This window comes from Diplotaxodon limnothrissa, linkage group LG20, assembly GCF_057381915.1.
Source record: "Diplotaxodon limnothrissa isolate DT_005_m linkage group LG20, D_limnothrissa_male_GT1.1, whole genome shotgun sequence".
Taxonomy (NCBI): Eukaryota; Metazoa; Chordata; class Actinopteri; order Cichliformes; family Cichlidae; genus Diplotaxodon; species Diplotaxodon limnothrissa.
In genome coordinates this window covers 2,305,688-2,407,073 of record NC_140615.1, presented here as the reverse complement: position 1 = coordinate 2,407,073, position 101,386 = coordinate 2,305,688, and the positions used below count along the sequence as shown (strand labels likewise).

General features: G+C 42.5%; 6 protein-coding genes across 9 annotated transcripts; 3 read left to right on the top strand and 3 right to left on the bottom strand.

Annotated features, from left to right (window-relative positions):
- The first annotated feature begins 2,065 nt into the window (after positions 1-2,065).
- Positions 2,066-40,302, top strand: lgr6 (leucine-rich repeat containing G protein-coupled receptor 6). Its single transcript, XM_085344343.1, has 18 exons — positions 2,066-2,310; positions 17,967-18,038; positions 24,865-24,936; positions 26,639-26,710; positions 29,723-29,938; positions 30,070-30,141; positions 33,113-33,181; positions 33,671-33,742; positions 33,871-33,942; positions 34,349-34,417; positions 35,013-35,084; positions 35,326-35,391; positions 35,509-35,580; positions 36,642-36,713; positions 37,214-37,339; positions 38,289-38,443; positions 39,002-39,082; positions 39,164-40,302. Exons 1-18 carry the CDS (start codon positions 2,066-2,068, stop codon positions 40,300-40,302), a joined length of 2,814 nt encoding a protein of 937 aa, XP_085200469.1.
- Positions 40,303-41,647: 1,345 nt separating this feature from the next.
- Positions 41,648-45,789, bottom strand: ube2t (ubiquitin-conjugating enzyme E2T (putative)). The gene is made up of 7 exons (XM_085344765.1): positions 45,737-45,789; positions 45,357-45,466; positions 44,569-44,638; positions 44,362-44,467; positions 44,127-44,225; positions 43,306-43,389; positions 41,648-41,764 (listed from the first exon to the last, which is right to left on the bottom strand). Exons 2-7 carry the CDS (start codon positions 45,463-45,465, stop codon positions 41,648-41,650), a joined length of 585 nt encoding a protein of 194 aa, XP_085200891.1. The 5' UTR covers position 45,466; positions 45,737-45,789.
- Positions 45,790-47,103: 1,314 nt separating this feature from the next.
- LOC146610211 (uncharacterized) lies at positions 47,104-58,379 on the bottom strand. 3 transcript variants are annotated; one of them, XM_085345183.1, is made up of 5 exons: positions 58,341-58,379; positions 49,638-49,657; positions 48,975-49,231; positions 47,765-47,945; positions 47,104-47,657 (listed from the first exon to the last, which is right to left on the bottom strand). In XM_085345183.1, exons 3-5 carry the CDS (start codon positions 49,227-49,229, stop codon positions 47,461-47,463), a joined length of 633 nt encoding a protein of 210 aa, XP_085201309.1. In that variant the 5' UTR covers positions 49,230-49,231; positions 49,638-49,657; positions 58,341-58,379; the 3' UTR covers positions 47,104-47,460. The 3 variants fall into 3 exon arrangements, with proteins under 3 accessions (XP_085201309.1, XP_085201310.1, XP_085201308.1); XM_085345184.1 differs by having other exon boundaries at positions 49,642-49,657; positions 58,341-58,373; XM_085345182.1 differs by lacking the exons at positions 49,638-49,657; positions 58,341-58,379 and having other exon boundaries at positions 48,975-49,291.
- Positions 58,380-60,072: 1,693 nt separating this feature from the next.
- etv7 (ETS variant transcription factor 7) lies at positions 60,073-64,716 on the top strand. 2 transcript variants are annotated; one of them, XM_085344967.1, is made up of 9 exons: positions 60,073-60,195; positions 60,387-60,525; positions 60,653-60,817; positions 60,895-61,071; positions 62,234-62,338; positions 62,434-62,577; positions 63,772-63,914; positions 64,069-64,169; positions 64,267-64,716. In XM_085344967.1, exons 1-9 carry the CDS (start codon positions 60,163-60,165, stop codon positions 64,454-64,456), a joined length of 1,197 nt encoding a protein of 398 aa, XP_085201093.1. In that variant the 5' UTR covers positions 60,073-60,162; the 3' UTR covers positions 64,457-64,716. The 2 variants fall into 2 exon arrangements, with proteins under 2 accessions (XP_085201093.1, XP_085201092.1); XM_085344966.1 differs by having other exon boundaries at positions 62,210-62,338.
- Positions 64,717-68,651: 3,935 nt separating this feature from the next.
- Positions 68,652-70,324, top strand: pnpla1 (patatin-like phospholipase domain containing 1). Its single transcript, XM_085345343.1, has 6 exons — positions 68,652-68,859; positions 68,945-69,177; positions 69,276-69,341; positions 69,433-69,642; positions 69,851-69,911; positions 70,119-70,324. Exons 1-6 carry the CDS (start codon positions 68,652-68,654, stop codon positions 70,322-70,324), a joined length of 984 nt encoding a protein of 327 aa, XP_085201469.1.
- A 19,037-nt stretch (positions 70,325-89,361) lies between these two features.
- Positions 89,362-91,077, bottom strand: kcna10a (potassium voltage-gated channel, shaker-related subfamily, member 10a). The gene has a single exon (XM_085345517.1). It carries the CDS (start codon positions 91,075-91,077, stop codon positions 89,362-89,364), a length of 1,716 nt encoding a protein of 571 aa, XP_085201643.1.
- Between the last annotated feature and the right edge of the window lie 10,309 nt (positions 91,078-101,386).

Here is a 101,386-nt window from a genome sequence, read left to right as displayed (position 1 = left end):
CTCTTGGATGACCATGTGATCCCTCCAGTAAAACATGAAAATAGCTAAAAGTAGAGCTATTAGGGATAATCAGTACAGTGTTTTATTGTGCTATTTTTGCCTACTGGAATAAGCTTCTTACAGATTAGCTCAAGACTATCACTAGATTGATACCGGGAGATAGGTTTGAATGATGATAATGTATACCTTATAGATCCCCATGGGGAAATGACTCTCTCTGCACTCAGTGAAGCAGTGGGCACCCAGGGAGCAGTGTGTAGGGACGGTACCTTGCTCAGGGGTACCTCAGGGTAGCTGTTCAGTGGACTTTCCGATCATGGGGCCACCACTCTACCTACTGAGCTATCCCTGGCCCCAAATGACAGAACAAAATCTGTGCTGCTTTTAATACCAAGTCAGTTTTTCATGAGCTGTTATAATTATAAATTGCATAATTAGGCTCTTATGTAACATTCGGTACTTACAGGCACAAAGCATGTAAAGCTCAGTTGTGTAACAAGGAGATTTATGCATTATAATAAAACAAAGTGAGGTTGGATGAGACTATTGTCAAGATTCTGTGGAAAAACTGTGAGTGAGCACAGATAGGCTGCCACGAACTTCTTCAACAATTCCAAACTCTCCTCTCTATAGACTGGAGTGTGTGTGTGTGTGTGTGTGTGTGTGTGTGTGTGTGTGTGTGTGTGTGTGTGTGTGTGTGTGTGTGTGTGTGTGTGTGTGTGAGTGTGAGACGGATATGTGAGATCCTTTGGACCGGTCACTCATGATCTGTAATTTATCTATGGGCATCCATGTGCATGTGTGCATGCTTGCATGCTTGCATGCGAGCATTTTTGAGTGTGTGCAATTGCAACATTCCAGCAGGCAGAAATCTGAGAAGGTGGGACTTACGAGACGCTCGATTCTGCTCTTTCTGGGTACTGAGGGGTGCTGAAGAGTCAGAATTCCAATTTCCTTCAATCACTTGCAAGCCATGGAAAACAACAGAAACAGGAACCTCTCATTGCATCCAAGAAAATGTTTGTATTGTAAGACATATTTGTCACAATATAGTTTACACATGTAAGTGTCTGCTTTCATATGCTTTCATGTTATAGGCATGAATTCATGAAAAATTCTTATATGTTCACTTGATGTACACTTAAGTTGCACGTGGAAAAAAGATAAGTGGCACATCTGAGTTCCCTTATTATGACACATGTGAGCTTTATGAAACATACTACATAAAACATAGACATTCACTTTAGTTTTTACCATGTATATTATGGGCCGTCACAACACTCTGACCCTTTGTATCACTCTCATACATCCACACACACTCTTTTCATTCTGATTCTCCAGAGTTTGCTTTAACTTATATCAACTGAAAACAATACCTCATTTTTCCCAAGTTTCCCTCACAGGGGCTTTATAAGGCCTCACAATCAATCTTGTCGCACACCACTGTACTGCACTGTACTGCACCGTACTGCACTGTACTGCACCGTACTGCACCGTACTGCAGTTACCTTGTTCTCCCCTTTTCCCTTCTTCAAACTGCACGCTCACCCTTTCTCTTCAGCCTGAGTAAAGAATGGGAAAGGGAAGAGAGGGAGAACGAGAGGGAAGAGTTTGAGAATCGCGGGTCCCTCCCACTAAATTGTGGGCCAATGAGTGTAGCTCATTCACAACTCATGCGCTCCTTCTACAATAGGTAAGGAGAGAGAGACCGAGAGAGCAAGAGATACATACAAGGAGAGAAAGAGAGAGGGAGAGACATATATACAAGGAGAGAAAGACAGTGAAAAGGCAAGGCCAGAGTCAGAGGAGACAGACAAGAGGGAAGAGGAGCTAGATAAAGTTGAGCCAATGGGACTGAAGTAGTGACAGAGAGGTAAATAAACAGAGATGAATAGGTCAGTGTCTTGACAGGACAGATTTACAGTGCGGACAACCTGCAGTGAAGAAAAGGATAGGAAGGGGCATTAGAAGAGCGACGGAGTACTTAGAAGGGAAGAAACTCCTCATTTATCAGCGCTGCATCTTAGAAAAGAGTGAGACAAGTCGGGAAACTCCACAGGTGCAGATGCAGACAGGTGGTCAGCCAGACATGCCTCTTGTGCTTCTGTTTCTCTGTGTGGCCGGAGGAGTCTGGGGGTCCGCCCCCGGAGCGTGGGGGTACGGACGGATCCAGGACAGACAGGGTACAGCGGCAACAATGTGCCCATCTCCGTGCCACTGTGAAGAAGACGGGATCTTTATCATGGTTGACTGCTCAGAGATGGGACTATCATCTGTGCCAGCCAACCTCAGCCCGCTGACCACATACCTGTGAGTAACACATCACTGTTGGAACAACAAAGGACTCTCTGGTTGTTTTATTAAGTTTTTCACCCTGTGTTTCCTTTACCTCACTAATCATCTTCCTCGTGTTTTGAGTCCTAACCTTGATCTTCAATCCTCCTCTCACTCACCTCGGTCTGGTACCCATTTGTTTCAGTGTTGTTTGAAAAATGAATTAATGCTGCTGAGATGTGGCTGGTATTCCATCATTTTGTAAAAATAGAGCAGTGGGCAACAGCTGGCTGGATGTGAAGCACTGGCAAAGCCCACATGCAGATAAAAATGGACAGGCGGGAACATGTGTATGCACGGGAGCGAGAGAGCGTGTGTGCTGGCCACTATGGCAAAATAACTGGACCACTTTCAGTGTCAGGTTTCTGAGCTCCAACTGGAGGCATGCCACGAGAGAGACTGTGTGTTTGTGTGCACACGTGTATGCTGCGCCTTTTGTGTTTGTGCGTACACATGCATGTGTGTGAGCTGCAAGCACTTGACACAAGCATGTTTTTGTGTGCGCGTGAATCAAGAAGGGTTTGAACACAGATGTCCAAACGTGTAAAAGGCTGAGCATTCAGCTTTGCCGCTACTCTGTGTCACACTGTGTTGCAATAAAAGCACAGTGGCAAAGAAAAGAGCAGAAACATGTGCAGGAAAGGCTCATTTAATTATGTTTTTTCAAACAAATATCTTGATGAAATAACTCCTTTGTGACACTTCATTTCCAAACACCGAAGAACAGTAGCATTTTTTCATTTCATTCGTATACGTTGGCTAGAGCGCACGGCAGATGCTGTAAATACAATGAAAAATGTAATTCCAGCCACTTTAAGGGTAATAAGAAGCTCTAGACATAATATTATGTAAAAGATAGTTTCATACACCACCCTGTCGTGGCTTAAAGCCAGATCTTTAACTGCTTTACTGCGTAAGACCTCAGAGGACAGATTACAGACACTTTGTGATAACTGATACTAAAGTCATAGAAGTCAAATCCAGGAAACAGGGCGTGATAGAGAAGCTCTCACTAGGGGCTCTGCAAGTATTTCGAGAGCAGAGGAGCAGAATTCGGGAGGAGGGGAGAAAGATCAAGAGTTTATGTAGCAAACGACTTTAAGAGAGGTGCATAAAAGAACTCCGCTTGAATGATGCTCGCCTCTTGTGCTGTCATGGGAGCCTGTGATGGCCAAATCTCACTGTGCTCTTTTGAAAGTTAAAACACATTTATGGTGGTGAAATATGGTCTCTTACTGCGTCCAGGAATCGCTCTACCTATGAGAACATCAGGCTTTTGGCCTAACAATGCTTGCATGTCACACAGCTAAGTCAGCACACGTACACACCCAAGGCAGGCTTGATCTTAAAGGGAGCGCGTTGAGCCCCTCAGTCCTCCTCTAGAGCAAAAACAATGATGACATGAGACTCCCTCAGTGGAGATCTGCGCTCATCTTAAGTGCTGCGCCCAAGCCACACACAAACATACAGATCTACACACAAACACACATCATTTCCTACAAACACAAGCTTAATTGTTCATTTCCCCTCGTTCCCTAACGGTGGAACTGCACCAATTAGTGAGTTTGAGGGCTGATTTAGAATAAGATAAATAAACTCAGTGACCAACCGCACACGCCCACACACAGTCAACACATTAGTTGTAGAGGAGAGAGAAGATGGAATGTGGGACGGCAGGAGAGATGCCACAACGAATCAGGAGAGTGCACACGAAATGTTTCCTTCTTCAAACACAAACAAAACAACAAGCTTCTCCCAAACTCAGACACTGCATGAAAACAACTGCAGCCAGCACAGCAGGCTGGAGTTTCTCATTTCATCCTCGAGCATAAAAGGTTACAACAGCGGCGAGCCGGTCCAATCCCCATCAGGATCTGCAGAACTGTCCAGCACGCCCCGCTGCGACGTGTACTCTGGATTAGCCTCCAAGCACATACTGTAGGCTGTGGAGGTCACAGGGATTTGCTTGGGAACAGTCCACATTATAAACCACATCCACACAACTCTGTGAAAGTATATGACATCATTCGGCCATGTCATCGGAGAGCTCTTCAAAGTGAGCCGAAATGCACATGCTAGCGACTTGAGAGGAGAAACCAGGCGATGCATGATTCACTCGATTTTCAAGTGTTTATTTGCACACTTGGACGACCCCACTGCATATAGGCATAAACATAATTAAGTCGTAATCAGGGAAATTTTTCTCTCTTTTTCTGAATCATAACACCGAGGCGACTACAGGTTGACTCTGCAAGAGAATGTTGCCACTGGGAGGCAAAGGTGCTTGGAGCTGCTAGCAGCGGAGTGGGTAGAGATTTATGGCAATAATTGTTTCCGTGGGCAATGCTTGAAATGAGCTGTCATGTGAGATCATTTGAAAGACCTTCTCTTTGATATCGCATTAGGAAGGAAAGGCAGTGCCCCAGGGTGCTTGTCTCTGTGAGTGTGTGTGGATGTGTGTTGAGTGCGAGAACACCGTGTACGGTAGTTTGGAGACCTGTGTGGTTTAAAGTGTAGCAGCAAACAAGTCAAACGCCATAAAGGATGGTGAGTAGTGTGACTACCACAAATCTTAGTTAGGAGCAAGTGAATTAGTTGGCTTTCCACCTATAGACTTATACATAGTTAAAGCAATGTTTTTTAATGCCCTCGTTATCTGTTTAATATGATATCCGGTAATATTTCTATACTCTCTGTTTCTACGGTTGTCAGGTGCGCATGTTTACACGTCTTCCACTTACTTGAACAGTGTGAGCGTAAGTGGAAAAGAGTGTATTTGGGTCTGGGGTTGGACCGGAGTTGAGAAGCATTTAGGTGATGCCTAGTGGTAGCGGTAAGTGCGGTGAACTTCTAACAGTGTTTTGGCTGGGGCCAGGAAACCACAGCTAGCGCATTACCAGACAGAGGAAAACTGAGGAGTGTGTGAGCACGCCTGCATGTGCACACGCGTTTGTGTGTGTGTGTGTGTGTGTGTGTGAGTTTGTGTGTGAAGACCACCCAGATTGCAAAGGGGATTTTTTTCTAGCCAGTGGAGGTGAAGCAAGAATCTAAGAATAATGGAGAGATAAAAATATGATTAAAAGGGAACCAATTGGTGCCACAGAAATAAATGTGCATTGGACAGCTTTGAACACTCTGCTTTAGCAGGGGCAAAAAGATAAATAAATAAAAATCACACAGACACATTCTATATATACGCATGCAGGGGACAACATCCTGCCCTGTGTGGTGACCGTGGCAGTAGCAGTCGTGTGCGTGTCATTTAGCCATTATGTTGATGGAATGATTCCTATCGTGAGTGACCGGAGCTCACACTGTAAACATCATGTCTGCAAGAAACAGAGAGAAAACAGAAAATGTATTTGACAGAGAGCAGAAATAAGTGCATAGAAGAAAAAAGAGAACAGTGTGTGTGCGTGCTTGAGTGTGTGCTCGAGTGTGTGTGAGTGTGTGTGTGTGCTCAAGTGTGTGTACAAAGAGTGGAGGGTCCTCACAGAGAAGATATCAGCGCCAGCATCAGTGTCCTGGCTCCAGACATCTACGGTAGCACCCTGCCTCAACTACACTCCCCTCCTACCTCATTTAGGCCATTCTCCTGCCCCCCCCCCCCCCCCCCCCCCACCTCGCCTATTCATCTACAGAACAGGTGTTGGTCTGCTCACGCAGTGCAAATGTGTGATCCCTGTGCAGTGATTGATTGAAAAAACCTAGCAATGGCTACACCTTCGGGCGGCGGAATAAGAACAGCACAGGGTGTGTACTCAGATGGTGTCACTTCATTGTTTTTCTTCAAGGTGTTAATGTGCATGTCAGTTGGGGAGGAGCTGTTTAGACTACAAGCCAAACAGCTGTCAATGGTGATCAGAGAGTTGTACAGAGGAAGAAATCAACTGCACCATAGTTTCCTTCTTTTCATGCTCTTCATCCTTCATTAACTCCTTTGTCCTCTCCTCAACTCAAACCCTCAAAGTGTTAACTCAGCGCTCTCCTACAGTAGATTCCCTGGAGCTCATGCAACGAACACTGGCTGAAAAAAGCCACTTCCGATTGCTAAGTGATATTTATGCCAGAAGGGTGAAGGAACTGCACTGGTTTGTGGTTTCCTGAGAACGACCTGGGAGGCTTTTAAACGCTGCTCAGGGACAGACGGTAGGTAGGCAGGTACAGAAAAACAATGGAAACAATGGTAATTCCCTCAGGAACAGCAACCAAAGAAGACACAGAGGCCATAGTGTACTCTACCGCTCCACATCCTGTCCTTTAGAAAAAAGTAGAAAGCAATCATGACACAAGATCTTGAAAGGAACTAGGGTGGAGGAGGCAGAGAGCAGAAAAGCAAAGTGGTTTTTGTAGTTTATGTGTACAAGAGCCTGCACATGATGGGCTTATGGGGACTGAATTAAACTGTTTGGCCCTTGTTGGCCCACTGACTGAATATGTAAATCTGTGTTTTTCGTGTGATGGCAGTGTGACGCAAGTATGACACGGGGCGCTAGGAATGTTCTCCCTGTGATGTGCGGTCGTGGGGTGAAGGCCTGCTTCTGACTGAGAGAATTCAGATTGGCTGCATGGCCCAGATTCCTATTCTTTCCAGCTCAGGGAATCCATGGGAATATTTGTTTGTGTGCATGTGCACGTGTGTGTGTGTGTGTGTGTGTGTGTGTGTGTGTGTGTGAGCGTCTGTCTGTACTGTATGTGCATGAAACTGTGCAAGTGCACGTGTGTGTGTGTGTGTGTGTGTGTGTGTGTGTGTGTGTGTGTGTGTGTGTGTGTTTGCGTGAGCGTCTGTCTGTACTGTATGTGCATGAAACTGTGCAAGTGCACGTGTGTGTGTGTGTGTGTGTGTGTGTGTGTGTGTGTGTGTGTGTGTGTGTGTGTGTGTGTGTGTGTGTTTGCATGAGCGTCTGTCTGTACTGTATGTGCATGAAACTGTGCAAGTGCACTAGCCCTCTCTTTTCCACTACAGAGGAAGGCATTGTCCTGTCCTGGGACGGGGCACGCCGAATGTCACCAACTGTCCAAGTGCATGTCCATGCATATGTGGATCTATGTGTCTGAATGTGGCATATGTGCATTTGATGAGACATTTTGAAACTGTTTATTGCCTAAAAATACAAGAATTTCAAACAGGATTTTATACTTCTGCAAGAAGATGCAGTTACAACAGCTCAGGAAAGGCCCACTTTTTAGATGAGCCTATCACAAACTACAAATGTAATGGCTATTTGAAGAAGCAAAAACTGTGTTTTTCTGATTAAAACATCTAAGATAACCTGATTATGTCCTAGAGTAAAAAATGCTCAGATGGATTGTGCAGAAAGTTGGATTTAATTTTATTTTTTACAGTTTTCTTTTTTAAATTTTAAACCCCCATAAAAAAAGTTTGTAACTTTGTTTTTTTATTTAATAGGAAACTAAAATAATAGATCCTGTGATGAGACATGGGGGAGAATGTTTACATGAGTGATGACAGCAGAGTGTGCATGACATATCTCTCAAAGTCTGTCTGCCTATCTTTGTGATCGTTGGCCAGACCTGCAGAGCAAAGTGGCTCATGTGGGGCTGGCACTGTGCAGGTGATGACTAGTAAGAGCTAATGATACTTAATGCCCTTTCAAACAACACACACACACATACACACACACACACACACTTGCACGTACTCACAAGACCCTCCACCCACATAGTAAGCAGGTCTGGCCCGGATCTGGTATCAAGCCGGCACTGCTGGTTGACTTCTGGCATGATAAGACGTATGTCATCCAGATATGGGCCAGGCCTGGCAATGATGCCACTGTTCATGCAATGGCATACCACATCTGGCCCGATTGTGGTTTGGGTTATGTGGCCTGGGCCCATAGAAAACAGGACTGGCCCGGATCTGGCATCAAGCTGGCGCTTCTGACTGACCGGTGTAATGGCAGAGTGTATGTCAACCAGATGTGTGCCAGGTCTGGCAATGACACCACTATTTATGTGATGGCATGCCACATCTGGCCCAATTGTGGTTTGGTGTATGTGGCCTGGGCCCATAGAAAACAGGTCTTCCCTGGATCTGGCATCAAGCTAGCACTGCTGACAGACTGGTGTCATGGCAGGGTGTATGTCAACCAGATGTGGGCCAGGTCTGGCAATGATGGCAGTATTTATGTTTTTATTTTCCTATTTTAGTTAGAAGACCCAAATGCCATGTTGTGATACTATACTGCTATGGTAGCCAACGTTTCAAATGCAGATTTGACATGTTTGTGAGTGCACACTTTATCCAAAACCTAGTGACGGTTTACTCATCATTACCAGCGGGTGGCTGTAGCTCAGGAGGTAGAGCAGGTCACCTATTGATTGGAAGGTTAGTGGTTCGATCCCTGGCTCCTCCAGTTTGCCAGTCTGTGTATGAATGTAGTTAGGAAGCACTTGGTGTAGAGAAAGTGTGTGATTGGGTGAATGCGGCATGTTGGATAGAGCACTTTGAGTAATCCGGGAGAGAAGAAAAGCGCTATATAAGAATCAGTCCATTCACAATCTGAACAGTTTCGTCATGTTACTTTGGCACTATTATGTTCCGGCACATGTTATTACATGGCTTGATTAAGCTGACATCTAGGGCCAGCACAGGGCCAGCAGTGTGCTTGAAACTGGTCCGTGGCTGCACACAACTTACACATGGCCCACATACCGTAAAGAATGACGGCCCTTTGGTGGCCCAGATCAGGTTGGCCAGAGGTGGCCCACATGTGGGCCAGCACAGGACCACCAGTGTGTTTGCAACTGGCCCATGTGTGAGCCATCTCTAGCAAACCAGATCTGTGCCACCAAAGAGCCGTCATTCTTTGCGGTATGTGGGCCATGTGTAAGCATATTGTGTGGGCCAGATCGGGGCCATAACAATTCTGCTATGTGGGCATTGCACACAAGGAAACACACAGGCAGCAATAGTGGCGCACACGCACATACTCACTTAATGATGGTTAATGCATCAAAGAATCTCACAGAGCAGAGATGTCACTACAGTGCTAGTTGGGATAAGGTTGAATGGTAGACTGGAGTATTAACTAAAGGGAACAAAGCAGCTTTTACAGACACATGTAAATGTGCGCACACACACACAGACGCTCACAAACACAAATACAGTAGCATAGCCAAAGGGGGATATTGCACAAGAAATTAAAGCAGGGATGTAGAAAACAGAAGTTTGAGAGATTAATGATGGGGGGGGATAAAGAACGACGAAATCTTTTCTCAGGACGTCTAATATTTGAGGGTTAGTTTGACTGATCTGAATGCAGAAACAGCAGTGAGCTCAGCAGGATTGCATAATTATTGGTAAGACTACATCATTATTCTTCCTAAGCCTGGACTTCACAGGTGAATTTTCCATCTGCTGTGAAGAGGGGAGGGGGGAATTCTGTCAGGCTTACTCAAGTCTCGATTACATATCTGAGAAGGAGCAAAAGAGGAAATCTGGACTTTTTACATGAATGGCAAGACGCCAAACTAAATCTCTTTAAACCAACAGCAGCCACATGTCTTCAGCAGTGTGGGGTAAGATTTCATCACGCGCTGATCTAAGTTGAGTTCTAGATGTTATCCGTGGGTACTCTTTAATATATGGAGCAGATGACCTGATCGTGGATCTGTGAGCGCTTTTTGGGCCAGCAGTGGATTTGAGCAGCCTTCTAACTAGATCCAGTGTCCTCCTGTTTCTGCCATTCAACCAAATGAAGTCATAATAGAGCCTGACACTAATACTCATCGGGTTTCATTTACTGTTGTGTCCACTGCTGCGAATCTGCCTTGAATCAGAATGCAGAAGGGGGGGAGGACACCTCTGTAAGAGATACCCATTCAGGAAGCGATAAAATTTGCTACCCTTTTCCACACGTTTACTATTTTTTAAAGAGTTCATTGGCATGCTATTAACTTTTAATGCTGCAAAAACTCATAGCTTTGATTAAAAAAAGTACATCATGTGACAAACGCGCATGAAAACTAGACAAAATATACATGTCAAAACAACACATTAGTGGAGTGGGGGGGGGGGGGGGGGCTGTGAATGCCTTCCTGCCTTCCAAAGCTTTGGCCTACACAACAGCTGCCTGTCATTCCTGTCCACATGTTGGAGGCAGTTGTATGTTGTGTAGCGCCGACTGTTCCAACACTTCCTGTTCCATTACTGAAGTGCTTGACCTTACACCCCCCCCCCCCCCCCCCCCCCCCCCCGCCCCCAATCTCATGACAGGGTGTGTGTGTGTGTGAGGGCAGGCAGCGCACATGAAGTGTGTATGCGCACGTGTTTATGTGCGTGTGCAGTATACCAGGGGTTGAATGAAGTCCCAGAGGGCACGAGTATGTTTCCCATGACATGGCCTCAGACTAAACAGCTACTCTCTCCACCCAGACATCCGCCTGTCATTCTCCTCTTAACCGCAGCAAGCAGAAAAGAGCACAACACACTGAAGCATCTCCCTTTTCTGTTTCATTATCTCCTCTTTTCTCTTCATCCCTCCTTCTCTGTTTCTCTGCACTTTTGTTGCAGAGTCCTCCCCATGGCCCTCCTCATCCAGGTGAAAAACTTCTCCTCGCCCTCTTGCTCTTTGTCCCCCGTGAATGAGAGAATAAGAGAGGGAAAGATAAAAAGAGAGTGCCTTCGGACACAAAGGGCAGTGTACCCCTCCCAGGAAGTCTGGGAGAGAGGGAGAAAAAACACATCTTTAGAGAAAGGAGGAGGGGAGGACAGCATTGTGCCCTCCTTCCTGACTCTTGGGTGTGTGTGTGTGTGTGTGTGTGTGTGCGCGTGTGTGTGTGTGTGTGTGTGTGTGTGTGTGCGTGTGTGCGTGTGTGTGTGTGTGTGTGTGTGTGTGTGTGTGTGTGTGCGTGCGTGTGTGCAACCTCATGTGTGACCGGGAGAGAAACTGAATGCCAAAGCAGTCAGTCTATTCAGACAGAAAAAAAGCAAACACACTTAGACCTCACCCTTGCATACAATACACACATGCACACACACTCACACACTAATGCACACAACTATTTAGACCCTCTTTAAGGCGGCGCCCAAGCACTGACTACCAGTTGCATTGTGTGGAATAAAAGATCCTCTTTCATCGTGCCTTAACTGTTTCAAAGAACTAAGTGGAGAGGATCAGACTGAATCTAACTGAAGACATTACAGTTCTAATCGCTGTGAAAGACAGCCAAGGTGTGGCTCAAGCAGCCCTAATGCACAACTCCTGCCCTCAGGGCAGAACTCTAGGTTGTTGATTTCCACTAAGGTTCTGTTACTCTAATGTTCCTCACATATAAGCCACCTTCAAAGGTGCAGCGCTTACTGCCATTATTGGCTGTTTGTTTGCTAAGAACTTCCACCTGAGCGAGGGAGATTGGGATTGGCAGGGAGGCAAAAAAGAAAGAGAGACAGACTAGAAAAGGAAGCGAGAGCGAAACAAACACCACAGAGTGTAAGTTGGTAAAATGTATTTATAAAGCACGGTTCACAGATAAAAATCACAAAGTGCTTCACAATAAAACAAGAGGCAAAACTATATGAAAACAACGTAAAACAATCAAATACAACGTAAAACAAGAAACTAATTAAAAGCTTGACTTCAGCCGCTTTTTAAGAGTCGGTGGACTCTGTAAAGTGCAAAGAGATTTACACAACCTTGGTGCCACTGCCTGAATAACCTGATCCCCACGAGTTTTGAACTGAGCACATGGGACCAGTAGCGACCTCTGACCTGAAGAACCAAGAGCTCAGGAAGAAGAATGAGGTTTCAGCAGGTCAGCGATATCCTGGGGAACTTTACCATGTAGGGTCATAAAAGTTAAAAATACATTTTAAAGTGAAACCTAAAATTTCCTGGCAACCATTGAAGAGAAGGCAAAACTGGAGTGATATGCGATCTTCTGTTGCTGCAGCCTGAAGGCGATCCAAAGCTGCTTTGTTGTAACAAGTAAAAAGACTGTTACAATGATTCAAACGGGAAGAGATGAAAGCACAAATAATGATGGTGTGGCTCTGATTAAACTGATTTTTTGGGAGGTGAAAGATCTCTCAATATTTTGTATGCAATTGTAAGGTTTAGTAGCAGCAGCAAGTCTTTTCATACAGGTTTCCCTTTCTTTTTTTTGTTTGAGGTTGGGGCAGGGGGAGCTATGGCCTCAATGTGAAATGCATCATATCATATCACCCCCCTGCTTACGCTCTCTTTCTCTCACTGACACATTTTAGCAATGTTTCCAGAAACAGGCACCTGACTACTGATCATATCTGCCCTGGTCTCAGGGTATATTCAGTCACCAGGGTGGTCCATCACCCTCCTCACAAAAACAGCAACAACAAAAAACCCACACCTGGAGTATGTGTGAGTGCCTGTGGCTGTAGCGTGGGTGTCTATGTTCCTAAAAATAAACAACGGCATTTTCATATGATGTGGCGAGTTGTTTTGCTGCGCTAAATCACCAGCTTTTTGTCAGAAATGCATCCAGTTTGAAATTGGTTACAGTGGGGCTAGGGGCACATTCACCCCCCCCACACACGCCGCCTTTGATCACAGAGCCGATAACATACTTCAGTAGTTCTGTTGACGGGGAAGTGGAAATATGATAAATCACATTATTCTAGCTACAGGACAGTGTAACCTCATGCTCGAGTTGAAATCTGAAACAGCGATGGGGAGAGAAAGAGCGAGTGTGAGGGATAGAGCAGCATAAGAGAGAAAGAGAGAGTGAGGGAGGGACTGAAAAGGCCACGGCCGATGAATGGAAATGTACCCCTGCTTCTTCATGCTTCCGTTCCTCCCTTAAGACATGCGACTTGCCATGGTTACTCTATCAATCACTGCACAAAGCAGTCAGATAGTGCTTTACCTTTCTTCCGATGCCAATTCCTCCTCCCTTACAGTCACACACAGACGAGCCTACACGTACACACATCAGTCGGAGAACATTGTGTGTCTGCAAACTGCGGAACGATGGAGAAATAGAAATGGAAAATGTATCAGTTTCTTTTCCCTTCTCAGTTCCACACGTTACCGTGCTTAAACACGCAAAAATGCACACATCTGTGCACATGAAGATCCACGTCTGTTCCGTTCCCACCCCGGGGGAAGACAGGAAGAGCTCACAGGCTTTGTCAGAGAAAAAGGAGATAAAAAGAAATGTTATGGGTGTGTTTGCGGATGAGCGCCGGATGAGCGCCGGATGAGCGCGCGTCTCCGCGCGTCCGCTTTCCTGCATGCGTCCCAGCGCCGCTGAGGAATCTTTAGTTCGTCAGTCAGCAACAGGAGTTCTAAGGAAAGGCAATGGCCTGTGCGCCTCTGTCAGCTGAAAGATGTGTTTTCCTGCGAGCAATATCAGGCTGTTTCTCTGACGCCGTGATGGCCAAGATAGGGCAGAACGTTTCCCTGCTGAATACTCACATGAAAAATGAAGAAAAGAAACCTCCACGCTATCCCCCCCAACACACACACACACTCACAGCAATCCCTTTCCAGGTCCCAGCAGAGTCCATGTATGATGTGGTGAAAGTGCAACCAGGGCCTGCACCCACCACATGTGCAGGCTGAATGGGAAACAATAGGGGTGTGAAAATGAGCGACAGACATCTCACCACACACACCGCAGCCACCTATAAATGGAAATAATATTGTCCTGCGCACATAGATACTGATACACAGACTTCTCCCTCTCTTTCACAGAGCACACACACGCACACACACACATTAGAGATGCCAGTAAAACGGGGACAGTTCTAATTGTGAAACTCCCACAGCCTGCAAAATCTTCTGAGCGCTGTCTTTCTCATTACTTTTGCGGCCGTTTACTTGCGCTGAAAATATCTGCACGTCACAGCGCCAGCCGACACAATGCACATGTGGTAGTCATCAATCATAATTATCATGGTTTAAAAAAGCCACAGCTGTTATTTGATTTTAAAAACAAGCCATAGCACAGTGCCTTCCAACGATACGTCAAGTTGTCAGCGGAGGCCTTGGCCTGCACTGCAGAAACGTCTCTCTCTCGCTCTTTCTCCGGCTTCCCAAACGAGCTTGTTGGAGAGCGCAGGCGAGCCGAGCTGCATTCAACCTTTTCCCCATGACTCACCGGTGTGTGTGTCTTTATTTTTAAACATTTTCTCTCTCCGTTGCTGTGTGTTTATTCTGTCTGAGCGAGGCCGCTGTTATGGACTTCACACAACGTTTGTTTATGGCTTCTTTAATCAGGACCAGATAACGGAGAGTTGTCTCCATCTGTGGGCGCATCCCCAGAAGCTGGGTGTGTATGTCTGCGTGTCTGCGTGTTGCTCCCCTTTAACAATCCCTCCACAGTGTCCCAATAAATATTCTCCCTCTGCAGAAAATTAGCGCCCAGAAGATGAATCGGATTAAAGTGTGCACGTGTCTTGTTCACGCGCCCCCTCCCCTGCGCTTCCTGTGTCATACGTGATGTCACCCAGTCTTGATTACTGCGTTACTGCTTGCTTGCTGCGTCATCTCCATGGCAACTTTGTTGTCACTTATATTGACCTCAGACTCTAATCAAGCAGTAATGTATTATAGTTGTATTTATTTCAGAATTATTGAGCAGATACTGTGCCAAAGATGGAAACTGTTGGCTTTTCTGAAATACCCTGAAAAGCTAAAGTCTGACATTGAAATTTGGCATATTTGGAAAACACTGATAGGAAAATGAACTTTTAAAAATGTTTCCTGACAAAACGATCAACAGTTTAGCTGTAGACCAGTGGAAACGATCTTTTATTGTGTCAAGCTAAACATCACCTATATGCCACGTCTCTGAGGTATGGATCTCTTACTTCTCCTTATCACTCAGATTCTCAGTCACTCTTTTAGTGGCGTATCTCAACTCTGAGTCCCCTTCTTTGCGCAGCAGCCACGCACAAACAAAAACACAAGACTAACAAAAGCATATGTTCATGAAGGGAAATGAACATGACTGAAAAGTTTGAGTGAGGGAGCAAAAGTTGTCTCAAAATTCTTGCATGTCTTTTGCACAACGGTCAGCCTGTCGGTGCAAAATTCCTTCATTTTCAACATCTTTGAAGTTTTTTTGCGTAGTGGATATTTAGAACTCCTTCTCTGCAACATTTTAATGACTCTTACACCTAAGCTTTGACTAAACTATTCTCTAACCCTTCTTTTCTTGGTTTGTATTTTTTTGGGTGGGTTTGCTGTCGGGCTTAGGATTACTAACCTTTTCACAAACCTTCTTCCAGTTCACTTTTCAAGAACTGTTTATATGACTTATAGCTAAATCAGTGATTGAAAGTTGGTTGATCCCTAAGGAAGAGCACAGCTACTCTAAGCCACAAGATTTGTAAGACCATCATCTCGCTCATCATCACAGTTGGTATGATCTGTCTTGGTCTACTGATAACACTGTGATCAAGGAGCCCAGGACTGGATTACAGACAACCTGTGTTATATTAAAACCTCACTGGCACTCACACACTGTGTTTACTGTATGCAGTAATTTGTTTGCTCATTTCTTTAGTCTGTTATTTGTTATTCTGACTTTTTTAATAAAAATTGAAGATTGAATAAGTGATCCAATAAACATGAAATGGCACCATATTTACCCCGTCCCTCCTACCACGGAGGTTATGTGACGGGTTTAGTTTGTCAGTCTGTTTATCAACAGGATTACTCAAAATGTTACGGATGGATTTGCATTTGGCTCAGCTCGTAATGATCAACTTTTGGAGTTGATCTGAAGTCTAAATCTGGATCCAGGACATGTTTGGAAGGCTAATATACTACTAAGAAACAAGAGTTCATCTTTATATCCATCTTTACAAATAGATAAGAAAAAATCTGGAAACATAGTGACATAGTGTGTCATATATATACATATTTGTGATATAGTTCTGGATCCGTGATGGGGGAAATTCTCACTCTTGCTGGAGGTATGCAGCCTTGGACTAGCCTTGTATTTACAGGTGCCCGGTTTTCATTATAAGCAAACACAGTTTAGATTACACAAACATGAATAAATATCACATTCCTCTGTAAACATTTGACAAACCATTATTGAATGTTTTCATACCCGCTTTAGCTTGAAGTCTCCTTCTTATCCTCCTTTATAGGCCGAGTGCTACCTTAGGCTATTACTTTGAGCTGTCAGTATGCATTACCAAGCATACCAAACAAGCAGTAAAACAACAACACAGGCCTTGCTCATTATTTTATAAGCATGAAAGACAAGTAACTACTAAGAGTAGGTCAGTAACATCAATGCAACAGTGAAACCAAAATATCGAAATCCCTACAGAATGTCACACTGGAAGGTCCTTGAATAACACCTTGAACACCTCTCTCTGCTGTCAGACCCCCCAAGAGTTTACATTCGTGCCTTTATTATACTTTCTTAGGAAAATATTAATTGTCAGCAGATGCTGTAGAAAAGGCTCTGCAATGATCTGCTAACGTTGCAAGCTCATCGCTTGGTAAGAACACACCCCCTCATTACACGTGACACATGGAGCTTATGCTGTGTGTTATCCTTGACGGTGTACCAGATTTTTGTTATACTGAATTTGACTCGTCTGCTAATTATGACAGGCTACTCAAATACCCACATTTTTTGAACCAAGCACAGTTTTTTTCCATATCTCCCTGAAGTTGGATATAGATCACGCCTGAGGACAGATCTGTCCAGCCCCCTGTCAGCTTGGCTGACTTGACAAACAAACAGGCAGTGTGTCAAAACTCCCAACTGCAAAGGGCTTCTGAGAACAGAGTTTACACTCGCTAGCCTGGTGGTCTGGCTTTATGAGCAATGTTAGTGTCATACACACACAGAGACACGCAAATTCAAGTCTCACTCCTGAAGGCTCATGCAAGACCCCAAGGGCTGTGAAAGCAAAGCAGAGGTGATGTAAAACCTTCTTGCTTTCCCCGTGCTAATCAAAGAGATGACCTTACATGACCGAGTTAAAAGGTTATATATGTTTTCTACCAGAGGCTGACACATAGGCTGTCCCCGAGTGTTAAAAAAAGATGTGAAAAAGTGTGTGTGTTTAATGTGTGTGTGTGTGTGCACGCATGAGTCTGAGCATCCTTCACCTCTCCCTCTTTCACCACAACGCAGCTGCGTCAACACTCACCCCTCAACACACCCTCTCACGTCAGAGTGTGTGTCAAAGAATCAAAGAAATGGAGTGTGCCTGTGTTAAAGCAATGAACAAAGGGGGAAGGAGGTGGTCTCAGGAGAAACCTGAGGAAGAAGAAAGAAGCCAAGAGACTGAGAACGGGAAGGAGAACGAGATAGATAGGAAGGGGGGACCGAGGGGTCAGATCTGAGAGAAAGCAGAGTGAGACATCTGGAAAAGAGAAAGAGTCACTGGGACGAGGAGGAAATTACAGCTGCCCAACAATGATTCATTGGGGAAAATTCTCCTCTGCATCTCCCTCTCCTCCCTTCAGTTCTCCAACCTCTCTACCTAACCCTGTAACCTCTCTCTGTGTACTACTCCCTGCTCGCGAGGATGGATTTCCATATGAAAAAGGCATCCGAAACATTTATAATTTTACGTCTCTGAGCGTTTTCAAAGAACATTAAAAAGGCACGCATTGACTGACTCTTTGATTTTCCCCGTTTCTCTCTCTCTCTAGGGATCTGAGCATGAACAACATCAGCGAGATCCAGCCCAGGGCCTTCCACCGACTGCACCTGCTATCAGAACTGTGAGTGCACAATCATTCAACTCACGCTCACTTAATGAACCTGCACTGTCACAACTCGTGCATGACGAGAACCAGTAATTCCTTGAACTGCTGATACCCACAGACGCCAGAGATGAGGTTGATGATTCTGGCCCGCCTCTGATCTCCCCTACCAAGAAAGTGCCTGAAGCAATATGCTAGTATATCCTGGGATGGCTGCACAAAAGGGAGAGCTGAGGCGAACCTGATATTCACTCAGAGATCAAATATATGGTCTTTAAAGCGCAGGTTCTGTGCTCGGCATCCAAGCCTCTGCTTTCTTGCCCTCCTTGAATTCGGTTCAGCTGGACAGATCAGCAGAAACAGTTCGCTCGTAGACAAGTGTCCTCGCCAAGATAAACACACACGATGGGAGACTTTTAGGATAGCCCTGGGACAACAAATAATGCAAATAGAATTAAGTATGGATTCATTGGAATATCTTTCACATACGTCTCTTGGCTGGTAATAAATAAAGCTTTATTTGATCAAATGAAACTAAACAAACAATATGTTAGACTATAAGAAGTCTAAATGTTTTCGACTACCATAGCATATGCTACAGAGGAAATCTGGCCGGCGCTTTCAAGGTAAAAAAGAAGTAGTATTGGTTTCAGTCTCACAGGGCTGTTAAAAGAATACAAGGCGCAGCAAGTTTGCAAAACTTTTTTGAACACGTTCTCAGTCAACCTCGCCGATATCGGATCTGACTACTCCAACCACCCAGCAGAATTCCGTCTCCGTTTGACAAAAGCTGCCTACAGACTTGCCCTCAGGGCGTGAATGTGCGTAAGAGTGTAGTGTGTTTGAGTTCGAGGGGGCTTATGCTTGTATGTCAGCGTTCACGTGATTATTTCACCTCTGAATCCTGCAAACTTTGTGTGTGCGCATGTGTGTGTCTTCATCGGGTGTTTGGACAGTCTGCTGTTTTCTTTGCTAATTTGCGCAGCTGCAGCCTGTGAGGCATGAGCTAACGATGATGAAAGCAACAAGGTTAGCCGGGTGGCCGCTACATTTCCTTTGAGTTGCCGTCCAACTGTGTCCGAAGAGCAGAACGAAGGGAAATTATGTGACACTTTAAAAGCCGGAATATCGAATCGACCACTTTGATTTATTGCAGCTTATTGCATTGCTGATCTGAACTTTTGCGGTTGTAAAACGTTACAGGTCAGATATTGCTGTTGGCGTAATAACGAAAACCACGCAGTTCAGGGTGGTGCTGAGCACTGAAGCTGACATTTGCCTGCATCGGGTGGGGGGAAATGGCAGGGGTGGGGGTTGAAGCGGGGCCTTGGACACAGCTCCATCTGTAGTGTTTGTCCAGGAACAGCCATCCCAGTGTTTTACAGGCCCATTGATCTTGCTTCGTCTGCATAGCTATCAAGTTCTGACACTTTATGGAGACTTTTTGTTGCTTTGTAATTCTTCCAAGGAGTATGTTCCTTCCCTGAAGCCAATTTTTTTTCCAGCCCTGTGACCATTTCAGGAGATGTTCTGAGATGATCGTGACATTTCAAGGGCAGGAAAAGTGCTTTTTAAAAATATTCATCTCTGCCTGAAATGGTTTAAAGAGACAAAGCGATAACAGGTTGTGCTACACTTAGAAAGCTCAGAAAAACAAATCAACGCTCTCAACACAAACATGATTGGTTTGAGAGAGACAGCTTTTGATGTGGGTCTCGAGAACTGTTTGGTAGCAGGGAGAGGCAAGGGGCAGGCGTGTTGTGACTGGCAGAGTGATAAATTGTTTGATGTTGGGCTCTGCTTCGCCGCCCGCCCTCCCTTACTCCGTCTCCCTCCCACTGAATTCATTTTCACAGTCCCCCCCATCTTCACTTCACTGCAGGCCGTGTAGTCTCTGCCTTTGACATTTTTTCTGCTCTCACGTCACATTTTCACAAACTAAAACAAATTTGCTGATGGCAAGAGTTTCAACATTTATCCTGTGCTACGCTACAGGAAGGTGAGGGTACAGATTATCTCTATTTGAACACAAACTGTGTCATCCCACCTCTTATCTCTTTGCTCAGTTCTCACCTCTGTAGCTTCAAAGTGAATAACAGCTAATCCCTTTGAACCTAAAACGAGGTGATCAAATTAACTCACAAAGGTAGCTAATCTTACTGGGCTAAACCTTCCTTTGATTCACTGCACCATTAATATTGATAATAAGATGTGAGCACAACCATCCCTCCCTCCAGCCCTTTCCCTGCCTGTAAGTCCTTATTTCTATTGATCTCAGATCCCTCTTATTAAGCCTTCATTCAGCACTTTGATCAGTGAATTTGGGTCTTAATTTAAACACAAAAACATGCACACAACTGTCAGCTGGCTTGATGTTCCAGGTGCAGCACCCAGCCAAGACTATCTAATATAGACCAATTCAAACTTTTCCTCTTAGTGTTGCCAGAATGGTTCATGTGCTGCCCACAAACAACCACATTCAAAGGCTGACGCTCCACGTGTCTGCATTTTACTCCCTCAATTTCAGAGGTTAATGGCAGGTTAAGTGGTTGACCTCGATGTCAAGTCAAAGGTCATGTGCTCACATTTCTTTTGACGGGCCAAGGTTGTAAAACATGCGCGTACTAAGCACTTACATAAAACACCCACGCACAATTCGCCCTCTCGCTGATAAGACCCGTTTATCTCCTCTGTCTCCCCTTTCATCATCAACTCCTATCACCTACCCTGGTCCTGCTACCACTATGACTATCACTACCCGAGATAGTGTGCCAAAATATGATGCCGTCTTTGTTCCCGAGGTCTTTAATCTGTCGTCTTGTTTATTATTTTGAGGCAATAGAACGAGATGATACATAGAACAATCAGCGGTGGATGTGCTTCAGCGAATCCCTCTCTGATCGGCCCAAATAGGAGGGTGGTCTCACCTCTGTTACCAGCAACACCCGTCTCCACTGCGCCGGCTACACTGGCTTCTGCTATGTTACCTATGAATCATTTTATAGTTGAGGTGGAATTTTTATCTGTGCAGCACAGAGGCCAAGAGCAATTGTAACAATCCTCAAATCAAATTAAAAGAACGAAAGAAGAAAGAAGAAACAGTTGGAGCCGCGGTTTGACATGAGCAAGGCGCCTTTCATTAGACGGAGATTGATGTGGAACGACTAGGAGGCAAAGTGTGGAACATTCACTCAAACGTACGATCATTTACACACACATAAATACACACTCTGATTTAATGGAAACAGTTGGTCAGCGGCTACTGCCGATGTTCTGCTGATGTCTATCAGGAACGTCTGAGCATTTCTTTCCCTTTTCAGCATTCAGCATCCATCCTCTTTTTTTTTTTTTTTTTTTAATAAATAGGACAGGGGGAATGAATGAGAGAAAGAGGGGGAGAGAAAGAAAGAAAACCAAAGGGGAGAAGAGACGGTGAGAAGGGGGGGGAAGAGAGAGAAAAAAAAAAAAAAAGAACTCCTGGGTCACCTGTATGGAGAAAAAAAAAAAACAAACAAACAAAAAAAACAAACAGAGGAGACAGCAAACAACAAAGAGCAACATAATAATAGAGAAAACAAAGCACCATCACAATAAACTAGCTAGCCATAGATATCAATATTTACTAAATAATAAACGATATTGTGCAGCACGCAAGATAGACAGCGCACAGTGTGCTTTGAGGCAGCAGCCAAGAAAGCTTTAGTCCGCGTCTGTGAATACCCATGTGTGCATACCTGTGTGGATCAGCATGCTTGCATTCCAAAGGTTTCTCCATGTAATGATCTGCTAGGGAGTGTGGGGGGGGCCACAGCCCCGTCCTCCAGGGTGTGAAGCGGGTATGGAGGAGATCAAAACTCCAGACATCCAGAGGCCCCCAGAACACAAGAGACCATGGAAGACCAACAGAGGGGCAGCCGCGCCACTATTCCAGTAAGAGCTGAGGAGAGTCCCAGATGAGGGCTCGCCCAGCAGCCGCGGAGCAGAAGTCAGGGGGAGTTGCAGTGACGCGCCCGTGAGCTCTGCCGGCCCCCAGCTGCGCCTGAGTGACCGAGCCCCAGGCCGAGAGGCCGGGGGCACCCCACCTCCAAAGGGGGCCCGAGCGAGCCCCAGGCCCCAGGCCCCGACAAGCGGCCGCCAAGGAGTGAGCCGGTGTGTACCCGGACGCCCACCCCCAGACACAAAGAACCACCAACACACCGACACCTGAGGGAGTCCGCCACCGGCAGGGGAAGTGGTGGTGGGTGGAGATAGGCCTCCAAACCTTGGAGGGCCTGAGATGTCCCCAGAGAGGTGGCGTCTGATACCCAACCTGACATATAGACACAGACATACAGGCACACACAGACACAAACATCCATTCCCACCCTCATGCTCTCATATGCACTCACTCCACACTCAACCAACGTGGAGACAGACATAAAGAGACGCTGTACACACAATCACACTCCCCAAGCGTACTCTACAAACCGGGTCTAGGTACCCTTGCCCCTGGAGGGGGGAATTGCACCCAGACCCAGGTGGTGTTACCCTTTTCCCTGCGGTGGGGAGAGGCAGACCACCCCGACTCCGCAGCAGCAGGGAGGCCCCACACCCCAGACCGCAGTCGGACGGCCAACTCCTCCTACTAGCCCTCCCGCTCCAGCAGGCCGCAGAGAATGGGGGTGGGAGAAGACTCCAAACCTCCCTCCACCCGCTCATTGTAGTGTTGATGCATGTGTGTTCTAAGGTGCAATTAAAACCCAGGAGGGCATGGAGCTACCTGCCATGGAGCAGCAGGTAAGCGCATAGTCCCTCCTGCTAGCCCTCAATGACTAAGTGTATTTAAAATTGAGAGGTGGGCAACGACGTCAGGGGTGAGGTATACACCCTGATGGTAAATTGGACTCCGTGATTGTGCCCACCCCCAAGATCCTATATGTATGTGTAATGAGAGTGTGAATAATGTGAATGTCTAAGTTGTGGGATAAAATTGAGGCAGAGGCAGCCAGAAGGGGACGGGGGGGGGGGGGGGGGGGGTAGCCTCCCCTGCACCCTGGTGACATACCCCCACTCCAAGGCCCTGCATGTGTGGGTGGTTGTGGTGGTTTCTTTCCCTTTTCAGCATCCATCCTCGCCATCGACGTAATTATTCATTTGATAAATGACGTCGGCAAGAAAAACACGATTCTGCTTTATTGCTGTGTTGGCTACAGTTGAATAGAGAATGGCTGCACTGGCAGTGGGACGTGCACAAAATACCCTAACTACAGTGTTTGTTTTCTAAAATGTAGAATCGCTGGCATCCGTCATCGTCCACATTGAAAAATCACTTATTTCTCTTGCTGCTGCATCAAAGCCTTTCAATGCATACATATATAAATAAGTATACTATATATTAAAGACTAGCCAAAACAAGGCACTGAAGGCGTTTTTATTTCAGAAACTTAAATGCATCTCTGGAAATCGACCTAAAAATATCCCTGTTGACCAGATTGTGCATCTGCGGAAACTCAGAATGGTATTTATTGTCCCTGGAGAGACATTAAAATTCAATCAAGGGGAAACTGAACCAGTTTTTCTTGAAATTACGGATAAATATTGGGAGTGTCATTGAGTTGAATGCTCAAAGAAATAACTGTCTGTCATACGTCTGTCATTTTTGGGAAATCTATATTGAGATTTCATACGGCACTGTTTATGTCTATGTGAATAAGTTTTGACTGTGGTTTGACTAAATGGCACCACAATAGCTTGGATAGTGATCGGCTCGCTTTGTGTTCTAGCGAGCCGATGTGTGTGTTTCTGTTGATAAATACGAGATCTGTAAAAGTTATAAACTGAGCCGAGTGTGAGATTTGGCAGGCGTGGGTGGAGCTGTGTGGTTTGCCACTGCACAGTAATACAACACAGACATGTTGACATGAGCGTCAGATGTCAGAGGGAGTTTGACGGGAGCCCTCGACCATTTACCATCTGGATGCTAGTGGCTTGGGAAGGCAGACAGCACACTCTATCAATAATTTAGCATCCTGGCACTGTTGGTACAGCTTTTCCAGAAGCAGGCTGCTTAGCATTAAGCTGAAATGTCAGGCAAACATCACCTGTAGAGCAATTGTGTGAGGTGGAGGAGGGCTCCAATGAGTAACATATAACGTCTTGTGTGTGTGTTTAATAAAAGTGGGTGGTCTTGAGTTGTGAAGCCCAAATCTGTGTTTAAACTGCGCTTCCAGCTTGTGACCTTGAGAGTTATTCTGCTGGACTGAATGTTATTTATTTGGACATCTTATACACACACTCACAAATGATCATTAGGTGCTGTGTTTGATAAACAAACTGATTGGATTGCTTGTGTGAATGCGTGTGGTTTCTCTCCCCGCTGTCCTCGAGGCCCCTTTAGAATAGGCCGATTTACCCTCAAGGACATGGAAATTAGCGCACGCAATGTCTCGCTGCACACATGTGTTTGTGCGCACACATATAGTATACACCTTACTATACAAACACGCACATAAACACACTCACATCCACACATATACTTATGCGGTGCACTTGTTGACCCAGTCTCATTCAATTCAGTCTTTACTCACTCATCGGCGCTCCCAGAATTGGTTAAGGTTTCAGGGTGTGCCTCGGGCCAATAGCAACCACACTGAAGGGAATAGAAAATTCTTATTTGCATACTGCCCCAACAATAACCCCAAAGCAGTCTGGGATGAAGTCACATCACAGCCTCATCCAAAAAGTATCGAATAAAATACGTAAATGAACGTAAAGAAAGCTCTTCTCTTGAGACTTGTAACTTTTTTTGTGTCTATGATTGTATTTCGATTTTTCACTTTTATAATTTTGCTTGTTTCTCTTTTAGGCGTATCTCAGGGAATCAGCTGAGGTATATCTCAGGCCTCGCCTTCCAAGGTCTACACAACCTGAAAGTTCTGTAAGTAACTTCCTCCACCCTCTCACCTATACCACAGCCCTGGTTTAATCCCCATGCCTAAACCGCCACTGTGGGTTTATCCCACTCTATCCTTTGAAAGGGAACTTGCCCTACCTTGAATGAAACACACAAGCCATGCATCATTAACTGCAGTTAAATTTTATGAGATTGGGGGAGACATGCACTGCTTGCAGCACCTTTATTTCTAAACAAGCACTGTTTCACTTGCGAGGACACACACACACACACACACACACACACACACACACACACACACACACACACACATACCCTTACAGGTGTATTGCAGGGACCTCCCAGTCACACCACCCACTGAGATTACAGAAAGTGACAAATAATTGACCAAGGACTCCATTCAAAGCTGTTCTCTTAACACCACACTTCTCAAACTGTGTTCATGGCCACCAACTGTTAGAGCTGCTGCAAAGTATTAAATCATAAAAAAAGTGCAAAGCAGCCACAAAACTCAGAGCACCTTTTGACTTGTGAGCGCAGGATCTAATGAGTTGCAGCCATATTTCTAGTTAGCGCAGGACAAGGATTTTAAGGAGATTTTCATGAGCTTTGCCAACCCCCTCAACTCCTTTTGGACCTTGGCTGAGAAAAGTCAGAGCGGCAGTTCCACAGAATATAAACTCAGCTAGCAAACTTGTGGTTTGTAATTTGAGGGAATCTAGAGAATTACCAGGCACACCAGTTGATCTTCTTTCACCTTGTGCCGTGAAACTCACCGAAACAGAACGAGCCAACCGCAATGAACGATAGTGGGAAATACACTGTGTCATATACACTCGACACTACAACGCAAAAGGAAAACTTTGGAGGATCTCTTTGACCTCACGGTAACTGAACTATCCATTTAATTTCTTAACATAACGGTGAAGGTCTCCCTGTGTTAGACATGAAAATACTGCTGACCTTGTCTAGGTTAACCACAAGATCCCTGCTGACTCTCACAGGCACACCACACTCGCAGAGGTTGAACAGGAATCCTCCCCATTGGGAAATTCTTTGAAACAGGAAAATATATAAAAACAGAAAAGTTATATAAATAAATGTGAAAACTATGCTATTACATGCGCTATGCTCCATCCTTCATTTACAGCTAAATAAATAAACACATGCGCAAGGAAATGTTTTAATTATACTTCATATTATACTGGCGGGGGAGGAAAAAAAGAAGCATTTCTCAACAGTGGAAATACGATATACGATTCCTATCACACAAGACACGAAGCATTCACAGAGACAGACTACCGTGGCACATTGACCCCCTGGGTCTATGTGACACACCGGAGGCTTTATGAGCCTGTTTAAGTGGACTTGTCACAATAAAACTGAAGAAATAGTGTGAGATAGATAGAAAAAGCAAGGGAGGGTGAGTAAAGAGAGAGGTCTATTGTTTGCTTCCCACTTCCTCCCCATTTTTGCTCCAATCTTTTGAGAATGACATCAGCAGCCCACCCAGGGAGGCTCTTTCTCTTTTGCTCTACCCTTCATTCTCTGCTTCTCTTCAAGCTTTCACTGGCCCTTTCCTTCTTGTGTCAGATTTCCCTCACTATGAAATTTTTGTCCTGCCCGTTGCACTCTCGCTCTCGCATGTGCACACACATCCAGTACGAAAACTTCATGAAGTATAGACATGATACATATAGCTGTGTAATGTGTGTGTGCCTTGTAGGATGCTACAGAACAACCAGCTGGAGAGACTTCCTGATGATGCTCCTTGGGACCTACCCAACCTCCTGTCCTTGTGAGTCTCCGTCTTATACACATTGCACTCATCTTCTCATCCAGCAGTGAATGAAACACTGGCCACCTACGCATTTCACTAATAACCACAATGCAGGTATAGGAGCACTGCTGACAAATGACAGACCATATCCAAATGGTGGCTGCAATAGTTGTGCGCTCAGTGCTGCTGTGCTGCTTAATGGAAGAAGTCACAGCCTGATTGTGTCAGTGCAGTGCATGGTAGCATCTGGAAGCCATGAGGGAAACAGCAGACACTGCAGGCCAGCGAGAGCATCTCCAATGAGCTGTGAAACAACCCCATTTTCCATCAGTTCCCCCTCTCTTCCTCCTCTACTCCTACTCCCCTGTTCTTCTCCCACCACCCACACTGCTATCCCCCTGGCTAATGAGAGTGTTTGGTGACCTAATTGTCTAATCTGCAGGGTCAGTGTATGTGTGTGTCAGTGTGCATGCGTGTGTGTGCATGTGTGGACCACCTCATCTGCAATTGCTCACCGGTACCCCACTCTTCGAACATTGCCCTCCACATGTACTCCACGTCTCCACTTTCCAAATTATTAATTCCTTGCAAATATCCATAAAGCCTTTTCCTTCATCGCAAAGACACACACACACACACACACACACACACACACACACACACACACACGTGCACACACCAAAATTGCTGGGGTTGTAACACAGGAGGGGCGTGCATGTCTAACTCCTCTACCACCTACAACGTTTCCCCTGTCTGGTATTAAGCAGGCCTGCACCCCTTCAGTACAGTCACCCAGCCAGCACACACACACACAGACACACACACACTTTGTTCTGGCAGACACATCAGTGCAGACTGCTCTTGTCTGAATTAACAAATTGCTGTCATGATGATGTCTGCGTGTCTTTGCGTACGAGCGTGTGGTCTTCACAGATCTTTTTCTTTTAGCGGATAGAAATTGTCACAAGTAATGAAAAACACACATGCACACACACTCGTGCGCACACACACACAGAGTACACAAACAGAGCCAGTGTATAGAGACGCACCTTGTCATTACAGTAATGATAAGCTGAGCACAGAAAGATTACTGGAAAGGCTTTGGAGAGTGAAGCTTGTCGGCGCCTCTCACTGACATAAAACACACCAGGTAAAAAGAAAGAGTCACATGGATTCAAATTGGTATGAATGTATTAAAGGAGGCTTTCATCCAAAATAAATCATGACTTAATCTCAAACAGCGATTCTGTTCTCAGCAGCGAGATTGATTCAAGAAATTTGCCTCTTGGAGCAGGATAATTACAGCACAGTGTGAGTGCTGTTGCTTGTGCCATCATAAGCAGACAGATGTGTTTTGGGTCCTTACCAAAGGGTTAAGTAGTGTAGCCTTATCAACACTCATGAGTTTCACAGGCAGATTTAGATCAGTGTAACCAGGTTTAGGGAAAATGGACTACATGGCAGTAAAACAGCCCCCCCCCCCCTTCACCAAAGATCCTGGTTGTATAAAATTTTGTCCATCTGGAGAATTGAACAAACAGAAGCAGTAACCCAGAGCTCCAGGATCATTTAAAGGATTTTTCTCTTTCTGCCTCTGCTTCTTACTCTGGTAATCATACGTCAGACTTTGATGTGATGGACAGGAAATGTCTGCTTTATTAGCCTTTGTGGAACATTCCTGGTTCTGTCTGGACCTTCACCAGACCTGGCAGGTCCACTCGAAAAGGAGGAATTATTATTTTACCCCGGAGAACAACCCAGAGAAAGCAGAAAGACCTTCTGTAGCTTTCATCCTGTGATTTGGTTCAGGGACAAACAATGTCCACAGTTGCAGGATACGGGGTGCACAAGGGCAAATGTTTAGCGCTGCAAAAAGAAAAAAAGAAACGTGCGCTGAAAACACATTCAGAAGTATTTACATATATGGTGCTAGGTGCCTCTGTGTGTGTGAGCATCTGCCAGTGTATGCAGTTGCTCTCCTGATGGAAACTTCCCCCAGGCAGACAAGCCCAGAGTTCAGAGTTCAAGTTCAGATTTCACTTTGAAGATGCTTTTTGTTTGGTAAAACCTCCGAGGGGGCGAGGAGAACTGGAGCGCAGGAATCAAAGAACCTCGGCAGAAGATTGATAAGGAGGGGATGTTTGAAAGATGAACAAGAATTAAGGACTGAGATGCAAAAGGGATTCAAAGCAGCTGGGGAGTGCGTCAATGAAGATATAAGAAACAAAACGCGAGTGCGAGAGAGGCCGGAGGGAGGGAAATGAATGAGTGAGTGTGACGGGCCAAAGAAAGAAGAATAGCAGGAGGAAGTGGTCTCTCTTGTCAACTCCGCCCTGAGGGGATCATTCATCATGATCGGCAGAGTGTGTGTGTGTGTGTGTGTGTAAATGTACACGGACGGCGTGTCCACACTCATGGCCTGTGGGTTCAGAGCACAGAGGGGAACAAAGGTTTGTTAGGTTTTTTTTTATAGTTGAAAAGATGAAAGTGCACATGTGGCAGTGTGTGTGTGTGTGTGTGTGTGTGTGTGTGTGTTTGCTGTCACTTCATTGGCTGTAAGAAGTCGCATTAGCGTTTGATTGGTGGAAATTTCAGAGACTAAACTGGGAAAAAGTAAAAAAGCTGAGAATGCTTCCTTCTGTCTTCTACCTTTTCCAGACACTCAGCGAGTGTCACAACAAAAAGAGCACAAATATAAAAGACTCACCACAATCATTTCCACATTTTTGCAACTGTCATTTTCTCATCTTACATTTCACACATGTCTGTGCTGGCGAAGCTTCTCGTGGCGTATTTAGCATGGGAATAAATCATAATGAGAAACTTCTAAGAAGCTGCAGTAAAGATGAAAGAAGCAGAATAAAGGACGTGTAATTCTCATAATAACCTTCCTGTAAGCCAAACCGTTTCAGTGCCGTGACACACAACCACTAATGCACACAGAAGCACAGATACGCATCCACATGAGCAAGAATACTGTACTCAGACTTGGTGATTATCTCGTTAAGCTCAGTTCCTCTCACCCTGCAGGCGTCTTGACGCGAACCTGTTGTCTGTGGTTCCGGCTGAGGCCTTCAGAGGCGTCCGCTCCCTTAGACACCTGTGGCTAGATGACAACTCCCTAACGGAGATCCCAGTGATGGCGCTTGACTCTCTGCCCTCCCTGCAGGCCATGACGCTGGCGCTCAACCAAATCACACACATCCCAGATTACGCATTTACCAACCTCTCTGCCCTTGTGGTACTGTAAGTTGCATTGTGCGTTATTTGTCCTCCGCTGAGCTGAAATAATGTTTCGACATACTGTGGCATTGTTTTTGTTTTTTTTCATGAAATTAATTTCAATTTTTTGAAAAATGTCTGTGTCGTTTTTCCAGGCATCTCCATAACAACCACATCAGGAGCATGGGCTCGAGATGTTTTGAAGGTTTAAACAGTCTGGAGACACTGTGAGTATCCAACATTCATGCATTCTCACTGAAACACACAGCCGTGCTCACACACACACTGTTGGACAGTATTAAAAATAACAAAGGACGTTTTAACAGTCTGACACGCACGCACGCATGCACGCACACTGAAGGGAATGCATTTCTTTGGCCTAAATGAGCACCTCCTTGTTTCCAAAATCACCACTGCAGGCTTTTTGATTACAAAGCATCAGCAAGTATCAACATTCATTTGCTATAGTAGTGTTTACAGCAATCACATTGCCTCAGTATAACCCAAGATATTTGAAAAACTCCCTAAATATAACCTGAAGGAGGTAACACAACCAAAAGACTCACATTATGTGCCTCACTAAAGCCCTGATTGTGTGTGAGTGTGTAGGTGTGCTTGTGTGTGTGTAAAGCTGGTTGGTGTTACTTGGAACACCTGAAAAAAAATTTGTTTTTACAAATCATATGAAACAAGTGCGCCAAAGAATAATGAAGTGTGGTGCTAAATTGTAAAGTCATAAAAATGATTAATGCCCCGATAATTTCATGAAGCGCCTGAACGTTTCTCAAAACCACAACCAACGAATGAGTGACGGGAATGTGAAGGTAAAAAAGTCGTCTTTGATTCCTTTAAAGCATCATCGCGGTGTTTTGAATGAGCAGTTGCTAGCCAGAGTTAGGGTCAAGTAAAGACTACAGGAGAGAGTTTTCGCGAGTACGTGCCGTCGCCTCAATTACTACCTCCTAACCACACACCAATATGGAAACCGCAGAAAACCGACACAGCTTCATGAAAGAGGTGGGGAGAGAAAAGAAATAGTGTCTCCTGCAAAATTCACGGTGGTCTGATGAAAACACTTTGTCTGGCATGCTGCTTAACAACCTGTTGAAGTGTTAAAAAAATTAAAAAAGCACTGCTTTCCTTTTTATGAGTGTCTGGGCACATGCACGTGCGTGCACATAAGCGAGTACTGTCTGCCTGTGCAATAATACAGCTTTACGCTCAAATTGAAAGTCATTATCAGTTCTGGGAACTGTGAGGAAACACGGCGTAAGGCGGAGGAGGAATGGTTAAGGGGATGAAGGGAAACTGGAGATTGTGAAAAAGAGGGATGGAGCTCTCTGGACCAGAATAGTGCGTGTTAAAGTGTTTGGACTGTCAGCGGTGGGGGAGAGATCGATGACTCGGCGGGATAAGATGACAGGTGTCATTGACGTGGGGATCGCACTGGTATGATGGGTTAATCTCTCACAGTGGCTTTGCTTATGAGAAATACGAGAGACCATCTGTATCGCCGCCACCCTCCCCAACCCCTAGTGTGTATTATAAAATCATTACTACGAGGAGCCGTCCAGAGGCCTGCAGGAAAATGCAACAGCATAAGCAAACAAGACAGAACAGACACCGGCAGACAAACATTTCACAACATTTGCTGGAAATACATACATATATCTCTCAAAGTTCTTCATCAAAGGTATTTGGCTACTTGAACAGAATAAAAACAAATCCAGTTGAATAGGACTTTAGGATATCCTTTGATCTTGATGGCTGGAAATCTTCAAAGGAGGCTCTTAAGTGCACACATGCCCTGGCATACATTTTAATACACCAAAGTACATACTCGTATACATGCAGTCACATGTACACTACATTTCTCCCATGCACAGAAGGGCTCTAATGTGCATACTTGTGTAAAGAATGGAAATACAGTCTAGGAACTGTGTCAGGTGTTTATCTTATTGAGTGTGAAAAACTGATGAGACAAAATCCTGAATAATCAAGACGGAGCAGTAAAAGGTCAAGGGTCACACCCAAATCGCAAACGACACTTCGCCAATGTTTGATACACTAATAGTCTGATATGCATCAAAGTGAAAGCACAGTTTTAAAGAATATAAAAATGCTTTGGGTAATTTAGGGATCTACTTCATCGCATAGTTAGGCCATTAATCTACTCTCAATCTGACACATGCCGCGGAGATGGTGGAGAACCAAGATAAGGTCTGCAAACTTGTTTGTGAGATCGATTGCTGGAATGTTAGATAATGGTCACATCTTTTCTCCATCTCACCAACACATTTTTCATACAGGTACATCTTAGAATTAGCGACAGAATTGGTTGAATTTTTTTACTCCCTAAGAAAGAGGTAATGGCGCTCAATTCAGTTCAGTTTTATCTACATGGTGCCAACTCACAATGAGAGTCACCTCAAGGTGCTTTATACCAGCGGTCCCCAACCCCCGGGCCTCGGACCGGTACCGGTCCGTGAGTCGTTTGGTACCGGGCCACGAGAGTAGAGGCTCAGGTGTGAAATGTATGGTTTTCAGGGTTTTTATCGGTGTTCAGCGTTATTTTGTTATCGTTTTTATCGTTAACTCGGTGTTCCTGGGTCTTTTCAGGTGTGTTATGAATAAATCTTCTTTTTTTCGGTACCGGTACTAGTTTTATTTTGTTGTATTTATCTGCGACACCTTAAAGGCCGGTCCGTGAAAATAATGTCGAGCATAAACCGGTCCGTGGCGCAAAAAAGGTTGGAGACCGCTGCTTTATACTGTAGAAAAAAGAAAACCCCAACAATCTGACAACCCGTATGAGCAAACACTTGGTGACAGCAGGAAGGAAAAACTCCCTTTCAACAGGAAATACCACGCTCAGGGAGGGGCAGTCTTCTTCCAAGAGTAGTTTGGGTGAGAGGAAAGAGAAGAAAGCAGCGAGAAACAGAGTTTAGAGAGGAGTGAAGAAGAAACAGCGTGTTAGGTGAAGCCCTGCCCACCACCAGTCTAAGGCTACATAACCAAAGGATAGTTCAGGGCCCTAAAATCTTCTATCAGCGACACACACACACACACACTCGTGCAACATTTCTCACATAAACATATAAGACCACATGATGGATGGATGGTCTCCATCATGACTGGGACTGCATGTGTTAACATGCTGCTTTATAATGACTGTTTCTCTTACTGGTTCTCTCACAGGGATTTAAACTACAATGATCTGCAGGAGTTCCCTGTGGCCATCAGGACACTGAGCAAACTTCAGGAACTGTGAGTACACACACACGCAAACACGAAAAACACACCTGCCCGACATGACTATCGTGGTTGCGTTATCCCGAGTAATCCCGTTAAGTGATTTTAATGTGGCACTCGGATACAATCTCTCTCACCCCAAGCAGGTGCTGGCTACACACCCACGCAGCCGCTCGCCTGCACGTACACACAGGCGCACATGCACACACACAAGCCGTGTTTTCCCTCCGCTTCAGCAGATGTTCTGCAGCGCGCCTATGTGTCACAGATACAGCGTATGTGTGCGTGTCTACATCTCATGTATCCAAAAATGCTTTTCAGCTGTGCAAAGGCAGGTGCAAGATGAGAACATGTGACTTCTCAATCGCAAACACACTCTGTCCCTCCTCCAAACACAAACATGCACACACAGACTCCAAAATAAATAATAACAATGATTATTAAGATCATCAGAAACATATTTACAGAGAACCTGACTAACATTGTCTTTTTTTATATTTGCAGGGGTTTCCATAACAACAATATCAAAGCCATCCCTGAGAGGGCCTTTGTGGGAAACCCTCAGCTCCAAACCATGTGAGCTTCAATGCTGCTATCTGCACAGACAGACTCACAACTGAGACTTCATCACCATCAGCCATTTACAAAAACAAATTATTCTCCACGCGTGACGTGATTGTCTCTTTCCTCTCTTTTTGTTGCAGTCATTTCTATGAAAACCCCATCCAGTTTGTGGGAAAATCCGCTTTCCAGTTCTTACCTAAGCTGCACACGCTGTAAGTATGCGGTCAGCAGGAACCATTCCAGTGAGTTAGCCCAAACACTGTGTAAATCATCTTCTGTCCTTTGCAGTGAGGGTTGAGTGGACATGTGTAATGGCCTACTGAATGATGTTGTGTTAGCGTATTGCTGTGCTGTGTGCTGATGTGGTAAGAGAGAGTGTGTTGTAAGAACATGTTGAATGGTGTGACTTATGATGTCTAGTGAGACAGCCAAAGCAGCCTGTGTTGATGTTGGAGAAAAAGTTTGATGGATGAAATGAGCTGTTAGACAAGGTCTGTGTACACGCGCGAGTGTGTGAGTGTGTGTGTGTGTGTGTGTGTGTGTCTGTGAGTGAAAAGAAAGGGGGAGTGAGAGAAACAAAGACAGTCGTCTGACACTTTTTTCCTTCTTTGACTGTAGCTCCCTTAACGGGGCAACCCAGATTCGAGAGTTTCCCGATCTGAAAGGAACCACCAGCCTGGAAATTTTGTGAGTCTTTGTACCCTTTGCACCTACCCGTCCCTCCCACCCACACAGACACACACAAACACGCACCACTGCCACCACAAACCCACAATATATAATTTCACCAAGCGAGCCTTTAAAATGTACAGTAAAAAAAAATGTTGATGTTTAGATGTATTTATTTATTTAGACTTTAATTAGATTTGTGCTGTATGTCTGATTATTAATGTATTTTATGTATTTCTGTTTTATATTACTGTGAAGCACTTTGTGGTTTTTAATATATAAATAAATTGATTTTATTTGATTTGATGCTCAGGACAAAATGACAAATCAGACTCCACATACAAGAGAGACAAAGAGCCAAGAAAGATAAGACCGGGCAGGAAAGAAACTGAAGGAAATAGATGGAAATGTGTGTGTTCAGACTTTAGGGGAAGCGGGGAATGAAGAGGAGAGTCAGGGAAGAGTAGGCAGTTATGTCAGCCATTGACAGGTTTGGCGAACCTACACAGCTGCCTGTCTCACCAAGTTACACTCGCTGGACTGGAGGATCCTTTCGCTTGCTCGCACTTCAACAATGATCAGAAGATCCTCTTCTTTTTTCCTTCCCCTACAGAACGCTGACTCGGGCTGGTCTCTCAGCTCTGCCTCTGGATCTGTGTGAGCAGCTGCCTCGCCTCAGAGTGCTGTGAGTAGATACACACCAAGGGGAAAAGTTAGAGGTACAAAATCTGATACACACAACTCAATTGCGGAGACTTGTCCCCCCCCCCCCAAAGAAAGCATGAACCTGCACAATCACATCTCTGTGAAATCCAATCAATACAGAAAATTATTGTCCTGCCGTGTTGCCTTCCTCACAGAGCTGACCATAATTTCCCACACCATAAACCCACAGCTGGTCACTGTGTACTGTGTTTGTGTTGCAGGGAGCTTTCTTACAACCAGATAGAGGATCTGCCCAGCTTTTACCACTGCTCTGCACTGCAAGAGATGTGAGTTTTTCAACCCCCTAGACAGTCACACACTTACTGTATCAAAGGCAGCAGTTTTCTCAGTTTACCTCTGCACATAGTGCTTTGGTTACATATAATATATCATTTTCCTAACAGAGGGTTGCAGCACAATCAAATCAGAAGGATCGAGTCAAGCACCTTCCAGCAGCTCACCTCTCTAAGAGCACTGTGAGTCAACTTTACTTTGTCTTAGTCACAAGTTGCACGCGATATATTTAGAAATTTGTGTTTTTTATAAATAACCATCACCGTCGGGTAAGGATAGTGAACTGAAAATATGCAGACTGGTGAAAAATCAAAGGAGAGAAAAACAAAAAATAGTCCCTCATTATGCTCATGATGATGGTGCTCAGGAGCACTATCTAAAGGGCCCACGTCAGTCCAAAATCTCTTATTTTGTTTGAGATATGGTTACCATGAACATGATACATATCATTTTCATAATACTCTAACTGCTCAGTGACCTTTTGTACCCAAGAGACATGGGCATTAGTAAAGATTACAACCTTGAAGATAGGATGATTTCATCACATATCTCCCAGGACAACTGTGTTGATGTCCTGTGCCCATTCCCAAAACACGTGGACCCAAACAGGAACACCATATTTCAGAGACATGGTTGTATCCTGAACTGAAATCTTTGGGAGAATTCTGCAACAGCAAAGATTGTAGACGTGTAACTTCCAGCTGGCAAAGTCAGCAAAACATATATAAATTATATAATAGTACCAGAAAAATTTCCCTCTCACATATCTGCTGAGATGCAAGACGTGCTTCTTGGACTCCAAAACCTTCCCAGCAAATGCCCTGAGCACCAGATGTCCTCGCTATGAGTGTTGGAGTTCTAGGTTGTTCTTTTAATTTGTCACCCATCTGTATATGTTATTAATAACCGGATAGCAGGAGATGACAAAACAATGAAACTAAATTTGATGTACCATTGAGGTTTTTTCTTGTGAAATAACACATAGTTTGAACTTTGTTTCTCTAATCATGTTTAACTGAAACAATATGTAGAAGTCAAATCATCTGTGCTATAATGAGGTTTCACAACATGACCCAAGGACTCTGATGCCAAAACGAAGGAAATCATCGGTTGTTGGATTAAACAAGACTGTAGGATTGTGACCTATTACTGACATCTAGTGGTGATACACAGCATTGCCAAGTGTGCGCCGTCATTCCAGGCACTTTCACATCATTGTGATTCTTTTTGTTGCTGTTGTCAGTGACCTGAGCTGGAATATGATCGAGAGGATCCACCCAGATGCCTTTGCTTCGCTTCACTCTTTGGTTAAACTGTGAGTAAACTCACTAAGACTCTTCTACCTTTCATCTTGTTCTCCCCTCCTTCTGAGAAAAGCATAAAGAATATATGCATCTCAGAGTGTTGCACTTGCACAAACACTCCATACTTGGCTGCGTGCTCCACTGAAAACCTGTGGACTTTTGGCAGAGTTTGCAGTGAACATTAAAATCCATTTATTGTTTGAAAAAAAATATCTCTGCATGGCAAGAAGCCTCAGCTCAAGTCATGCCAATATAAAATTACTTCATTGTGTGAAGACTGGTTGAAGTTTGCGTGGCTAAACAAGCAGATAATACGTTTGACAGAAAGTATTATGTGGAGCCAGTCTGATAGAGTCCTGTCTACACAGCTTAATGAATCTAGGAGACAAGGACATTTTATCAAGGACATCTCGCAGCTTTATCTGAAATAAAAACACATTTTACAAACATTAACTTGGCTTGATTTGACATGCACCTTTCTTATTTCACTGTCCTTCGATTTTTCTCTTAGGGACCTGACTGAAAACCGTCTGAGCTCAATACCTGTTGTAGGCTTGAGCGGTCTGACCCATCTCAAGCTGAGGGGGAACACAGAATTATATGAGGCCTTCAGTCCTGATAACTTTCCCCATATGAGGTAACTACTCTATTCAGAATCATTGAGTGCTTTCTTTAACTGTGTGATCTTCAAATGAAACTTGTATTTTGCTTTGTCCCAAAAAAACAAAGATCCCAGGTGTGTATCCTGTGGCTGTGAGGAAAACGCATCCCTTCCCAACCCTTAAATTATCCTTCCTCTCGCAATTTTCTACTAATATCGTGAATTTACCGAAAGCTGCCAACTCTGACAATTGACTAATTACAGTGTATCCCTGCAAGCCATTCCTGAGCCGAACTTAAACAATGACTGAGTATTTGTTAGCAGCAAGTTAAATCTTGTTACAAAGATCCCTGAAGGCCTAGGAAGGTGCGATGAAGTAAAAAATGAAGAGGAACTTTTAAAGAGATTGGAGATGGCAGCAGATCAAAGCTCTGTGTTAGTATCCCTGTAGAACATCGCCCAGAACAGAACCTCTGGCAGACAAACATTTTAAAAGCACTAAAGGTAAAATAAAAGGGTTTTTTGCAGACATCTACACCAAAGTCAGCAGATCAGCAAAATAAATAAACGCTTCGCCTGCATTTTCCCCAACGATGGACTGTTATCATTATTAAAAATTCAGTTATGCTTTCATACACTGAAGCTTTTTTGGGTCTATTGTTACCATCCCCTCTGTTTACAAAGGCTACGCGTGCCCAGTATAAGGCAAAAACACCCGGTCCCTATGGAATATATACCTTTAATACCAGTCAAACTGATTACACATCAATCAAAATGTGGTTTAATGTAAATACAAGTAAGAGCAACAGGAACAAAAGCACTTGAAGCTGCTGGGAAACAGTTTTAAATTGTGCCTAAAAGAAACGTAGATAAAGCTCACGTTGAAAGAAACATCAGCCAGGACTTGCAGTTTTGTTGCCACCTTATTATGCTCCTGTTTTTCTTCTGGTTTATTTTCAACACTACTCTCATCTGATTGGTACAGGGTGATAGAGATGCCTTATGCCTACCAATGCTGTGTGTACGGCTCCTGTGATAGCTACAAGCCAGCCGGTCAGTGGGACTCAGAGCAGAGCAGCACCAGTGAAGACCTGCATAAGAGGACTGTAGCCATGTACCCCATCCACACCGACACTCACTGTAAGACAACACATGCTTACGGTATCTGTGAAAACATACACACAGTATGTCAAAAGACTTGTAACATATCAGATGGGAATCTGACAACTAAGTGTCCATACCTGGCCGTTAAGGACGTGTCAGATCCTCACTGAAACCACAGTGACCTAAACACACAACACGTGCTGACCCCTCCATTCCTTCATTCCTGTGGCCAGCATAAAATAGAAACACAAATAAATCAAAATGAAGGTGAAATGAACCCAATGAATCTGCATGATTAAAGCAGAAATTAAAAAACTGCTGGGTGTATTCAGAAAAACAACAGAATCAAGAGATGAATAAACCAAGACATATCACTGATTAAAATTTATTTACCTTTAATTGCTAGAGAAACATGCCAAGACAATCAAAATTCATCCAAGCGCCAGTAATCTTCTGAAGTGTCTATTTTTTGTCTGTGGAACAGAATGTTATCATTACAACCCCCTGCAGCTAGAGTCGGACCTTGTGGAGGTTTGATCAAAAAGGAAATCTGAAATTCTGAATTCTGGCCCTAAAAAAAACGTTTTCTTTCAGATGACCCAGACTTGGAGGAGTTCCAGCTGGAATTAGAGGAATCCAAACTGCAGGCCAGTGTCCAGTGCACACCAACACCTGGTAATGCAAATGAATGCAAATGAGTTTTATTGTAGGGTATGATGCAAGTAGCTAATGAGTTACTGTTTTGTGCTGTTGCAGGTCCTTTCCGTCCCTGTGACTCTCTGTTGGGCAGCTGGCTAGTTCGTGTTGGCCTGTGGTGCATCTCCCTGGTGTCTCTGCTGGGGAACTCCATCCTGCTTCTGTCTCTCTTTGGCTCATCAGGCTACCTGTCACCACTTCGCTTTACCGTGGCTTGCATGGGGGCTTCAAATCTACTGACTGGTGTGTGCATGTGCACCCTGGCCCTTGTGGATGCTCTCACGCTGGGAGAATTTGGCCACCACGGAGCCCGGTGGGAGGGGGGTCCTGGTTGTCAGGCGACAGGATGGGTCTGGGTGTTTGCGTCCGAGGCCAGCGTGTTGCTGTTAACTCTTGCAGCAGTGCAGTGTGGTGTGAGCGTGACGTGTGCGCGCACCTATGGGAAGTCCCCATCCCTCGTGAGTGTGCGCACCTGTGCACTGTTCTGCCTCGTTCTCTCCATCACGCTTGCTTCTCTCCCACTGGCAGGAGTCGGGCAGTATGGGTCCTCGCCTTTCTGCCTTCCCTCACCCCTGCCACCCCCATCCTCTCGACTGCCGTCCTCCCTGGGCTTTCCCTTGGCCCTCATTATGATGAACACCCTGTGCTTGCTTATAGTCACAGGTTCACACATCCGCCTCTACTGGGAGTTACTCAGAGGAGAGTGTGAGGGCTTGTGGGACTGCGCTATGATCAAACATGTTGCCTGGCTAATATTCACCAATGGTCTCCTGTATGTACCAGTAGCTTTCCTCTCCCTTTGTTCCCTTCTTGGTCTCCTTTCTCTGGGGGAGGAAGTACTAAAATCAGTCCTCCTGCTTCTCCAGCCCTTGCCAGCCTGCCTCAACCCTCTCCTCTTCCTTCTTTTCACGAGAGACCACTCTCAGCTGTTTTTCTGGCCACGCCCCAAAGCACGTACACAGCTCCGTCGGGACCACACCTTGGACTCGTTGGTTTCCGTGGACACAGAAAAGAGCTCCTGCTCCGATTCCTCAACACAGGTGTCACTCACTGATGCCACTTACAGTGGAGGATCTTCTCTCCAAGCCCGGCAGGATCCAATCAGATTTTCCCACTGCTCCTCCACATCCTCTGTTCCTCTCATCCCTTGCCAAATACCTCCTCCCACTGCCAGAGATAGAGAAAGGGTGGCAGAGTGAGAGAGAGGGTGAGCGACTGGTGATTTCTGGAAAGTTTGGATCAAGATGTCTATCACACTGCCATGTCTCTCACTCTCAACCCATGAGCATCCACGCTAGCTGTCTGAAAAGCTAGGACACCATATGAATATGAAAGGACCATCCTCTGCAGAAAGACCGCCTCTGGGTTCACAAGTCTTCAAGCTCCTCAGAACATTCAACACTGAAACTGTTACTACAGAGACTACAGAGTGCAGAGAAGCTGAGGAGAAAACAAAGAGCCTCTGAAAGTGGAGAGCGGGACTACAAGGTCCTTTCACAGAAAAGACTATTCAAGGACATTGAATAGGACAATGACATTGCTTTTTATATAAAGGACAATTTCAGACATTTCAGTGGACTGAGTCATGGGGAACAGTTCAAATCCACATGGAAAATGTAAGCATTGGACAAATCAGCGATTTCGCCTGTGGGGAATTTAGGTAGCACCAATAGATCTTTGTTTATACTGAAAACTGATGAAAAATCCAACTCAGAAGATGCAGGTTGTTTGGTTCTTTTATAGGTGGAGCCATTTTTTTGTTTAAATACAAATTCTATCCTATTGCTAAGGTCTGTTTAAAAAAAAGGGACTCCTCATCACTCACACGACAGCCAGTGTAAGCTAAGTTTTCTTCCACAGATGTCATTGTCATATTGTACTATGCAACTGTATAATACAAAGGTTGTTGTAAAAATGCTACTCTTTATACGGCAGCAAAGCGCCACAGGAAATGGGCCGCACATCTATTTTCATATGGTTTACATGTTTGATCTCAAGAAAAGCAACTCTATCCAACAGGAGGCAAGCAGTCATAGAGACTGAATGGGATGTAGGTATTTTTCTTACAGACTTTAGAGTAGGCTAGCATTATGTACATACAATATAACTACCTCTGAACTAGCATGGTTTTGACTCACTACAGCCTTATGATGTTTGTCTCCCCTTTTTATAAACAGCAATTATATAATTTTATATTATAAGAAATAAATCCTTAGCTTGTAAAAACAAATGTACTATTTAGGATGTACATACTTTGTATACAACTGGTTAAGCATATTTTTGAATAAAATCATCATCTTCATACTATACACACTCAAGTATGCACTTATGTTACAGATCGGAGACACCTCCAAACTACACAAGAAGTCCAGGCACTCTGAAATACATTAATAAAATGAAACTTTAATATCACAACACAAGCACGCACATTATACATACAGCCATCCACATACATTTAAAAACAGGAAGACAAGTCTTACATCTGTGTATAAAATTAATACCACAGTTCTAACAAGGTGTCAGTTTTCTCAGGTGAGGTGGAAACTACACACAGGTTCTCTTTGCTGGATCTTCTGCTTCCTGCTGCACACTGTGCGCTTCTCTTTTTCGGGTTGATGCTTTCTGATCAGGAGTATTTTCTTTGTTGCCATCCACAACACCCTGGGGAGAAAAAAATGCATTAAAAAACAAAACACCCTACTCCTCCTAAACCAGAAAATCATCGAGTCAGTTAAACTGCTGGGGTAAGTAGCAGAGGGGGTTGTTAATGAAATTATATACAGGTGCACTACAGGTGAAAATGTAGCGCACCCTCATGACATGTTGTCTCAGTTTTTTCCATTGGCTGGGGTCAGTGTCACTACTGCTAGCATGAGTAATATTTGGATCCCACCAGAGGTTGGCCAGCTCGTGTTCCTTTAGTTTTTCTGAGCAGTGCAGATGTACATGATGCACTCCATTAGTAATCAGAATCAGAAAGGGTTTTATTGCCAAATGTTGAGCGGGTTTACAACATTAGGAAATTGCTGCGGTGCTTCAGTGCAAACATACTGTTATAAATTAAGCTTAAATAGACATGAAAATAAAAATGAGAATAAGAATTAAAAGTGCTAAGTAGATATATACATGATATATACATGAGTGCAGGTGGTGATCAGTGCCAAACATGGAATGATGCAGTGAACACAGCGTAGGGTCATGTGTTAGTGGCGGGAACAGTCATACGGTTATTGTTCATGTGTCCAACAGCAGAGGGGAAGAAACTGTTCTTATGGCGAGATTACACTATAGTTACAGTAGGGAAAACAGTGGCTGGACACTGTAGCATGATCAAAATTGTTGCAACCATGTGCAATGACCTTGCAGTCTCATTGCCTCCAATTTGAACGCTTCGAAGAAGCAGTCTCTGAAGCAACGTTTTGCCGCCATCCTCAAAGCCGTAAAAAAGGGATGAAACTGATCACCTTCCATTTTGCAGCTGAATGAGGGCAAGCTGGTAATAACACGCAAAATGTTTGTCATGATTAAGTAGTAAGATTAGTAGCAAAATTCCACATCTCTTGCCACCTGTTTCCATAAATTCAGAAGTTCCTCCACAAAGTGACATGATTGCTGCAGGACAGCAATCTAACTGCAAAGTGCCATACGTGCTTGACAACGTTGCTTTTATACAGTAACAATTGCCAGCTCAGTTGCTCTGACTGACTAACTAACATAAATCAGCTGTCACATGCTAGCAATCTCTCTGTGTTTATAGATTAGAGAGCAAATATTTGCAAAACCTTGCCAATCTTTCTGGGAGTGATTACAGTCAATCTGAATTGTTTGGACAAGTTGCTTTCCTCTAGGCAATCTGTGCAGTCACCTTACAATTGAGGTTTGTCCAGAGGTCGAGTATGCAACACCCTCAACCCCCAATCACAGAATGCAAAAAAAAAATCAGTGCAATTACAAGGAGGTTATTTTCACTTTAATGCGACTGCAAATAAACAAGTTCTATTTACTCGGCCTATAATGTTCTATTGCAGGAGCACAGCACAACCATGTGGGTCAAATAAAACAGTGCACACAACTAATACATTAACATTGTTGTGGAGCAAGTGACAGGAATCATGTGACTAAGAATAGAGCAGCAGTCAGAGTGTAATTACATTAAATGATTAATAATTATAATTATATTATATAAGTCCTTAGTAACTCACAGAATTCTTCTGGACGGCATGTTCTTGTGTCCACTTCCTGGCCTTCTCCATAAACAGGTGTTTGTTGTATTTGAATTCCGATGACTAAATTACGGGAAAAATAGATAAAAGTATAAAGTTGGATTATCGAATCATTCACTGTGCTACAGCTGAACACAGCTGCTCTCTAACCCAACAGGTTTTAGCTTAAAGGGGTTTTTGACTTGCATCTAAACAAGTCATTTTGGCATTTACCACACTCCCGGACTTGTCTTTAATTACTTAGCACAGCGGTCCCCAACCTTTTTTGCGCCACGGACCGGTTTATGCCCGACAATATTTTCACGGACCGGCCTTTAAGGTGTCGTGGATAAATACAACAAAAGAAAACTAGTATTGGTACCGAAAAAAATAAGATTTATTCATAACACACGTGAAAAGACCCAGGAAAACCGAGTTAATGATAAAAACGATAACAAAATAACGCTGAACACCGATAAAAACCAAACATTTCACACCTGAGCCTCTACTCTCACGGCCCGGCACCAAACGACTCACGGACCGGTACCGGTCCGAGGCCCGGGGGTTGGGGACCGCTGACTTAGGATACCTTTTATTTCCAGGGATGAATTTAAATCAATTAAAAACGGAACTATGTATTTTAGTCAAGACAATGTCTTTAAAACTGTTTTTTTTTTTGTTTTTTTAAAATAAAGAGCTACTGTTACATGATAATATAGGTAACTCACAATTTTCTAAAAATAAAATAAACCACCACAGACAGATTGTGCATGATAGATAGCTGGACGTACAGGATGGACAACACACTATGTGTGACTCACTATATCAGCCATCAGGGGGTCGTCTGGATTTGGCTCCGCCATGAGTAGCTGTATGGAAGTGAGGACTGTGGAGATGTTTAGAGATGGCTTCCAGGCACCCTGAAAAAAAAGAAAAGAAATAAATATAAAGACAACACTACATCTGAAATGTATAAAATGCAACATATATCCTTGTGTCCACCATGTAATGGTGTTGAAATAAAGAGTTTATTATGTACTGGAAATCTCTTATAACCTTTGGTGGCAGTTTAAGAGCATCATGGCAGATCCGTCCTGAATTGTCAATGTTTGGATGGTAGATTGGAGTCAAGAATCGTATTTTGGGAGGCTCAAACGGGTACCTAAGAGAAAAAAAAAAGCATGTCAGTCCTGCTAGAGTGGAGTGAGAACATGTAACTAGTAGAGAGAAACCCATCGACGTTAAAGCTCAAAGAAGAAGTACCTCTCTGGAATCTTGACCTCCAAGGAGAAGACTCCACCATCATAAGGAGTTCCTGATCCACCCAGTATCTCTGGAACATAACAGGGGTTAAAGATATGGTCATGTATTTGATATATTTTAATGACAGGATCCACTGCAAAAATGGATGTCAGAGTGATCTTAATCAGGTGAAATATTCTGAGTATATAGTATAGGTAAATGTATCTTGGCAATTTGTTAGGTACACCTGTTCAACTGTCTGACAATCAGCTAATCACGAGGCATCAACTCAGTGCATTATGGCATATAGACATGATCATTGCAACCTGCTGAAGTTCAAACTGAGCATCAGAATCGGAAGGAAAGCCGATTTAAGTGACTTTGCTAGTAACGTGATTTTGTTAGTGCCAGATATGGTGGTGAGACTCTTTCAGGACCTGCTGATCTACTGAGATTTTCCACATAAGCATCTCTAGAATGCACAGAGAAATGTCCAAAATGAAAAATGTTCAGTGAGCAGCAGATCTGGGTCAAAATGCCCCACTGATTTCAGAGGTCAGAGGAAAATGGCTACGCTGGTTTGAGCTGATAGGAAGGAAACAATCCAAAAGAGCCTCGATGAACGCATAACGCATCAAATTTAGAAGCAGACGGGCCGCAGGAGCAGAGACCACACTGGGCACCGCCGCAGTTAAAAATTACGATAGTTGTGAAGGCAACACAGAGGTCCAACCTGGTACTAGCAACGCACATAAGAAAGTGTCTGGCAAGTATAGCTTTAGTCGTTTAAGTGACACAGTAGTACATACGTGCCCGGAGGTCGTCTATCTGATCTTCGGTCTGCCAGCATGTTATCCCAGGGGGGGGCTCGGTGCTTAGCATTTGAAGTTCACGTTTCAAACGAGAAGCCCTCTGCATTCTGAAAAACAGGCAGCTGGCTAATTAGCGTTACACTTAAAGTTCGTGGGTCAGTCTCCACACACGCTTGTAATAATTTAATCCTAAACGTAGAACATTTACTGTCAAATTGCTCAATGAGACAGTGGTTTGTTTGTGATGTTAGCTGCCTTCTTGTGATGCTGAGCTAACGCCTTTGCTTACTAATGTGAAGGCCGAGAAATAAACACCTTCTTAGTGCAAAAAGTCTAATAACAACTTGTCAGGTGGAGAGCACCTCTCGTTTACTTACTTTTTATCAGCTGTGCACTTGATAATCACTGTCTATCTTAATCGAAATGTCAGTTTCACAGCTCTCGGCGAAGCAGCGTCATCGACTCTGTTTTGGATTTCCCTCTCCTTACGTATGCACCGCCCGCGCGCCGCTCTTCTTCTTCTTCTTCTGTTGGATTTATTCAGATGAATTACCGCCACCGTGTGGTCCCGAGTGTGAGCTACCAGGAGGCTACTTCTGCGCACAAATAACACAGCATCATTTTTATTTTTAATTTAACAGTGTTACAGTGATCATCCTGCAATCCAGTAGCCTCTCTGCTTGCCGCTCGAAACACTGGGCAACTAACCATTCATGTGTATGTGTGAAATATGATTCTTAGAGGATACTAAAATCACTTTTCATTTATAGCCTTACAAAAAGGAACAAGAAGCGTCTCCTGGTGACTCTCTGGTCTCTAGTCGGTATTTACTTATAAGGTAATATTTGTGTATTTTCAATATATGAATTTAGTTTTCTTTGTTCTTTTCAAATGTAATTTAAGAGGTTTCAAATAAGGGTGGCATGACAAATGTATACTTTGGTTACACAAATATTGTCTAGGAGTAGGTAATGGATAATAGGTACTGACTTGTAAAAAAAAAAAGGGTTTAAAAGACCTGAGCATGTGATCTAATATTGCACTACAATTTACACTACCGTATATCTAACTAACAAAGCAGTTCATCATCTTTTTCTTGACAACACTTTCTTTAAAGATATAGGCATTTTGGGTAAACTTGAATGAAAAGAAGACACAGGTGAAATGTAAAAGCGAGATCAGAGGTCAAATATGAAATTATATTTGGAAGCAAACTATAATGTGATACTGACCCCATATAACAGTATCATTTCCCAAATGTTGCCAGTGCAAAAGTGCAGTAGACTTTATTTTTTATTAAAGTTTGACCTTATTTAACCTCGAAGAAGAAGACAGAGGCCCAAAGTAACGCGATATTTATAATCCCCATGTATAATTAAATGCCTGTATGTCTATGTGACAGTACGAAACATAACTGTAATAAGTAACTTGATATCACATTATCACTTGGACCTTCAGATCTATCTGTTGACCCTGAAGGACAGAGGTCAGTTATGATATGACATTTTAAAATCTTTTAAGATGCTTTTTGTGGACTTTACATCCATCAATTATTAAGTTGATGGATGTAAAGTAATTATTAATGGATTGTTAACACGTCCCCACTTTGCAAAGTTTGATCAGAATTCATTCAAAAGCTTTTGAGCTTTTGAGTTTAAGGACAAAATGACACACACCCCAACGCTACCAAATATATCATTTCTTGGTGGAGCTGACACCATGAGTTTTGTTTTATTTTGACAGCAGAAGCACTATAAGACTTTGGTATCATCTTGTGTGTTTTATTCTTTCTAATTCTTTTATTCCTGTTTTCCATTTATTGCATGATTACACATTCATACAGTTGGGTTTCCTCCATAGAGTTCTTCATTATGTTTTATTTCCACTTTTCACAGTAATGCTGTTTTGAAGCTTTAAAATCACCATACTGTATACTGGTACTGATGTAAGAACATTGCACGTAGGGAATGACAGAAAATGATATAAAACTTCTCATCTGTATATGTTTATCATTATGATAAGTTCAAGTTTATCCATCTTCAAAAGGAAGACCATTAATGACTGATGTAATCACACTAAACTTCATAATTGCATAAGTATCTTATTTGAAGGCAGTGGCAAAGATAGCCTGAAAAGTAATGTTTCTGTCCTGCTTGTCCTCCATTCTGACATCAGTGAAGCCGGAGTCTCTCAGAGCTGCCATGTAGGCCTCTGGGCGCCAGTTTTCCCCTGGCATCACCCCCTTCGCTGCTATCGTAGCCACACGAGAAAGCCTCAGAGTTGTGACCATCAGGGCTCCTGGGTGGGTTAAAAAGATGGGGAAATTCAATTTGAGAATCATTATTTAAAGACAAGTTTTGGAACTAAATCTGTAAATAAAGTTTGCCTGACTGTCATGGCATTACCTGGCTTCATCACCCGGTGTATTTCTGCGGCTCCTTTTCTAAGATCAGGCCAGAAGTAGTAGCAGTTACAGTGAAAGACTCTGTCCACAGTGCTGTCTCTGAGAGGCATTGCTGCTACGTCACAGTGGTGGAGCGTCACTTTTTTACTCGCTATAAGTTCCATCATTTGTTTCTTTGCCATCTGTCAGACACAGAAGAATTACAATATTGTCCCTGATTAGCAGCTATGCTTTTCTTAGGTCTTAGCTGCCTGCTCAGCAGTGCTTGATTTTTATTTATTTATTTAATATACAACAAAGGTATGCAGAAGAACGCACAATACATCAAACCTTAAAGAAGCTGGGCCAGACCACACCAGGTGCGATCAGTTCAGAACAGGACATTGTTCACTAGTAGACGCTAATTTGCATGGGCTTGACAGAAGATTGGAAAACTCTGCATGGTCTGATGGTTCATGATTTCTGCTGTGGCATTTAGGTTCAGAATCCTTGGTTTTAACGTAAAACTCATTGTTGCAGCCACGGGCAGCACAAAGGTGACCCCTTAAACTGATTTTAGTCTCATTATGAGTTATTGGTTCTGTTAATAATTAGCTGGCATAAACTCACAGCATCAGTGGAGACATCAGCACATTAGTGATGTCACATTCTCCACTGACACATGATGGCGCTAAACGTGTTTTAAAAACTTTAAGCTCTTATTTCTTAAATCCAGCTACACAGACAGTGTTACATCTATGTTAGTTTTGGGGAGATTTTAAATTAGATTTTAAACATCAAGTGTTTCATTCTGACTTTAAATGGCCTCCACATCATCTCAATTTAAGAGGATACCTCTGAGATATGGTGGTATCACTTCATGGGTGTCCAGCAGCCAAATCTGCAGCAACAATGTGATTTTTCCCTCATGTCAATATGGACCAAAATCAAAGAAATGTTTTCAGCACCTTGTTGAATCTATGACACAGATAACTCAGGCAGCTCTGAAGCCGGTGAAGTAACGAAATAAGTGGCCAGTGTGCGTATTTTCTCCGAAATAGTGCATTTTCTTTTTAAAGGCTTGCAATGTGTCTGCTTTAGCAAGGCTGAAGAGGCCACAACAAAGCTGTGTGCTTTTACTCTTTTTCAAAGACACTCTTCGTAACAGTAACAACCCACATGTATTAAATAAACTTGAATTTGACTTGTTTATTCCACTCTTTCTACCTCACCTGGTGCATGTACTCTGAGTAATCCACCCCTATAAGGTGGCCTGTGGGGCCCGTGAGCAGTTTGGCTGCAGACTGTAGACCCAGACCGGGGCCATGGCCCAGCTCCAGCACAGTGTCCCCAGGTTGGATGGCACACAGCTGCACAGCACTCTCCTCCAGGACCTGATTGTAAGCTGTGAGCCACTTGCTCACCAACCACCCTGCAAGTGATCGCGTGGGACGGCCCAGCTGTTTCCCCAGTGGTTCAGCCCACATGACTGAAAAAAACATGAAATATTTGGCTAAAACTTTCTGCTTTCAGGTTCAGCGGTGTTCAACGTGAGGACACGGTGTATAACATGTTATACATGGTTCGCCCTCACAGTGTGGCTGGACTTTGCTTATCATTATTTGTTGCGCAGTTAATGTTTAATCCGCTGATTTGTTTTAAAGCCAAGTAGAAGTTTATTAACATTGTTATTACTGAATAACCAATTAAAGTTGAGCACTTGATTGAAACTTGTAGATTTACAGACTCAGAGTATCGGGCCATCATTTTTCTCCGTTCAGGAGAATCCAAACAGCTGACACGGTGCCCTCACGCAGCACGCAGTTCACACGGGTACAGGACAACATGGCTGCCCCTCTGACTCTCGGTGCCAGTTGCCCGGATAAAGCGCTTACCTACTTTCGTTTACAGTCAGTGTAACCCGTGTAATTGTTACGCCTGCTGTTCTGCGTTGTGTTTTGGTGTTGAAGCAAGAGGCAGGAGACAGTGTCGAATCTTTGGCTCTTTACTGCACATCTGCAACACAGAGACACATGTTCGATCCGTGCGTGTCACGCGACTGCTCGTAACCCTCTCCTCCGGCCATGCTGAAAGGAGCTGTGTCCTTAATGTACATTAATGTAACGAACCAAATACAACAAATTATTTCAAACCATTGACTTAAACTCTCAAAAAACAAAAAGCACAAAATAAACAATATGTCACTAAAAAACATCAAAACAACTTATAAGAACAATAAATGAAAGACTGCATCTCCAAAACATAAAAACATCTCCATACCTGCAACACAGAGACACATGTTCGATCCGTGCGTGTCACGCGACTGCCCGTAACCCTCTCCTGACGAAGAAAGAAAAGGTGCATGCTGTTACACAAAAGGAGAGACTGACGCGAGTAAACTCTCAAGCCGCTAGCGATACGGACTAGCTTAGCATGCTAGCATATTAGCCGAGTTCTCGGCTATAACTCATTATAATTGTGTATTAATGAACTCGTCCTCCACAAAACTTATCCCAAATGAGTCTCTTAACGATAAACAAAACCGCGGCGGTACGGTCGTATTCACACTGAAGCTTGGGATCCGAACAAACTTTGATTAACTGAGAGCAACGTGGCAGTGACTTACCTCCGGCCATGCTGAAAGGAGCTGTGACCGGGGCACACATGCACGCGCCTACGTCACCACGCAGCGCACACACGCACATGAACGCACACAGACCGAACACACAGATAGGAGAGTGAGATGCAAAAAAATGACATATTTATTCCAAAAAAGAAAGTATTTTGGGTGAAATTCACAAGTGTTTAACACATATGTTACATTCACCCCCCCTGAATTTCACCAAAATCACTACACATCTGAATGGTACTGCAGTACCAAGAGGCACAACGACGCTGAACTACCATCACCTCCGGAACAGGTAACCCAAGGATCTTATCCCATAGTTCAGTTAAAAACTATCCATAAATGGATTAAAAGAAGTTGGATAGGTTGATCAGGCCTCCAACCCTTTCAGAACACAAAGGTGCAGCCTACACCTCATCAAACGTGGTCCCATAAAAACGCCCAGGGTGGGTGTCATGATGCCTCAAGCAAGTACAACACATTCATAATACGCAATGGGATAACCCAAAAAAAACAGTCTATGTCAGAGGCCGAGCCTCCCGTGGCGGTAACAGGCCCCATGTAATAGGCTTCTGGACCATGTTTTCTATCAGCCTGTTGACTGACTTTACCACCCGACCTGCTCTGGTAACCACTCTGCTTCGAACATTGGCATGGTCAGAGTCATGTCTTGGCAAGTTGGATGGCTGCTCAGTATACGGCTGACCAGAGGTCTGATTGATGTCTGAACCAGAAACAGAAACAGTCTGCGGAACAACAGCGTCCCCATGACAGGCACCTGGAACAGAATCTGTGCCAGACTGTGTCGAATCAGAGGTAGCGGAACAGTCAACCGGAGTAGGAAGAGCAAAGTGCTGGGCCTGACCAGCAGGGCTTGCTGGAATGTCCGTTGTGCAAGTCTGAGAATCAGGTGGGGCATTGTCCACATCCGCACCATCACATGAACCATGCTGACGATCCGTGGACTGTGAGGCATGCTCTCCTGCCGCGGAATCCACATCCACTCCATGGCTCAAATCCGAAAGGACCCACAAAGAAGTCCTTGCTGCGGTAGACTCTGTCCCTAGACTGCCAGGGTCCTCCAGATCCCCATCAGCACTGAGATCCCCCTCACTGGAGAAAACGTCTAAGGACTGACTTCCCAACGAATCCTGGACAGGAAGGAAACTCACGTCCAACAGAAGGTTTCTGTGTACAACCTTACTCTGGCCTGAAGAGTCACTGATCCTGTAAATGTGGGTCCTGGGGTGCCTCTCCACAACAGTGTAAACCTGAGGCTCCCACTTGTCTGCAAGTTTCTTCCTGCCCCGCTCGCCTTTATTGGCAAGCAGGACGCGATCCCCAACGTTCAGAGACACACCTTTGATTTTCTTGTTGTATTGACGAGCCTGGTGCTCCTGCTCATTGCTGGTGTGCTCCTGGGCGATCCTGGCAGCCTCAGACAAGTACGACAGAAGAAGCTTGGAGTAGCCGTTAAAGTCCACCACAATGGGATCATGCAAAACAGACTTGAACATAACGTCGACCGGTAGTCGTGGGACACGGCCGAACATCAAATAGAATGGGGCATATCCAGCAGTCTCGTGAACAGTTGCATTATAAGCAAAGGTCAATGTCTGAATCTGCTGCGGCCATTCCTGTTTGGCTCTGAGAGGGAGAGCTCGCAGCATGTTGCCAAGTGTGCGGTTGAACCGCTCCGTGCCCCCATTCCCCATAGGGTGATAAGCTGTAGTGTGAGACTTGGCAACGCCCGAAATCTGCAGAAGCTCAGAAAATAGTTCACTCTCAAAGCTGGGACCTTGGTCTGAGTGAATACGCTCAGGGAAACCATATACACAAAAAACACAGTCCCACAACTTTCTGGCAACCTGCTTGGCAGTCTGATTCCTGCACGGGAAAGCAAAGGCCATTTTCGTGAAGTGGTCAGTTGCCACAAGCACATCAACAGAGCGCTTCTTTTTGTCCTCTGCTGACCAAAAGTCAATGCAGATGAGCTCCATGGGAACAGAGGTCTTAATGCTCTCTAATGGGGCTCGTGCTGCAGGCTCTGGAGTCTTGGCAAGTATGCACCTTCCACAGCACCGAACATGCTCCTTCACATCCCTCTCCATATTGGGCCAGAAAAAACGTTGCCTTGCTAGGTGGAGGGTGCGAACTTGACCCTGGTGCCCTGCCAAATCGTGGACACCTTTCAAGGCCTGCACCCGTAAATTCACTGGCAACACCAACTGGAGTCTCTTTGTTTTGCTCACAGGGTCTCTCGTCTCCCTGTAGAGAATGCCATCCCGAACCTTGAGCCTCTCCCAGTGCTTCAATAGGGCCAGTGCCCTGGAATCCATACCATGTCTCTCACGCCTGGAAGGGTGCCTCCTGCGGGCTACGAGTGGCAGGACAGCGGAGATGACGGGATCTTGAAGTTGGTGGTCCTCCAGCTCATGTAAGGTAAGTGATGGCAGTACATCATTGCCAACTGGTTGCAACTGCTGAACAAGGTGGAGAATGGAGGCAGCTCTATTCTCCGCAGCGGTTTCCCAGTAATCATGGTGAGCCAAGGTAGCCGTGACTTCCGACGAACTGTAGAAATCTTCTGAGGCCAGAGCTGGAACAGGTTGTTGGACAACCCGAATATTTTGGACACCAAACCTGAAAGCGTCCTGCACCTCATGAGCCGCCGCACCTTCTGCATTCCGCACCAAGTGCTCGTAGGGCTCTTGAAGCAAGCGCCCACCGATAGGTTGATAGGTGAAGGGGTCACGACTAAGTGCATCTGCTACAACATTCTTTCGACCTGGGATGTACCTCAAATCAAAGTCGTAGGATGACAGCTTGGCCACCCACCTTTGTTCATAAGCGTCCAGCTTGGGTTTGGTCAATACATGAACGAGCGGGTTGTTGTCAGTCCACACTGTGAACTTGTGCCCCATCAACCAGTGGCTGAACTTTTCAGAGATGCTCCACTTTAGGGCCATGAACTCAAGGCGATGGGCTGGGTATCTCTGCTGTGACCTGCTTAGCGCCTTGCTCGCGAAAGCAATAGGGCGTGCCTTATCCCCGTCGATAGGCAATTGTGACAGAACCGCTCCCAGTCCATCCAGAGAAGCATCCACAGACAAAATGAACGGTCGTGAAAAGTCAGGATGAGCCAACACGGCACAGTTAAGGAGGTCGTCCTTCAGTTTATGAAAGGCCTTGTCACATGCAGGGCTCCAATCTGCAGCAGTCAACTTTCTGAACATGCCAGCACCCCTCCCAGCGTGACTAGTCCGTCCCTTCCTCTTCTGACCAGCCGTCAGAGCAAACAGAGGCTTGGCAATGGCTGAGCAACCAGGGATGAAGCACTGATAGAAAAAGACCATTCCTAGAAAGGACTTAATCCTCTTCACAGAAGGAGTGCAACCATCCTTCTCCATTAGAGCCTCCCTTGGCATCTTGGAAACCACTTCCACCTTAGCTGGGTCCACAGCCACTCCGGTCTGGTCGATGACATGGCCCAGAAACCTGACTGACTTCCGCAGCAGATGACACTTCTTTGGACTCAACTTGAGATTGTTGTCTCTCAACCTTTGAAAAACAGCTCGGAGCCGGCACAGGGCTTCCTCTTCAGTGGGAGCAAAGACCAGGAGGTCATCCAAGTAGCAGAGCAGACTGGTGAAGTTGAGGTCACCAAAGATGTTCAGCATCATGCGCATGAATGAAGCTGGGCTATTGCAAAGCCCTTGTGGCATCCGGTTGTATTCGTAGAGGCCAACAGGCGTCGTGAAAGCGGTGTACTTCTTATCCTCCTCACACATTGGGATGTTGTAAAACCCAGAGGTTAAGTCCATCGTGCTGAAGAAGGCATTGCCCCCAAGCGCGGCAAGGCAATCCGCTTGGTGAGGGAGTGGATGCGCATCCTTAAGAGTCCGCGCATTCAACCACCTGAAGTCCGTACAAATCCGCAATCCGCCATCCTTTTTCCAGACCATGACGAGGGGGGATGCATACTCGCTGATGGATTTGCGAATAATCCCTTTCTCCTCCATGTCAGTGAGTACCTGCCTTAGTTGTTGGTAATGAGCAGGGGGTACTCTTCTGTAAGGCATACGGAATGGGCGTTCATCAGTCAGGTGGATCCGATGTACAAAGCGTCTAGCTTCGCCACAGTCAAGCGGGTGTCTAGAGAAGATGTCCTCATACTGCTCAATTAGCTCAACGAGCTCTCTCTTTGATTGTAAACTGGCATGGCATGAGTCAATGTCAAGATCACCCAAACCTAGGGAGCACAACCTGTCATTCAAGTCGGCCTCAGTAGTAGCTGGCCCACTGGCTGGTACCTGGGCCATACTCGCCATCTTGCAGGAGTCCTGCTGGAAATCAAGGTCCTCCACCGCAAGGCAAGATGAAACAACAGCAACCCTCGAGTTGCGTTTCAAGGTCAGTGGTTTTGAGGAGAGATTGGTCATCTTCAATGGCACCCACCGATCACCCCACATGGATGTGATCACCCGGCCAACAAGAACGTCTCTCGGCCCAGACCCAGAGGTGCACGGTTCCACGATGATCGTGCTGCCTGGAGAGACTGGCACATTGCTGGGTAGCCTGCCCCATACCAGATGTTCACACCGTGGGAGTAGTGTCACAGCACGAGGCAGTTTCACAGTGCCAATTTTGTCGGGAACCTCCTCACCCCTCCATCTGGTGGTGCACGACATCATGTCCAAGAAGTGCTCATAGTCAAGAAGCGAGTGCTTGCTTCCCACAGACACAAGCTTCCAATAGTCATCAGAATGTTTCATAACTCGCATCAGGTACTTGAGAACGTTGGAGCCAATGATGAGCTCATCACGCTGGCCCGACACTACCAAAACTGGTACAATGCATTTCACACCGTGCACAGTAAGTGTCAAGTCATAAACGCACTTTGGGTGGGTCTGCTTCCCACCACAGCCAACCAGCACAATCCGTTCGGCCGACTGCGGTCCACTCACAAGAGCCCCAGCCTCTCTAAGTGACTTCTCGGCCTCTTCACTCATAGTGCAAGCCATAGACCCGGAATCCATCATGCCCCTCAAGTTAACCTTGTCATTCACTGCAACTTGGGTGTAGAACAATTCACTAAATGTGGGCACTACTGCTGGTCCCTGAACCACGACACGGTACCCCTCTGGCATTGTTGAACAGGTGTTGACATAAAGAATTTCGAGATCCGATTCATCATGATTGAGGGTATTAGGTTCTTCCCCCACACTGCCCCTCTCCAAATGTGGGTGATTCAGTTTTCCGAAGGCCAACCCTGCCTCGCGACAGCCCCGGCCTCCCGTCCCTCACGACGACTGTGACAGTCCTTTTTCCAATGACCAGGAGCAAAACATGCAAGACAGAGATTCTCTCTCCTGCAGTGCATGTGAGTGGAATGACCAGTGTTGCCACAGACCTGACAATTCTTCTTAAGAAAGGGCCCGCGGGTAAGACGCTGCGAAGGTGTAGATGCAGGGGCTGCAGTCTGCACATTCTGACATGCAATCACGCGATCCAAGAGGCTGATCAGAGCGCGCATGCCAGTCACATCAAAAGCTTGGGTGTCAGTCGAACCAAGTTCGCAACCAACTGACTGCTGACTAGGTTGAGTGGTCACAGTGTATGTTGGTGACTGTTGGAACTGAGGAGTAGGCGTAGGCACCGGACAAGGAGACACTGATGTCCCAGAAGGATAGGTCGTCGAAACATCAGCTAGAACAGGAGTGAAGCAAGTTGCTGTGGGCGAAAGCTGACAAGCGAGGTTTGAGGCTGCTGCTGTAGGCTGAGACTGCAAGGCGACACTGGCCTGACCAGGCTGTGGCGCCATCGCTTCTTGAGGCACAACAGAGCAGTTGTGGCTAACCTCTCTCCTCTGTGAGGTGTGGGAACTGCCCTGACTGCGTGCCCTGAGTTCACGCTGGAAGCTATCAATGCGTTCTTGAACCTCAGTGGTTGTCCACTCCTCAGCTGCTTTGATGCTGAGCCTGTTCGAGAGGATGGGGTCGGGGCAATACTTGATGAACATCATCGAGACCTCACGCCCTGGGTCCTCAACATTACGCCCCTGCCTACGCAAGCACTCGTCAGCAGCGTCAATAGCATTGTTTAGCCTTATCCAATATTCCATCACTCCCTCATGTTGTAATGGTTTGGTGTTATAGAAGTCAGCCATAGGCATAGAGGAGTAAGTCAATACGCTAAAGTGCTGTTTCAGAATGTCAAATATCAATTCAGGAACCTGGACATGGTCAAGTGAGGGGTTGTGACGTAGGGTGACCCTCACTACATCCTTAGCCTTCCCCATCAACCTAGCCAATATGTCACGTGATCGCTGGTCTGTTGGTGTGTTGCGTTTTACAAAGTACATTTCCATCATCTCGACCCATTCATGAATGGAAAATTTATCACTGCCATCACCCCTGAAAACTGGTGGCTCCTTGACGTCTGATTGCAAGACCAGTTTCACCCCAGACAAATTTAGCTCAGGGGGTCCCTGCTCAGCCTTAGAGCTTTCAGTAGGCATACTGCTCCCCTTATCACCTTGCAGCTGGGCTACGATGGACTGACCAATCTGATTGGCCAAGTCTGAGATGAGTGTACTCAACTCAGCGCTGCCAGCTGTCTGCGGGGTCTGAATGTCACAGGGGGGAACCTGGAGACGAGTGGAACAAAACTTGGGAGCAAATGACACACCAACTTTAGGTGTCTGAGCCCCATCCCCAAGAAACCACCCTCGCCCCAAACCAACATTAGAGGAAACCTCCTCATCAGGAACACCAGTTGCCTCCGAACCAGATGCTGGCTCCATAATGATGAATAAAGCACAATCACAAGAAACAAAATTCCAAATAGTGCAACTGAACAAACGCAAACACAGTATTCTTAACTAACACTTAATGTTATTCAGGATGAGAATTGAGCAGATTAAATGTCCAAGCTCATTCAAAAAGTCCCACACAAGTTAGGAAAAGCAACCAACTTGGAACGAGGGCAATTGTGAAGAGCTCCCCACGGTGATCGAGATGACGTCGATGCTTGATGAATCCAAAGGGTCACGGCACCAATGTAACCCGTGTAATTGTTACGCCTGCTGTTCTGCGTTGTGTTTTGGTGTTGAAGCAAGAGGCAGGAGACAGTGTCGAATCTTTGGCTCTTTACTGCACATCTGCAACACAGAGACACATGTTCGATCCGTGCGTGTCACGCGACTGCTCGTAACCCTCTCCTCCGGCCATGCTGAAAGGAGCTGTGTCCTTAATGTACATTAATGTAACGAACCAAATACAACAAATTATTTCAAACCATTGACTTAAACTCTCAAAAAACAAAAAGCACAAAATAAACAATATGTCACTAAAAAACATCAAAACAACTTATAAGAACAATAAATGAAAGACTGCATCTCCAAAACATAAAAACATCTCCATACCTGCAACACAGAGACACATGTTCGATCCGTGCGTGTCACGCGACTGCCCGTAACCCTCTCCTGACGAAGAAAGAAAAGGTGCATGCTGTTACACAAAAGGAGAGACTGACGCGAGTAAACTCTCAAGCCGCTAGCGATACGGACTAGCTTAGCATGCTAGCATATTAGCCGAGTTCTCGGCTATAACTCATTATAATTGTGTATTAATGAACTCGTCCTCCACAAAACTTATCCCAAATGAGTCTCTTAACGATAAACAAAACCGCGGCGGTACGGTCGTATTCACACTGAAGCTTGGGATCCGAACAAACTTTGATTAACTGAGAGCAACGTGGCAGTGACTTACCTCCGGCCATGCTGAAAGGAGCTGTGACCGGGGCACACATGCACGCGCCTACGTCACCACGCAGCGCACACACGCACATGAACGCACACAGACCGAACACACAGATAGGAGAGTGAGATGCAAAAAAATGACATATTTATTCCAAAAAAGAAAGTATTTTGGGTGAAATTCACAAGTGTTTAACACATATGTTACATCAGCGCTCGTCGGCTCTCAGCCACGCCGCAGTTTAGTCTTCCTGGTAGTGGGAGGAGCTTGTGCTTCATCGGCGCACGCGCTGCTCCGTTCCGGGGTGTCCTACACCTCTTAAGTATTAGTGATGGGATTTCCGGCTCTTTTTAGAGATCCGGCTCTTTCGGTTCGGCTCACTAAAAAGAGCCGGCTCTTTCGGCTCCGAACCGGCTCTTCAGGTTGTTTTGTTGCTTTAATTAATTTATTATTAACAACAGTATAAAATTGTGCACAAAAGGAATTACTAACGTTAAAAAAAAGTGGTTTTATTTATATATGTTTATATATAAATATAAAACACATTTCTAGCATGAACTGAACTTCCAAAGCAGAGCTACTAGATCACTTAAATTACACAATTGAAAGCATGTGTGTATTGTTTGTGTATTTATACACAGGCACTCATATATATTCAAATAATTTTTTAAAAAAAAAGGTCATTTACCTGTTATTACCACACACCAAATCCGGTCGTTGGTACTTGCTGGCTTGTGTAACCACTAGGTAACAAAAGCTCAACACTGCGCCCAGCATCCTGGAGCACTTCTGTTGTCTTTTGTACGTGTTTTGAGTTTTTATGTGCTTCTGAGTTTTTACGTGTTTTTACGTATTTTGAAGTTTGTACGTGCTTCAGGGTTTGTATGTGGTTCAGAGTTCGTACGTGTTTTGGAGTTTTTATGTGCTTTGTCTCTAGGGGCCACCGTAAATATACTTTTATTTATTCACTCCACAAAAAAATGTAATAAATAAATCATATAATACAAAAATCAACTATTCACATTTCAACTTTTAACTATTTCAATTTTCCGCTTTTTCCTTTTACAAATTTAAAGTGAAACAACACAAAACACTGCAAACCACAACACAATTAAATATAAATTATAATATGAAAACAAAAAGAACATGCATATTCTCTGTCATATGGGCCCGCATGAATAAACTTTCTGAATCCTTTATCATCTACAACTGAAAATAGTTGTGTATGATTACTATACCTTTCTAATGTGATGTTGTTGTCCCTGGCTCTCTTTCTCTGTCTCTACCTCCTGCTCTGTTCCTGCACTATTGAGTGTAACTACCGCCCCTCCCCCCTCTGCCCAGCATAAAGCACAAGACTCACGTGCAGAGTGAAGCGGAAAAAAAGTGCGAGAGAGAGGGTGAGAGAAAGAGGGGAAAAAAAACAAAAAAAAAATGTGACGGCTCGCGATAAGGAGCCGGCTCGCGTCGTTCACGTCAAAGAGTCGGCTCTAAGAGCCATTTCGTTCGCGAACGACCCATCACTATTAAGTATCTCTGGCACTTCTTATCATCGACCACTTCCTGTAGTTTTCTTGTATTTTCTGGCCACACGGGTTACCGCTCATGTATGTATTGCGTAATAGCGAAAGAGAAAGAAAGAGAAATAAAAACTATTCAAAAAATAAAACAAAAATAGGTGTCACCCTCCCTCCACCCGCATTTCATTTATGAACGAGAGCGTCTGCTGCAGCGCTTCTGTAAATATACTACTGCGTGTCTAAACAAGTGCAGTCAAAGGTTTTGGAAATGTCCTCTGTCGTTGCTTCCTCCAATCATCCTATTTTGCACACACCCCCCTGCAGGGATTATATTTCTTTCGTTTTCATTTCCCGGAAGGGTTGATTGTGAAAATAGTGGCGTTTAAAAAAATCTTCGAGTGTGTTCGTTTAAAAGTGAGTTTTGTTTGAGACGTGACCCGAAGTTTGTTTTCATTCTGCTCATGAGGAAATCCCTCTATTTTCTGTGCAGTCGAGCAGATTAAAGGACGTCTCCATGGAGAGCGTTTCCCCGTCACCTTTGATCAAGGTAAGTTAGTCTTTCGGGGGCAAATCTTTCAAAGCCTGTGGTCTAAAACCACAAACCTGGAATCCGACTCAGTTTTTGTTTGTCGTTGGACGGTGACCAGCAGCTGTTGTTTATGCTCTCTGTCGCTCAGCATTGCTGCTCCAAAACTGCTGAGTACTGTGACTATAGCCATTTGTATCGATGTTTTGTAGCAAGAAAACAGTCCTCCATCGATTGTACGTGAAAAGCAAGTCAACATTTATCCCACTGTGCATCACTCCCCACCTACCCAAGATCCTTTGGTTAGTCCTCCCACTCAAGAAGACTTGTGGCATCTGCCTGGAAGGCTGAGTGAGTTAAATTATCCTCTCTGTTCTACTTATCTGTTAATATTAATTGCAGATATGACTGCAGATACACATATGCAGCACCTTCTGCAAGCACATTAGATTTGAAATGATGCATTTATTGTTTCCAGGAATTAACCCGTCCCTGTGGGATAAAGATGATGTTTCCCTGTGGCTCCACTGGGCTCAAAAGGAGTACTCGCTGCGCCGGCCGGAGAATGGCCGATTTGAGATGAACGGCAGAGCCTTGTGTCTCCTCACTAAGGAGGACTTCAGACGCCGCTGCCCCAGCTCAGGTGGACATGAGTTAGTAGATCGAAGTCACCTGTTTCCGTGGCTGCATTTTCATATGAAATCCCTCATTTTTCTGCAGGTGATGTTCTGTATGAGATCCTTCAGTGTGTGAAGCAGCAGAGGAGGAGTGTGGTATGTGACCCGCCTAACACAACTCCTCCCGTGGCAGCTGGACACCTTCAGGGTCCAGTCAGCTGCCAGGTAATCGCTCACACAGTCCAAGAGCCACAGTCTCCCAAAGTCAGTGGCACCCCGGGTGAGTAAAATTAAGGAGTACATTTATAAATATATATACTGCTATACTACAGTTCAGTGTAAAGGCAGACAGATGTATTTGTACACAAGTTGTAGACTCAGAGTGCTTTACATGGGGCAAAAAAGAAAATGCATTAGATCAGCAATAGAATGTAAAAAAAGAAAAAATAGAGTAAAATTTAAAGAAATGACAAGAAACGTAGCAGTGTGTTGTGTACAGTAATTCAACAAAGACACACAGGGAGAGAGAAATGTTTTTGTTTAGATTTGAATGTGGCCATGATTGGACACACTGAACATTACCTGTTGGTCTGTGTACAGAATAATAGATAAAAGCACCTTTGGTTTGGTTCTCATCAGAGGCTCTGCCTCTTGTAAAGTTTTAGGAGGATCTCTAGTCTTCAGGAACATTTGTATCCACATAAGAACTCGTTTATTCTGGTTGGATCGTGGGTGTGAATACTTCCTGATCTACCACATGTGCAAACATATCACGTGGGAATCCTTTCTCTTTCCCACTTTTGTTTTACTCTACATGTGAGGACATCCATTGACTTCTTATCCCCCAAATTTAAAGACTGACGCTAATCAATGTTTGCTCACCCCTAACTGAAATGTTTTCCTTTGCTCTGTGCTTTTTCTTCACATGTGAGGAATAGTGATTCGCTGGCAAAGATGAAATAAACCCTCATTATTTTGTGATTGGGTACTTTGATTGACTTCTCTGCAAAAACGGATTTTATTTGCTCACCTAATTACATGATGCGTTAAGCAGTTATCACATAATTTATAATGATGAAGAAATGGAAATGCTGAAGTACCAGAACCATAAATGGTGTATGCGTACACTACACAAAGACACACACCCACAAACGTTTGTCAAGCAAAACAACTGTATAATCCTTCCCAGAAAAAGAATGTGTTGGCCAATGGTCTTCAGTTTCCTGGAAAAAGGATCCTTTAACTCTCAAGTTCAGAAGAATGACTTTGTTCTGCGCTCTGTCTGCTAGAAGTAAAACAGTCTCTGTGTTAAACATTAGCTTGTGCTAAGCCTGATATTATAAAATGTTCATGTGGCTGTAAAGTCACTTTTACTTTCACTTTAGCGTTTCACATTTCCTCATATTTCTGACTCACAGTTTTACCCGCTTTCACCACCACAGTGTTGGCTGCTGTCGGGGCCACTGTAAGCAGCCAGCCAAAATCAGTGTCAGCCCTTACAGATCGCCCCATCTGCTACACCTTGTCTGCACCACTCACACAAAAGAGTGAGTATGACAAATGGCCATAGCAGAAGTAAATTGTCCTGCAATTCCTACTGTTTCAGAGGCTTCATTTCTTTGTTGCCGTCTGTGTCTCTCAGACGGATCAGCGGGTACCTCAACATTGCACCACAATCAGGATGAGTGTAATCCCCAAACGAAGAACATCACCCCGGAGCCTCTGAACCTCTCCAGTCGACATAAGCCAAGGAGTCCGCTGCACAAGGCAAACGGTCGCATCCCAGGTATTGTTACAATAATTTGTTGACTATTGTGCTCTTCATGTATTTAATCACAGAAAACACACAGAATTGTTAAAACCGTGTCTCTTTAAAAAGTGAAGAAAAAAAATCTCATATATCATAAACAGCATTTTATATACAATCAGCAAATGCACCAATAACATGAACACACTCAGTTTCCTAGAAACTATTTTAAGTCCAACACGTTGGATTTGTTTGTGAGGTAAAGAGCAAAACAGACACAACATCCTGAAGCAATAACCCAAAAGTGGACCTGCGCTTTAAATATTCAATAGTTGGCTATTTTATTCTTTTGTTATGTCTAAATGACGGCTCAAAATGATATGTTAATGTCAGGCTTACAGGTACACTTGTGGTGAGAAGTTTCCTCGTCATGAGCGCGAATGTCGTGGCAATTTGAGGCTTTTAATGATTTTCTTTGAACTGTTCTTTGTCCGGGTGGAATGATTGTACAACATACATCTTTAATGACTTTCTCTGATCCACACAGGGAGAAAAGTATACATACATTCACTTAAATCTCTTAATAAGTGGTGATGAAAGTCCTGCAGTGTTGTTTAACTACAATTGGTCGTTTCTCTTTACCAAAATAATAAAAAAGAAAGAACACAGATAGAACTTCAGAAGGTCTCTTGAAATTTCTAAACAACTCCAGATTCCAATATTATCAGCAAGTGTGTGTGAGTACAAGTTATTCGAACAGTGCGACTACTCTCAAAACCAGGAAACCAACCAATTTACATGAATTTGACCATTTCTGCCAAGATGAATGGTAAGTGGCTTGTTGATGGCTACTAAATGCATCTTGCTGTGGGACATTCAACTATATGTTAGTGAGCCTGTGTATATATACTGTTGACCCTGTGTGGATTAGAGAGAACCTAAAATAAATATAAACTTGTGTACCTAGTTCTTGTTTTCTAAAGTCGTTAAAGATGTCTGCTGTACAAGAACAGGTCGAATAAATCATTAAAAGATGTAAATGACCGTGGCATTCATCCACATGATTAGTGCATGTACTTGTGACTACGCCATTTTTATACGTGTTTATTGGAACGTGGCACTGAGAGTGAAAATATACTAAATGGTACTGAATTGAACTTTAAATACGTATATTTGTGACAGTAGTGTAAGTTCTGCCAACACGTGTGTTATTACTCTTCTAATCATGGCCAGAGTGCAGGCTGCTGTGGGACTATGTGTATCAGTTGCTTTGTGATGACCGTTACCAAGAATACATTCGATGGGAAGATCCGGACAGCTTAGTTTTCAGGGTGGTGGACCCCAATGGATTGGCACGGCTCTGGGGAAACCACAAGGTGAGTTCCCAGTTCTCTGTGCTTCATCCATCAGGAAAAACGGCTACACAGGTGGAGAATAAAACAAAACAGAAAAAAGCAGGGAACATTGGGGAAAAGTGAATAATGTAGTGCATGACTTGCATGACTAATGATGCATGATCTCTTTTTACAGAACCGAGAAAATATGACGTATGAGAAAATGTCTCGGGCTTTACGGCATTACTACAAACTGAACATTATCAAAAAAGAAAGAGGACAAAAACTCCTTTTCAGGTCTCGTCTCTGCTCCTTTCTTTGTCATCCGCTTTCTATTTTCCTCTTAAATAACATTCAAACTCATCCTTCCTGCCTGTTCGTCGCCTCCATTCAGGTTTCTGAAACTCCCTCAAGATATCAAGAAACAGCAGGTCGAGGCTTCCGGCGCCCTGGAGCACACTCCACCTCACGATGGCGACTTCCCGGACTCCAGTCCTACACAAGAGTTCTCTGAAGACCATTTTGAGGTTTCCCCTGATCGGACGTCTCCACAGCCTCCCCCGACTGGTGCACCAGTGAGATAGAATAAAACCGTGGATCATGTGTAGCAGCACGGCTCTTACCGAATAAAATAGGAGGTTGTAATATATTTATCTCGTGGTTTGAGCTTTCAGGGGAGGAAAAAATGCATGTACAGTCTGAAAAAACACAGTTGTGTTGTTTACTGTGAGATTATTATTTTTTTTTTTCTCTGAATCAATGTGTGTATAACTGTGATCTGGGTAAACACTAATATTAAGAGTGAGGAAAACTGTGAAATTAATCACAGAATTATCCAGCCAGCAAAACTTAAAATTATCTGCTTCGTTCAATATAATCACATAACAGAGTTATTTTCATAAACTTTACAGGTCTTGCAGCTATGGGTTGGAAATGACTACAGTCCAATACGAGTTTAATAACATAAGAGAGGATAAATAACTGTTTTTGTTTTGAATGCTGGTTAATATTCAAGATTGTTTCCACCACTAGAAAAAAATTGCCATCAATAAGTCAAAATGTCAGGTTATTATCTCCCATTTTTGGTAGGGTATCTGAAAGTTTCAGCTTACGTAGTAATACCTTGAAATCTTCAGCGTAGCTCAGATTGGGATTTTTACAAATTGTTATTTTTTTCAGTGGTGGAAAGCAGCTTTTTCTATCCGTAGGTTAAGTATTTGGTGTTTCATTGTGTGTGTGTGTGAAAAGTTTGCATTGAACTTGCTTTGGAAAAATAAATATTTTAATGTATACTTTATTGTCCCTGAGGGGAAATTTCTCTCTGCATTTAACCCATTCACTCAGTGAAGCAGTGGGCAGCCACTGGACACCCAGGGAGCAGTGTGCAGGGACGGTACCTCGCTCAGGGGCACCTCAGGGCAGCCGTTCAGTGGATTTGAACCCCCGACCTTCCGATCATGGGGCAACCACTCTACCTACTGAGCTATCCCAATTATATATGTTGGTAAAACATTTCATATAAATGTTTTTCTGAGATGAAAATGATAAAGTTAACTTCTTATGACAAGCCAAACGTCAGGACAAAAATAGATCGTTGCTAAACAATTGCAATATTCACTCATGACAGTTGAATGGTCTGAATTTTGCCAGCAGGGGGTGCTGTTGTAAATTTAATAGGATTTACAATTCAATGATTCAAATACTCGTATTTCCTACAGTGGTTCAGCTTTTGAATATTTTTAGTTTTAAGGAAAAGACAAAAAGTCACCACATGTTATAAGACAGGCCTTAAACAAGACTGGCTGAGCCATGGCTGATTTACTCGTCATCTGCGGATGCTCGTCTTTTACTACACCCATCTTTGACAATGCAGTTTTTACAGTATGGGCCTAAAAACATTTTGACCTATTAGGTATAATAACTCTGTTCAGCTGGAGCTGTAGAATTCGTAAAATAGAGGCTTGTGTAGAGTGTTTCACAGGCTTACATATCCATCTCCACTTTGTCAGTTTGATGTTAATTAAACAGATCAGACAGATGGCAGCACAGACGTAGACTGTAAACTGACATTTCAGCTTTTTATGTCCCCACCTGAATGCAAATCAGTTCGATAATTTACTTATTCAACATGTCGATTTGATCCAAATAGTATAAAAGCCGCATCTGTTACATTGAGATTAAGTTCATTTGAAACTGTCTAGGTAGCTGGCATGGTTTGAGCAAAATACCAGAGCAGCTTACATTACATCAATGTCTCCTCTAATATCCAACACTGCAAAAATAAGTCAGCTTTGCTTAAAAAATGCATGTAAAGTACCAAGTAAAGTAAAGTTAAGAAAGTTAGAAAAGCTAGTTTATTATTGGTGTATAATGCTTAATGAGGTACACAACAGACATACACCAAATTAACCCCTTAAGCCCCAACGCCTCCTGATATGAGGGCAAAAGGCAGGAGATCAGTTAGGCTTGGAGCTTAAGAGGTTAATTTAATTTTAAGAAAGTCAAGAGTCGCCTACTTGCAGACAATAGTAACATTATCTGTCAGGAGTCAGACATCTCATGTGACTCCTGTGTCCAACAGGCAACACTGCATGACGTAAAGATCAGGCGGAAGTCAGTAATTGCTACAGGAGCCTGGGTGATGCTAAATCACTGTTTCCAACTTTAGAAACCTCACCACATTAACAACACGACTGAAGTAAAGGTCACAACTCAACAAAACGAGTGTTTTAATCTTAGACATTAACAGTCCCATTAGCCTCCAGTGCAGAACCTTCTACAGGGAGTGCAGAATTATTAGGCAAGTTGTATTTTTGAGGAATAATGTTATTATTGAACAACAACCATGTTCTCAAGGAACCCAAAAAACTCATTAATATCAAAGCTGAATGTTTTTGGAAGTAGTTTTTAGTTTGTTTTTAGTTTTAGCTATTTTAGGGGGATATCTGTGTGTGCAGGTGACTATTACTGTGCATAATTATTAGGCGAATTAACAAAAAACAAATATATACCCATTTCAATTATTTATTTTTACCAGTGACACCAATATAACATCTCCACATTCACAAATATACATTTCTGACATTCAAAAACAAAACAAAAACTAATCAGCGACCAATATAGCCACCTTTCTTTGCAAGGACACTCAAAAGCCTGCCATCCATGGATTCTGTCAGTGTTTTGATCTGTTCACCATCAACATTGCGTGCAGCAGCAACCACAGCCTCCCAGACACTGTTCAGAGAGGTGTACTGTTTTCCCTCGTAAATCTCACATTTGATGATGGACCACAGGTTCTCAATGGGGTTCAGATCAGGTGAACAAGGAGGCCATGTCATTAGTTTTTCTTCTTTTATACCCTTTCTTGCCAGCCACGCTGTGGAGTACTTGGACGCGTGTGACGGAGCATTGTCCTGCATGAAAATCATGTTTTTCTTGAAGGATGCAGACTTCTTCCTGTACCACTGCTTGAAGAAGGTGTCTTCCAGAAACTGGCAGTAGGACTGGGAGTTGAGCTTGACTCCATCCTCAACCCGAAAAGGCCCCACAAGCTCATCTTTGATGATACCAGCCCAAACCAGTACTCCACCTCCACCTTGCTGGCATCGGACTGGAGCTCTCTGCCCTTTACCAATCCAGCCACGGGCCCATCCATCTGGCCCATCAAGACTCACTCTCATTTGATCAGTCCATAAAACCTTAGAAAAACCAGTCTTGAGATATTTCTTGGCCCAGTCTTGACGTTTCAGCTTGTGTGTCTTGTTCAGTGGTGGTCGTCTTTCAGCCTTTCTTACCTTGGCCATGTCTCTGAGTATTGCACACCTTGTGCTTTTGGGCACTCCAGTGATGTTGCAGCTCTGAAATATGGCCAAACTGGTGGCAAGTGGCATCTTGGCAGCTGCACGCTTGACTTTTCTCAGTTCATGGGCAGTTATTTGGCGCCTTGGTTTTTCCACATGCTTCTTGCGACCCTGTTGACTATTTTGAATGAAACGCTTGATTGTTCGATGATCACGCTTCAGGAGCTTTGCAATTTTGAGACTGCTGCATCCCTCTGCAAGATATCTCACTATTTTTGACTTTTCTGAGCCTGTCAAGTCCTTCTTTTGACCCATTTTGCCAAAGGAAAGGACGTTGCCTAATAATTATGCACACCTGATATAGGGTGTTGATGTCATTAGACCACACCCCTTCTCATTACAGAGATGCACATCACCTAATATGCTTAATTGGTAGTAGGCTTTCGAGCCTATACAGCTTGGAGTAAGACAACATGCATGAAGAGGATGATGTGGACAAAATACTCATTTGCCTAATAATTCTGCACTCCCTGTATACTCTGAAATATCAGTCAAGTAATTATAAATTAAATATTGACTATCACTCTTATATATGATACTGATGAACAGAAGATCGCAGAAGCGTTTTATTGGCAACAGCTGGGAGTTGATCAGTTTATGTGCACTCAGTAAAACTTTCCACCTTCTCTCATCTTGTTTAAAGTGTTTTTATTCAAATAGTATATATGCGAAAGTATTTTGGTTTATGCATTGCAACCATGGAGCTACACAACCTCCCAACATTAGAAATCCTTGTTTTACCCCTGTTCACATGAGCGTGACCAACATGCTATGTCTAATTGCAATGAATTTAAAAACACTGACTGTGAAACCCTCTCCCAAGATCTGAGTGGATAGTTCATCTAAGTTCGCCTTAGCTTGTTCTCCATTTTAAAAAAAAGCTTTTCTCCATTTACAATATTTAAACAGATCATTGAAAATGACCCCCGGAGTTTCCAGTTATCAGTACACTGAAGGTCCTCAGTCCATCTCCTTTTCTGGATCAGGGTTCCTGGCCACCTACCAGTTAGGCGTCGCCCAGTGCTTCCTACATTATGCACCCTGGATACTTCACTCCGCACCTAGCATCCTTGGCTCATCTGCTGGTTCTCTGGTAGCAGCTGCTGTGGTTTGTGAAATGAATCTAAGTAAGTGACTCTTTCTTATGTTCTGCAATGACTTCTGTTGGATGTATTCATTACACATTTATTCCCCCAATCCTCTAATTCACAGTTACCATTCGGGATGAGATGATTCATTTTGCCAAGGAAGTGAAGTCTTTTACCCTTGGACCACTGAACCCCTCAATCAAGCTTTTTCACTGGCTGGAATGTATTTTAAACAAGCATCTTCTGCCTAATGCGCACCAACTGGCCAACGGTCGCCTTGCTGTTACCATGACCCGTCTGACGGATGGCGAGCAAATTCTCATGTCTGATTTTGACTCCAAAGAAGATGTAGTACAGGTACGCTTGCTCTGCTGTTTTGGAGCTCAGAAATAAGAAAAGTAAAAAACAAACCTTAATAACTATGTTGACTAAAAACTGTTGTGTGCTGTGTTCAGGCACTGCTTTGTAGCTGTTTTTTGCCTGGTTACTGTGGTTTTGTACCTCCATCATTCAAAGGAGTAGTGAGTATTTGGTGGCCTCAAAACTTCCCTCCACGCACCTTGTGAGCCCTGTTTTCAAAATAAAAATCCCAAATGTTAATCTCTGCTGCAGTTCTATTTGGATGGTGGCTTAAGCGGCATTCAGCCTATAGCGCCTGGATCCTCCAGTCGCACACTGACCGTGTGCCCATTTTCTGGAGAGAGTGACATCTGCCCTGGCGACGCACCATGTTGGCTGGACATTGTAACGCATGGTGTCACTTTAAAGGGCAATTTGGACAACAGCTTCAGGTTCATCAATGCCATTTACCCAACTTTGGAGGTCAGACCCAAACTATATGTGGCCATATCCTATACTGCCTGTATCCCCATCTCTATCCTCAATCTATTATTGTGTAATAGTTTGTGTTTAACATTTTTAGAAATATAGCAAAGGAAATTAAACATTATGCTACAAAACATTACATTATTTTTGATCTTTCATTTCATTGTGTCACATTTAATTATGTTTATTCATTTTTCCTCTCCAGAATATGGAGGAAGCCTTTCACAGTGGCTACAAAGATGCTGTTCATTTCCTTCAGAGTAATGGTGAGTCAGGTGCTAGTTACAAAGAAAGAAAGAAAGAAAGAAAGAAAGAAAGAAAGAAAGAAAGAAAGAAAGAAAGAAAGAAAGAAAGAAACAAACAAACAAACAAACAAACAAACAAACAAACAAACAAACAGTTTTTCTTGGCTAAACTTAATCTACCTAACTTTCTCTTTAATTCCTTTCTCTCATGTTCAAAACTGTCCCAAGGGCCACTTAGTGTTAATCAGAATATCACATGGCTTCATCTGGAAACCATGAAAGATGAAGAGGAGAAGAAGAAGCTGGAAAACGGGACGACCGAGCTGACATCTTTTATAGACAACGGAACCATTCAGATGAGCGACTCGACCACACAGGAAGCTGCACAGTATCCTCCTCTCCATTTTGATACTGTGAAAAACGGCATGTTTTGAACACACTCACAGGCACAAATATTACTAATAGGGAAATAGCAATTTCATAGCAATGTAAATGAAATCTGACGTTGGTCAGTTTGTCAATGTGATGTCAACAGAACGATGAATGATTCAGTAGAAACTCAACCAGAACATTCATATTGTTCCACTTTGCCTTTGCAAAGCTATCTTTGTTCATGTCTGCGTTTCAGTGTTGCTGAGCAACGTGATGACTTATCTGAACATGTTTGGACTCCCTGCAAGAATCCTATCCTACCTGCTCCTGCCCCTCATGCTGTCTTATTACGCTGTGCTGCAGAACAGGGACAGGTAATGAACACGCTGAACACAGACAGGCCAGCAGAAACTTTGTGTGCTCCGAAGCTCTGAAACTCTCTTTGTTTTTGTTTGATAAACAAAGAAGAAAGAAAACAGCTCGATCGTTTCACTAATGACCATAAATTTCTGAGATGATGTGATCATCATGAGGTTGCTGGATAATTCCAGGAAACGGCTGCTAATAGATGGTGACGGAGTTCTGTAATTCCTACTTTTGTGCAGAGACATAATGTGGTAATGTCTCTTATACCTTTTAGAATTACTGATAGCAGTGCTTTCCATTGTTTATCATTATGCAACACTACATTAGCTGCAACCTGCAGCTTTTTACTTAGCTTCTTAATTTTTGTTTTTAGAATGACTGATCTCGCTCAACGTTCTGCAAGAAAATAAAGAAGTCCCAGATTGTCAGACTATTGCCTTAAACAGAGGCAGCATCTCTGCAACACATCCTAATCATCCCAATACAGCACGATGACCAGCAGCTACACCTCAGACTGTACAGACTGAAGTTAGCATGTTAAAAAGTTCATGACAGTACAGTTAGAGAAGATTGACCAAGGAGGAGTTTTTTTCTAATAGTTGAGAAGGCCTCTTCTCTCTAAAAAGAAGATTGCAGCATGCCTTAAGTTTACAAAGCTGCATCTGGAACAATGTACTGTGGAGAGCCAAGATCAACGTGAGGATGTTGGATTTAATGCCCTGCGCCATATTTAGAGAAAACCAAACAGAGCATGTCGACACAAACACCCCATACAAACTGGTTCTGCCAGAACTTTACTTCCCACTGTCTCCAGTGTAGAGCGCCTTGAGACAATTATTGGTGTTTTTTGGCACATATATATAGATCAACTTTAATTGAATTGAAGAAATCTTGTAAAGAAAATGGGCCTAAATCCCAACACAGTGATGTGAAAGACTGATTAGTCATACACAAAAAGCTCTTGCTGTTAAAGGTGTGCTTAGTTTTCTTCGTTTTTTGCTAAACCAATAATTACACATTGTAACGTGTCATGTTTTATTGTTCAGCTGAGGCTGTATTTATCTCATTTTAAATTCTGGTGAGGACCAGACGATATTTCCTAATATGTAAAACAATTAAAGACAGCGTATTTTCTTTTTCACATTACTGTACTTGTAGTTTGTTATTTACTTTTTATGCAGATGCAATCACTGTGACCTCTCTATTTCCACCAGGCTGGAGTTGCTGTTCAAGCAGATGCCTGAGCTTCTTCTGTTGACTTGGCACACCATGAGAGTTTTCACCTTTTTCTTTTTCGAAGGAGCTGTCTCTACCATCAAGAAGAATATAAATGAAAAGTAAGATGGCATCTCGTATCTTAAATTATTACACTGTTTATTGCGTATAGGATTTATATAGAATTATTTTACTTGAAATCTTAACCGTTTTCAATCTCAAGTATTTCAGCCAAACTCAACTGAACTTGAATATCTCTGTTTTAGCATCATGCCGGTCGCCCGGGCGCTGTGGCAGAAAGACCAGGCGCAGTCTGAGGCATCACAAGGCCGGAGGCAGCCATCGCCTTTCAACGAGTTTTCTTCACGTTCAGAGAATGCCAGTGAAAAATCATCTCCGGTTTACAAGAAACCAAAACAACAGTCTTTGTGAAATACTGCTGTAAACAAGTGAAGTGCAGATTTCCATTTAACATGTTCTAAAGTGTTGAAGAGTTTGCAGGCTTGTAATTTACGAAAGCTGAGTACAGTATCTGTATCTATGTTTTCATACTTGTGAAATTGTGTTGCTGAGGCAGTGGAGTGCAGACCTTCACAGTTGGCATAGTTTTGTCATTATTGGTTCTTTAACACTCAACGTTGTGCTGGATGTAGAATCCTTTACAGAATTTATGAAGAAGTTATGAAACCAAACAAAACCTGAAGGTGTTTGACCTGAAGATGGTAGGATGTAAAAGGCCACTGAAAGGTGGTAATCAACCCTTCAGAATTACTTTCATTTCCTTGGAGAACATTGTAACTACAATCTGTAAAATGCACTATAGTTAAGCTCTTCTAGAAAAAAGTCAACATGTCTTAGTCTTCAAAGAAACTAATGAAATGTTTTATAGTTTAATGTCATTTTTAAGCACAAAATGTGACAGCAAGTGGTTGTGGTCTGTCTGAAAATGCCGTCCTGTTTATCTACAGTAAGTGCTCTTTCAGAGTTGAAAAATCAGAACATCACTGACAAAAACACTCATGGTTAAGAATTTAGCTGCAGGGTGACGGTCAGTCCTGTGATGAGCTGTTACACAATAGGGCTCTTTCATCGTTACCTCACTATCATTTTACAGCGATTCGGTGGTGAACCGCTGTTGCCTACGGCATGTCTTCATTTCATTTCCAGACGTAGCTTAATAACGATCGAGGAATTCTGGGAAAGGGCACAAATACTAATGTGTGACAAGGCAAGTTTGATGTCAAAGGAGCAGAAACCTACTTTCTAAGGCTTATTTGCCTTGTATCAAGTCTTTGTGTTGCTTTTCTAAAATTTAGCTGTTAATAGCTCCTGTCTTCCAGTCTATGCTTGATGCTTTTGGTTTCATTTGACCGGCCTGTTGTTATAAATTAGGCTAAATTGAGTTGTAGCCTTAGGACCTTCTTCATATTGTGCAAACTTTTGCTACCTGGCTGACAAACATGCCCCCGTATGGAGATGTACTGTTAAAAAGAACTTGGCTAGATAATGAATTTAAGGCTGCAACGTCAGAAAGAGATATAGCAAAAGCAAATAATTCTGTCAGTCCACAAGAGTGGGCAAGATATCGCGAGTTAAGAAATCAAGTAACTAAACTGAATATGTGCAAGAAGAAAGAATATTGTCAACTGAAGCTCAAGGAGGCCAGTAAGGACGGAAAGAAGGTGTGGGAAGTTTTAAATATAATGGGTAGAGATCTTGCTCCGGTGGTGTCTCACATCTACACGGGTGGAACGTTTATGAGTAAAGCTAAGGCCAATAATGTTTTTAATTACTACAGCAATAAAATAACAAATTTAAAATCTAATATGAGCCGAGGCGATCCCAGTTTATCACTTATACAGGATGTTATCGTGAACAATAAGCAAAGCCAATTTAAGTTTGAGGCAGTGAGTGTTGAGATGGTAGAGCGCTTATTGATATCACTTCCTGACGATACATCCTCTGATAACACAGACAGCAAACTGCTCAAAGTTGCAGCCAAGTTTGTGTCCCTATGTCACATATGTAATAGATCTTTGGCATGCAGCTCATTTCCATTGCAGTGGAAAGAATCGAAAATAATTCCCATCCCTAAAAACAAGAACGACGTTTTTAATGGTGTCAATAGCAGACCGATTACTGGTCTAAGTAAAATTATGAAAATCAGTTACTCACTCAGTTTCAACATGCCTACAAACCTGGTCACTCCACCAGCTCAGCTCAGATAACTGGTATAAACATCTAGATGATGGGAACCTGGTCGGGTTGGCATTCGTGGACTTTAGTGCTGCATTTGATTTGATAAATCATGATCTCTTAATAGATAAACTAAAATGTTATGGATTTTCACCAGATGCTTTGTGCTGGATGGAAAGTTATTTGTCTGAAAGAAGGCAACAGGTTTATTATGATGGTTATTTCTCTGAGGGCTGTGAAATGAACTGTGCTCTACCCCAAGGCAGCTGCCTCGGTCCACTTCTCTGCTCAGTCTTTACGAATGATCTGCTGTACGTCCTGGATAAATCTCATCTTGTAATGTATGCTGATGATTCCACCATGTTTTACTCTGAATTGACCAGTGCAACAAGATTTACTGAACATATTTGACTGAATAAGTAAAAACAACATGATTTTAAATGTATCCAAATCCATGTTAATAGGAAGTAGAGGACGCTTAGTCAACAGCCCACTGCTAAATCTTTCCATAGCTGGATCGGTATTAGAACAGGTCACCCAGACTAAATTACTTGGTGTTACCATAAACCACCACCTTTCATGGTCTCAGCACATCAACTCTGTTATAAGGAAAATGGGACAGGGCATAGCTATAGCTAAGAAATGCTCCTTTTGTATTACTTCTGTTATGAAAGATGTCATTAATGCACTAGTGTTATCTCATCTAGAGTACTGCTCAGTCATTTGGTCAGCAGCTAATAAGACAGATCTGAACTTCAGTTAGTCCAGAACAAGGCGGCCAGATTAGTGTTAAGGTGTTCATACAATACAAATATCGATAAAATGCACAATAAACTTCCTTGGCTTTCTGTAACAGCCAAATTATACAATGACTTACTTGTATTTTTAAAGAAAGCAATACTGGTAAACACACCATATTTGTTTTCTGCTCAGTTGCAGCATCCAGATGAAATGCATAATCATAGTACATTTGGTAACTCCTCCGGTTAAAAGCAACTTTTTGTTATATTCAGAGCATCTTTTCAGTGGAATAAGTTGCCTTATGCAATTAGAGAACTGGCTTCTATTCATAATTTTAAAAATGACTTAAAAGCCTATTTAGGCAGCTGTTAAATTATTGTAAATATTGTAAGAGGGTAAGGTCATTTGTAATGGAAATGTGTGTATTTTGTCATAGTGTTTTTCCTGGGGGTTTGGGCCCCAGGAAGACTAATGGGGTTCCTTTTAAATAAGCAAACAAATAAACAGAGATGACAGAAAAACACATCAATGGTGTCTAGACAGGCTTAAATCAGGGGTGTGGCTTTATTAACGAAAGTACACCGCTTTCTCGGGTGACCATCTAATCCACTTTCACACTCCTGTCTGAATGGAAACATGTGTCGACACAGAGAGGAACAGATGATTTTGATCTCTCAGCTCCATGTCCTTTTTCATACAGATGGCCTGCTACCTGCAGACAGATCCTCTTATATAATAAATGTGGATGGATGATACAGATAACACACACATCTGGTGCTGTTCCGCATCAGCCGCTGATCCAGCCAGTCAACTGGCAGTAAGCTGGCTTTGCGAAGAAAGAAAGATGCCCTTGCTGGTTTTTCAGTTTTTGAGAGTATGTGGCAGACTTGTCATATAAAGACAACATGGGATAAAGGCTGGAAATGCACTAGTTCTTTTTTTGTGTACTTTTAACTTTAGATTAAAAAAAAACTTGTGCCAAACTAGGTCATAACATAACGCAGAATGAGATTCATCCTCTGTCAGGATGTAAAAAATGTAACAGCATTCTCAAAAAAATGAAATGAATGTGTGCATTTTCCATCGGGCCCTGAATTATGTATTGTTGTTTTTGTTTTTTGTTTTAACTGGGCCCTTACTCGTCAAACCCTCTGCTCAAAAGCAATAAAAAATTAGGACTGACATCAGTAAAACTGAGTTCACATTGCTCACTGTCTCTTTAACGACGATATCTCTAAAAGTACATTCAGTAATCTGCAACTGAGTGAGTATACCGTAGAGTGATTGCTATGTGAGTTGAGGAATAATTGATTCTAGGTTGTTTTTTTGCTTCTTTATGAAATTTCTGTCACTGATAAAATGCTGCAGAGACACATCTGGAGGTTGACTTGTTTTTTAATGATAGTCTTAATGCTTTTTTGTTGCTTGAGATGATGAAAATGGGTTTTGACAAATACTGCCTTAAAGGTATAGATGATCTCCATCTGGTTCTCCGTGCTATTAAAGCACACACGCATAAACACAACGTCAAACCAAGAGAAACACATCAGATATGTGTCTCAGTAAAAATATGTATCTTGTGTTTGTGTGAGAGTTTATGCTCGTTTATCTTTGCCCAGTGTCACTGAAAACACTTCTACAAATCAAAGTGAACCAAAATCTCTCCTCAAGTAAATACAAAAAGGCATTTTTAAAATTTATGATTTCATTTATTAACCTCCTAGGACCTGGCATCCACATATGTGGACATCACATTTTGGGTTATTTAGACCAAAATACTCAATTTTGCTCTACAAGGGCCTGATATCCACTGACGAGGACATTATGCTGCTGCTGTTCTATCAAAATTTTAAACGAATATCCTCATATGTGGCTCTGATTTTTCTTAGAAACAAAAATAAGGTGAAAAAACCCTGGTAATTCTTTGTTTTAACATTCATCAGGTCCCAATCAGCCCAAATATCAAAGAGAAATAAAAAATGCTGCTGTGGAAGAGTTCGGGTCTTAGGAGGTTAAGGAAAGAAGCTCTCCGTGTGTCTACCTGGCCCCATGTGAAAAAGTAGTTGCCCCCTAACGGTAATAACTGGTTGTGCCACCCTTGCCAGCAAGAACTGCAATCCAGTGTTTGCAGTAACTTGCAATAAGTCTTTCCTATCGCTTTTAGTCTACTCTTCTTTGAAGGATTGTTTTAATTCATCCACACAGGAGGATTTTCAAAGTTTAAACTCAGGCTAAAGCATCTAAACTGTTGCTTTGAGTCAATCGGAGATAGATTTTCTGCTGTGTTTCAGATCATCGTCCTGCTGCAAAACCCAAGTGTGCTTGAGCTGCTTAGGGTACGAGCATTATCAGCATCTACATAACTCTTGGAAATTGTTTGAATTACACTTTCATCATTAAAAATTATATAATTTATGTGTAGTTAATATAAAAATGTGGCTGTAACTGACTACTTCGTCTTACACAGTGAACATGTTTCATTGTGTAGCGGGCAGGAAATAGAACGCAAGCGCAGGACTCATACGAGGGGAGGGATGAACTCAAAACGGCAGCTTTACTGCTGAAAAAACAGATTGGTACTGAACTAAACACAAGGAGCTATAAACAAGAAACTCAAATCAAAAACCAGAGACATGAGGGAGCTACACTGGGAACACAGGGAACTGGAGCACGGAGGAAACGCACAGCGTGAGGGAACGATGCGACAATGAATGGAGGTGAGCACAGACAATAAATGCACAACGAGACCCTAACCCTAACCCCCTCCGACAGCCAAACCCATCTGTTCTCTGATTGGATTGTTACATTTGTGATTGACATGACATTGACCAATCAGATGAAAGGAAGAAAAATAGGGTCAAAATTCGTACTTGTAACTTGCAGGGGTTTTTTTGGCTAAGTGCACACACAAATTCTTTTTACACATACAAATCCCGATTTACAAGTACAAAATATTTATGACCACATTTTGAGCCCATATGGATCTTCCTTTGCCTTGAAGATGGGTCATCTGGGGGATATTGTTTCTCCCAAACCTTCAGCAACCCTTGTGATCACACTAACACACACTAGACTACACTACACACTAACAGATTGTTCAGTTTCTAAGCTTTTCTTCTGCTTCCTCTACATCTTCTGAATTTAGAGCCTGGATGATTAGACTGAAGAAAAGTCTTATTTTTGCTTATGAACATCACTATGTCATTTCCTGGTAAAGCAGAAAAGTAGTTTCCTGTTTGCCCTGTCTGACCCTGAGAACTTAAATTTTATCTAATTATCCAGGTTTTTCCTGGTGACTATTGCATGTGTGTAGTGCCTCCAGTTTAGGGATTTTTGGCCTCGATGACTAAATGTAGATCTGTGTAATTTCAACAATCAAATGCTTTGATTTATTTATTTTATTATTATTATTTGCCTGTCATATCTGGCACTGTAGCAATCAGAAGTATTGTCCTAAGGCCAAGCAAAATGCCCAACAGCATGGCTTTTGCTATACTGGTCCACTTGATTGTCATCGTTTATTTGATCTTTATTATCATTATATTTTTATTTTAAGTCAATACAATCAGAAGGGACAGGACCAGAGGACGGGAAAGAGAAAGAAGAAGGAAAGAGACGTTTGTAAGAGAGTTAACAGAAGGCGAGGACGGATAGAGAGAGGACAGACACTAAAAATCAGCTTTCACCTGCTGAAAAACAGACACAAAAGCAGACAACACAGTCAGGAAACCATAGCAACAACGAACACAACAGTAATAATAATTAATAAATATGATTATTTGAATAAATGTAAATAAATTGAATGTAAGTAAATAATAAATATTGAATGTTACTGAGCAGCATACAGTACTAGTAATGCATGATATGTTTAGATGCAGCAGCCAACCCAGACAGTGTGTGTCTGTGGGTACCTGTGTGCACACCTGTGTGTGCGAGCTCGTTCGTATTCATAAAGTTCTCCATATAAGTGTCTAGTAGGTGTGGCCCTGCCCCCCAGGACATGAAGCAGGCATGGACGAGACCCAGGCCCCAGACATCTAGATGCCCCCCAGAGCACGAGAGCCCAAGGACGACCACTGCAGAGGCAATCGTGCCACCCACCCAGAAAAGAGCTGAGGAGTGCCTTGGACGGGTGTCACCCGGCAGCCACGGTGCAGGAGTCACAGGGCTACGCCAGAGCAGACCAAGCCCCGGGCCCAGAGGTCCACAATCTGAGGGGCCCCCACACTCAAGGGGTCCAACCGAGCTGGGGGGGCTTGGTCAGATTTGGTTTTTGTGGTTAGAAAAGCTGATGAAAGTTGATAATAGTTAGGAGTTATTTTAAAATAAAACAGATTATGTGGTGTCACCATTCTAAATTAAGCTGTAGCAACGCTGTTTGTTGTGTCAGGAAAACCAGTGAAATGAATATCGAAGTATTATCTACTGTTTAATATGGCCTCATGTGTGAGACATAAATAACAAGAGCCAACTGCTGTGTATCTCATGACTGGATATGGTGAAACACTGTTGTGTTGTGAAATTGTTGCACAAGAACGTGGTTTAACCACCGTTCCCGTGTTACCGCCTCATGACGGGCAGATAAGCACAGCGGAAACTCTTCACAGATGAGATGATTGTATCCATGCTGATGTTTTCATGCTGTTATTCCCCCTGTCCTCACCAACCCCATCCAGAACACGATGCTTCCCTCTGCACAGTTGAATAAATTCCCCTGTTGAGATGAGAGATGAGATAGCCTTTATTTGTCAGTTGCAGGTCTTTTGCCCACAACCGAGATGACAGACCTTGCCGACCGTACATACAATACACAAACATCACATTGAGGAGACAGGTCAGGCTAAGTAGCGAGGAAAAAAACATTGAAATGTGTAACACAAAAGGATAATCCAGATAATACTGTTGTGTTGGCCTTAGGTGATCCAGCTAACCAAAATGAAAACAGGGTTTTTGTTTTGTATGTGGCGTTGCATTCTGCTGGTCCCTGAAGTTTTTGATTACCTTCTACATAAACCATTTCTACACAGTCTTGCCTTGTTAATGGCTTAATGTTTGACATTTATCTCATTAAACTCCATTTATACCACCTGACAATTTTTAATAGAAAAAACTAAAACAAAACAACACATTTCGTTATAGCTGTAAGGCTTTGTTGAGGATTGCCACTTCCAACAGAATCAGTGTTACTTTTTTTCTTTTTAGTTGCTTCTTCTTCTTTGTGATTTGCAAAGATGCAAAAATAACTATCATATTAACAAAAGATTTCTTACTGTCCTGGCAATGCAGACAAACATCACTTTGTGTGTAGAATTAAATACCCATTCCTGCTGCTTTCACCTTTGCACAGTGGAAACACCAGTTCTAATCAAAACTGTGAAAATGGAGAGGAAAATAAATAATACAGGGCCTTTAACCCCCCCTCCAAAAAAAGCCTAAAATCAATCACAAGGAGAAAAACAACAACAACAACCAGTGAGCCAATAAATCTGTCAGGGTCTGTTCTGTAATGTATGTATACACACCATGACAGCAGGATCACCGGATGCAGTTAATTATGGATGAAAGCACACACACACATGCACACATGCACACACACGCACACACACACACGCACACACACACTGAAGTTCAAAAGAGGGACACACCAGTCCTCACAGAAATTCTCTCTCCCATGTGTCACACAGACTCTGTCTCCAACAGGCTCACTGTGCGCTCCTCTGTCTTCCTTCATCTATCTCGCTCCGTTTATCTCGCACTCAGTTGTGGAATTTTCCATCAAAGCAGCTCGTTAATGATGGAGCACCTTCATGCATCTTTAAGCATTTGACAGGGATCTTCCACTGTGCAGTTTCAGCCCAATGCTCACACAAATCACACACACTGAAACCACTTTTTCTTTATTTAATGTTTCCTTTTTTTGATAAAAGTCAACAGTGTAGCTAATTCGTTTTCACTCTACAATAACAACAGAGCATGAAAAACAAAACCAGGCCCAATCCTCATTTGATGCTTAAATGTTTAAAAGTTATGTGCACACATCTTTGTGGGTATTTACAACTGTTTGGATCCATGTGAATGAAATCCTGTCATTTACATCGTGTGTGTAAATGTAGACAACCTCCTGCTGTCACCTCCACCTACACAATGAGTGTTGAGGCAAAACAAAGCGCTCCCTGAGCCAGTCACTCAAAATGTTACTTTCACTGTACCTGAATTGACCTGACTGTTGATGGCTGCTGCCATCATTATGTTTTCAAATCCCACTATATTCCCACCTTGTATACATGTGTGTGGTGCCCTCTGTACATGTATAGGACAGTGAAATATTTATGCTTTTTTGAGGTTTTCATATAAGTATAACTGATTTTATGATGGCCACAACACCACAAAAACACACAAAATAAAACACACTAGTTATACATAATAAAAACCCCACATTATTGAAAGGATATTCCATTAGGATAGTTTTGAGGGGAGAGTGAGAACCAAGAATTCAAAGAAAAAAAAAGAGGAGACTGTCATGTCTTTATGAAAAGTAAAAAAGTTTCAGATGCCATGGTTTGACATTTGTAAATTTATATATTATTCAATATATATGTTTCTACAACAAATCCTGAAGGTAATCTGGAAGTATCTTTTACTCTGTTTGGGTAACCCCTTGGATTATATTACCAATTACAATTTTGATGAGGTATCTAATGTCTGTAATGGACACAATTTTAGAAACCTAACCAACCTTGCCAGGGATGTAGTCAGATTGACTGGATGTTGTTAAAACCCCACTCCAAGAGAAAATGGGACACACACAAACACAAGCCAACATAAACACATTCTGGATAAATAAGCAGGAGGATTAATATCAAAAGCTGTTTTTACTTCTAGCTGATTTGATGGCTGATATTTTCATTTAGCATTTTAGATGGGTAAGTCCTCTTCAAATTTCTCTCGTAATCCATGTTAGCGATGAGGCTCAGTTGTGTTACTTGTGAAAATACAGCTGTTGCAAGCTTAGAGACCTGAACGATCATCAAAGACAACAATGATGTGTTGGTATGAAGGCCTCCTCTTAATCTGTTAAACAAGGATAGGAAATTGGTTTAGCATTAATGATATGAATGAGGAAAGTCCTTTTGTCTGTTGTCTTAGAACACATAGCAACAGGCACCAAACCAGCTCCACTGTATATCTGACAACAATAAAAACAACTCTTAACCAGAACAAAGAACTGCAAAGTGTGTAAACCTGACAGTTAGATGAAAATCATTTCACTGAAATGCAAGTATGAAAACACAAACTTTATTTTTGATGCTATGGTTTACTGTGCAATTTTCTACACTAACAGACCCTCCAAGCTCCACTTTGCACTCCAATGTGTTGAATCAAATTCTAATATTTTAGTTTTTATATCACTTAGCAGGTATTTGATGCACACATTCAAAACAAGCAAAAGAGAGCAACAACAACAACAACAACAACAACAAAACTATCTGTATAAATACAATACAATGTGCCATTTTTTAATTAGGGAATTTTCTGTATATTTGTTTAAGGTTTTGTTTATTTGTTTTTGTTTTTTTCTTTGCTGCACCTGAATGTGCAGTGTTTAAATTTGCCATGGATTCTTTTTCCACTGTACTTTTTAACCACACATTTGTCCATTTATGGAATTATCAGTTTAAAAATATAGTGATTTCCACTGTAGCTGTTAATTCAGCCAACAGGAGTCGTGAAGTTTCTTTAACAGGTAGATTTGCATCGTCGTTAATGTGAAATGTCACCCACTGCCTTTGTGATAATAATAATAATTTAGATTTTCATAGCATCTTTCAAGAAAGAAAATTAATAACCGGGGGTTTAATGGACAAATGTTACTCCTGTTGCATTCTACATGATGGAAGTAGTAACCTCTGTTTATAAAAAAGGACTTGATAACTACAATGTGCTAAAGTTCATCACAATTCTGACTTTTATTAGCTTGTTGTTCTTCTTGAAACTCTAATTATTGTTTAATTTCCATTGTGTGCGCGTGTGTGTGTGTCTGTACGGGTTCTTATACTGGTGGGGACCAGAATCCAGGCCCGCACAGGGTTGAAGACATTTTTCACATTCAAAATGTGAAAAAGCAGCTGGGAAAGCATTATGTCATTGGGATGTCCCCACGAGGATAGCAAACCAGACATCTGTCTATGTGTGTGATCTTTGTGTGTGCCAGATATCTGTTTCACTCGCAACCTTCTGCACCTGCTTGTAACTTATATGACAGTCCACTACCACGGACCAGGTGGCGTGTCAACTCTCACCTTCCATCTCCTCCCAGGTGTCACTCAGTCCACCTTTCTCCCTTTTCACTCATTGCCTTGGACGCCTCTCATTATGATCATAATCTGGGTCATATATTCATTTTTTGAGGTTCCTGTTATAGAAATTTCCTGGAGAAAACAACCTGTTCTAGTAAAGCACCCACAAAGTCATCTGAGGAGCAAGAACTCTCAAAGAGTAATCATCTGTTCTCTTCAGCAGCATTTAATTTGAAATGTCAAAAGCACTGCTTGCTTTATTGTTCCCACTATGAATATTTATATTGTATTTAGGCACAGTTGGTGTGGAGCACCTGCAAGTTCATTGTAGATGTACAATGACAATAAAGGGCTATTTAATTCTAACCTTGCAAAATAACACAGCATTTGTGATGTGACACAGGAGGAAATTCAGCTGCTGCTAACAGGAATTTCTTGCAAATTCAAGGTTAGAAAGACAGTGTTGTTAATCATCTTCATTTTATCCTCTGTTTTCAAGATGAATGTGTAAAGGCACACTACAACAATCACACAGTCTGTCAGCTCAGGAATGTGGTCGTGTATTCTCTGGTTACGTTTATGTCACTCAGAGACACAATTGTTGCACCGACAGTCATCATACCAACTTACTCTAATAGCATATCTTCACTCAACTACTCATAATCAAGGCACAACTATATGATGAAACTGCTTTCTGAAGTGTATATATGGGGGAAAAAAATCCAACTTTAAGTTCTATTCAATGCGTTTTATACATTTCTCATTTCTCATGAGGTGTGTGATATCTTGTAAATTTGCACTTAAGATACATTAGTAATATATAAACATTTTTATATATTACTGCTGCTCCATTGAAAGTGTGCTGACATATTGCATCGGTGTGTGGTTCTCCAGCTGCACCACAGCACACAGAAAGGCACTCCAGAGGGTCATCAACATGGCCCAAAAAATCATTGGACATCCTCTTCCCTCCCTGAAGGACCTGTACAGCACTCGCTGTCTCAAGAGGGCACGCAGCATCCTACGGGACTGCACACACCCAGGACACCGGGTGTTTAAGCTGCTGCCGTCTGGCAGGAGGTTCAGGCTGCTGAGGTCCCGAACAAATAGACTCAAGGACAGCTTTTACAACAGGGCAACAGCCCTGATCAATGTAAATAGCTGACCTGACTGGATACCTCCCTGGACTTTTTAGGGGGAGGTAACAATGTTTAAAACGATAACAATAATATTTATATTTATAACAAGGTGCAATAATAATTAATGTGCAATAATAACAGTGTGCAATACACATACACTTATTCTTCTTTTTTATACTAAGTTAATATACTGTGTTGTGTTGTTTGTTACGTTGTGATGTGTCATATCGTGTCGTGTTGTGTTATATGTAGTGCCGACGTAGGACAGTTTTTCCAATTTCATTGTACTACTGTACTATGTATGACTGTGCAATGACAATAAAGAGTTATCTTATCTTATCTTATCTTATTTTCTTGAATGTCTGTATTAGATATACAGATGTACACTTTTACAGCCTTCAGAATGCCTTCATTCTTTGTAGCATGGATTCAGCGTGGTGCTGGGAATATTCCTCAGTGATTTTGGTCCATATTCAGATGATGGCATCATACAGATGCCACAGATGTGGTGAATGAACACCCATGATGGGAATTTCCCATTACATCCCATCGCAAAGGTGATCTAATGGATTGAGATCTGATGACTGTGCAGGGCACGAGCACAGAGAACTCATCATGTTCAAGAAACCAGTTTGAGATGATGTGAGCTTTGTGACATGGAGTATTATCCTGCTTTAAGCAGCTTCATGGGCGCACTCTGGTCATAAAGAGATGGACATGGCCAGCAACAATATTCAGGTACAAGCTGGCATTTAAAAAATTCTCAGTTTGTTCTAAGCCACACCAATATATCACCACCAGCAGCAGCCTGAGCTGTTCATGCCAAACAGGGGGCTTCCATGGTGTTTAACAAAATTTGACTCGACCATCCAAATGCTGGTATGGCAACAGCACCGCCTACAACTGCAAAGCTCTCCAGCGAGTAGTGCGGTGCTCTGAACGGATAATTGGAGGTGAGCTTCCCTCCCTCCAAGACATCTACAGGAAGCGGTGCCTGAGGAAAGCGGGGAGGATCATCAAGGACTCCAGTCACCCCAGCCATAAACTGTTCAGACTGCTTCCATCAGGAAGGAGGTTCTGCAGCATCCGGTCCCGTACCAGCAGACTGAGAGACAGCTTCTTCCATCAGGCCATCAGACTGCTGAACACGTCATAGACACCTCAGCTTCACTACTGGAACTTCAACATTATGCACTCCATACTGTATATAAATGCCACTTGTTTTGCACATATTCAACTCTGTATATTTTATATATTTTATTATTATTATTATTATTATTTTTACTATTTAATTTGTAAAAATGTGTATACACACACACACACACACACACACACACACACACACACACACGTAGGAAAATATTTAGTATACACATCCAGAAATGCATACACTATTATATATTGTACATATATTTATTAGTTTCAGGTTGGCCATTCTTGTATTTTGCTCGTTTGTGTTGTTGTGTTTGCACATCTCTGTTGCTTGTGGGGCTCGCACACAAGAATTTCACTCGCATGTGCTGTACCAGTGTGCCTGCACATGTGATGTGACAATAAAAGTGATTTGATTTGATTTGATTTAAAGTAGAAAATGAGACTCATCAGACCAGCAATATTCTCAGTCTTTGGTTTGGTTTTGGTCAGCACGTCCAGATTGTCGTCTCAGTTAACTGTTGGTAGTCCTGTGCTGCCTATTTAAACTTCAAGAGGTCACAATCAGAGCACGTTGCTATTATGTTATGTTGCAGCAATTCTGGAATACTGGGTATGCAATCATTAACATCATAAAATCTGCAAAAGTAGAAACTTTTAATCACTCACATGATTGTGGTGTCAGTGTGTGTTTGTATCGCCGTTGTTGCCGTTCACCTTTGCACCCTGTTAAGTGTCTTTTCCTTTTCACTGGCTGTGATTTGGTTTCTGTTCACTTCAGCCTCATTCACTTGATGAGCATCACGAGGATTCGTGAAATTCTGCTGATAAGTGAAATTTATTTAAAATTATTTTTATTATACAGACACAATATTTTGTATTATTGTTTGCCAGATCTGGAGAATCCAAAAATACCTACATGGTTAAAAAAAATAAAAAATAAAAAAAGAGACCACCAGTGTTGATAACTATATTGCAAGTGGGCACAATAGACTATTTCACTGAGTCCACATTTAGGCCAACACCTAATGTGCAGTACAGTTCAGATGATGTACTTTATCGTACTGGTTTATTTCACTGAGATGAGCTGTTATATCTACAGACAACAGTATCAGGTGATAGCAGACTTCTCCATGTGAACCAGAGACTGGCATCCTGTTGGTACCTCACAGACTACCAGTGTTTGTGTGGCACTAGCATTACAGTGAAAGCAGAGACTGCTTAATGAAAGTCATGACGAAATCTTATATAACACTGGGGATTTTCTTACCTGAAGGGGGAACACAGAGGGAATACAAAAAAGTTCACTCCTCTCTCTTTCACCAAACATGCACACCTATGTATCTCCATTCACACAAGCACAACTTTCTATAAACACACCAGTGCACATAAAACATGAGAAGAAAACATTTAAAATCCCAGGATGTATTACATCTTCATTACAGTAAATCGTATGTTTTCATACATATAAATACAGTGTAAAGGTCTTCGTAATGAAATAAACTCTGGCTTATTGTTTTCATGAGTATGCTGTTATCATTTATCAGTTTACCAGCTGAACAAGTGATTACCTGTATCAACAAAAACGGGCATCAAACCATACAGTTAGTTATCATTATGACCGCAAAGCTGATTGTCAAACACACAGAAAGTAACATAGTGACAAGAAAAAGAAGTGAATTGCTTGGATTCACTTACATTTACATGAAATTAGAATATGGGTAGATCTTCAGGTTATCTTTCCACTATTATTATTATTATTATTACTGCTATACAATATGATGCAAAATGTGAACCCTTATGCTTATAAAATTAGCAAACATGTAAGTCTCAGTCATACAGGCCTGGAGAGCGATCGGTGCAAGGGGCAACATTTTTTCCCAGTAATCTGTGATTGCCAGGGAGGTCAATGACCAGTCTAGACCTGCGTGACTTTAGGAATCGATTTCACAATGATAGCCAACAACGTCCACTTGCCAGGTGGTTGGAGAGTACACATTTCCCCAGTGATTTCAGGTTGTTGCTGACCTGTCTCTAGCCTGTGCAAGTGGTGCCTAATCCAGCAAAGCTCCATCTAAGGTGCAACATTTTTTATTTAAAATTGTCATGTACACCAAGCTACATATAGACATTACTGACATTACTGTCAATAATGTGAGAGTCTGTGTCTGTAGGCCTATTATAAGCCAATCATCATCAATTTCTAATTAATGAAAGTATCCTATATTGCCAGGATAGTTCCCACCTGATAAAACTGAACCCGGGCAAACAAGGGAACAAGTAAATCTAAGCAAAGCCCAATTAAAACCCAATAAAGATCCTGATGCATGAGTGCAGTTTAGTAATAAGCTAATTGTGTAAAAACCTTCAAAGATCACATTGTGTAGAAAACCAAGTAATTCCGATGGGCTCACTTGTTGTTGCCACCGTATAATCTCATTTTCATCATATGCTCAACCACCACGCTCTAAAGTGTGTCCAAATTTGGATGTTATGTATTTTGAGATTAAAAAAATAAATAAAATCACATCCTTGGATCCAGATTATCTCAATTTTTCTTTCCTGAATTTATTTTTATGAGCCACTTTTCAAAGACCCACCTCTATGTTACATTGCAAAAGCACAGTTTTTGAGTTATGGGATAACAGATCCCTTTATAAGCAATTATCTTTGGCTTCTTTCATCTCTCATTCATATTTTCTTTGACACAGAGAGAAATTCTCTATAACTGAAGTTTCTTTGTCTACAATAAGACAGTGAATGAAAGGAGAAAAAAGGATGAAATCCAAATTTGGGAGAACTGATGTGACCCCATAAAGAGTGTAGATCCATTACACTTCACATAACTTCTTTCAAGATTCATTCAGATCCAGAATATTATGTTGGACACTCCTTTTCTTTAAATAACACACAAATGCATGAAAAGGACAAAATGGTTATAACCTTTATAATACCAGTCAAATATGAAACCAAAAATACTGAGCATATATGTGTGACAGACAGAGGTATTACAGTGGAATTATATATGGCATATTCAACAGTATCCCAACATTGCATGATTTAAGGCACTCCATTACAATACAACAAATAAAAACAACAACTATATGAAGTGGAATCAGTCTGACTGTGAGTTGTGGAGAATCCTTACTCGGTCAACCCAGTGAGAACGAATGAATACTTCACAATTATGATTCAGTTTTTGTGTAAATAAATAAATAAATAAATAAATAAATAAATATGTGATGGCTATAATCTAGACAATAAGCACAACACAAATTAGTCTTTGAAGACACTTAGAGGAAAGGAGGGACCTTTGTTTGTTCAGAACTGGCCAGCAATTCAGTTTTGCAGAGTTGCAATTTTAATCGGACAATATAGAAGATTTCAGTTAAGCAGTGAGATGAAAAGTGGGCCGTGTGAGGCATTGCAGACACTGTAAATATTATATAAGCATCAGTTTTTGAGCAGGAGAGAATTTATTCCAATAGGATGAAATGTTGAATTATCAGAGATGAATAAAATACATTAACAATGTGACAGTTAAGAATTTTCTTTACTTTAGATGAACTTTAAATGGTTTAATACTTTATGGCCCATTAAAATGCTGTTGGAAAGCTGTGTTAAACATCCTCGAGGACAAAATCACAACATGTTGTAAACATTAGGATTACTGGCCAATGCAATGAACAGAAGGTTTCCTTTAAAAGGATCTGTTAGACACACACGAGAATGAAGAACGTTTCTCGGGTGTGTGCAACCTAAACATGAAACGTAATAACATGAATTCCTAAACATTAATATGGGGAACTCATTTTCAAAATGTCATTTCCATATTGGACAAAAAGAGGTAAATGTGGTACAACCAGTTTATAATTAAAAAACATATTTTTCACAAGGTGCAGTGCAGATCTAATGAAGCCAACTGGCCACTCGTAACAGTGACTATTTAATATTTACTGCTTTCACCTCCTATTGAACAGTGTTCTTCTGACGTCAGTTCCCTTTGTCACTCTGCCAGATCCCGTTGGCTTTATTGAGCGAGGTGTTGCTACCCTGTGTGGTATCCTTTATGGCTTTCTCGACAGCATCAGCCAAGGGCAACTTGTCCTCTGCTTCTGCCTCTCTATGGTAGAAATAGTTGAAGTTGGAAACAATGACGGGAACAGGCAAGGCAATAGTCAGCACACCTGCAATGGCACACAAGGTGCCCACCATCTTACCCCCCATGGTAATGGGACACATGTCTCCGTAGCCTACAGTGGTCATGGTAACAACAGCCCACCAGAAGCCATCAGGTATGCTGGCAAACACTGTATTTGGCTCGTCTACCTCAGCAAAGTAGATAGCGCTGGAGAAAAGGATAACTCCAATAAAGAGGAAAAAGATGAGCAACCCGAGCTCACGCATGCTGGCCTTCAGAGTCTGTCCCAGGATCTGGAGCCCTTTAGAGTGACGAGATAGTTTGAATATACGAAACACCCGCACCAAGCGGATGATACGTAGAATGGCCAAAGACATGTTCTGCCCTGAGCTTTCTGCTGGAGTTGTGGCCAATTCTGTAATCACAGTGACAAAATAAGGGATGATAGATATGATGTCAATAATGTTCATGAGGTTGTGGAAAAACTCTCTTTTGCTAGGGCAGACCACAAATCGCACACACAGCTCAAAGAAAAACCAACCAATGCAGGCAGTTTCAATGATGAAGAAAGGATCAGAGAAGGTTGTGGGCTTTACACCAGGCGGACCCACAGTTTGGTTAAAAGGTTGTACAGCTGTGGGCACAACTGGGTCGGTCTCATCTCTGAATTCTGGTAGTGTTTCCATGCAGAAAATAATAATGGATATGACGATGACAACGACGGACACCAGCGCTACACCTCGTGCTGCATTGGAGCTCTCTGGGTACTCAAACAGCAGCCAGAATTGTCTGTACACATCATTACTAGGAAGAGGAATCTCAACGTCTTTTAAGAATCCTTCTTCTTCTCTGAACTGCTCCATAGCCTCGTTTCCAAGCTCATAGAACAGAATTTCATCTGCAAACACATCGAGGGGAACGTTAGCTGGTCGCCTAACTTTACCTCCTGACTGGTAGTAATATAAAATTCCATCAAAGCTGGGTCTGTTCCGATCAAAGAAGTACTCGTTCCTCATTGGATCAAAGTATTCCATCCTCTTCAAAGGGTCCCCTAGAAGTGTCTCAGGAAACTGGTCCAGTGTTTTAAGCTGCGTCTCAAAACGAAGACCGGCAATGTTGATGATGACTTTCTGATCTCCATCATCCAAGCCTCGTTTATCAACAAAGAGATCCTCACAGCACTCCTTAGCAAGCCGGTTAAAGATCATCTCACTTTCCTTGCTGCCCTCACTGCTTAGCAGCAGTTTAAAGTTTGAGATCATGCTAGCACAGCTGCTACGCCCCTTTCTAGTTGGAGTTGGCATCGTCGGGGACTGTGGTACTGTAAGTGTCTGCGGAATGGGTGAAGAGGAGGTCGATTCCCAAATGTATGGGGGTATAGGGCTGCAGTGGGAAGGTGTAGGTGTTAGGTCTGTGGCTCTTAGATGGTAGTTGCTGGTTGGGCTGCTGTGCTCTGGGGGCATGTCCACTGTGAGAGCTGTGGTCTCATCAGCATAGGTGTCCACCTCATCTCCAAGGTTGCCAGCAAGGTCATCCAGGCTCTCAAAGTCTACCAAGGCCACCTCCATGGCTTTGGTTCAGCCAGTGCAACACACAGACTGACAGATGGGAGGTTCACACACCAGAGTCAGCAGCTCCAGCAGCGTAGCAGAGCATTCAGGCTACAGTGTGACTGACGTAAATACAAAAACTCCTTCAACTTGTTTTTTAAAAATCCAGCTCCTGTAGAGTTGAAGAGGAGAGACAAAGATTATCAGTGTGTTTCTGTTAGCTGTGCAGAGCTCACCAAGGCAAGCATCAGGTCATTAGAATATGATAAACAGAAATGCTAGTTTCTTGGAGAATTATTTGGAAACAGAAAGTGAGAGACATAGTTTAAGATGAAAAGAAAAGAAACTGGGAACCAGCAACGTTATCTACCAGCAATACAGCTAGAACATGGGGGAGAGAAAGAACAAAAACTAGTAAATTCTTTGCTGGTTCTTTCTTTTGCCTGCTGTGGCAGTGGCACTGCGATGGGTCATGTAACTTTGAAAACAGCAGACATTAAATAGGAGAGCAACTCAAGGGTAGCTACAGTAGGGCCTGACCCTTACATGTTCACATATCTCTGACTGATCAAATCATTATCAAATTGTTGACATAAACTTTACTACTATTCCTTTAAATAAGTAATACTAGTTAGCAATACATACTAACCAGTGCATATACTGGACACTGAAGTTATTTTAACAAACAACCTGAAATGAAAGAAAAGGGATGAGAGCTGCACAACCTGTCATGACCCCGAGGGTTGTAGGAAAGGAGGACAGTCCGAGGTAACTGGGACTCTGCATACATTAGTGCATAATTAACTGACTGTGCAGTGATAGCAGGAGCCTAGTTTCTACCAGACGCCAAGGCTCACATTTAAACTCCACTGTGCCATATCTTTGGTCTTAGCTGTAAAAATAAGCTCTGTTCCAGCTTTGCTCTTTATATTTGTATTTACCTGTGTGTGTTTTTTCATCAGCATTCACATAGTATGAAATAGTGAGGTTGTGTGAAAGGTGTATTTGTGCCTGTCGGTGTGTGTGCCTGTGTGGGGTTGTACTGTATAGGTGTGTGTGTGTGGGTGTGCATGCATGTGTGTAACTGTGTGAATGGGTGCTAAAGCCTGCAGATGTTTAATTAAAGACTCCAGAGATGAGTCACCACCTAAAACCAGAGCCAGTGATACCAATCCTCTTGGGAGACAAAGAGAGAGCGAGAATAACGAGGATGATATGAAAATTATTGGGGAAGTGGATGTGGGTGGATGGGATGAGGACAGCATTGCAAAAAAAAGGGAATGTGTCAATGAGACAGAATGGGACTTGATAGGTGGGTGGATGGATAGACAGGATGATGAGAGAGGACCCCGACAAAAAAAAAGGAGTCTGATCGATCAAAATCAGGCAAAGAAATGGGACACAGAAAAGCATCATGGTGACTACTGTCTTTCACAGGAATAAAATATGAAACAAGGATGAACAAGGCCTAAATAATTCTTTAGGATTGCAAAATGTTAAAATCATGTGCTGAATCATACGATATGAAAAACACAAACTGGTAAATCATACAATGGAAGTCTCATTTCCTCCTGAGACCTCCTGACTGGAACAAGGTCAGTTTCCTCAATTGGGACTTTCTAATGATCTTGAAACAGAATCTGAAAATCAGGCTCAACTGTCAACTTAATACTCAGAAATCATTGACATAGACCTGCCAAACCATTTTATCAACGTTTTCTGCCCCAAACTAAATGTACTTATAGTGTTCATTTACATTATTGCACACTAAATTATTAGATGACTGATTCACAAAGCACAAATTAGGGCAATTTTCTCAGTTTGGCATTCTGTTTATTCCTAAACCAGGGTAGAATCTAAAGGAAGACATATGATATACAGTTAAATATGTTGCAACCACTCTAAAGTCAAATCTGCTTCCCGGACCCTTTAATGTTGAGGAATGAACAAAGTAATCAATAGCAACAATATTCCCAAACAGACTCACACAAAGCATATCAAACAAGCAACAAACTTTTACCTTCCTTTGCAAGAGGTTTTTATACCATCGGCATCAAAGAATAAAAACAAGAGTAAGAGAAAAAGGGTCCTGCACAAGTCCAGCCGCTTTACCAACTTTTCACTTGGGATCAGAATGGTCAGCCTCTCATGGACTACTTTAGGTAACCTTATGCTTGAGTAGAAACTAGAGCTGCGGCAAAGGGTACAGGCATAACGATGCGCGCACACACACACACACACACACACACACACACACACACACACACACACACACACACACACACACACACACACACACACACACACCGACCGCAGAAAAACAAAGTCAGCAGTGGAAAGCAAACTCATTCTCAATATTGTTAATTTTGCATGTGTGTGTGTGTGTGTTTGTGTGTGCATGCATGAGTTAGATTGTTTCCCAAACCATGCATATCATAAGTTGTCTGTCAGGAATCTGAGTGAGGTACTCAAAGCTTTCTAGAGTGGAACATTGCAATTAGATCCTCAGATTTCTCCATGCTTGACTTGGGCCACACACACACACACACACACACACACACACACACACACACACACACACACACACACACACACACACGTCTGTTGTTGCTATCCTCGTGGGGACATCTCATTGATATTAACCATCCAAATTGCATGCCTAACTCTAACCCTTTCCCTAAACCTAACCATAACCCAGTTGTAACCTTGACTGTAAAACCACATTTTGAGTGTGAAAAATGCCTTCAAACTCAAATTTAAGTAAGTTTTAAGTAAAATTTCAGATTTGGTCCCCACTAAGATAGGAAAACCGGTACACAAACACACACACAGGTCGTACCCATATCTGAGTTACTTACACTATCACAATCAATAATTGATTTTTAGCAACTCTCACATGTTCGACATCAGAGGAGTAGAAAGAGTGATGACAGAGTGACAAGGGCAGAGAAACCAAAGCCTCCATTCTCAACCAGCACAGCCTTCCATCTCCCACTGCCAACTCTGCAACGCTCACTGCTTCAATACTAATGTAACTATGTTTTTTCACTCTAGCATTCTGTATTACATATCCCAGCATTTGTGGGGAAAAAAAATAGGACATATGTGCTTATAGCTCAAAAACTACCGGTAGTAAAAAAGAAAAATAGACAATAAATGAACAAATATTTAATGGAAATGGAAGTGATAAATACTTCAAATATACAGAACAGTGAAAACAAAATATCTTGTGTCCCTGACTATGACAGGACATCGTAAAACAAAGGTTTCATATGGGCCAATGTTAATGCATGGTGGGTAACCATTTTTACCATGCTATTAATATTCAGGATATCATGTTGAGAAAAACTCACAAGTCCTTGTTACATATGATCCTTTAATGCTCACTGGAAAGCCCAGCACACAACAGAGAGACAGCACAGGGATTTACATCCAAGCTATGGTCATGCATGTTGCAATGAGCAGTAACTTTAAGTAAGCTATCCCTCGTGACTTTTTCACATGTGTGTAAACATGAACAGATGTCAAGGCCGATCTGGCTTAATTGCAACCCAATCCTTTGCTGGTCAGATGAAAAAACATGTATATTTATGTCCAACATTTAACTTTGAGAGCTGCGTTCATTTGGTGAAATGTTTCTGTTTTAATAAAAACGAGTGTATGCTATACGAGCCACAGTCACTGAACATGTGTGAGACACATGCAGTGTTTCCACAAAACAATATCAACTTATTCAGGAAAACTGAAGCAAAATGTAACCTTCACACATGCACAGCGTGACAAGTCATGGGGGCTCTCTCAAATGTACTCGCCAACTCATTTCCAGCAAATTGGGTCTGTTTTAACAGCTTTGTCCAAATCTAAACATCGGAATAAAATAATATGTAGTAAAAACTATTAAAACAAAATGCAAGATTTACACTTTGTTAAAAGTTGTTTCAATTCCACTTAATTCCTGTAAACTAATTGAAATGTATCTCCTCTAAATGATGCATTGTAGGCTTTGACACAAACTGCGCTTTACTGAAGAACATTTGTGATCACAAGAATAAATTTACAGCTGAGCACAGATGTTTGCTCACCAGTGTGCACTAATTCCTGTTAACTTCCCTTTGTGTGTGAAGAACTAGCATAAAGCACTCTCTTCCTTTAAGGCCCAGTAAGTATGGTTGACCTTGCATGATGGACCCTGTGTTATGCTCCTGGGATGAGGTTGGTGGGGTGGTCTCTGGCTGTGTGAAGGCATTAGATGATACTTTTGGATCAGAGTTTTGACCCTATTAAGAAGATTAATGCAGGCTGAGCAGCTCAGTGCTATAAGCTGAGGGATCTCTTCCGTCAGATTAACACAGATACCAGTGAGTTCACACACACACACACACACACACACACACACACACACACACACACACACACACACACACACACACTGCCCCTGGAGTCGCCTATTCTAAATTCACATTTCCTTATCGCTCACACAGAAAACTGAATAAATTCTGTATGGATGGTGTCTTAAGAATCTCCAAAAATGTTGTGATTCTGTAGTAAAACATGATGCAATCATTTTATTCACAATAGAAAAGATATCAAATTGTTAAATTGAGAAAATTTACATTTTCTCTTTAGCAACTACATGGGCTCCAGAATGCTACGACTAAGTTCCCTTTCTGTTACTTGGTTGTAGAGTTTTATTTCCAAAGGTGGCAAAAGTACAGATACTTGTGTAAAAAAAGTACTCCACTTCTTTACTCAAGTAAAAGAGATACTCAAATGGCTCAAAGTAAAAAAGTAAAAAGCAGCTCTTTAAAGAACATTTCTACCAGCTACTTTTTGTGCAAAAGAAACTGAACCTTGTGCGACATTAATGTAAAAATAAAAGATTGTTGTAGTGGTGTGGCGCAGCAAATGCAAGTTTTCAGTTTGAAAAGTTGCATTTGCAATTACCTGCCACTTAAAAAAAATGTATTCCCTTTATGCTTCCTCCTCTTTTGTTAACTATATGCTGACCACAACTTATGGACAACAAAAGCACCATTCAGCCCACTTTAAAACCTGAGCGCGTGTTATTATTCCTTTTATTTAAATTAAAATAAGTTTGAGATCCCAAAAGCAAACTGTGAAAGAAAATCATTTCCCCCAAATTATATGTATGACTATACAGTTAACTATACAAACTGGAGAGTCCGTCATAGACCTCGTGCTCCACTTTTGGTGAGTGATAATTTAGCTTTTTATTGGTGTGTTACTTCACACTAATTAGCAGGTTTTTGTATTTGTTGAAGGGACTGACCTAGTTGTAAACTGATGCATGCACTGCTTTGCAGATGCTCTAGCTGTGTATTGCCACCAGGAGGCACTATCAGAATTCTTATTTGTGCCATTGTTGGTCCTTCAGTCTGCTGTGGAGAAGACCGAAGTTACAAAGAGGGAAAACACATGTCTCCGCCTTGTGGACTGCTCACTGCCACTCCACTTCCTAGTTACACCCACTTTTTCAGCGTTCAATCTATGAATAACATCACTCCTTTTGGCCTATGCCCTATAGGTTTTTTGCACAATGACTGAAACCAGCACCACTGAATGACCAATGGGCTGTGAGGTCAGTTCCTTGATAATTAAATATGCAAATTGTCATGACTATTGTCCATCCAGGTTTTGTCATAACAACCCTTCTTGTACTCTAGTTTAATTGTACTTTATTGTCCTGTTATCTTATACATGTTTTTGAACATTAAACATTGTATCAGAATGGACATAAACGACACCAGTGTCCATTTGGTAAAACAGTTTTCATAACCTGAGCCAAATGCAGCCTTTCATTAGTGTAGTTATAAAATAGATGCACAATAGACCCTCAGTCTCTGTCTATGCAGTATTTACTGTTCCTGGGGTCATGTGTATGCTGTGTGTACTTTAGCAGTATGCATTTGAACCTGAACCTCTGACGTAAGAAGGCGTGTCCAGTTCAATAAATGAACATGTCAGAAATATGAAGTCCCAAACAAACACACAGTAATATTACTAGAAAACTGTATTAATGAAAAAAATAATTATATAATAAATTAATAAATTAATAAATTGTGTAATAAATTGTGACTACAGCATAAGAGTATTTTTGTTTTCTTTTATCTTAACTATTAGAACCTATTTTGCATCAGTTATTTATATTTAGTTGCTTATATTTAGCCACATAAACTGTGGTGGCTAAATGATGCTGATGCTGTTTATTATGATTATTATTTAGTAAGTACATAATAATAATAATAATAATAATAATAATAATAATATAGTGTTTACATCATAGTTATTTATAGTTTAATGTTGTGCAATGTAGCAGTTCGTGGGTCTAAATGGACATAAAAGTTAGGTGTCTTATGTTGTGAGTTTATCATGTTGTGATAGATTTAAGAAGATTATCCTAAGAGAAACTATGGTTTGGTTATCAACTACAGTTTAAGACCTGTCCATATGAGCTAGAGTATGTAAAACATCTGGAGACGGTTGCATAACCCTCTGTGTAGAGGGTCATACAGCTGTGTGTGCACAAAGAAAAAGATGTGCAGGTGAATTCTTTTCATGTTCATAAAGTGCATCCTCTAATGTAATCCTCAGTCATTGGGAAGTTGTAGGCAATTAGACAAGTCTTACTTCCACACTTTTCTTTAGCAGTGGATGCAGACTGCCCTTTAATCAACCACTTCAGTGTGAATTCTGTTTGCACCTGACGTTTTTAATCTTGGGTAGAACAATATCACCAAATGTGAAATTGGTATTTGCATTATGGACATCAGGAAAAAAATGAGAGCAAAGGAGAAGAAAAAGTAATGAATTGAAAAAGAAAAATAGAATATCAAATGTGTCACAAAAGCAAAGGAACAATTAACAACAACAACAACAATAATAACAGTAATAATAATATTAAATTACAGAATTTAGAGCATTTAAAGCTTTTTACAGCAAAATCATCCAAACAAAAAAAAAAAAAAAAATAATAATAGGCAATTATCTCCAAAGCATTTGTACATATTAATACACATACACAAATAAGTATTCATAGTGTGAAAACTTACTTTTAAAGGAATAGTACTGCATTTTTTATATATTCATTTTCACAGGTTAGTATAAATAAATACATTTGTTACTGTAAGTAGAATTTTAAGGTATCTGTATTTTACTTGAGTATTTATTTTTCATTTATTTAATTTTTTACATTTACTTCCTACATTTCAACACTAATAATTACATTTTCAAAACAGGCTCGTTATTGTAGGTTCAACTGTATCATTTATAGAGCTTATACTCTGGAGTTACAGTGGGCCAGGACAAGTGCAGGTATGTTGTAGTCAGCTTCAAGCCAGCGCTACAGAAGAGGAACGTGCATAAAGGGAGAAATATTTCAACATGACAATGTTTCTACAACATTTTTGTGAGCTAAACACACAAACTCTTCGTGTGCACTTTGTCACACAGTATGTTGTTAGCTAAAGGGCCAGCTGCTGGGATTACATGGAATGTCATAATTTTTAATCACATATTGGATCTGTCAATTAATCAGATTTCATCTACATTTATACTAATGATGCTTAGATTCGCTGGCTGAATTCAATAATCATACCAGCTTTATATTTCTACTGCAAAGACAATGTATAGAATACTGTTAGTGTAGGAAATGGAACTCAGCTGTGAAACATCTGCTTGCGTCTTGTTGATTTCAGTTGTGTAAATCCACAAAGAGCAGCAGGCCAGCTGATCACAGCCTGTCCACTAAGAAAATCTAATGAAACTCACATTAGAAATTATTGTGAGCTGTTAGTATTTCCCCCACACTGAGCCACGACAACAGATTTTAGTGTTCCTCCACCTGCTGAATCACACTTGAAACCCCAGACTGTTCTCATTTTTCTGTTTAGGTGCAGAGGCAAAGTAACCCCCATTTATTTTTTCTCCTTTATTGCTTGTGTCCTAAATAACAGATTAAAGATGAGTACATTCATTAGAATTAGAATTTGGATTTGAATAAATTTGTATTTTCAGGTACTAATATTTTGTATTACATTAATATAGGAGAAGGTCTAACTACCTGTGCATAAAATAGATTGTAGAATTGTCCTTCAGGGAGCAACTTTTGCACTTTTTTCTGTACTTTTGGCACCTTCGTTCATTTTGATTTGTTCTGTCTAAACATACTTTAAGAAGTCTGGAGTGCAGTAAAATTCAGACATAGGTAACTTGACAGATGCTGATTTGAAAACAACTGGACATGGATAACTTGAGTTTTTTGTGTAATATTACTAATTAGGCAGCTCATTATCTTTCTCTTGACAACAATTTTAAGATATAACGTTTTGGGTCAGCCTTAAAGAAAGATAGAAATGTAAAAGTGACTTACAATAAATGCAGCTGAATTTTAAGCAAAGTTTAAAAAAAAAAGACATTTTATTTTTCACAACTTTCCCTATGATGTCAACACCAACAATGGCAGTAAAAAAAACATATCTAGCTCTACATAGCATTATTATCACTTTGACCTTCAGATCAATCTATTGACCCTGAAGGAGAGGTCAGTGGTCACATGGGACACAATATTTTTTAATCCTTATGCGGTAATTTCTATATGTTGATAATACACACTGCATAGTTTCCAAGTTATGGGACTTTTTGTGTATTTTTAAGCAATAAACCATTAAGTTGACCTTAACGATACTGGTAGATGTTAGCCAAATTTTCATACATCCCAACAATGTTTTATCAGAATTCATTCAAAACTTTTAGAGCTACTGTGTTGCGTTTACAGACAGAATGAAGGCAGGCATGCATGTGCTACATGCCAATTGCTTTTGTACAAGTAATATTACAATGATAAGAAGGAACACAAACTGTGAAATTATATTTGTTGTCTCTTCCATATCAGGCTTTGCTAGCTCTAAAAAACATGAGTAATATGGTCTAAGGTATGTGTGAGATATTAATTAATTTTTCTGTTTAAAAAAACATTTTTTTAATAGGGTCAACATATGCCAGTGTATTTGTGGAAAAGGGGTATCGGTTTTATTTGTCCATACAAATTGGTTAAAACTCTTTACAGAGACATAATTCTAAATGACAAGCCATCATTTGAAAGAAACACACTGATCTGCAACACGACATCCACATATTCCCATATTAAGATTTCCTTCTCCATGTGTTTGCCTGGAGCAGATTGATAATTTAAGTGCAGTCTCCGTGAGGCATTTATAAGATGTAAGCTGTTGATGCTGACATGGGTGTGTCTGCAGGCTGCAGGCCATGTCTCAGTGCACAACAGCTGGGACTAAAATCCTCCCTTGGCATTTAGACAAGACACACATATAACAACAGCAACAGCCAAAATGAATTCCTAGTACAGTGGGGCAAAAAAGTATTTAGTCAGCCACCGATTGTGCAAGTTCCCCCACTTAAAATGATGACAGAGGTCAGTAATTTGCACCAGAGGTACACTTCAACTGTGAGAGACAGAATGTGAAAAAAAAATCCATGAATTCACATGGTAGGATTTGTAAAGAATTTATTCGTAAATTAGGGTGGAAAATAAGTATTTGGTCACCTCAAACAAGGAAAATCTCTGGCTCTCACAGACCTGTAACGTCTTCTGTAAGAAGCTTTTCTGTCCCCCACTCGTTACCTGTATGAATGGCACCTGTTTGAACTCATCATCTGTATAAAAGACACCTGTCCACAGCCTCAAACAGTCAGACTCCAAACTCCGCCATGGCCAAGACCAAAGAGCTTTCGAAGGACACCAGGAAAAGTATTGTAGACCTGCACCAGACTGGGAAGAGTGAATCTACAATAGGCAAGCAGCTTGGTGTGAAAAAATCAACTGTGGGAGCAATCATCAGAAAATGGAAGACATACAAGACCACTGATAATCTCCCTCGATCTGGGGCTCCACGCAAGATCTCATCCCGTGGGGTCAAAATGATCATGAGAACGGTGAGCAAAGATCCCAGAACCACACGGGGGGACCTGGTGAATGACCTGCAGAGAGCTGGGACCAAAGTAACAAAGGTCACCATCAGTAACACACTACAACGGCAGGGAATCAAATCCCGCAGTGCCAGACGTGTTCCGCTGCTGAAGCCAGTGCATGTCCAGGCCCGTCTGAAGTTTGCCAGAGAGCACATGGATGATACAGCAGAGGATTGGGAGAATGTCATGTGGTCAGATGAAACCAAAGTAGAACTTTTTGGTATAAACTCAACTCGTCGTGTTTGGAGGAAGAAGAATACTGAGTTGCATCCCAAGAACACCATACCTACTGTGAAGCATGGGGGTGGAAACATCATGC

What these genes read in the sequence shown, in the direction of transcription:
- lgr6 (XM_085344343.1), top strand. Translation starts at nt 2,066, where the DNA reads ATGCAGACAGGTGGTCAGCCAGACATGCCTCTTGTGCTTCTGTTTCTC. An exon ending in ACCACCAGCCTGGAAATTTT is followed by an intron (nt 34,418 to 35,012) that starts GTGAGTCTTTGT and finishes CTTCCCCTACAG; the next exon opens with AACGCTGACTCGGGCTGGTC. An exon ending in CTGCCTCGCCTCAGAGTGCT is followed by an intron (nt 35,085 to 35,325) that starts GTGAGTAGATAC and finishes TTTGTGTTGCAG; the next exon opens with GGAGCTTTCTTACAACCAGA.
- ube2t (XM_085344765.1), bottom strand. Translation starts at nt 45,465, where the DNA reads ATGCAGAGGGCTTCTCGTTTGAAACGTGAACTTCAAATGCTAAGCACC. An exon ending in GATAGACGACCTCCGGGCAC is followed by an intron (nt 44,639 to 45,356) that starts GTATGTACTACT and finishes GTTATGTTCCAG; the next exon opens with AGATACTGGGTGGATCAGGA. An exon ending in ACCCCCTGATGGCTGATATA is followed by an intron (nt 43,390 to 44,126) that starts GTGAGTCACACA and finishes CCCGTAATTTAG; the next exon opens with TCATCGGAATTCAAATACAA.
- LOC146610211 (XM_085345182.1), bottom strand. Translation starts at nt 49,244, where the DNA reads ATGTTTTTTTCAGTCATGTGGGCTGAACCACTGGGGAAACAGCTGGGC. An exon ending in ACTCAGAGTACATGCACCAG is followed by an intron (nt 47,946 to 48,974) that starts GTGAGGTAGAAA and finishes TGTGTCTGACAG; the next exon opens with ATGGCAAAGAAACAAATGAT. An exon ending in ACACCGGGTGATGAAGCCAG is followed by an intron (nt 47,658 to 47,764) that starts GTAATGCCATGA and finishes TAACCCACCCAG; the next exon opens with GAGCCCTGATGGTCACAACT.
- etv7 (XM_085344966.1), top strand. Translation starts at nt 60,163, where the DNA reads ATGGAGAGCGTTTCCCCGTCACCTTTGATCAAG. An exon ending in GGCAAACGGTCGCATCCCAG is followed by an intron (nt 62,578 to 63,771) that starts GTATTGTTACAA and finishes AATCATGGCCAG; the next exon opens with AGTGCAGGCTGCTGTGGGAC. An exon ending in GGCTCTGGGGAAACCACAAG is followed by an intron (nt 63,915 to 64,068) that starts GTGAGTTCCCAG and finishes CTCTTTTTACAG; the next exon opens with AACCGAGAAAATATGACGTA.
- pnpla1 (XM_085345343.1), top strand. Translation starts at nt 68,652, where the DNA reads ATGACCCCCGGAGTTTCCAGTTATCAGTACACTGAAGGTCCTCAGTCC. An exon ending in CCATTTACCCAACTTTGGAG is followed by an intron (nt 69,643 to 69,850) that starts GTCAGACCCAAA and finishes TTTCCTCTCCAG; the next exon opens with AATATGGAGGAAGCCTTTCA. An exon ending in TCATTTCCTTCAGAGTAATG is followed by an intron (nt 69,912 to 70,118) that starts GTGAGTCAGGTG and finishes AACTGTCCCAAG; the next exon opens with GGCCACTTAGTGTTAATCAG.
- kcna10a (XM_085345517.1), bottom strand. Translation starts at nt 91,077, where the DNA reads ATGGAGGTGGCCTTGGTAGACTTTGAGAGCCTGGATGACCTTGCTGGC.